At 45.3% G+C, this 121,896-nt stretch overlaps 5 protein-coding genes and 1 long non-coding RNA gene across 14 annotated transcripts; 2 read left to right on the top strand and 4 right to left on the bottom strand.

The window, feature by feature from the left end:
- The first annotated feature begins 15,986 nt into the window (after nt 1–15,986).
- LOC119212721 (uncharacterized) lies at nt 15,987–22,927 on the top strand. The gene is made up of 3 exons (XR_005119840.2): nt 15,987–16,113; nt 22,251–22,328; nt 22,572–22,927. It is a non-coding gene; the product is annotated as an uncharacterized LOC119212721 (long non-coding RNA).
- Nucleotides 22,928–23,065: 138 nt separating this feature from the next.
- Nucleotides 23,066–53,882, bottom strand: rab3gap1 (RAB3 GTPase activating protein subunit 1). Of its 2 annotated transcripts, XM_037463418.2 has the most exons (25): nt 53,572–53,882; nt 53,435–53,490; nt 50,942–51,020; nt 49,681–49,813; nt 49,432–49,510; nt 48,744–48,863; nt 46,254–46,419; nt 45,301–45,400; nt 44,527–44,608; nt 43,617–43,685; nt 42,948–43,021; nt 34,300–34,392; nt 33,983–34,155; nt 33,641–33,748; nt 33,137–33,309; nt 32,937–32,991; nt 32,092–32,412; nt 31,078–31,215; nt 30,185–30,412; nt 29,999–30,095; nt 29,213–29,316; nt 28,434–28,549; nt 28,172–28,274; nt 26,045–26,068; nt 23,066–24,392 (listed from the first exon to the last, which is right to left on the bottom strand). In XM_037463418.2, the coding sequence occupies exons 1-25, from the start codon at nt 53,587–53,589 to the stop codon at nt 24,159–24,161; spliced, it is 2,943 nt and encodes a 980-aa protein (XP_037319315.2). In that variant the 5' UTR covers nt 53,590–53,882; the 3' UTR covers nt 23,066–24,158. The 2 variants fall into 2 exon arrangements, with proteins under 2 accessions (XP_037319315.2, XP_037319316.2); XM_037463419.2 differs by lacking the exon at nt 26,045–26,068 and having other exon boundaries at nt 53,572–53,881.
- Nucleotides 53,883–54,984: 1,102 nt separating this feature from the next.
- On the bottom strand, nt 54,985–86,445 carry fasn (fatty acid synthase). 2 transcript variants are annotated; one of them, XM_037464134.2, is made up of 42 exons: nt 86,221–86,445; nt 84,318–84,453; nt 81,115–81,267; nt 80,856–81,029; nt 77,940–78,140; nt 77,622–77,744; nt 76,834–76,949; nt 76,603–76,737; nt 74,075–74,537; nt 73,690–73,877; nt 73,196–73,385; nt 72,794–72,888; nt 72,313–72,447; nt 71,957–72,160; nt 71,597–71,712; nt 71,314–71,489; nt 71,043–71,234; nt 70,878–70,958; nt 70,537–70,722; nt 70,175–70,354; nt 69,748–69,951; nt 69,294–69,610; nt 68,807–69,208; nt 68,551–68,715; nt 68,296–68,408; nt 67,954–68,108; nt 67,230–67,433; nt 66,980–67,130; nt 66,704–66,882; nt 66,382–66,501; nt 66,162–66,284; nt 65,034–65,257; nt 64,740–64,941; nt 64,007–64,158; nt 63,325–63,416; nt 62,853–63,247; nt 62,242–62,433; nt 61,941–62,165; nt 61,061–61,272; nt 59,589–59,687; nt 58,219–58,470; nt 54,985–57,091 (listed from the first exon to the last, which is right to left on the bottom strand). In XM_037464134.2, exons 2-42 carry the CDS (start codon nt 84,442–84,444, stop codon nt 56,930–56,932), a joined length of 7,575 nt encoding a protein of 2,524 aa, XP_037320031.2. In that variant the 5' UTR covers nt 84,445–84,453; nt 86,221–86,445; the 3' UTR covers nt 54,985–56,929. The 2 variants fall into 2 exon arrangements, with proteins under 2 accessions (XP_037320031.2, XP_037320030.2); XM_037464133.2 differs by having other exon boundaries at nt 61,941–62,168.
- An 882-nt stretch (nt 86,446–87,327) lies between these two features.
- On the bottom strand, nt 87,328–105,871 carry ccdc57 (coiled-coil domain containing 57). 4 transcript variants are annotated; one of them, XM_037463011.2, is made up of 20 exons: nt 105,733–105,870; nt 105,585–105,638; nt 105,349–105,506; nt 102,911–103,033; nt 102,103–102,225; nt 101,424–101,532; nt 99,909–99,995; nt 99,602–99,750; nt 99,420–99,494; nt 98,942–99,142; nt 98,701–98,859; nt 98,356–98,518; nt 97,786–97,869; nt 94,830–95,112; nt 92,103–92,203; nt 91,667–91,862; nt 90,950–91,044; nt 89,646–89,783; nt 89,337–89,481; nt 87,328–88,103 (listed from the first exon to the last, which is right to left on the bottom strand). In XM_037463011.2, exons 3-20 carry the CDS (start codon nt 105,486–105,488, stop codon nt 87,919–87,921), a joined length of 2,556 nt encoding a protein of 851 aa, XP_037318908.2. In that variant the 5' UTR covers nt 105,489–105,506; nt 105,585–105,638; nt 105,733–105,870; the 3' UTR covers nt 87,328–87,918. The 4 variants fall into 4 exon arrangements, with proteins under 4 accessions (XP_037318908.2, XP_037318911.2, XP_037318907.2 ...); XM_037463014.2 differs by lacking the exon at nt 105,585–105,638 and having other exon boundaries at nt 94,944–95,112; nt 105,733–105,871; XM_037463010.2 differs by lacking the exon at nt 105,585–105,638 and having other exon boundaries at nt 105,733–105,871.
- A 125-nt stretch (nt 105,872–105,996) lies between these two features.
- slc16a3b (solute carrier family 16 member 3b) lies at nt 105,997–111,618 on the top strand. 2 transcript variants are annotated; one of them, XM_037463015.2, is made up of 6 exons: nt 105,997–106,126; nt 108,256–108,520; nt 108,636–108,779; nt 108,959–109,551; nt 109,660–109,840; nt 110,607–111,618. In XM_037463015.2, the coding sequence occupies exons 2-6, from the start codon at nt 108,298–108,300 to the stop codon at nt 110,891–110,893; spliced, it is 1,428 nt and encodes a 475-aa protein (XP_037318912.1). In that variant the 5' UTR covers nt 105,997–106,126; nt 108,256–108,297; the 3' UTR covers nt 110,894–111,618. The 2 variants fall into 2 exon arrangements, with proteins under 2 accessions (XP_037318912.1, XP_037318914.1); XM_037463017.2 differs by lacking the exon at nt 105,997–106,126 and adding an exon at nt 106,149–106,526.
- A 71-nt stretch (nt 111,619–111,689) lies between these two features.
- On the bottom strand, nt 111,690–120,341 carry csnk1db (casein kinase 1, delta b). Of its 3 annotated transcripts, none has more exons than XM_037463018.2 (10): nt 119,876–120,341; nt 118,447–118,557; nt 117,851–117,999; nt 116,562–116,790; nt 116,306–116,476; nt 116,068–116,216; nt 115,823–115,991; nt 115,439–115,578; nt 113,988–114,053; nt 111,690–112,586 (listed from the first exon to the last, which is right to left on the bottom strand). In XM_037463018.2, exons 1-9 carry the CDS (start codon nt 119,949–119,951, stop codon nt 114,003–114,005), a joined length of 1,245 nt encoding a protein of 414 aa, XP_037318915.1. In that variant the 5' UTR covers nt 119,952–120,341; the 3' UTR covers nt 111,690–112,586; nt 113,988–114,002. The 3 variants fall into 3 exon arrangements, with proteins under 3 accessions (XP_037318915.1, XP_037318917.1, XP_037318916.1); XM_037463020.2 differs by having other exon boundaries at nt 113,988–114,058; XM_037463019.2 differs by lacking the exon at nt 113,988–114,053.
- Nucleotides 120,342–121,896: the final 1,555 nt, after the last annotated feature.

A 121,896-nucleotide genomic window follows, 5' to 3' on the forward strand; every position in this document is an offset into this window, starting at 1 on the left:
GTCGTCAGGATTCCACCCACAGACCAATGGGCAAGCCGAGCGGACCAACCAGATTCTTGGGCGCATGCTACGCAGTTTGATCTCTCAGACCCCGGCGTCCTGGGTAGATCAGATTTCCTGGGCCGAGTTCGCCCATAATTCTTTACCCTCCTCCGCAACCGGTCTGTTTCCTTTTGAGAGTTGTCTCGGCTATCAACCCCCACTCTTTTCGTCACAGGAGTCGGAGACTTCTGTCCCCTCCGTGCAGGCTTTTATTCAGAGATGCAAGCGCACTTGGAGGAGAGTGAGGTCCGCCCTATGTCGCACCAGAGAGCGCACTTGTAGAACTGCCAACCGCCGCCGTGTAAAGGCACCCAGATACGTTTGTGGGCAGAAGGTGTGGCTCTCCACTCGCAATCTGCCCGCACGCGAAGGCTCACGGAAACTCTTGCCTCGCTTTGTCGGTCCCTTTTCCATTGTTAAGGTCTTCAACCCGGTAACCGTTAAATTAAAGCTGCTCGGTTCGCTACGCCGGATACACACAGTCTTCCACGTTTCGTGTCTCAAGCCTGTCATTCGTGCACCCCCCCGCCCCGCTCCCCCACCCCCACCTCTTGACGAGGTGGACTCTATCTATAGGGTTCGTAAACTTCTGGATGTTCGTCCCCGAGGGCGGGGCCACCAGTTCCTGGTAGATTGGGAGGGGTACGGTCCTGAGGAGCGGCAGTGGATTCCGGCCCGGGACGTCCTGGACCGCTCGCTCATTGAGGACTTCTACCGGACTCGCCAGACTCCCTCCTCGGAAGCGCCTGGGGGCGCTCGTTGAGGGAGGGGTACTGTCAGGATCCGGGTCTCTCTCTCCCCTCTCCTCTGCCATATACACTCACTGTCACACTCAGTTACCCAGTAGTCTCACCTTAACGCACACACCCACTTCTCACATAGTCTTCCCACCCACCTGCCGCTCATCCCAATCAGTGCCCGCCCTGTTTGGTGTTACACCTGTTTCTTGTCCTGTCTAATCACCCTGGCTATATCTTGCATGTGTTCCCTTTGTGTCTTGTCGGATTGTTGTTTTGAGTTGAATCCTTGCCCTGTCCCGCAGCCTCAAGACTCCTCTACCTCTCACGCACAGCTTAGGTCTGCGCGCTCGATCTCCAGCGACGTGCCGCGGAGGCTACATCCGATGACGACTTCCCCGTCCGGAGGATTACTTTGTGTTTAACCGTTTGCCCAGCTGATCTCCTAGAGAGTACATTTTTGTTCTGTGTTTTACCATCGAGCTCTGCTCGTTGTTTTCGTTGAAAATTAAAACCTTAATTTTGTGACTCCCTCTGCGTGTGGATCCTTTCCGCCGATACGTACCTCCGCGTGACAAGTCTTTGCAGGAGTGGATGAGAAGCGGGCCCATCCAATCCCTTACCCGAGACATTGCTGCTATTGCTGAATGCAGATCTTCCTGTGCTGATATGTGTTAATTATTGAATACCAAAGAAAACAACTTCATCAGTGTTAGGGATCAGTGTGCAATGATTTATGAATGAATGCTCTCATATCAATGAGTGCGAATAGCAACTTGTTATGAAGTTATTGAAAGCCCTGGGGTATGTTGTGAGTGGATATACCTGGATTGTAGAGCAGGTGTATTACATAATACAGCTTTTTTTTTCAGTCAAGCGTTTCTCTCCAAGGAAAGGTGCATCATATCACAATGTCAAGAACATTTTGAAGTCCAGAACTGTGTCTCGCTCCTGAGGTAGCAGAATAAAAGCGCTTTGAGTGGTCCAAGGACTATGGTCCATCCATTTAAAACCAAAATAACTCCACCTCACGTAGGTTCACTATGAAAAGTCAGAGAATCCACCTTTTGAGAACCATTTCAAAGTCAGGTTCTCAGCAAATTCATCAGCATTACTCTTCCGGGACCTAAATTAGGGTTTAAAAACGAAAGGGAATCCTTCCAATCGTTACAATCTATCAGTCCGGACCAAAACGGTGGACCAACCCCTACTGCAATTGCCAGCTAACAATACATATCACATCGGACAAGCAGAACTTAATTTCAGCTTCAGAGCAATATTTTGTTGTCTCGGCCCTAGATTAGCTGGATGTCATGCAATCTAATAGAAACACATATTTCTACATGTGTAAAATCTATGATGTGAGTGTCTTTGACCTTTTGATGAGGTATTCCAGCCCACTCATGTTCCTCTCCATCTCTCCCAGACACTCCTGTGTCGATCTGCCGTCACCATCCTGGTTCATCATGCTGTTCTCCAAATTAGCACGATGACGGCGCCCCTGCTCCAGCTGGTACTCCAACTGAACATGGACAATGTTAATGGACAAAAAAATACAGTCATTATGCAATACAGCTGAGACTTTTTGCCAGACATTGATATCTTTTAATTTGAAATGTACTACACTTGTGTGTATACAGTATCTCATATGAACCATGCACAATGTGAACTGTTCCCAACCTGCTCGTCAAGACGGATCACAGATAAGCAACTTTTACGTTAAAGGACACACAAGTTCACCTATTTTCAGACGTCCATAAGTCAGGCACGGAAGTGTGTTCTGAATGGACAAAAGGACTGAAAATAGAAGGGAAAGAAACTACCACAAGGAGCTGTGTGAAGCCAATTAACACAACGGTGTTTATCAGGTATGAAGGAGCATGTACGTAAGTGAGTGTTACAGCTGAACTTTGTCTTTCGTTTGTGATTTGAGAAAAGTTTTCATTTCTTCAAGAATTTTGTGTGTGCATCTAAGAAAGGTATCATTTTGACAGGAGTAATATATATGATATCTGCAAGCCTTTATAATGCCTAGTTCACATTAAAGGGTTAAGTTAAAGGAAAGTAACCTAACATCCTATTATTTTGGGGTATTTGCTAAATGCTTGTTGTGAAATGTATTGGTTATTTGTGAAACTTGATAGTGTACAGCTTGCTTTCAAATAATTCAAAATGTCACAAATAAGTAAAGATAGTCATTATGAAGGAGCACTCGTAGAACAAGAGACAAAGAAGACCGATGAGAGCTGCGAAGAGGTTAAAGACCCCGCACATTAACAGAAAAAGGAAGCGAATTTCAAAGAGAAAAAACAAAAGGGCTACTACTTCGCTTTTGTTAGGGCTCGACCAGCCAGAGAGTCGCACACCTGACGCCGCTCTGCTCATCGCCACAGCTGCAGCTCGTCAGCTCATCCCACAGGGAGGTTAAGAATCAGATCTGCCAGTGGCTCGCCGTGAGTTCGTGCTCTGTGTTTCCCCAGAGAAGGTTGATTGTTCTTCCCCTGTGCTCCTCTTGGAGACCCTTCCGGAATTCCCTACGCAGAGTTTTGTTTTCCTGTGAGTATCGTGTGAGTTTTCCTTTTTGATTGGACTAAGAGCGCCCACGGACTAGAGAGTTTTTGGAGTTGCCTTTTTTTTGTTTTTTCTCCCCCCTGCCAATTAAGGAGGCAGTTCTCGTTTTTTTGGTTTGTTTCTCGTATTTGGTTGATTGTGAATTAAACTACGCCGTTTTCCGGCTGAACCTAAGCTGTGTCTGGTGTCGTGCACTTGGGGTCAGAGACAATCCATAACAGTACGAACTCACCCAGCATGTCGCGGAGCACGTCGTTCATGAGCGCCTGAAAACCCCCCGGGGCGTTGGTAAGGCCGAATGGCATTACGCGGTATTCGTAGTGACCTCGGGGTGTCTTGAAGGCGGTCTTCCACTCGTCCCCCTCTCTGATCCGGACCAGGTGGTAGGCGCTCCGGAGATCCAGCTTGGAAAACATGGCAGCCTGGGTCAGGGGCTCGAGGGTGGAGCTCATGAGGGGGAGGGGGTACCGGTTCATGACCGTAATGTCATTTAGTTGGCGATAGTCAATGCAGGGTCGGAGACCCCCATCCTTCTTCTTCACAAAGAAGAACCCCGCTGCCACCGGGGAGGATGAAGGCCGAATGAGCCCTGCTGCCACTGACTCTGAGATGTAATCATCCATGGCGGCCTTCTCAGGAATGGACAGGCTGTACAACCGACTGCTGGGAAGGGGGTCCCCTGGGCGGAGGTCGATTGCACAGTCGTATGGCCTATGTGGAGGGAGAGACTGAGCCCGAGACTTGCTAAAAACCTCTCCCAGATCATGATATTCCCGAGGGACAGCGGAAAGGTCCGGGGAGGGGACACGGGGAGTCGGGCGGGGTGACGGGCTTGGAGCTGCCTGGAGGTTCACTAGCGCCCCAGTGCTGCTCCATCCCGACCCAAAGCGACAGTTCATTGTTGAGGTGGACGCCTCGGACACCGGGCTGGGGGCAGTCCTTTCCCAACGGGCGGTGGGAAATCAGAAAGGGCACCCCTGCGTGTTCTTCTCCCGGCGTTTTCTTCCCGCGGAGATGAACTACGACATTGGTAATCGGGAGTTGCTGGCAGTAGTAGCTGCTCTGGGGGAGTGGCGCCATTGGCTGGAGGGGGCAGAGCAGCCATTTACCATTTGGACAGACCACAAGAACCTGACATTCATCCGGGCGGCCAGGCGTCTCAATGGGCGACAGGCTCATTGGGCCGGTTTCCTCAGTCGGTTCAATTTCTCCCTGACCTATCGTCCCGGTTCCCGCAACATCAAAGCGGATGCCCTGTCCCGACTACATCAAGGGGGGGGACTGGCCACCGAGGAGTCGGCACCCATCGTCCCCGAGACCCGGGTGATCGGCATGGTGGCCTGGGGCATCGAGACTGTCGTGAGGGGGGCGCTGCGCTCCCACTCTGCGCCGAGTGGCGTACCCCCACGTAGGCTTTTCGTCCCGGAATCTGTCAGGCCCCGGGTACTTCAGTGGGGCCACGCCAGCCAGTTTGCCTGTCATCCCGGGGTCCACCGCACCTTCACCTTCCTAGCTCGACGTTTCTGGTGGCCCACAATGAGGAACGAGGTGAGGGACTTTGTGTTGGCCTGCCCCGTTTGTGCCCGCAGCAAGGCCTCTCACCAGGCACCTGCCGGGCTGCTGCAACCCCTCCCTGTTCCTAGCCGTCCCTGGTCCCACGTGGCCTTGGACTTTGTGCCTGGATTACCGGCCTCCCAGGGTAGGACGGTGATATTAACAATAGTAGATCGGTTCAGTAAGGGGGTGCACCTGGTGGCCCTCCCCAAACTCCCTTCGGCGTCAGAGACGGCGGACCTCCTGATGAGCCATGTGTTCCGGCTCCATGGCCTCCCCCAGGATGTGCTCTCGGACCGAGGACCTCAGTTCATATCCCAGGTATGGCGGGCATTCTTCAAGGGGTTGGGCGCCTCTGTCAGTCTCTCTTCTGGTTATCACCCACAGACTAACGGGCAGACGGAGACGATGAACCAGTGTGTGGAGACGGCACTCCGCTGTGTGGCTGCCAGGAACCCGTCCTCCTGGAGTCGGTTCCTCCCATGGGTTGAGTACTCGATTAACTCCCTTGTCAGCTCTGCCACAGGTCTCTCCCCTTTCGAGGTGTCGCTGGGGTACCAGCCACCGCTGTTTTCGGCACAACAACCAGAGGTGGCAGTTCCGTCGGTACAGACTCATCTGGACAGATGTCGTCGCATCTGGGGAGTCGCCAGAGCCGCTCTACTCCAAGCGGCTGAATGTAGTAGCCGGGGGGCCAACCGTCGACGGAACCCAGCGCCAACATACCACCCCGGGCAGAGAGTTTGGCTGTCCGCCAAGGATCTCCCCCTGCAGTCAACCGCCAAGAAGCTGAACCCCCGTTTCGTGGGCCCCTTTGAGGTCACGAAGGTGCTCAGTCCTGCCGCAGTGAAGCTGAAACTACCGGCTTCTATGCGGATCCATCCTGTGTTTCACGTATCAAAGATTAAGCCCGTCGCCTGCAGTCCTCTGATGCCTCCTACCCCGGACCCACCTCCACCCACAATCGTGGATGGGCACCCTCAGTGGAGGGTTCGCCGACTGTTGGACGTTCGGCGTCGGGGGCGAGGGTACCAGTTCCTGGTGGACTGGAAGGGCTATGGCCCGGAGGACCGTAGCTGGGTATCTCGCCGGCTCATCATGGACCCAGGGCTTCTGACCGCCTTTTATCGAGCCCATCCCGAGAAGCCTGGCAAGTCGCCGGGTGGCTCCCTTGGAGGGGAGGGTAGTGTTAGGGCTCGACCAGCCAGAGAGTCGCACACCTGACGCCGCTCTGCTCATCGCCACAGCTGCAGCTCGTCAGCTCATCCCACAGAGAGGTTAAGAATCAGATCTGCCAGTGGCTCGCCGTGAGTTCGTGCTCTGTGTTTCCCCAGAGAAGGTTGATTGTTCTTCCCCTGTGCTCCTCTTGGAGACCCTTCCGGAATTCCCTACGCAGAGTTTTGTTTTCCTGTGAGTATCGTGTGAGTTTTCCTTTTTGATTGGACTAAGAGCGCCCACGGACTAGAGAGTTTTTGGAGTTGCCTTTTTTTTGTTTTTTCTCCCCCCTGCCAATTAAGGAGGCAGTTCTCGTTTTTTTGGTTTGTTTCTCGTATTTGGTTGATTGTGAAATAAACTACGCCGTTTTCCGGCTGAACCTAAGCTGTGTCTGGTGTCGTGCACTTGGGGTCAGAGACAATCCATAACAGCTTTGACAGTATCTATGAACGTTGGAAAGCTTTAACTAACTGGCAAAGAAATCTGTAACAAGACAGGATCCCAGTAACATCCTACAAGAAAACATCCGCACTTTTCAAAGAGAATTATCCGAGCTGAATAATGTTTATGACGAATACTGAAGGATGGACAGCCCAGCTCACGAAATGCGCCGCAAGCTGGACAATTGCACATCAGTCACAAAAATCGTTGTGCAAAATGCACAGTCTCAAATCCAGGGCATGGAAGAAGAACTGATTTGGCCAGATGCAATCTCTGTATTTGCATCTACAACGTCGAGCGTTTCATTTCCAAACTTCAAGTGTTTGGAAATAGGGCCTCTAGGGCCATTTCCAATCGCTCTAATGCATCCTCAATTAAAAGACAAGAAGCTGCTGCAGAGTATGCAGCCACCCAAGCTGTGTTAAAGATTATGGCTGAACAAGATTGTCATCAAGAGAAACTGCAAAGACTTGAAGTTGAAGACAGGCTGATAGTTGCAGATCAAGAAGCAGCTGCACGTACTCGCCGTCTTCCGCGAGAAAGGGAAGAGACTGAGCGTAAAATAGAAAAAGAGAAGCAAGAAGCTACTCTCTTAAAGAAACAGCAAGAAGAAAATGCTGAAAGGAAAAAATCTGTAGAGGACCTGAAAAGAGAGCTTGAGCGTTTGGAAGAGCTAAAGAGACAGAGCAAGGCTTCAAATCTACGATGAAGATACGTTCCAAACTTCAAAACGAAACGGGAGAGCTGGTGAAGGTTCTAGCTGAAGCAATATCAGCAAATAGACTACCCATTCCAGAGCCTACCATCTTTAGTGGAGATCCACTCAAGTTCAACCATTGGAAGTCTTCTTTCCACACTAGTTGAGAGAAAAAAATTTCCAACTGCAGAAAAAATCTTCTTCCTCCAGAAATATGTGGGAGGAGCAGCAAGGGAAGCTCTGGAAGGTTACTTTCTGAGAGGATTTGTGGACTTCTTACGTAGCTCTGAAGCTGCTATTGTTCACATTGAAAGTCTAAAGGTTCTTAACGATGACATTGAAAATCAAAGACTCACTGCCAAACTACCTGACTGGTTGAGAACTAGATGGAACCGAAGAGCCACACAATATCAAATGGAACACAGAAGATTTCCTAGCTTTAATTATTTTGTTACATTCCTGACAATGAAAGCTTATATTGCATGCAACCCAATAACCCTTTTACCATGCATTACAACAAAGCCACCCTGATAAAGCGAAGATCAAGAGCCAAACCATAGTAGCCACTAAAGCCCAAAGTGCAAAGATCTTCACAACTAATGCAAGTGAAAGAACCATACCCACACGTGTGTTTTGCAAGAAGTTAGGACACAGTCTATACAAGTGTCGCAGATTTGTCGAAACACCAGTTGCTGATCGAGTGAAGTTCATTCAAAGCGAGAGACTATGCTTCGGATGTTTGAGCCCCGGCCATCAATCCAAGAGTTGCATTGGCCGGCTGGCCTGTGACACCTGCTCAAAACGTCATCCTACATGGTTACACGAAGATTGCTCAAAGCAAGAACCAAGGAGAGAATCTTCTAAAGAAATGAGCTGTAGCAATGAAAGAAAGCCACAATCAACACAACTACAAGACAACATCAAGGAAAGCACATCTAACAGAGTTGTGCAAGATGGCAACAGTACACAGACTTCAGCAATAGTTCCTGTTTATGTGTCAACTCTAAGTGATTCAAACAAGGAAGTTCTTGTCTATGCACTGCTAGATTCACAAAGCGATTCTTCATTCATTCTTTAGGGAGTAGCAAACGTTCTGGATGGAACCAGTGAATTTGAAACTATCTACAATGTCGTCAAAAGGAACGATTGTATATTGTAAAAGACTCAAAGATTTACAAATAAGAGGGCTATTCTCCTCTAAGAAGATAACAGTACCAACAATATACAGTCGCGAATTCATACCAGCGAATAGGACACATATTCCAACTCTAGAGACTGCTAAAGCATGGCCTCATCTGCAACATCTCGCAGAACACATTGCGCCACCAAAAGAATGCGAAATTGGTCTGCTTATTGGGTACAACTGCCCTCAAGCGCTAATGCCTAGAGCAGTTGTGTGTGGGGAAGATGACCAACCCTTCGCTCAGAAAACTGATCTAGGTTGGAGCATAGTGAGTAATGGGGACCCACAGGAGCACTTCAGTGATGCAATTGGAGTAACCCATTGCATCATCGTAAGGCAAGTGACACCTGAAACAAACCCGAAGGTCAAGCTCAAAAGAGAAGTTCATTACGTCTGCAAGACTCAGATCAAGGAAGTGATCAGTCCAGAGGATGTAATTAAGGTGCTGGAATCTGACTTCAGTGAAAGGTTGGTGGAAGATGTCAATTTCTCTCAGGAGGATCTCCTCTTCTTGACCAAGCTGAGAGAGGGAATCAAACACAAACCAGATTGTCATTATGAAATGCCCTTACCATTCAAACGAGACAGACCAACTCTACCCAACAACAAGTCATGTGCTGTGCAGCGTTTAGGTGCTTGGAACGGAAGCTCAAGAGAGACCATAAATACTGCTCAGACTACGTCAACTTCATGAAGGATGTCATCGCTCGGGGCGACGCAGAAAGAGTTCCAGAAGAAGAACTCGACAATCAACCAGCCTGGTATATTCCCCACCACAGAGTATACCACCCTCACAAGCCTGGGAAGATCCGCATTGTTTTTGATTGTTCAGCTAGGTTCAAAGACACATCACTGAATGATACCCATCTTACAGGACCAGAGCTCACAAACACCTTGGTGGGAGTTCTATGCAGATTTCGCAGGTGCCCAGTTGAGGTTATGTGTGATGTGGAGCGAATGTTCCATAAGTTCCATGTAAGACCAGAAGACCAAGACTACCTGAGGTTCTTGTGGTGGGAGATTGCAACTTAGAGTCTTCACCGTCAATTTTCCGCATTAAAGTTCACCTGTTTGGGGGAGCCTCCTCACCTGGTTGTGCCAATTTTGGTCTTAAACATCTAGCCGCTGAAAGTCGGGACCAATTTGACCAGAAGACAGTTAAATTTATCGAAAGAAATTTCTACGAAGCAAAGAAATTAACCACTGAAAAAGACCCCTAATCTAGTTTAAACACAACCTGCTAAACTCACTGAAAAAATACAGGGGGTGGTCCGCCCAGATCTTACCTAGTGTGTATAGACAGAGGTTTATCTACGGGTAGTATGTAAACCCCAGGGTCTCTTACCTACACACTCCCATTGTGCGGTCCCCTTTTCCCTGGGACAACTGAAGAAACAAAAAACTGAATAGTACAAACAATGGGATAAACTCAGACAGAATAACAAAAATGACTTAACCTTGACCAGTTCAAAAGTCCAAACACCAACGTACACAAAACAAAAGAAATGGCCCTTGAACACCACTCTGCTCAAAACACAAGTTTGGTCATTCGTTCCCAAAAGTTTGTGTTAACGACAGTCCTTCTGCTCTCTCTCTCCAACAGCTCTGCCTCTTGTCTCTCCCTCCTGACCTCCTTTTAAGCCACGGCATCCTGCAGTTGATTGGCCGAGGGTGACTGGTCACTGCTGGGGCAGCGGTGGTTCTTGTCACGGATACAGACCGAAACTAGTTTATGCTTCGGTGAGTGTGTGCTTCCTTGGTTTAGCTCAGCTGTCTCAGTTTAGCTTAGTTTGGTTTAACTGTTAGGAGGCTAATGCCACGGAACTCAAGAGACCGATGTGAGTGGAGATGAAGACCCGTTTAACAGCTCGGGGCTGGTCGACAAGCAGAGATGTTCATGCGGACCTGGCTTCTCCGTTTTCCGGCGACGGTAGCCAGCGTTTCGAGATACGCAGACTTCAACCAATTCACACGCCAACATAAGACTGTGTTAAATCGTCTCGGCCACCGTACGTTTGTTACTAAGCAACAAAGAATGCGCAAGCACACGTGACAGGTGGAGGCTTTTGATAGACTGCTGAGTGCAGGTGAAGGATGTGGCGGCACAGAGCAGGTGGAGGAAAAACCGGAGGACAGACACACAAGAAAATAATCAATTGTACAACATTAGGAGTCTCTTTTGTTAGGACAAGCAATTTCACAGTGGAAACAATAAAGGACCATGACATTTCTGTTGGCCATCTCAAAAGTATTGTCAGTAAACAGACAAAGACAACAAAAGTTGGATTTAGGTTCCTGGTTCTCATGAAGTTGGCAGAGCTTTACACCCTTGCAAATGTGTTAAATATCCTTGCAAATAAATGCTTTGTTACTTGTTAAAAGCCAAATCCTTTCATGTAATGATTTTTCACACGTAAGTTATATTAGCTCACACAAACGCTTCATCCATTTGTTCTTGGCCCCTCTGTCAAATTTTAGAACCCATTGTGGCCCCTGAGTCAAAACGTTTGCCCACACCTGCTATAGACCTATCGTAGAAGACAAGTAAGTACTGTAAGCTAGACTATTATGCAGTTGTAGACACAGCACAGGGGGTCCCTGGGCCTGGGAAGGGATGAAAAGGAGTTTAATATGGCTATTAAATGTGACTAAAACTAGACTAAAATGTTCTGAGTTTTCGTCAATGAAAACTAGACTAAAACCAAGAAGGATGTTAGTTAGAAAGTCCAAAATCCAGTTGCAGAGGGAGGTGTTGGTGCCCAGGTCTCCAAGTTTAGTGATTAGCCTGGAGGGGATGACAGTATTGAAAGCTGAGCTGAAGTCAGCAAACAGCAATCGCGCAGGTGTTGGTGTTGTCCAGGTGTGTGAGTACAGAGTGCAGTGCTTTGGAGACTGCATCGTCCATGCTCCTATTGCTGCGGTAGGCAAACTGATATGGGTCCAGTGTGGGTGGGAGGGAGTCCTTCAGGTGTGCCAGGACCGGCCGTTCAAAGCACTTCATGATGATGGGTGTGAGTGCTACAGGGCGGTAGTCATTGAGGCACGTTCTCTTCTATCAGCTTGAATCAGTCAGCCCATTCTCCTCTGACCTCTAGCATCAACAAGGCATTTTTGCCCACAGGACTGCCGGAAGGTGGATGTTTTTCCGTTTTCACACCATTCTTTGTAAACCCTAGAAATGGTTGTGCGTGAAAATTCCAGTAACTGAGCAGATTGTGAAATACTCAGACCGGCCCATCTGGCACCAACAACCATGCCACGCTCAAAATTGCTTACATCACCTTTCTTTCCCATTCTGACATTCAGTTTGGAGTTCAGGAGATTGTCTTGACCAGGACCACACCCCTAAAATGCATTGAAGCAACTGCCATGCCACAAATTGGTAAAACAAATCAACTTTTTAACCTGTTTAAAATGAAATAACTTAATTAAAAATGTTTACATGTGCATGAGAATGTAAAGTATCGATGATTGTTTAAATACTTAATTTGTTTTTATTTCTTTACTAAAACTGGGTTTTTGGTTCGTTGTCTCAAGGCAACACTGTGCAGTTAGGTCATTGACCATAGTCAAGGTTTTGCTGTACCAACTACTGATATTGAATGGGAATGGACACCTTTTATGGGTGAAAGGTTCAGGATCAGGCACCTAGGGCCAATCCCTCTGACAGTGAGGACACTGAGCTAGAAATTAGGAAGAGGTTTGCCAGACAGTTAGGAGATCAATGGTCAGTCAAAGGTCAGTCAATAGGACAATGTGTGTCATTCATTCATAATCATTCATTTTGAATTTGTGCTTTTTTATTTCCTTTGGGAGAATGCTTGTCTGATGACAGTGAGTCTGTTGGTCAAGATAAGGAAATGATATATATAGTTGAGTTGATATATAAGATAAGGATAGGATATATATGGTTGAGGTTGAAAATCCACACCTACCCCAGTGGAGAACACCCCACAATACATTCTGTGCTCGCCCAGCCGTAACATTTCTAATGATATCACCTACTGTATTTTAAGCATTTTTTATGAAGACATTCTTCAGGTTATTAGACAGCCTGTCTTTGATTGCTGAAGCTCCTCACAGTACACACATGCTCATGTGGTCGACTGACAGGTACCATAAGTCAGTTATCGACACTGACAGAGGTTACATTAAAGTGAACTGATCCAATACGGTACTATTAATAAATTCCTTTCAATTTGGCAACTTCAAATGTATTGTAAGAAAAATCAAACACGAAGGGTCAAAGGGGTTTCTCTAACCCCTGAATACCCTCACGTGTAACAATGACTCTCACACAGAACAGTAGAAGAAGTAAACTCCACAGCTTTCCATGTCTATGATGGCGGAAGCAGCTGTGAGCTTGTGGATGCGCTGCATGTGTGTACTTGTATGAAAATACAGACGAGAGAAAGAGTCATAAATCATAGAGAGCAGAGAGAAGGCAAGCAGCCCATGTTCAGGAGGGAGTTGGACACACGCTGTTGTTTCTCACTGGATATTGGACTTATATTTTCAGCATAATTTCCGTAAATCTTTTCATTTTTAAAATAGAATACAAAAGGTTAATTGAGTAGAGTGTTAATCGTTAAGGGTGTCCAACAGTTATATGGATCTTGAATCTTAGATTTAATTCGGAAGAAACATTGGATGCTTGATATTTTTAAAGGCACATTAAAACATTAAAATGTTTCATCGCGATGAAAGTTGGGTACTTTATTTGTGCATACACTAAACAAATGAGGTGCTTTTTAACTGCAGTATTCCCTTCCCTACACATTAGCAGTTAATATATTTTTTGTAAATCTCAAGTTAAAACTAGAATCTTAAAATTAAGATTGGACGTGTCCTCGCTACTCCTTGCACATTGGGGCACTGGCCAGATGGTTAGAAATGCGGTTGAGGACGCCTGCGGTGTTCGCAAGTCAGTGGTGTTAGTTCATGTTTCCAACAGGCTTGGATTATAATATGGATGTATAGAGGGTAAGGGTGTCATGAGAATTGAGAAATAGGGAGAAGTTTAGATTAAGTATGTCTCGAGTTGAAACCACTGTTCCATTTGTTCTCTTTTCTTCTTTGCCACGATTAAAGTTTTCATTTAGTCTATCATGAACATCGTCAAAGGTGACATTCTTTCTGAGTAGATTGTGATGTTTTTAATAGAGCAGCAATCAAGAGGCCAATGTAACTCTGGATGAGCTGCATAAGAAATACAGTGTGTGACCAAAATGGACCCTGAACCCAAAACTGCCCATCATCTTGAGAACCCCATTGAGCACATGATCCCAACATGGAATTATTGAGGTGGTGGCACCTCATATTGGACCTATTCAATGAAAAAGATAAATATAACTAGAAAATGTGGCTTCCTGTTACCAGTAGGTGTCTCTGCGGCCGTAAATAGTTACACAGTAATTACATTTCAGGTAGAGAGTACACATCCCCAGGGTGTGACTTGGTGGTAACCAAGACATTCTGATGTAACAGTCCAAAATACTCAAGAACACACTGCTTGGATTTGAAAAGAATCTGGTTTAATCCCTGGGAGGAGTTCGGTCTTTTACAACTGTAAGAAATTATGAAAATATGCCAAAAAGGCACATCTTTAATGATTAAATGCAGCATCCCCTAAGGGTTCAATGTTTACACATCCTGCAATTTTGGTGAGGGCAGGCCAAGCCATTTGGAAGTTATAAATCTTGCCAGATTAAGCCACACCCCTTGCGAAGTTCATTAACCGTAATATATTCTTAAAACCATAAGACAGGTCAGAAATGATCATATGGATGTTTAAAGGGTGAGAAGTTCATGCTATGTGAGAAATATGGAGCAGATTAGATAAAGTATGGTCGAGTTATAACAACTTCAACGTTCGTGGCGAATGGTGGTTTTTTGAAAATGCTCCCTACACACATAGTTTGGAAATTCTTCTGGCAAAATGCAATTTTTAGAGTCTAAGGTCTCAGGATCACACTGTGCAATTTTGAAAAGAATCAGGTTTAATCCCAAATTAATTCCTTGAAATACAATGGGTTCCTCTACAACTAGTCGTAGCGAGGACCTTAATAATAATAATTCCTTGAAATACAATAGGTTCCTCTACGACTAGTCGTAGCGAGGACCTTAATAATAATAATTCCTTGAAATACAATAGGTTCCTCTACGACTAGTCGTAGCGAGGACTTTAATAATAATAATTCCTTGAAATACAATAGGTTCCTCTATGACTAGTCGTAGCGAGGACCCTAAAAATAGCTATTTGCCACTGCCAGGGCATTAACGTTTTTTCTAGAATTTTATAGAATGGAAGTTCTCCTCCACAAACATATCATTATGACAAGGACACAGCTGGGATCTACTGTGCAGGGATGTTTTAGTCTGTGACATCCACGTTTGTTCTGGGTGTACTAAATCTTTTTTTTAAATTGATGCAGGTTATTAATAACTTTGGTTCTATAAACTCTGCCGTTCATATGTTCATAGTATAGGGGTCTTACCTTACACTTTATGAATACTTTAAAGGTGTTGACATATGTGTTCTGAGTGAGAAGATTGATACCTCTTTCAGACCACTGGAGCCAGCCAGAGGGGAAGGTCTCACAAAAACACCTGCCTGCCAACACCTCTAAACTCAACCATTAGATAAACCTCTAGTTTGTTTCATGCGGGAGCAGGGCCCGGGGAGGTGAAGCTGAGCAGAGATTCTAAGAAGGCATTGAGTTCAGGACTCCAATAAAACTGCAACACATTTGTTTTGTTATGTTTTTCACATATTGGTTTATAGTAGAATTCTTTTTTTTTTAAACCCAAACTGTGTAATGTGGGATAGTGTAATATACATAAGCAACACAACACTAGCTTTTTAACTTGGTAAAAAAGCTAAAACTATAGGAAATTGGTCTCCTATGTATGTAGGAAATTTGAAGGTAATCCACATCTCTACAAATGCCTGATCCTGCACCCTCTGACACCCTCTGTTGAATCAACAACACCTCTTCTTAAAAGGTGTGGGCCTGCACTGAGGATAAGCCCTGCTGCATGGTGGAGATCGCAGTAAAATACAGAAAATAGACACTGAAAGATTGAATTAGCCAGGATGAAGCTATACAATAAGCTAAAAGAATGAAGATGAAACTTGATAACGACAGTGGCTATGAACACAAACAAAGAAGAGTGAGAGGCAGACTTCTTACATGTGCCAGGGTTCTGCTGTGCAGAGCGATGTTGGGTCTGTACTGGTGGAAGTCAGTCTGGATCACACACACTCTCTTCTCCATCCTCACAGCTCACAGCTGCCCATGCTATCTTCACCCAAGCAGGCACTGGAGAGGAAGTGAAGCATGTGTGTGGTCTCTTGAGGCTGTGGGAATGTATGTGTGAGCTAGAGAGGGTGTGTAAAAGTGTGTTATGGCTGCAACCTGACCCTGAGTTTGAGGGAGGGAGAAAGGTAGGTGACGAGCAAAAAGAAACAACCCCCCCCCCCCATTCCATTCACTTCTCCTGCCTAGAGCCATACCACCTTCTGCCAGCAGTATACACCCCTGGAAGACAGACTGCCAGTACCGAGCAGAAATATACTGCTCGAAAAATGAAATTAAAAAAATGAAAGAAACAATTTTTTTATCAGGATTCAGCTTGAATTCAAAAGGAATTTCTGATATTAAAATGGTCAGGTAAGTAACAGTTAATTAGTTTCAGCTGCTTTAGGAGCTTATAATACCATATTAGAGCTGCGCTCCATAGATGCTGGGTTACTTGTTGTTCTTAAATCTGGATTTGGTTATATCTGGACCCTGCATGGTCCTGCCTCCTGCCATGGTCCTGCTGCTGCTATTATTATTATATTAGTCAGATTACTATTACTATCAACATTAACCAACATTACCGACAACTTTGCTTACTTCCTGAAGTCTTTGTGCTTTCCCTCCTCAGATCACAGATTGCTGTGGATGGTGGTTACATGGGTTATATTTGATGTCTGATGGTGGTTTTATCTGATGGTGGTTATGTCTGATGGTGCTTCTATCTGATGGTGGTTCTGTCTTATGGTGGTTCTATCTGATGGTGGTTATGTTTGATCGTGGTTGTTTCTGCACTGGTTAGGCCTTAAACCATATTACAATCAACATTTGCATATTTTCTGTCATGTTAAAGCTTTTTTGTGTATTTGGAAAAGCATATTATTATTATACGCATTTAAAGAATTTTAGTCTTCTAGATCCACCTCTCATGAAGGCCCTGTTGAAGTTTTTTTCAGTTGTGGACCACTCCGAGGCAAGTTGCGTTAAAAGATCCAAAATAAAATTAATTAATTAATTAGTTATTTGAAACCAAAACAGAGCTTAAAATAGAGTGAATATTGAATGTCTTATGCTCCAAACAATGCCCCAAGTAATGAGTTCTTGGCACGTTGTGTTTTCAGCTGGTGTCATTGTCATGGGGACAAAAAAAATCAATGTATACATGTTTTCAGCTGGACTTATCAGCATGGATTTGATCACAATTTACCATCCTCAAAGTTTACTTTTAAGTAAAAGAGATGACTGCCACAGAACGCCATACTACAACCGATTCCTGCTGTATCAGGTCTGCCTCTTTCAAGCCAACTTTTCTGAACAACAAAGGATGCTCCAAGATACCTGGTTCTGAACCAGAATTGATTACACAGTACATCACTGCGGTCCGGAGTTAACTGTTCAAACTTGGTACTTTAGAAGTTATGGAGTGAGTAAAAAAACTCCTCTCTGTCTGTGCATGTGTGTTTGGACAGCAGGAAACACACATCACATCACAGCAGAGGGAACAAAGATATTTAAACACAAGACCAGAAGACTCCAGTAACTGCAGATAAATGTAATGGAATGTACTGGAATGCTGAAAGTGAAGGGTTGTCCCCCCATTTGACATCCAGACAACTGCTGAATAAAGCACCGAGATCCAACGCTCCAACAACAATTACTGTTCCCAGTAGCTTAGTGAAAACTAGCATGCTGTGAGTGTAGGCTTTTTTGTGGAATTATAGGCGTAATTTGACCTTTTACCCAGCTGAATACACAAACCAGTAAAGCAGAGCTTCTTTCAGAGAGTAAAATTCCGGATTACATAATTTGGTGAAAAATAATTTTCCATGAAGCAGCAGGATAACCACTGGCTTTTACCCATTGATTGCAGTAATCCAGAGTTTAATTATACAATTTGATTTGTTGCTGCCCTAAGAAGTCAGCATACAAAGGGTGCTTTGTTTGCTGATCTGGGATCGGTTCCCCCAGAGTGACAAGGGAATGGCAGATGTTGATCTGGGATCAGAGTTATGAGGGGGGGATCTCTGCTCCCTCTGTCTTGCTCCGGCTTGTTCTTGACAGCATATTCTTCCCTGCATGACACATGTTTATGGAATGTGATTAATTCAAAGTTGAAGGTTCAAGCAAAAAAATTACAACTTTGGCACAAAAAGATTGTTATAAGCTGTGAGTGTACAGCCAGGGACATTTTATACAAGTGCTGGTCTAATGAGTAATCACACAGGTTAAGCCAAGAGGAAAATCTCCGACAGGTTGAAATTATTGGTATTTTGAGATTTTGGGAAATGTCTTTATATGCTCTCTTGCTGAGGGTTAACTGAGCAGATCTACACTCACCGGCCACTTTATTAGGTACACCTGTCCAACTGCTCGTTAACACTTAATTTCTAAGCAGCCAATCACATGGCGGCAACTCAGTGCATTTAGGCATGTAGACATTGTCAAGACAATCTCCTGCAGTTCAAACCGAGCATCAGTATGGGGAAGAAAGGTGATTTGAGTGACTTTGAACGTGGCATGATTGTTGGTGCCAGAAGGGCTGGTCTGAGTATTTCAGAAACTGCAAATCTACTGGGATTTTCACGCACAACCATCTCTAGGGTTTACAGAGAATGGTCCGAAAAAGAAAAAACATCCAGTGAGCGGCAGTTCTGTGGGCGGAAATGCCTTGTTGATGCCAGAGGTCAGAGGAGAATGGCCAGACTGGTTCGAGCTGATAGAAGGGCAACAGTGACTCAAATAACCACCCGTTACAACCAAGGTGGGCATAAGAGCATCTCTGAACGCACAGTACGTCGAACTTTGAGGCAGATGGGCTACAGCAGCAGAAGACCACACCGGGTGCCACTCCTTTCAGCTAAGAACAGGAAACTGAGGCTACAATTTGCACAAGCTCATCGAAATTGGACAATAGAAGATTGGAAAAACGTTGCCTGGTCTGATGAGTCTCGATTTCTGCTGCGACATTCGGATGGTAGGGTCAGAATTTGGCGTCTACAACATGAAAGCATGGATCCATCCTGCCTTGTATCAACGGTTCAGGCTGGTGGTGGTGGTGTCATGGTGTGGGGAATATTTTCTTGGCACTCTTTGGGCCCCTTGGTACCAATTGAGCATCGTTGCAACGCCACAGCCTACCTGAGTATTGTTGCTGACCATGTCCATCCCTTTATGACCACAATGTACCCAACTTCTGATGGCTACTTTCAGCAGGATAAAGCGCCATGTCATAAAGCTGGAATCATCTCAGACTGGTTTCTTGAACATGACAATGAGTTCGCTGTACTCAAATGGCCTCCACAATCACCAGATCTCAATCCAATAGAGCATCTTTGGGATGTGGTGGAACGGGAGATTCGCATCATGGATGTGCAGCCGACAAATCTGCGGCAACTGTGTGATGCCATCATGTCAATATGGACCAAACTCCCTGAGGAATGCTTCCAGCACCTTGTTGAATCTATGCAACGAAGAATTGAGGCAGTTCTGAAGGCAAAAGGGGGTCCAACTCGTTACTAGCATGGGGTACCTAATAAAGTGGCCGGTGAGTGTACTTCAACGTCCATCTAAGGAACAGTATGTAACATTTAGGGGATCTATTGACAGAAATGGAATATATTATCCAGAAACACATTGAATAGTGTAAATGCAGTGAAACAAAATTGTTGTGTCTTCTTGGGGATTTTGCACCCTCATGTGTGTACAGTAGCCCACTATTAAAAGTTTTTCTTCTTAAGACAAAATTTGATCACCTGGGAGGCAGAATTCCACTGGATGGAACATGGAACACGGAACTTGCAACTCTTCCTGCTGTACATCTCTCTACATTTAGCCAGGACGTTTTCGAAATGACTGTCTTTTAGGGACACAGTGGTGGTCCTCTGCAGACTGTGCCGCGCAGGGTAGATGTTGAGAACTAAGTAGCCTAGCAGCAAGCTATACTAGAAGTGCATAAAGTGGTCTGTTTGCTACTCACCCTCATTCTGATGACACATGGAGGAATTCCTCTACACAACTGTCCGCTCTATGTCGCACCTCTGTTTGTTTTACTTTGACACAAATTAACTGAATTCAATTCAGTTCTTTTGTAGAGCCCAAAATTGCAAATTTGCCTCAGAGGGCTTTACTCTCTGTACACATGCAACATCCTCTGTCCCAAAACCCTCACATCTGCACAGGAAAAACTCCCCAAAAAATGAAAAACCCATGGGAAAAAAGAAAACCAGACTACAATGGATGTCATGTGTACAGAATGAACAATGTAAAAGATGACAGAAATGATTCAAATATTGTGTGACGCACACACGATATATGGTCACGTTTGTGTTTAATTTGTATTCATTTGGAATGAACATTTCTTCATTGTGTGTAGTGCTATCGATGCCCAGTAGGTGGCATTGCAGCGCTGTGGCTTCGGCTCAGGGTCCTAACCTTGTATTCGTTGCTTGAGGAGACGCTGACAGAAGAAGCCACACGTCTGCCGTGTCATTAATTTCTACTTTTCTCTGGTCGTCTCAGGCACAATCATCGGGCTCTCTCATCCGGAGACCTGTAACAATTGCAAGTAGTAAGCCAGCCAGTGCCACAAGTTCTCTCCGTTTCAGACTACCGTTACCATCACAGCCTCTCCTGTCAAAATGACTGCAGCTAGCGGTGGTTTTGTTTCCGGGGTCAACTTTGTTGACTTCCGGCCACAGTTAACAGCTTTAAAACATTTTATCCCATTAATCTCGGCCACATTAATCACATAGACATTTTCAATTGGTTTCTATTTAGAAATGTAATGCCTTTAAATGGTGACTTTGTTTTGGTAACTTGTTGCTACTCTGAAAACAATGTATATTGATATCTTATGCTATTCATACAGTACATGATGAATTCAATTGCATCTGATGTAACCCACATGCTTGGGGTCTTCTCTACCTTCTCGGGACTCTGATGTCTGGTGAGGAAAGCACTAGACACAGTGTTGGGGATTGTGGATTACAAGTGAAAACACTATATTGTCTCATAGCAATTGTGGCGATCGTAGAGAGATTTACATAAATCAAACCCAGACGACGATGTGAATTAAAGTTGTCAGGTCCTTGCAACCCCACCTCGGGAAATTCAACCCATGATTAAACTCACCGTAACAAGTTTAAGGCACTCAGTTCTCAAAATCAAAATAAACTCTGGTTAACTGAAGACTACAGAGGCGGCTCGTATAGCCACCTCACACCAGTCTGAAAGCCAGAGTGGGTGCAGACGGCACAATGGCGGTAGGAAGCCAACAAAGCTGCAACCGGCGGCAACAAAGACGCGGGTACAACGCCCTTGCAGAACAAGAGGACCCGTGAGATGGTCTGCACCTGAAGTGGACGTCAGACCGGAAACGCTGTCTTGACAAATCAAAGGGAGACCCTCCCTCCCGTGATTAGCTGACAGATGTCTTTGGTAGTAACAGGAGGCTCCATTAATAAGCCCCCTTCTGCTACACTATTGTTGTCCTTGTTGTACACCACAGAGGCTGCTGACTTTATTCCCTTATGGGGTAGTGCAAAGTAAACCGTAAAGATCAAGTAACCTTCGTTTAAATCTAATACATGCAGTGTTAAACATACATACAGTGGGTGAAATAACTATTGAACACGTCACCATTTTGCTCAGCAAATATATTTCCAAAGGAGCTATTGACATGACATTTTCACCAGATGTTGGTAACAACCCAAGTAATACATACATACAAAGAAACCAAAAGTAAGACGTTCAGAAATAGTTATGTGTAATAATGTGAAAATACAGGGAAAAAGTATTAAACACGCTTACTGATATTTTTTCAGTTATATTTTTTCAAAACTTACAAAATACTATACAAAAGGGTTAGTCTGGGTAAAGATTGGTCTGCTAACTACATCCTTTCAGGAGTCTCACATTTCCGGGTTAATAGCATAATACAGACACAGACACCTCATTTAAGATAAAGCTTGGACCAGCCCTTAGTTAAGCTGCTATAGGCCAAGACTGCCAGGGGACTTCTTAGGACACACCAAGCTCTTATTCTCTCTTTCCTTTTATAAGAATTCTCATCTTATTAATGCACATCACAAATTTTTGTTCACAGCTTTCCATGGAGCATGGTTATATCTGGACCCTGCCTCCTGCAAAGGCCATTTTAAATCACTTTTTGGCTTATTAGTGTACACATGATATCCATTGCATTCTGTCAATCCTGGAAGAGGATCTGCCGTCCTCACAAAGGTTTCTTCCTTCTTTTCATTTTTCATGTAGGGTCAATATTAGGGTTATTAGAAGGTTGCATGTGCACAGACCGTAAATCCCTTCAATTTGTAGTGATTGATGTGACTTGGGCTATAAAAAATAATATTATTCAATCTGTGGTGGCAGGGTGTGGTTAGCTCAGCTGCAGAGGGTGGAACGGGGGGAGTGGTTTAGGGAATGGTGCCGGCAGGTAGTTAACGGGCGCAGCTGAGAGGCATACTGACTGATTGTCTCCCCCTCATAAACAGTGAGGACTTGGAGCGAGGAAGGCTGGGGCGGCGAGGCCGAGGAGCGGACTGAACAAATGGACGAGCGACCCAGCAATGGTATAAAAACGCCAAATAAAGTCTGTTGCTACCCCGACCCGTGTGTTTTTAAAGAGAAGCCCGCTGAGATGAGCTTAATCTCGGCTACACAATCCTATCAACATTCCTTACCCAAAAACACATGCCATGTGGACTGGGAAAGTGAAACGCTATACTGAACCAAAGTCTGCCAACATGCATTTTATTTTTTGCATAACTAACATATTACCATTGATAACACCTTCTTACTCTTTACCTTTGCAGTGGGCTTCCAACATTGATACCATTAGGAAGGCCCAGCTGAGGTTGTACTTCCTGCACCAGCTGAGGAAGTTCTACTCCACCACCATCCAGCCTACTCTCTATTCTTCCTGTTTGATTTGCATCGGCCACTAAACAAGACCTGAACCGACTACAACGGATCATCAGGTCTGAAGAGGGAATCATTGGCTTCAGCCTGCCCTCCATCCTGGATCTGTACACCTTGTTGTTCATAAACATACTTTTTTTTTATTTTTTAAGAGAAGCAGCTTTGAAGATGCCTGACTAGACAAAAATACTTTTAGGAATGATTTAACTCTTTGTGCCACATCTTTAGGAATAAATCACCATTGGCTGTATTGTGTCACATCTGTATTTGTGTGAGAGTACGTGATGAACAAAACACACACCCAGTCAGAAAGAAATATAGTCCTCCAACTCTGGTAGCGGTGCAAAGGTGGTCTTAACTACTACTGTGTGGTTAGGATTCCTCAAAATCGACTTATTGACAGTGTTTATTTCTACATGAGAGCAACAACAGTACATGTAGTGTACAATAATTAAATAGACAGGTGTCTCACATCATTTGTTACAAAGTTACACCTACAAAGCAGAAAAAATATGTTATGTCTATATAGATATAAATATGTAATTGTGTGAACAAGCATTCCTGTAAAAACACTAGTTGAATTGTCAGCAACTACTTCAGCCTTAAAACCAGAGCTGAAAAGACATCTGTGGCTGTGCAACCAAGGGCAGAAGACTCCTTTACGTTACCATTAAGGTCACAGTAAAAAAAAGTATTGTAAATTGTTTCATAGAACACTAGTGTTGAATTGTAATTGTGTGTTTAACTAGCAGACTGACTGAAGAAATTGGAACATTTACAAAAAGTTTATGGGACATTCTTACAGCTCACAATTGTTTATTATTTATCTATGTATCCTACATGAAATCATTATTTCTGCTGCAAAGACAACAAACACTGATTAATGACAGTAGCTGTACTGAGATCAGCTGTCCGAGAGCTGCAGGCTACAGAAGGCTGGCCCAGGCATGTGGTATCTCTCTGGGGAGAAGACATCTGTTCAACTTGTATTGATCTATTACTGAATATACAACATATACCATCTCAGAACTTTCCAAAACCACACAACTTTGAGGTTTTGAAATGTGAAATTAACTACATGGGTGAGGACATAGTCTGACCAGTGTGAGGATGACGGGATGTTCATCCAACTGTTTCAGTCTATAATGTGGTAACACAGCATTTTAGGTGGTTTACAGGGAAATTTCCTACTTGCCTAAAAAGTGTGCTGCTTAGAACCGTTACCCTTTGCCATTAGTTTTGTTTTAGTAACCCCAATGCAATGCGATGCAATAAAGACCAAATAAAAGTGAGATAAATATGCCTTACTCATTTCAAGTAGCAATACTGTCCTATGTTTCAGGTTATTATATAGACAACATATGTCATGCATGAATAGAAGCATTTATACACACCGAGATAATCAGCAGAGGACTAACTACGAAAGGCCCCTGTGTCTCTGCGTGGTGGCAGATGAACTACCATGTAATGGCTGTCTTGTCTTAAAAGAAGGACGTGTCTAATGAGAAGGCCCCTGCCAGCCTGAACTCCTCCTTCATCAGCACGCAGAAAAGGCGCTGGGGCAGAGCTTTGGAGTACGGTGCCGGCCGAGGGACACATGTACGCAGCAGGATCTCCCGGCCCGCCGGAGAAGGGAAGTCAGGCACTTTATTGCTTCCCCCAGTCGGCTTCTTGTCACGGCACAAGTCATCATCCAGTGGTGCTAGAAGGGCAGCCTGAGGGTAGGAGAAGAGACCCGTTACTTGCTGGCAGTGACTGAAAGAAAGCTGATGAGGTGTGCATGTTAAAGTGCAGCCTGATTTACCGGTTAAAGGCCAAAATGTATTTAAGTGCAGTCAATGATAAATTTGGCGTGCGCATCGGAACTGCAAAACATTTAGATATTTTGGGCTGATATTTGTGTCTTGTCATACTCAAATTGTTAAGCATGTGTCTTATGTGGTGACAGTACAGATCTTGTGGAGTAAATTGGCTCCATAGCCCCCCCTGCCGGTTTTCAACAAAGCAGCCAAAGCGCCCTGTATGACATATTTGGAATCAAATGGAATACATGTATGTAACTGTAAGAAAAAATCATGGAACCATTCTCTAAAAACATGAAGTTTTGCTTTTTGTGTGAATATTCATTTGATTTTTTTTTTGTTTCTTTGACAGAGTTCGGCATTTTGACAAACACCTCCCTGGGACTTTGTCAGAGCCACTTCAAAATTTAACAGAACAATTCCAAGGCCTTGGTGATTAAAAGTTAGTAAAATATTCTTGTGTTTAAGGGACTAAATGCTTTCATGCACCGGTCACTGCTCCACAGCTCTGCAGGAAGCCAACCACCTACGTTGTCATACAGGGTTAAAGGCTGTGTGTTCAGTTTGCAGAATATATTTGCCAGACATCTACTCAAACAGAAAGGTGTGTAGTTCACATGGGAATTCAGCGCACTTCTGTGTGCAACAGAAGTTGTGTGATCAGCTGCTGTTCTCTCACAGAGCTGGTGGCTAAGTACAGACCTATCTCGAAGATCCTTGAGAAATCTGTCGCAAATCAATTATGTGGCTTTCTACAAAACAATGCTTTGTTCAAGGATTTCCAGCCAGGATTTCAAGTGCATCATAGCACAGAAACGGAACTGGTGAAAATTACGAATGATCTGGTCTCTTTTCTTGTCCTGCTGGAGCTCAATGCCGCAATTGACAACACCGATCACTGTATCCTGCTGCACAGACTAGAATTTGAATAGTATTTGGATCATTAACAATAAGGTTTCATATTCATGATTCTAAGAGGCAATGTGATTTCAGGAAATAATCAAAAGCACTACACAGACTGCAAACTTGAGCAAATAAATAGGCAGTGAACTCCTCGCGTGGACACAGTGGAATAGTCACGCAGAATACTCTGCACCGAGCTGCAGCCACTCAAGAATCACCTCTTTTCTGATGTTGGTCTTCTGAAGTCTCTAAGAAAACATTTCAGAAGACACTTCAGAAAATGTTTGGAGGCCCAACGAGTTTCTAAAAAGTTTTATTTTGGAGATCCATAAGGAAAGTCTCCCAGATCGATTCGACGATCAACAGGTTGTCGCCGACTGGTTTAAGAGATCTCAGGGAGACTTCCTGTATGGAAAATAGGTAAAGGCAACAGACTTGAGACAGGCTAAATCTATAAACACACACATATTTTGCAAAAGGTACATATGAAAATCTGTCAAGCAGCTCCAAACTGGTTCCTTGCAGAGGATATAATTCGCTTGAGTCCAATCATTTCTGCTCACTTAAACATTTCTGTGTGTGTGTGTGTTAGCGCTGTTGGAATGTTACTGAGGGGGGTCTCTACTGGCTATACTGGTTGGTAGAGCTATACTGGGAGTTACCTCGTCACTGGTGAAGTCAGCCAGCTTGACGTAAGCAGCAGGGGAAGAAACAACAAACAAATAAAGTCCAAAGAGGAAACAAACTAAAACGAAGAAGTATGTTGTGTGTGTTTTGCTTGGCTGCCCATTACCTCACAAGCATACTATTCACCCCCTTTGGACTTTTGATGTTTTTGTACTCTTACTTACTGGATTTAAAAAAAAAAAATGTTCTGTTTGATCAACACCACATGCATAGTACTTTAAATGTGCAAAATATATTTTATTCTCCCACAAACAATACAAAGTAAGAGTCATTACTTGGTGGAAGCGGGAAGTCTCAGTTCAGTCAGATTGGATGGAACAACAGTTTTCAAATTCTGCCATAGATTCTCAATTGGATTGAAGTCCGAGCTTTGACTGGGCCATTTAAAACATGAACATGCTTTGACCTGAACCCTTCCATCTCTGGCTGTATGTTGTCCTGCTGGAAGAGGAACTTCTGCCGCAGTCTCAAGTTTTCTGCAGACTGCATCATATTTTCTTCAAGGATTGCCCTGTATTTGGCTACTTCCATCTATCCATACTAGTTACTTCGTAGGTTTAATGAGGCACCACCACCATGCTCCCATGTTAGAATTGTGGACTCCGGGTGATGGCCAGTGTTGGGTTTCCTCCAGACAGCGTTTTGACTTCAGGTCAAAAGGTTCCATTTTTGACCTCATCTGACAAGAGCACTTTCTTCCAAGAGCTGCCTCTCCCACATGGGTTGTGTTAAACTGTCTTCTTATCACTCTTCCGTAAAGGACAGATATGTGGAGCACACGGCTAATGGTTGTCCTGTGGACAGATTTTGTTCCTCAGCAGCTCCTCCAGAGTCACCATCTGACTCCTGGTTGCTTCTCTGATTCATTCTCTCCTTGTCCAGATTGTCAGTTTGGGTGGACGGCCTTCTCTCAGTAGGTTTGCAGTTGTGCCATATTAGTTACATTTTTGGATGATGGATTTGGAGGTGTTCTGTGAAGTGTGGGATATTTTTTCTTCATACTAAGCTACAACTGTTTGGTGAGCTCCTTGGCCTGCACAATGGCTCTGTAACAAACTCTCAGGCTTTCATGGAGAACGTGTATTTATTCATACTCACTTGCAAATGTGACTTAATCACACTGGCCTTTGCATGAGAAAATAAAAATTAGAATTTCAAAAAAAATTAATTAAAAAAAATTCATCCTTTGATTTTATTTTGAAGGGACTTTAATGCAGCGGAGTGTCGTTTTTTTTGCGGCTCGTCTATCCATGTTTTCAGCAGCGTGTGCCAGGTTGGGTCAAACCATTCTTATATGGGGGAGACATTGTGTTTTTAGGATAATTAAACATCCTGAATATAAAATATAATATTCAGCTTAGGAACTTGATTTTGAATAAATTTGAGATGTTGAGAATGTTCCTCGATTTGGGTCGCGGCTTGTCATTAAGGGGTGATGGTGGGTCCCGGAGCCAGACCAGTTGAGAAACACTGTTCTACAGTATAAGGGGTTAATACATATGTACTCAACACTTTTTAGATTTTTATTTAGAAATAGTTTTGTAAACCTTACCCCAACCTCCAGATGGACTATTTTGTGTTGGTCCATTACTTAAAATCAAATCCCAATTAAATAAATTTGAATCTGACAAGATGGAGAAAAGTCCCAGGGGGGTGAATACCTATGCAAGGTGCAGGACATTGGTGCCGTAATGCAAGGACATGGACTTCAAGGACTTCAAGTGTGCAAAGAATAAGAACAAGGATCGATAACAGCTGCAGTGAGATCTATCTGAATAAATGGACTATATTTCCGGATCAAAAGCATTCCAGATCTGCCCTGCATCTAGAGGACTGTCAGGGACAGCAAAGCCTCAATGTGCTTTCAAAGTGGCCCTGCTAAAATAAAAAATATGAGGTTCTTGTATTACATCAATACATTAAAGAAGTGGTTTTCCCAACACTGACTGGCACTACAGTCGAAAACAGGTGATTTGGACCAATGCTACTTGCACAAGCTCTGTTTGCACAAATGAATGAATACCTGGCCTTGTCAGATCCTGAGAGAACCCGCCCCCCCCGGTGAGCGGTGCCCCAGGGGGCAGAGGAGTGGAGCTGCTTACCCTCTGAGCGTTGACAAACAGCCTGTGGATGATGCTGCCGGCCGGCCCCTGGCCAGCTCCGATCACCACCACCTCTGGTTCCTCCAGCAGCGAGCTCACAAACCTGGAGGAACACGTATCGGTTATATATAAACACTAACACCAGTAGAACAACAGCTGTTAAAACTTAACTTCTCATTCCTAACTTTTTATTGGCTATAGTTGAATGAAAAGGTGTCCCAAAAGCTCACCAAGCGGTTGATTAAGGGTCTCTAGAACTTACTTCTCTAGCTCTTCTGTGTCCTCCTCTTTCCCGTCCTCACAACTGGCAAACTTGGCCTTGAGGGAACGAGCTCTGGTGATGGCCGTCTCCATGAGCATCAGCTGATTGATGAAATCCTACATGAAGAGAAAGACACAGTCAGAACAGACAATGGAGGAAGTTCACATTAGATTCTACTTCATGGCATTGAGAAGTAGAATGTGTCAGTATTATTTTTTCTTACTTTAAAAGAGAACATTTAGGGGAAGCGGGTCTCTTTCAAGGAGAGCCTTTCTTGTTTCACAAAAGCTAGTAAGATTCTGTATTGGTAACAGGCTTCGTATTGATAGTTTTATTTAAACTTTTAAATGATCAACTGCGTTGCAACACTAATTTGCTATGTCTGCAGCCAACAAGTAGTGAAAGGTACCAAAACAACCCTCTTCATGAATCACCAGGCTGTATTTCTTTTTTCTAGTCTTCTGACCATTAAAAGCTCTTCAACACTACATGTCATCATCCGCCCACTGATGAGGAGCTACTGTGGGGAAGACCATGCAATGTACAACCTAGTGAAGAAAGAAAAACACATATTTGCTCTTTCACTAAACAAAACCAACACTCATTCATTGAATGTTCAGCTCAAGTGGCAGACTAGGAAGATAACTAGTGTGACCACGTGTTGAAGTGCCGTACCTTCTTTGGCATGTCGTATAAGAGTTATACGAGTATATGAAGATGGAGTGTTGCACTTCATTAGAGCACCATGAATGACTGAAGGCACACAGGAGCTCACTGACCTCTAGCTTCTTGTAGTCGTGATTGAGGGGGTGCAGCAGCTTGCTGGCTTGGCCCGTAGCTTGCTGAATGGTCTTTTTGACTGATGGAATGTCTTCTATAGACTCTGTGATCCAGAGGAGAGAAAAAAACCAAATGCACTACATTCAAACAATTGTTTAATACTAGTTAAATGCAATCTGTGCGCTAACCCCTACATCCTAATTTGTGCATAATGTCAGCTCTCTTTAATGACTTATTGAATGACGACATACCTTTGCTTTATACAGGTTTTCATGGTGAGCACCAAACATAGGATGTCTGCTTTATGCTCTGTATACGTTACATTACATGTCTTTTAGCTGACGCTTTTATCTTATAATAAGTGCATTACAACCATAAGGATACAAACTCAAAGCACAAATTGTTATAGATAAGAGCCATTACAATAGTACAATTTAAGTGCAACAATTTGTTAGTGTCACCCCCCTCCATCAGGTTAGAGCAAGGAGACAAACAATTAATGGACTGTCCTCCTTCCACTCAAAGCTCTTTGACACTAGAGGTCTTCATTTATCCATTCATTCATTCATTCATTCATTCATTCATTCACTCACTCACTGGTGACAGGAGCTACCACACACAGGGACACCTACCCATCAGCAACTAACCTTGTATATATTTACTGATCTCTACTTGTACTTCTGACCTAATGGCCCAACTCCAACTTGAAGCACAGTTGACTGTTGATGCACACGTCAGACTTTTGCTGTCTGACGTCATAATTGATCCAAACCACCTTGACTCACCTTCCTCCTTCAACTTCAGGATAGCCGCATGGAGGATGCAGGGCAGGAGATGGCGGGTCAGGTCAGCGGGTTTCTGCACTGCTAAATAGTGCAGAACCTGGAAAGACAGTGAGACTCTCGCATAACTTTCCCACATTCGTCTGCCTCCTGTTGCATCCCACAGACTTCGATAGGTCCCGAGTCTACCTTTTCGGCCTCCTTAGTGTCGTCAAACAGCCGTCTCTGGCGGCGTGCAGGTGTAACCCTGGCTGTATCCCAAGCCTCCACCCACATGTTGCCTGGGATCTTCATCCTGGAACTGAGCTCACCTTTCACCTCTTTGTTACCCGTCTCATCGACCAGCTCCTCCTCCACGTAATCCCGAGGGGAGTACCAGCGCACAAAGTCCTCCAGAACACAGCCTGGGTTGGCTGCCTGAGAGGAGACAGGAAGCTTATGTCAGTTCGCGTTATAATGAACTGATTGGACCCATCAATGTGGGCCATCAATCTTCTCAAAAGCCATGTGATTAAGCAAGAGCTGGGAGATACAGTCCCCACCAGAGAATCATTGATCTTTAAATTATTTTGCCACAAGAAATTTGCATATATATGGTTATGAGGGCGGGGGAAGTTAAGTGTGTTTTTTTTTCTCAGAGCAATCACAAATATGAACATTAAAGCCACTTCACTCTGACAGGGACACGTGCTGCTGTAATATTGATACATGGACTGTTTATGATGGGGCCGTTATAGTCTTAACTTCTACTGAAAACCAGATAAACCATTAATGCCGTGGTAGTGGCAAATAGCTTTGGTTTCATATTTGATTTGATTACATATACATATATGAGATTTAACTGCTACTGTGTGAAGGGTAATATATGTATACTACCTTGTGAATAATGGAAACTTTGTATTTAAGTTTAAACTAAAGCAGACTGGCTATGCAGACACGTGGAATGGGCTGTGCTTGCATTTCTCTTTTCTATTCTTCTGAGCACACAGAGCCGGGGATATAACTGGCCATCCCGTCATGGAGGGACAAGCGTGCTCTACCACCGAGGACATCATGGATGTGTGCGTGTCTTCCTGGCTCACCTTGAAGGACTCCATGTCCGAGAGCAGACAGGCACTTTGCATGCGAGCACGCAGGTGGCTTCCTTCAGCGGATGTGCCCAGTTTGGCCAGTACTTCTGACTGCTCCTCTAATAAATCCTCTGTCATGGGAGCGGGTTCCTAGAGTCACACAGACACACACAACGATTCCATACCTCACAGGACACACGTGTAGGGTTGCATAAGGGCGGAGAGTTTCCGGAAAGTAAAAAAAAAAAAATGTGCCAAAGTTTTTTGATATGTAGTTGAGAACAAGACTATGCATGCCTAGCGCAGCTGGACCCTGGATCCGTTTGGGAACATTGTCTGCCAGAAACATAAACGTAAAACGTTCTGTTTTTTGACATTACTTAGCATATTGATTACTTGGAAATCTGAAGCCATGTTCAGTTTAATACCAAGTTAATTTGTATACGGTGGACTAACTCTATAGCAGTGAGAGTAGGGTGTACAGTTGTGCTCATGTTTACATACCCTGGCAGAATTAATGATTTATTGGCCACACAAAAGTACACCATCACCTTGATTTTACGCAGCTTTCAGGGTCCATCAGAAAGCGTGAGTTGCGCAACTAATCACACTACAGCAGGGCTATTGAGGCCATAGTACTGCATTTGAATTTTTGATGATATTACTGGGGTAAAAATATTATTGATAAGACAAACCAGCTGCTAGTCAATAACAAACTGACAGGAGAAAAGTTTCTGTTGGGGAAAAGCTCAATGTATCAATTTGGAGCTGACGTGTGGGGGATGTGCATGGCTACTGTACAGTGATCTAAAAGGTATCTTAAAAAACTGCTTTCGAACGGTCTTTTAACTGAAGCACAACTATATAGATGATATAGGTGAAAACATATAAATAAACATCATATATATATAAACCCTATAACTTATTAACAAACATCTCTATGCCAGCTTGTCTTGTTGTAGTACAGAATAACACACTGCCTGTACGGGTTGGTGCTTGATGGACATGTGACGGACAGAGGCTGACCTGTGTGACAGGAACGTAGAGAGGCTCCGTACACTTGAGGAGAGTCGTGTTGTTGAAGGGGTGAAGCCTTCCCTCGGCTCGACTCTTACTGCCATCCTTCTCTGCCTCCATGTCTCCTTGGTCACTCAGGCACTCAAAGAACTCCTCCTCACTGTCGCTCCACGAGTCCCACGACTTCCCCGGGGACACCTCCCTCGCCGAGCCCGGTGCTGCCGTAGTGGACTCTGGTGGGGGCACCCTGCGCTCTCGTTCTCTGCTCCCCTCCAGCACCTTGCGCGTTTCATCTCTGGCCCTCTTCCTCTCGATGCAACAGTTCAACATCTACAGGATACAGAACACTTAACAATGCTGTCTTCAAACATCGATGCTCTCAGCTTCACTGAGGCATTATTAACAGTTCAAAGGGGCTCGATTGCCTGTCTAACACCACTACTATTGATACTAGTTTAAGCGACGTGGGTGTACAGGAAATAATCAGTCCAACGCGTTTGGAGTTTTACTCAGAACTTTAACACTTTATTTAGTCCAGTCGCTTCCTCCTCCTCTCTGCCTTACTTTATCTTCTCACCTGCAGTGTTCACAATTTGTGGATCTATACACACATTAATTTATTTTGATCATTCTAATGGAAGCGTCTAAACCTAGATCAGTGAACCCACTTGTTTCTCTGTTAGCTAGGATGGAGGTCCAATGAACTAGGTTACTAGTGGTTATTCATTACCGTATTATGTAGATTTCTTTATACATCGTGTAGCCCAAAATGATCAAAATAACTTTCATTTCGCCTGTGTATTCCTGAATAATTTCACCTAAACACACAGTGTGGGTTTTGTATCACTGCATACCTGGAGCTTCTGGTGCAGAAGACAACAGCGAAGGTCGGGAGGTCCAGCAGGCAGTCTGTAGGTTAGGGAGCAGAAGGAGAGGTGGAAGTTCAGGCAAGAGAGAACATGACACAATGGCTTGTGTGAATCTTTTTGGATATTGGACAGGTGACTAGGTGGGAATGGCAAGCCTGCGAGCAGCCCAACTGTGTCCAACCCACCCGTAGATGAAGTAGTTGTTCTCCCAGCGGTAGCGCAGCTCCAGGACGAACTCCTGCCAGAGGTGGGCGACGGCACGCAGCCCGCCATGGTTGTAGTTGACCAGACACGCACACAGAGCCAGCCGGTAGGTCAGACTGTTGCTAGGCGCTGACTTCAGCTGGAGGAAAAGGTTCTGGGCACAGGGGGAACGATGGTATAAATGGTGTGTTCTCTTTTAATGCAAACATTTAACACATAACGCACAGAGAATACACTGGGCCTCCTATTCTAACTCCACCGGAGCAGAATTAGGACTCAACTTGTGTCCTCGTTGGTTGATCTTTGCACAGGGAATTTCCAAAAAACACTTTTGTCAAAGGTTTGCACAATTATCTTCTTATTTTCCAATGATTTAAGGTCAAAGTGGTTTGACAGTAATTGTAGTTCTTTTCATCGTTTGGCTGAGTAGAGTAGTAAATATTAAACGTATGACAGTGTGGTGTGTCAGTGCTAAAGGGTTATACGTAGTCAGAGTTCTTATTCTGCTCATCTTTCCCACAGCAGTTGGATGGATTTGTTCTATTCTTGCTGTTCTCTGATGACTTCTCCACAGCAGCATCCGGGAAGAGATACTGAGAGAAAAAGGAAAAAAAAACAATATTAAAAATATATTCTAAAATACCAATCCATCACTGGGGATATTGTTAAAGGAAACATATCAGCTCATTTTAAGACCTTAACACCTTCACATGCTTTCATGTTAAAAAGCATTTAATTTTCCTTGTGTTGTCTGTGTGAATATTTCTTCACCATCTGTCTGAAACATTCAGTTTTAGTCTCTTACAAATGCAGTGAGAAACCCTCACCAGAAGGATTGAATTGAGTACATCGGTGTTGAGAGGGGACTCGTCTATGCGTCTGTGGCGCCGGATGTGCTTGCGGGCGCTGTGCACCATGTTGGAGACAGACAGTTTGGAGATTGGCACTGTTGCTGTTGGGTCTGTCAGCTTCGATAGCGCAGAGCTGATGTCACTATTTTCTACAAGGAAAGAACTAGTTATTTACAATCCCACAGGAACCGTCTTGATAATACTTGATCTGATGGAATATCAACATGCAAACAGTTCACAAACACGAGTGAAGGACGCAGCAGGCTCCACACTTTGCTGAATTGTAACCTGACCTTTGCCCTCTTCTTCAGCCATCCCTCTTCCTAGAACCTCTTCTGTAGACTCCTTCCTACAGCAGAGCTTAAAGAACTCTGTGAGCAAGTCACCTGCATGAAAGTATAACAAAGGGTACAATAGTTCAAATTATGCGGCGATCGTGGCACATGGAGTAGTGTGATGTGCTGGGAGCTGCAAGATTGTTGGTTTGAATCCTGGCTGCCCCATGTGCCATGTCGAAGTGTCCCTGAGCAAGACACCTAACCCCTAATTGCTCCCCAGGCAAAATGTAACGCATGGGTCAGACTTCCAGGAGACTTGAAATCGGATTGAGTATCTTTTCTCTAACCAAGCTAGTCTTCTAAACCTGTTGTTGCTTCTGCTGTTTTTAAGTGAAACTTGACTGCTACTTGCTTTATCTGTTACCGTTTCTTGTTTAAAGCTAACTTGACTGCTAGTTGTTGTTGTTGTTGTTGTTGTTCACTGATTAGGGTGTCAAAGTGCTCGTCGCTTTGCATTTGGATGAGTTTTCTGCTGAGGGCAATCAACCTGTTGTTTCCTAATGACGAGGGAGTGGTCAGTGCAGCCGACTTCCACTAACGAGGGAGTATTTAACTGGAGACTAGGTGAAGCGTTAGCGAGACGCTGGGACGACAGGGAAGGAGAGAGAGAGAGAGACCGGTGAATTGGATTGGAGTTGCGAAACTAGCTGTGGAGAGTTTTTGACGAATACATTCAATAAACGAACAGCTTTAAGAAATGGAAACGAGTCTTGGGGACGAGTCAGGAGATGGCGGCGGCATCCGCAGGAGGCGGCCGGGGAATTGCAAATCGGCAAAATATGCGGCATTTAAATCGAGAAGGAGCAACTTCTTTGGAGGCGGTTGAGCACGACTGCTCCGTGAATGGATCAGACAATGGAGTGTTGTCAGGGGAGTGAAGAAGAGAATGGGGTGGGGGAGATAGAGGGGCAGAGAAGTAAAAATCAACGTGATCCTGTGAAAACTAACAAACGAACAAGACCTAACAATAACGAGAGCTCGGAAAGTCAGAGAGAAGGAGACGAACGAGGGCAACGAGAAAGACCTGGTGAATGTATGGTCATAGTAAGGTTCCATGAAAAAGCTCAAGAGAATATAAAGACAATCAGTCCATTTGTGCTGACAATAGCTCTGTCAAACAAATTGGGGGAGATAAGCTATGCAAAGGTCCTAAATGATGGCAACCTACTGGTGAGGTGTGCTAATGAGGAACAACTTGAGAAAGCACTTAATCTAAAAGAAATAGGAAAAATAAAGGTGTTGAACACAGGGATGTTGGGAGCAAAAAATGGTGAAAGTAAAGCAGTTATCACAGGGGTGCCAGTGAGTGTTGGTATGGAGGAGCTAATGAAGAACGCTAAGGGAGGAAAAGTAGTGAATGCTGAAAGAATGAAAATGACAAGAGATGGAGTTAAAATGGACAGCGAGTCAGTACTTATTGAGTCTGTAGAAAGGCATGTGCCAAAGAAGGTATTAGTTGGTTTTCTGAGTTACCCAGTGAGAGAATATGTGCCAAAGCCACTAAGGTGCTTTAATTGCCAGAGGTTCGGGCACATAGCCAATAACTGCAAAGAGAAGAGGAGATGCGCTCCATGTGGTGGCGACCACGAGTATGGGAAGTGTGAAACAGGGACACTACAGTGGGGAGGAGCCCACTGTGTGGCGTATGGAGGGTGTGAAGTGATGAGACGAGAAAATGAAATCCAAAAAGTAAGGGTGGAAAGAAAGATCACTTAAGCAGAAGCGGTAAGAGTAGCAAAAGTAAGGAATGAAGTTACCAGGAGTCGAGAAATAAAGGGTGATGAAGAGAAAACAAGAAGTAAATGACAGGATATATGTGGATAAAAAGGATTTAATAACATTTATTGCAGGAGTGATTAACAGCACAGCAGAAGTAAAATCAAAAAATGATAAAATCCAGCTGATTGTAAAAGCAACAGTGAACCACTTAGGATTAGTGGGGCTGACATGGGAAGAAGTGAGGGAGAACCTCACTAATCAGTCAAGCCAGGAAGCACCATGGGTTGGTTAGCATTAATAATGGTTATACTATTACAATGGAATGCCAGAAGTGTTCTTGCCAATGGCCAAGAATTCAAGCATTATATTAAAGAAATAAATGTAAAGCCGGATGTATTGTGTGTACAGGAGACGTGGTTGAAACCTGCTTTAGATTTTGTGATGCATGGATATTCAGTGATAAGGAAAGACAGAACAAGGGATAGGAGGAGGGTGTGTTACATTTATCAAACAGGATATTCCATATGGGGTACTGGAAAAGGGAGACAGTCAAGAGTGTATAGTGGTGGAAGTGTGGGAAAGAGCAGAGTAGGTGGTTATCAATTACTACAACCCATGCAAACGGTTGGAGCTGGATACACTACAAAAAATACAAGGACAAGGGGGAAATAAAGTAGTATGGTGTGCAGATTTCAATGCTCACAGTACAATGTGGGGGGGCGTGCAAACAGATTCAAATGGCAGGGTTATTGAAGATTTGATTGATGAGAGGAATTTGATTTGTATGAATGATGGTAGAGGAACAAGGATAAACGTAAATACAGGGAAAGAGTCAGCATTAGATATCACACTAGTACCTAATGCATTGGCTGGAGTAAGTAAATGGCACGTTTTGACAACAACAGTAGGCAGTGATCAATATCCAGTATCATGTTTGATAGGAGAACCAGTGGAAGTCAGAACAGGGGGCGGAACCCCAAGATGGATCTTTCAAAAAGCAGACTGGGGTGAGTTTCAACAGCTAAGTGAGAGAACAATGTCTAAGATCAGCATTGCTGGAGATATAGATTACATAAATAAGGAGGTAACTTCAGCAATAATCATGGCAGCCAATGGATCCACACCCAGGAGGAGAAATAGGTTAAATAGGAAGCTTGTTCCTTGGTGGACAGAGGAGTGTTGCCAAGCTGTTAAAAACAGACATTCAAACAAGTCAGACGCTCCCATAACATGCAGCATTTGATACAATATAAGAAAGCACAAGCCATAGTGAGAAGAACAGTAAGACAAGCTAAGAGAGACAGTTGTAGGAGTTTTTGCAATCAAATGGGAAGAACTACTCCTGTGGGAGATGTATGGGGAATGATTAAGAGGATGGCAGGAGATAGAAGGGAGTGGGACTACCCTGTTTTGATTTCTGGTAAGGAAACAGCGATCTCTAATAGGGAAAAATCAGAGATAATGGTGAAAGCATTTGTGAAGATTCATGGCTCAAATAAACTGTCTGAAGAAGAAAGGAGGAGGAGGGAAAGAAAAATGAGTCAGCACCCAGATGCGCTAGAGAGGAGGGAGGACACTCAGGAGGATATAGATGATCCTTTTACTTTGGCAGAAATGGTGAGAGCGATAAATGGATCAAGACCCTCGTCTCCAGGGAACAATCAGGTATGCTACGTCATGCTAAGGCACATGGGAAAAGGAAGTCTGATTAGCCCACTCCTCTTCATCATTATGATAAATGACGTGTTCACAAAGGTACCAGTAGATATCGGTAGATCTCTGTTTGCTGATGATGGGGCATTCTGGAAAAGGGGAAGGAACATGGAGCATGCAGTCAGAAAGGTACAAGAAGCAATTGATGAGGTGGTAGAGTGGGGGTGTGAGTGGGGGTTTAGGTTCTCAGTGGAGAAAACACAAAGGAAAATAATCAAGGATAGCATGAAGCTAAAAATGTATGGGAAAGATTTAGTAAGGGTGGGCACATTTAAATTTCTGAGTGTTCTTTTTGATGCACGGTTGACATGGGCAGACCATATCAGGAGAGTCGAGGAAAAATTTAAAAAAGTAATTAATGTGATGAGATGTGTGACTGGGAGGGAATGGGGAGCCAGTTGTTTGTCATTTAAAACTATGTATGTGGCTTTGATTAGATCATTGTGGGATTACGGCAGTGTAGCCTACGGGTCAGGCCCCGTGGACACTTGCGTGGCCGGATATAGACTGGCATTTATTAGATGTCAAAAGAAAGGGAAAAAATAAGATTGATTTGGTAGCTGCGTTTGAGTGCCATGTAAGGGAAGTATATAGGGATTACACACAGGTATATACGGATGGTGCTAAGAAACCTGAAACAGGAGTGACAGGGTTTGGGGTGGCAGTACCAGATAAAGGAATAGGAATTAACAGGAGAACATCTGATAATCAAGGGGTCTACACAGTGGAGATGGTGGCAGTGGTGGTTGCTCTACGATGGGTGGAAAAGGAAAGACTGGAAAAGGTATTAATTTGCTCAGACACATCTTCAGTGCTAGCAAGTATAAGGTCCTTTCAGTCGACCAGTCGACAGGATATACTGTTTAAAGTCCTTCAGTCAGCCACAAGAATAACCAGTCAGGGAGGTCAGGTCAAATTCCTGTGGGTTCCAGCACATGTTGGGGTGAGCGGGAATGAGAGGGCAGATGAGCTGGCAAAAGGGGCTTTAAAGAAAGGGGACATAGAGATGAAGATTAGCAAGGCAGAGGTCAAGAGTATTAACTGGGGAAATATCAATAAAATGTGGCAAGATAGGTGGGATAGAGAAGGGAAAGGGAGACATTACAATCACATTCAAAAGAGCATCAAAGTTAATAGGGTCGGAGGTGGGAATAGGAGAGAACAAACTGTTCTGACAAGGTTACGGCTGGGTCATTGTGCACTAAATAAAACTCTAAAAATGATAGGGAAACACCAGACAGGGTTGTGTGACAGGTGTGGAGAAGAGGAGTCAGTAGAGCACGTAGTGTTGAGGTGTAGGGAGTATGAGACACAAAGAGAAGTTATGAGGAATAGTCTGAGGGAGGTAGGGATTCATGATTGTTCTCTGAAAGGAGTACTGGCTATGGGTGAGAGCACAGGTTAGGGTACTGTTGGCATTCTTGAAGAGCACAGGGGTTTTTTATAGGATATGAGTGAAATGTAGTGATGAGGTACAGGGGTTACTTATTTGTATTTGTATTTTTTTAATTTTTTTTATTATGGTTTTGTTTGTTTTGTTTTATTGTGGGGTAAAGAAGGGTAAGGTTTTGTCTGATCCATATTCCGGAGCAGAAGGTGGCGGTAATGCACCTATAAGATGGATGCCAACCGCCGTAAAACAACAAAAAGAAGAAGCGTTAGCGAGACCCTTCGCACAAAGATAAGCAGAACAAAGACAAAAGGAGTTTTCCGTGGAGTCTTCGGGGCGGCTGAGTGCGGCGCCTTTCATATTCATTCGTAACTATGTGTTTTATCCCTGTACCTGTTTGAATTTCTACATGCAGATACTACCGCCCTCGGACTAGATCAATCCTTTGTCGTAATCTCTCCTCTCTTACCTACTCCCCCGCTCCACACATGTCCAACACCTTGTCACAAGAGGCCTCTGGAACTGCCAGTCAGCTACTCGCAAGGCAGACTTCATCTCGGCACAGGTTTACTCATTTCACCCAAATGGATCTTTTCTCCGTACCCTATATCTTCCTCCCCCCCCCCCACTGTCTTTTGAATTCCATGCTGTGACCGTTACTCACCCGGTTCAATTAAACATTGTTGTCCTCTACCGTCCGCCAGGCTCTTTGGGTCATTTTCTGGAAGAACTGGACATCGTCCTGTCAAACTTCCCTGAAAATGGCTCTCAACTCATCCTCCTAGGAGACTTCAACATCCCGACAGAGAAGTCATCTGACCTCATACTCCTACTTTCTTCCTTTGCACTGTCACTCAATCCCTCCCCTCCTACTCACAAAGCTGGCAATCACCTTGACTACATCTTCACTAGGAACTGCGCTACAACTAACCTCACTGTAACTCCACTCCATGTCTCGGATCACTACTTTGTCTCAAACTCTCTTCCGCTCTCCCCAACTAACGACACATCTCTTCAATCGACTCTATACCTGTCCGCCGCAACATTCGCTCACTCTCTCCCCCCTCCCTGGCCTCCTCTGTTCTATCGGCTCTCCCCTCAACCGACTCTTTCGCACTCTTGCAACTGAACGTTGCCGCAGAGACTCTCCTAACAACTCTGTCCTCCTCTCTCGACTCGCTGTGTCCGCTTAAGACTCGACGGGCTGGCAGATCCCCTCCGGCTCTGTGGTTGTCTGAACCGGTGCATGCTATGAGAGCCACTCTGCGAGTATCCGAAAGGAAATGGCGTAAATACAAATAACCTGACGACCTGCATGCGTTTCAGTCGCTTCTCTACTCTTTTTCTGCCTCCCTCGCTGCTGCAAAAAGCGCTTTCTACCAATCCAGAATCGAGTCCTCATTTTCCAACCCCAAAAAACTATTTTCTATCTTCATTAACCTCCTCGAACCCCCCAGTCCTCCTCCCCCCTCCACCCTTCTTCCAGGAGACTTTGTCACCTACTTTACCAAAAAAATAGCTGACATACGCTCCTTCTTCTCCAACCCACCTCCTTCCAACTGTATCCCACAGACTTCACCTCTATCGCCCTCGCTTCCCTGTTTCACACCCCTGTCTCCTAACAAAGTTCTTACCTTGGTAACCTCTGCCCGTCCCACCTCCTGCCCCCTTGACCCCATTCCATCGCACATTCTACAGTCGATCGCCCCCGATCTTCTTCCTTTCCTCACCTGTCTCGTTAACGATGCTCTGTTATATGGCTGTTTCCCCAACTCTCTGAAAGAGGCAAGAGTTAACCCACTCCTGAAGAAACTTACCCTCAACCCTTCTGAAGAAAACAACTACAGACCGGTATCTCTCCGTCCCTTCCTGTCCAAAACTATTGAACGAGCCATCTCTAACCAGCTCTCCATCGTAACAATCTTCTTGACCCCCATCAGTCAGGCTTCAAGGCGGGACATTCCACAGAAACTGCTCTCCTCGCTGTCTCGGAGCAACTCCACGCTGCTAGAACCACCTCTCTCTCCTCCGTCTTCATTCTTCTGGGCCTTTCTGCAGCATTCGACCACCAGATCCTTATCTCCGCCCTTCATGAACTTAGTGTCACAGGTTCCGCGCTCTCTTCTCTCATCCTACCTTGACGGCTGCACCTCCCGGGTAATTTGAAGATGATCGGTGTCAGAACCTTGTACTCTTACTACTGGAGTTCCTCAGGCCTCCGTCCTGGGTCCCCTCCTCTTCTCAATCTACACCAACTCTCTTGGCTCCATCATTCGCTCGCATGGTTTTTCCTATCACAGCTATGCCGACGACACCCAACAAATTCTCTACTTCCCCGACTCAGACACTCGGGTGGCGGCACGGATCTCTGCATGTCTGACTGACATCTCCTAGTGGATGTCCGCTCATCACCTGAAGATCAACCCCGGCAAGAACGAACTACTTTTCTTCCCCGGAAAAAACTCTCCCACTCAGGACCTGACTAATTCTCTCCTAGCAGGTCTCCCTGCTACCGCCATTCGACCACTGCAGCTTATCCAGAATGCACAGCTCGACTGGTCTTCAACCTTCCGAAATACTCCCACACCACACCACTTCTCCATTCTCTTCACTGGTTACCAGTGGCTGCCCGCATCCAGTTCAAAATATTGGTACTCACGTACCATGCTGTGAATGGATCGGGTCCAGTCTACATCCAGGACATGGTGAAACCCTACATCCCAACCCGCACACTCCGCTCTGCATCTGCCAAGCTGCTTGTTCCTCCCTCACTGAGAGAAGAGCATTCGGCGAGATCGCGACTATTCGCTGTCCTGGCTCCCAGATGGTGGAATGAGCTCTGATGACATCAGGACTGCAGAGAGCCTCTACATCTTCCGTTGAAAACTCAAGACAAACCTTTTTAGACTCTACCTTGACTAAAACACTAGCAAACCGTAGCACTAACAAATCGTAGCACTTAAATTGTACTTATAATCGCACTTTTCATGTTTTGAAACTGCTTATTTGACGAAATTGTACTTTCTTCTGAGTTTGTATCTCTATTTGGAAATGCACTTATTGTAAGTCACTTTGGATAAAAGTGTCAGCTAAATGACATGTAGCTAATGTTTGCACACGTTATACTGCTAAATTTCTAAAATTGATTGCTTGATAAGGTAAGGCCTCAGTGTCCGACACCAGCTGAACTAACAATATGGGCTTGCTCAAAAACAAAATACGATATATGAATCTACCAAGGTATATTTAACAAATAAGCCACTTTGGAGGGCACATGTCTTGCATCACAATCAAAAATCAAGTTTGTAAGTAAAAATATTATTTATTAGTTTTGGTCACTAGAATATTTGGCTGCAAAACAAAAACTTTTGAGATATGAGATTGGACGTAAACTCCTCGTTCATTCAGCGGCGTATGTCCCGCGACATACGCCGCTGAATGAACGAGGAGTTTCTATTGGTGGTTCGACTGGGCGCTTGGTGTCTAACATTAAACACTGGCGGGAGGCGACGCAGAGGGGAGCTGACTTTGTATTTTGTTAAAAGTATTTGAAAGGCAGCAGCACCTTTTCTTGTTGTGGAGTCTTTTTTTAAAAGGACGAGGACGTTTTTTTCTGTTTGCTTAATAAGACACAAATGTACCTTCATATCAATCAAAGCAAGTTAAACAGGGAAAAGGGGTAATTGCAGATCCCAGTGGGCCTCTAATAAGTAAGAAGAGGGCTCAGCATGGAACAATATGATGTGAAATAGCGTCATCCTATTCTCATGTCCACTCTTACCCAGGAGACACTGAGGGTTTTCAGCTGACCGGACCCGGACTGACCAGTGAGGAGCTTGGAGTGGGTCGAGGTCACTGTTGGGTCACACGAGGAGCGGGAGCATGCGGGTAAGAAAGGACTTTCAATGGTTATTTGGTCGAAGCACATGAAAAGGGGTTTTGAGAGGACATGGCCTCAGAACTGATGACTAGATGTTCTTCAAACGACATGTCACATGTCTTCATATTTTTGGCCATGTCTCCCTTGAAAATTACATTTTCAATCGTAATTGGATTTTCCTGGTTAAATTGTAAAAAATGCTGTAACTGCTGCATTGTCTATTGAGAGAGGGTTGACTTTGTCTCAATTTATCAGCTGTATAGAACATCACAACTGAGTTTATAAAATGGCTTAAGTTACATTGGTAATTGGCTCTTCGCTATAACTCCGTCCTGCTGCCCCCTGCTGGACACTGTAGACAATATAGGTTTTAAGACACCACATTGGACTCGGTTCGAGAGAACAGGAGGCTGTCGCCATAAGCAGGAGGAGCTCCTTTTTTAACTGCAGGTAAACATTCTTAATATATCGCTGCTTGGACTAGCAAATTAAGTATCCATCTCTCTATGTCAGCTGGGCTTTATTGTGGAGGCAGGGACAGTCAAGACAGACAACACTCAACAACATTACCTGTACACATCATTATCCACAACGATGCCTTCCGTCAGGTGAGGCCAAGTAGTTGCAAGGTGAAGCTCACTAAAACATCCAAAAACAGAGATCATTGTATAACCATTCAGATTCAGTCCGCTTGTTTCTTCTGTACTGATCTTCTAGAAGACAGGTGTCAAACTCGCGCAAAATGTCTCCCCGTCGGCTGTGCGCCCCCCCGGACCAGCCGGGCCACCCCCCTCCCCACCTCATGGTCTGGCCCACTTGAGATCTAAGTGGGCAGTATCTGGCCCAAACCTAAAATGAGTTTGACACTCCAGTTCTAAAATGTACTATCATTAACTATGGAATGCCGTTTTAGTCAAAATTAAATAAATAAATAAATACACGGTAATGCATAATGACACTGCATTTCATGATAAATAAATGAATAAATACTCGGTAATGCATAATGACACTGCATTTCATAATAAATAAATGAATAAATACACGGTAATGCATAATGACACTGCATTTCATAATAAATAAATGAATAAATACACGGTAATGCATAATGCACGTTCGCTAGCGGTGTCGACGGCACACGGCTCTGTCGTCTGTTCTGAATGTGATAGATAGCCACGCCCCCTGATTTGCATATAAGAACGTGAAATGAAATACTGTGTCATTATGTATTACTGTGTCATTATGCATTACCGTGTCATTATGCATTACCGTGTATTTATTTATTATGAAATGCAGTGTCATTATGCATTACCGAGTATTTATTCATTTATTTATCATGAAATGCAGTGTCATTATGCATTACCGAGTATTTATTCATTTATTTATCATGAAATGCAGTGTCATTATGCATTACCGTGTATTTATTCATTTATTTAATTTTGACTAAAACGGCATTCCATAATTAACGTTACAATGCCTTTACCTGATTGGTTCTTCGCAAGCTCCAAATGGAAGCTTCCCAAATTCCACACCTCCCACCTCGCCTCCAAGGAGTGTGTCAAAGTCTGCAGGGAGCCAAATCAACACCCAACAACAGTGGTCATCATAGAGAAACACTGGTAGGACACATAAAGGGACTCATGGTGTCAGTGGACAATGTGTAGAACTGTTGGAAACAGCACCAGAATAATGTACACTTAAAAGCTTCTCAAACACATTGCACGTTGGCTGTTTCAATGTAGGTTGGAGAATTACACAATGCCAAATGTTGTCTGGCTTTGTCAGATGTTACACGTTCATCCCGACATGAAGGCTCCCATTCGTTTGGCTCCTGGGCCACGTGTATGTGTGTCAGTTTGGGTAAACATTAGAAATAGTCTCTGTTGAACTCTTTAACTCTACATTTTCACATGATGTCGAAATACACACAAATTCATGGGGTCTTTATCCAACGTACTTGTTCCCTTTGTGGTCCTACATTACTGATGCATAAAAGGAGCTGTTGTCATGGTTTTTAATGTACCTGATGATTGTTGAGACCAAAACAAATAGTATATTCCAGCAGTAAGAGACACATGAAAATGCTTGTTAAGTGAAAAACAAAGCTGTGAGATGGTCACACAAGCACACTAAGCAATGAACACACCAACTACATCTACAACACCTGTCTCATAATCAAGGAGTTAATACATTATTAAATGTCAATAATGCAACAATCATTAGATTATTTGGTAAAGGGTCCCCACATCCTACCCACCTGGAGGCTGCTGTGGCCACGAGTACTGCTGCCAGTCCTGGAGAATGTAGGTGAAGCGGATGGAGATGTTGATTGGAGGCAGAGGGGAGAGGCTACAACCCTAAGGGTGAAAACAGAAGGAAACGATCAATCATCTACATCCCGATTGGTTCCACATACTGAAATTTCCGTATCTGTTGGAAAACAACAATGTTCCATCTTGGTGAGTATTACTTAGATAAGATATTCCTTTATCAGTCCCACAATGGGGAAATGGGACAGAAAGTGTGCACTCCTTCACACAGAGGCAGTCGTGTATGTTATGGTGCTGATAATCCAGGGTCGATTAACAGCATTTTGTTTTTGCCCCCCCACCCCCAGTTTTAACAAGTTTATCTTCTTCTATACATCCCGCTCCAAAGAAAAAAAACCTCGGCGTATACTGTCAATTCGTTCTCCAGGCTTGGAAACATTTAATGATTTTCCACCGGTATCAAGTAAGAATAGTATGCAAACAGTATCCTTACTGGTAATGTTCGAAGCAGGAATGGCTGGCCCTTAAGCTGTAGTTATTTATAGAAAACTCTACAGAAGGATTGTTGATGTGAGATAGATGTATATTTAAATTGTGGTATATTCATTGTCCAGCTAGCTACCCTAGTAGGCTTAAGCCTAAACAAGCTTCTTGTCTGCAATAGACACATTAGAGCTTGTGCTTGCAGCCTTGTAACCATCAGCCGGCGTTGCAGACCTCGGTTTTCTCTTTGATGACCACTGTTGTCCCTCTGCCTGAAAAAAAGAGGCTCCACTAATAATGTACCCTTTGTATGTTTAGTACCTTGTCTATATTGTGTGGTGAAGCGTTCAGATTAACACTCTGGTTTGATTTGAAATGATTAAATGAACTGATGATGTAAAATGCAATAATAGAAATATGTACTCAGCCTGACGACAAGTAGATGGAACAAACTTACTATCTTTGACTTGAAGATGTCTAGCAGGCCAGACAGGTGGTTGTACTGGCTCGGCACCTTGCGCAGATGGACCATCTCGTAGTCTGTGCGCACACCTGGACCCTGGCACTCTCCAGCATACACCCGCCTCCACTTCTGCTGGATCTGTACAAACATGGGCACCTGGCTGGGAGCACAAGCCCAAGAGGAGCAGGCATTACAATGAAGAAGTCAACATGTTCCAGCTGACTTCTTAAGTCACACAGCTAGAGAGAAACTTCAAAAACTGCCTCAGACCATGTGAACACATAACTGTTGAATGTCCAACTATCTTGCATAAGTGTAACGTCTCTCGGTTACGTATGTAACCTTCGTTCCCTGAAGGGAACGAGACGCTGCGTAAAGACGCTGTGGGAACGCCCCTGCGTGACCGCGTCATGAAGCACGTGTGAAACCTAACCAATGGCGAGCTGGTACGTCATAGCGGGGGCGCCGGACAAGGGCGCTATAAAGGGACCTGAAGGGCAGGACCATTCATCTCTGAAAGGCCGAATCGAGTGCCACGGGCAGGCCGGGAGTATGGCAGAACGTTTACGCATTGCCACGTTCCCTTCAGGGAACAAAGGTTACATACGTAACCGAGAGACGTTCCCTATCAGGGAACTCGAGCTGCGTAAAGACGCTGTGGGAACACTTATACCCACTCACCATACGAGCAAGTGACCGTAGTGTGAAGTTTTTTTTAAATACGCACACTCGACGAGAGCACCTGTGCTCAAGGCTTCTGCAGCCGCCATACCCCGATAGAATGGGCCGGGACAGCCGAGATGCGGGCTGACCGGCCGATTCATAAGCAAGTGTCATGGCCCTAACCATTCACTTGCTGCTGCTCTGTTATACGCCTGGTCCGACATCAGGAACGGAGGACAGGGTGCCACAAGGAAGAGAGATGCCTAAAGGCAGACGGGAAGACCTGTGGGAAACATGGCAGGAACTCCAGTACTGAACCGACCGGGCAGTTAACTGGGTCCGCAGTTGTTCCTACAGCAGGTGGCACCATCTACCGGCATAGGCCCTTTCAAGGGCCACGCCCATAGCTTCCAAAGCTCAGGGCGGGGGTGAACTATGGACCCCGACGCCTGAGACAGCAGGTCCGACCTGATGGGGATCTCCACCGGGGGGCCTGCGAGAAGCGATATTAGGTCCGCAAACCATACTCGGGCCGGCCAGAACGGGGCTACTAACAGTAGGCTGACGCCGTCCTGACGGACCCTATTCAGAACCCCTGGGAACAGAGCAACCGGGGGGAAAGCGTACAGGCGCATGCTTTTTGGCCATGACTGTCCCAAAGCATCCAAGCCGAGAGGGGCGGGGTGCGTGAGGGAGAACCACCGAGGACAATGAGTTGTCTCTGCGGAGGCAAATAGGTCCACATCGGCGCGGCCGCGGGGAGCGCGCCTCGTCGAGCCGTCCTCATTGAAGAGAGCTCGACGAGAGACGCGAGATTGCCACGGCAAATGCTCCCCTCAAGGGCTAGCTGGGCGTGCTCCATGCCTAAGCAGACAACACACAGGTCGTGTGAGTCTCTGCCCGTAATAAATCGGGTGCAAGGGGGAACACACTGGACAAACCGCTCAGCCATTTCTATCTCAGTGGAAAACTTCACACGCACTAGATGAAGGCACAGAGATGAATAGTCCTGCCCTTCGTGTCCCTTTATAGCGCCCTGGTCCGGCGTCCCCGCTATGACGTACCAGCTCGCCATTGGTTAGGTTTCACACGTGCTTCATGACGCGGTCACGCAGGGGCATTCCCACAGCGTCTTTACGCAGCTCGAGTTCCCTGATAGGGAACACTAGTACACTGCTAAAAAGAGTTAAGGAACACTTTGAAAACACATCAGATCTCAATATGATGTTGGATATATATACTGATGTGGACAGTTTAATGTCTTAGGAACAAACAGATGTCACATCTTTTGATTGAAATACAAGTTTCAGCCTACATAGGGCGTCATATTATAGACAAACCAGAAATCAAAGGAGAAGATGATGTGGCAGGCTAGTCTATTTAGCCAAAATTCAATTTCTGCAACTGAAAATTCTTCTCACTATGTTGTGTGGCCCCACGTGTTTGTATGCATCCTGGACGACGTGTGGCATGCTTCTAATGAGACAACTGTTCTGTGAGATGTCCTCCCAGATCTGTCTAAGGGCATCAGTGAGCTCCTGTAAAGTCTGAGGAGCAACCTGGCAGCGTCTGATGGACAGAAACATAATGTCCCAGAGGTGTTCTATCGGGTTTAGGTCAGGTGACCTTGAGAGCCATTTAATGACATCAATTCCTTCATCCTGCAGGTACTGCCTGCATACTCTGGTCACATGAGGCTAGGAGGAACCTAGGACCTTCTGCACCCTAGGACCAAGCTGCAGGAATAAGAATCCTTTGGTTTTAACGAACCTTGTTTAGGCAAGGGGCCTTCCTCAGAGGAATTCCGAAGCCAACACTCACCTGCCACTGTTGGCCAGAGAAATGGAGATGGAGCTAAGAAGCAGATTACATTTTGACTCGCTGGTGATCACCTCACAGTTGGTTCCAGGGGAGATGACCACAAACTCTCGTATGCCATACCTGTCGCCAGAGAGACAGTCAGAGCAGAGCAGATCAACAGATTATACATGTCCTTGCATGGAAGCTGGATTCTTTGGAGCTCAGGAGACGCCATGAGAATAGCAGATCACTAATCACAGATTTAGCTTGTGGAGCTTCTAGTGATATGACGGTATGGACCAATCAGGATCAGTTCTTGTAGAAGTTTGAGTAGATGGAACAAGGTATTTGTAAATATAATATGAAGAATATAGTCAACATAAGCTTTACAGTATGTATTTTCATTCAAAATTGGATTTAATAATCACTGGAATATGACATTAACCCTGCAATCAATGCTCTGATTGGTTGACTGCATTTCCAGCCAGAGAAAATGCCTTTGATGAGCAATTCCCACTTAATCATAATCCATTTAAAAATGACAAATTGATAATGATCCCAACCTTCGGTCGGTCAATGCTTGACATAAAGCAAATAGAACAGGAGGCAGGAGCGGGCTGAAATTTGACTACTGAAACACTACGCTGGTTAAATCTCAAAGTGGTTCTCTTGGTTGTTTTTGCATGGAAACCTAAATAATAGAACTTACCATCTGACCAGGCAGTGGGCTCGAGGAGGGAAGTCATTGTTCATGCACAGAAGATCCTGCATTGCCACAGGGAAGGCATCTGGACTCGAGAACAATATTGTACCATTACAGAAACATGGAATACAGGGAATATAGAAATATAATTCTATACAAAGACTAAACGTGAACATTAACTTAAATGCAATTGTTAAAACAATGCCCTCAACATTAAGGAAGGTTCATATTACGGTGCATTTGATATATGCATACCTTCCTCGGGCTGGTCCTTCCCATCATCCTGCTCACATTCTTGTTTCAGGAAGTAATGACTTATGTGGAACTTAAAGTCAGCAAATTGGATATCCTGAGACTTCTCCCCCCAGGAGCCACTGGTGAATTCCCCCTGTGATGAAGAAGGAAGCAGGTTTAAATCCTATCCATAGGGGCCACTGCGAATAGAGTAAAGGGTGAGCAGGGAACCACAAGGTCAGTGGTTTGAATCCTGGCTGCCCCATGCGCCATGTTAAAATGTCCTTGAGCACGATACCTAACCCCCAATTGCTTCCCGGGCAAAATGTGGATTAGAGAGTCAGCTAAATGACTTGTAATGTAATATTTATCGGATCAATCCCAGTTTATGCTTGTAAACAGTGAATCCTCAAGGACCACCAATGTTGGTCACGGAGTCCAACAAGGTTCTGTGCTTCAGTGCAGATTTTATATACCCTGTATATGCTTCCTTTGGGCGATATTATCAGAAAACACAGCATAAACCGCCATTGTTATGCAGACAATACCGTATCTGCCGATTAAGCCAGAAGAGACCGACTAGGATTTCGCTTCCTTCGCTTTGACCAGGATATGTCCTTCAACTCTCATATAAAGAAGACTTCAAGGACTGCATTTTTTCATCTACGTAATGTATCAAAAATCAGGAACTTTCTGTCTCAAAGTGATGCAGAAAAACTAATTCATGGGTTTGTTTTCTAGACTGGATTACTGTAATTCTTTGTTATCAGGCTGCTCTTCGCTTAAACCTCTCCAGTTGATTCAGAATGCTGCAGTACATGTATTAACAAGAACTAAGAAAAGGGATCATATAACCCCTGTATTAACTTCTCAGCACTGGCTTCCTGTTAAATCAAGAATAGAATTTAAGGTACTTCTCCTCACCAACAAGGCATTTGCTGGTGAGGCACCGTCTTATCTTAAAGAGCTTGTAACACCGTATTGCCCTACAAGGCATCTGCGCTCCATAGATGCTGCGTTACTCATGGTTCTTAGAGAAAAGTAGGAGGGGAGCCGGAGCCTTCAGTTATCAAGCTCCTCTTTTGTGGAACCAGCTTCCACTTTCAGTCCGGGGGGCAGATTCGGTCAGTTCATTTAAGATGAAGCTTAAAACGTTCCTCTTTGATATTGCTTATAGATCGGGGAGGCTCAGGTTATCCTGGACCATCCCTTAGTTGAGCTGCTATAGGCTTAGATCGCCGGGGGACTCCTTCTACAATAATCCACGTCCTAGAGTACATACCTTCTCCGGGGTCGAGCTTCCTGCACGGCTCCCAATCAGCTTCCAGTCATTCAGCACTTCCTCCACTCTGGACACGAACCTTAAAGCAGATCAATGAGTGGTCAGCAGCAGCCACTGGTTGCTAACCACTGTAGTTGGAATCAACGATTACAAAGACTATATGGTATACAGTCTTTCCCCTACAATTATAACAGGGGGGGCGCCCCCACCTCTGAAATCCCCCCGCTGAAAAAGTGTGCAATTAAAATATAGATATTTGTTTTATTTTCTCCATGTTCTGGAGATTGTCCCTGGATTTGGACAATCTGTGCAACTTCGGTAGGGTTAAGAAAGGGCCTCATGCTCTTAGTAGTGATAATGGCTTTACTAGTTTTGGGTATCATGTCATTGTTTCCCCTCTAGTAGGGCTGCACGGTATGGCCAAAAATCCATATCACGGTATTAAGAAAGATTCTGACAGTACAATAAGTAAATACGAGCAAGTAAATAACGGCAAGTTAGCTTGTTGTGGCTGCTAGTGTTGTCACCAGCAGCTCAACAGACTTTGCAATAAATTGTTTTCTGTTCTCACTTACGTCGGATTTTCCAAAACCAAAAACCCTCCAAACAGACACAGCTCTTCTCTTGGGCCACGTTCCTCGTACGTGGCTGAGTTAGTTGGATAATTTTCAGGATGAGATGACATAGAACAGGCTTTTCGGTTCCCCGAAGCAGGTTTGGCTAAATCACCATAGCAACGCATCGTAAAACTTCATCTGAGTTGCTGGATAAGTTCACCACTCCCTTGGAAAAAAAGGGCAGCTCACTTTCACATTGATGAAGGAGCGATATCAGTTAGATTAACGTTTTATAGAGCGAGTTCTCTAAGATCACGTCCTGTACAAGCCAGGAATCATTTATTTATTTGTTTATTTTTAAGATTTTCTGGAGCACCACATGCAGCAGAACATCCACTGTCCCACAGACTGTCTCTCATACGGTCTCACACATACATATGATACATAGGCTGATACATACAGTATATCCTCATACTCTTGGGCAGTATCTGGCCCGAAACTGAAACAAGTTTGACATCCTTGCTTTAGAGAGACAGAGGAGGATCTTCTTGTGTCAATCATCTCGTATGTTTGATCAACTTATTTGAACCACATAGGAGGAACAGGGCCCTGGTGTCTTGTTGGTATAAAGTTATAACCATGACTCCATCTCGACACGCGCAAGACAAGTAGCTCCAACCGTTGTGCGATGAAAAACAAATTCTGCCGCCGAAGAGTAACGTCAGTTGTTACGGTGTAAATCCGGTATGAACGCTACGTGAGAAATGTATACCGTATTGAAATCTTATACCGGTATACCGTGCAGCCCAAGCATCTGGCGCACCTGTTATTAATTCCATCAACACCACTGCAGCTGAAACTGAGAGCAGAGGACCCGTTGTTTTTCTAATGTTTATCTATTCTTTGAGTCAGTCTTTGCGAAAACAAGGTGCTTGGGATACTAGCAAGGTTTTGACATGTGGCATTCAAGGATGTTTTTGCTAAAACTGCAGTCTACAATGGGCGTCAAGTTGCAGAAAGAAAATTGGCTCTTTTGATTAGATTATTATATTGGGTTTCTGCTGGCTGCATGAAAATGTGGATGTGTACTGTTGTGGGATGTACAAAAAAATCCTCTTGGGAGGAAAGCCCTAAACCCAACAGCAAGTCGGCCATTTGGGGTTTAAGAAAGTTGTATTGACAGTTTCAAAGAGTGGTAATTAAACCAACTGCTAGAAATTTAATCCGATAGACCTCATATTTGTTTTTTATGGTTTTAAACTGTGGAGGTAAAAATAGATCAAAAACAATGGGCGCCTCCCCTCTCCAAAAGAAAACTCCTCCAATCTACGGTGGCGGATGGGCGGCTCGTAGTGTCGCGTGAGTTAATGCTGTTATCGCGGGAGGTCGCCATTGGAGCCTCTGCGTTGAACAGCTGCAGGTCCACTTGTATCCAGTCCGTATTTTATGGTTCATAGAGGACAGTGGGGTCTGGGCCCACCTTGAGCCACCAGCCGCCACGGTCTACACAGCTCACGTGGATGACACAATGCATGTTTGACCCCCATCAGAATATGGGTTTATTTCTAATCTGTGTGCCTTATTTTCGATCTCTACTACAAGCAACTTGCCTCCCGCTCACCACGTCAGGTCTTCTGCCGCTCTTCATCTATCCACCAGAGTGCTGCAGGGCCCGCTTGGTGCCCCGGCAACCATGAGCGGAAGTCTAATCTTGGTGTGCTCCCGTCCATAATGAGTCATAAAGCTGACGTCACAAGTCGTCATGGTTTGGCTGATGTGCCGATCAGGACCATTTCAAACCCGCGTGTGTGTGTCATGATGGCAGCTTATAATACTAACAACTCATAATAGTAATAATAATTCTAGTAATAATTAAGTACATCTTGGTATGCCAAATGTGCCTAAACGACCAGTGCTCTTCATCGATGCCACTCACCGTTCCCACTCGGACGCGGTGGTGAAGTCGGTGATCTCGAACACCTCGGACTCGGGCTGCAAGAGAAGAAACAGTTCAGTCACGAGACCGCCATTGTGACCTCTCGTTCAGGGTGTTGAAGTAAAAAAAAAACTCACATCACTGTCTGCGGCCATGTCGGTGTTGTTGTTATTCCTCTGCTTCTTGTCTTCCTGTTTCCGGTTGTGCGGACGCTACTCGGCGGTCCAACGCTCCCAGTCCACGAGCGAGAAGATCCGTGCGAGTTAACGGTTACCTGCTGACAGTTACTTTTAGCGCTTCAAACTCAAATGCCATCGTTTTTGTGTTTTAAAACGGAAATGTGTAGCCGGTTTCCCGTTTTCGTTGTTTAAATCCCAAAACGACGAAAACAACTCATTTTGATTTCTGTAAATCCCTTTGTTTTTTACTATAAAACGAAATACGAAACGCAGAAGCTAAACCGGAAGTACGTATATTTTCACAGTAAAAGTCAACGCAGTAGAAAGTGTGTACGTGTAACCCATGTAAGGCTGTTAATGTGGGGTTCTGGAGCTGATTTCTGAAAGGACGTGCCTTCTTTTAAATTCTCAATTCCACGGACATAAAAAAGCACGTTACCTCCTTCTAAATCCTCAATTCCACGGAGGATTTCCCCACAATCCTTCCTGTCTTTTGGTCCCTACATGTACAGCTTTGTAGCAGCAGGTGGCATAGTTGAGCCATTTTAGCAGGATTTATATCCAACCATTTTAACAACGTTACATATGCTAGAAATTCGACTGTGTTCCAGTACCATCAAAGCGCTCAGACCGGGAAGCTAGAGAGATGGAATGTGCTTCGCCCATATGCTAGTGTCCTGCTGGACAATGCGGTCAATCATTTGCCACAATTATTCAAAATGGACTCAAATGCCTGATTAACAAGAAGACATTGTCAGCACTTGTTATATTTATCCATTTTATCTAGTTCTAAATAGGTCAAATATAGCATGAAACGAACAGTTAGCTGTATTGTGACAACAGTGTTAAAGATTCAAGGATATACAACCAGTCTGATTCTAGTAAACCAATCTCTATTTTATAGACCGGTTAGTTGAAAACCACGTCTACAAACAAGCTTGTTTGTCTAAAGGGTTTGTTTAATGTGGACATCCCAGTACTGAGCTTGTTCCTCTGAATTAAAAAGCAGATTTTACTATTTTGATGCCATGGTATTGGAGAAAAATGCTTCCTGTTTCATTTCAAATAGCTTTCTTAGCTGGAGTACAAAGCAGAGGAATAACAGCTTTTGGCTTGCCTCGTTGCCCCCCCTCCCCAAACCTGTTTAGTTTGACAGATTTCTCACTTTTTTTGACTAATTAAATCCTTTACCAAAACTTCATTTGGCAAAGACCTTTTATTCATGAATTAGGAGCTCATGCAGACATAACCTTTTTTTGACTGGTACAGAACTTCCTTCCCCCACACCAGACCTATTGATCAGTGTTATACACATTCCATGTAATGACAAGTTATTTTTAATTCTGTTGAATTGACACAAAATCGTCAGAATGAAGGGATCAGCAAAATACCTTTATTAGTCAAAAACAATACATACTGGAAGTATCACAATACAAGAGAGGAGTATACTGTCCCTTCCATCTCCTTTTCACTACAAGCAGCCAGCCCCCCTTCATAGACCAGAGGAACGTCTCAGGGTGTAGGGGCTGCTGTAGTGAGGATCATTGAAGTCAGAGACAGCTACATCAGTTACGTCCACACACTTGGTGCTCACTCACAACGTAAATGCGGATTCTGGGAAGGATGTGACAATAGAAGCCACGTTTATGTTACACACCTGTTGAGTGCATCAGAGTGGGTGTAAGTCAGCAAGGTGCCGGTCACCAGGTCTCCCCCTCACAACACCTTGTGTTCTCACACACGCCAGGTTTCCTACCTGGGAGCAATGGGCATGACCTCTTTCTCCTGTCACATGACATGGAATCAGACTCAAAGGACTGTGAGCCCCCACCAGTGGGAACGCGTCCTTATGAACCGGACGAAGCACTGCAGCTTTCTAGAAAAGCTGGTTAAATTAGTGCTGTATAAACATTAACAGTTGGTTGCAAACAATAACAATTAGTACCAGGGAAATTTTAGGAAATTGATCATTCTTTCAACTTCAAAAACAAAAGAGAATCTCCGTGTCCTTTAAACATCCATTGTATACATGTTTATGGCCTATAGGTCATTCTGTAACTTTACTCATATACTTCATCATGAAAACCACCACATGAATCACAATGACTGTGTTTTAGATTTTAATTTAGCTCAGCATACCAGCGGGACTACAGCTCGCTTTGGGGCAAAATATATAAAATATAAAAACACCCTGGGATTTCACCACAAAATAAACCAATAATAAATATTTGATTAAAATAAACTGAATGATTACCAATGCAGTCAGGTCAACTAATGCAACTGTGCTAGTTCAGGATTCATTTTACATGGCAGTCTGACAGGTATGTGTGTGCAAAAGCAGAGCTTTTGGTGTTAAAGGACATAAACGTGTAATTTTAAGTAGAACTTAAGCAGCTGTTGGACTTAACAGTACACTGTTTGTACATAGCTGAACAGGAGTTAGAAAATAATGTAGGATAGCATAGCTATGTTAGGGTGGGACATTCTTTGTAAGACTAAACAGTCCACACAGGTTAATAATTGCTCAAAGTAATCACTGAATTGGTCAGAAAAACCCTCATGTTTTTAAATGGATGCCAACAGAGGGCCCTGTAACAAACGCCTGGTAGCACCTGGCGGCTCGTACCAGCTCGTCCCTGCCGATACATACTTTGTGTATTTGTTCTGCTCACCTGGTGATCTGCAGCCAATTAAAGGATTGAGAAACCGTTTTACAACGACTTACAGGCTTACACAACATGCACAGTTGTCTTCTAACACTGTGTGCTTCTCCGTACAGTAACGTATTGGGCCTTCTGCTCTTATTGGTTTGAATAGTTTGAGTCACCTTGGCCTGCTCGCTGCATAGGTCTCCAGAGCTACACGAGTAACCGCTTGCTACGTGTACGTTACAGGCTCTTAGTCATGTGTTCATGCAGTCTTTAGATGTGAAAGATTTGTTCGCAAACATGCAGGTGAGAATTTACGTTGTGGGATAGGAAAAGTAAAACATCTGCATTATCTAATAAATAATGTCCATTTAAATAGTGAAAAAAGTTGCATTTCCTAAACAATGACTCGTGGGACTAAAACGGACTCTTGGGTAGAGAGATTTTTGCTTCAAATTGGATTCCTACTACAATCCAAATTGAGGCGGAATGTAAGAGAATGAGCCAGAAGTGTCCTTTAAGACACAAGCAGACGTCAGCTAAGAGCTTAGATAGCTGCTGCAATGGACAAGTAGAACAAAATAAGATTAAAAAAAAGGTGCAGTAAGGTGCATTTGGGATATCGGAGAAGATGGCACACATGCTGTGTATTATTGTCGCGGTATTGGTCAGATAGTGGAAGGTGAGCTAGCCTCTAACTCCCTCGCTGTGAGCCCAGGCTCAGCCAATGAGCTGTGGATGATGCTGCAGATGGACTCCGCCCCCTCCCCTTCCAGGAAAGTGCGGTGGTCTCCCTCAATGACGTGGACCGACAGCTCACCATCGCAGACCTGATGAAAGACGGATGCAAGGACTGTAAGCGGTCAAAAGGCTGTGCCACGATAAGTGTATTTATTCACATGTACGTATATGAACCAACTATGTAATAAAATGCTATGTAGTTCTTTGTGATGATCTGGGCTGGACTTTGCCACTAAGCCGGTCACTACTGCCACAAAGTACACGCTACACGTGCTGCAGCGTGTTGGTCCGTGTGCAGAGCGACTCAAAGTGTAGATTTTAAAAGAATGAAGAGCGACACACATGCAGCAACGATGAGAAAACAAATCAAGTACTGAGATTATTTCATTTTCAAGGAATACCAGCTCTCAACTGCAAGAAACTCTACCTCTAGGTTTTGCTCCGGGCATCACTTACTTCCTGAAGGAGCTGAATCAGAAATGGAGGATAAGAGCTATCTGTGGGCGCGTAGAGCTCATATCTGACGAGGGACAGTGTGCATTAACCATACACTGTGGTGCCTCAGACCTTATTGATGCCGAATGTCTCAGTTAGAGTTGACTGAGCAGCTAATGTTACCATTACGTAGCAGTGACTGATCCAAACAAGCGTTTTCAATTCAGCATTATTCTGCATCCTGTTGATCCGTTCGATGTGATAAAGATCAGTCCATTTGGGGTTTATACAGCTGTGACGGGACTAGGGTTGCAAAGGGGCGGAAAGTTTCCGGTATATTTCCGGAAAGTTTCCACGGGAATTTTGCCTTTTGTGGCTTTCGGGGTGCATCAAAAAGCAAGAGTAGGGCTATTGGACCACACTACTGCGGGGGGAGGGTGGCGCGGAAGATACAGCTTTTGTCGTTTGATGAAAGAATACATTTCTACTCACAAAATATCAAAAAAGTCAAAAATGTAATTTTTAAAAGTTGTATTAGAAATGTTTGCATGCATGTCTGCTTATGACAAGGTAATTACAGTTAAATTACCGCAGAATTTACAGGTTATTCCCGTGGAAAGTTTCCAACTTTCGATGGGACAGATGCCCACAGTATATCTGGGACACAACGTGTCTCTTTGGACCACGACTAATGTTGCCCACTAAAAGCTACACACTGCACTCAGAGTTTCTTTTAGAGAGACACCAAGCATCCGCGTGTGAGGACTGGAACGGATGTTACCTCGCTGAGCTTGTAGTCAGCTCCCAGGCTCTGTTCGTATTCGCTGCTGGTTTTGGCGCGCAGTAGCGCCACGTTGCCATGCAGTTTGGACCCCGGCACGTAGCCGTCAGCGGCCTTCAGCTTGTAGTAGAAGGTGGTGGCTGCAAAGTGCAGCGAGTCTCGGCTGATGTTCTGGTGGGTGGAGGCAATGAGGTCCACCGCAGCGTTGACCCGGCCCAAGAGGTCGGGCAGCGGGAGAAGCGTTTCCAGGAGCTGCAGGGGGACACGCACACAACGCACATGGTGAGGACCAGACGGCCTAACCGTCCTCTTATGTTCTGGGATGCAGGAGCATTCTTACAGTACAGGTCACATATAAAAATTTATATATATATATATATATATAAAAATAATAATCAGGGCTGTCAATAGATTAAAAATGGCACATTTTGAAACTCATTAATTCCAATAAGACAATTTAAGACAAACTTATAAATTAATGAGTAATCACTTTTGAAAGCGTGTACTTTAGACAGTGTTTTTTTAATTGTAATTTAATTGTACGCTCTTCTTTCTCTAACCCATCTCCTACCGACTTTACCTCTATCGCTCTCGCTTCCCTCTTTCAGCCCTGTCTCCTAACCAAGTTCTTTCCTTAGTAACCTCTGCCGTCCTACTACCTTCCCTCTTGACCCCATTCCATCCCATATTCTATGATCTTTTTCTGCTGACCTTCTTCCGTTCCTCACCTGTCTCATTAACAATGTTATCTGGCTGTTTTCCCAACTCTTTGAAGTTAACCCCACTCCTGAAGTAAGAGTTAACCCACTCCTGAAGTAACCCACCCTCAACCCTTCTGAAGAAAACAACTACAGACCGGTATCTCTTCTTCCCTTTCTGTCCAAAACTATTGAACATGCTATCTTTAACCAACTCTCCTGTCTCCCCGGTAACAACCTCCTTGACCCCAATCAATCAGGCTTCAGGAGATCACCTGGGGGAACATGTTAAACGAGCCACAATAACGGCATCGATTAACGAGTTAACTCATGGCGCTTACAGGAATATAATCATTTGAATCTAGCATAGGACGTCATTCTGCTGATCTGAGCAAATAAATGGAGTCACATTAAATAGCTGCAATTTGAGTCATTTTCATTGTTTGATCAGAATTTCAATAGAAATAAAACTGGGTTGAGTTCACGATCTGAAGCACCATCTCTAGTCATTACAGGTGCAGAGGTCGCTTCATGTTGCCTTGGAGGACATCAGAGTTTAGCTATTGAAGCGATTTGAAGAATACGTGAGGTCATAGGGGAGGCTGCCCCAGCTCATGGTAAATGGTCATGGGCTTTTAAAAGTAGTCAGTGTGGATGTGTGTGTGTGTGTACCTTGTTGTATGCGATGCTTGTGAACTGCTGGATGAAGGCACATAGCGCTTCGGTCTCAGCCTCAGACTCGTTGCCTGGTGTCAGCTTGGCCCGGTAGCTCTGGAAAAACAAATTTGACTTGAGTTCACACTTTGGCTGTCCTAAACAACCCAATGCAATAACATGTGGTTAACATGGCTCCCTAATATTAAACTGACTATGGTGTATGTGAGTATATACACTCACCGGCCACTTTATTAGGTACACCTGTCCAACTGCTCGTTAACACTTAATTTCTAACCAGCCAATCACATGGCGGCAACTCAGTGCATTTAGGCATGTAGACATTGTCAAGACAATCTCCTGCAGTTCAAACCGAGCATCAGTATGGGAAAGAAAGGTGATTTGAGTGACTTTGAACGTGGCATGATTGTTGGTGCCAGAAGGGCTGGTCTGAGTATTTCAGAAACTGCTAATCTACTGGGATTTTCACGCACAACCATCTCTAGGGTTTACAGAGAATGGTCCGAAAAAGAAAAAACATCCAGTGAGCGGCAGTTCTGTGGGCGGAAATGCCTTGTTGATGCCAGAGGTCAGAGGAGAATGGCCAGACTGGTTCGAGCTGATAGAAGGGCAACAGTGACTCAAATAACCACCCGTTACAACCAAGGTGGGCATAAGAGCATCTCTGAACGCACAGTACGTCGAACTTTGAGGCAGATGGGATACAGCAGCAGAAGACCACACCGGGTGCCACTCCTTTCAGCTAAGAACAGGAAACTGAGGCTACAATTTGCACAAGCTCATCGAAATTGGACAATAGAAGATTGGAAAAACGTTGCCTGGTCTGATGAGTCTCGATTTCTGCTGCGACATTCGGATGGTAGGGTCAGAATTTGGCGTCTACAACATGAAAGCATGGATCCATCCTGCCTTGTATCAACGGTTGAGGCTGGTGGTGGTGGTGTGGGGAATATTTTCTTGGCACTCTTTGGGCCCCTTGGTACCAATTGAGCATCGTTGCAACGCCACAGCCTACCTGAGTATTGTTGCTGACCATGTCCATCCCTTTATGACCACAATGTACCCAACTTCTGATGGCTACTTTCAGCAGGATAATGCGCCATGTCATAAAGCTGGAATCATCTCAGACTGATTTCTTGAACATGATTTCTTGAACATGACAATGAGTTCGCTGTACTCAAATGGCCTCCACAATCACCAGATCTCAATCCAATAGAGCATCTTTGGGATGTGGTGGAACGGGAGATTCGCATCATGGATGTGCAGCCGACAAATCTGCGGCAACTGTGTGATGCCATCATGTCAATATGGACCAAACTCCCTGAGGAATGCTTCCAGCACCTTGTTGAATCTATGCCACGAAGAATTGAGGCAGTTCTGAAGGCAAAAGGGGGTCCAACCCGTTACTAGCATGGGGTACCTAATAAAGTGGCCGGTGAGTGAATGTGTGCGTGTGTGCATGCTCTTACCTGTGTGTACGCTGCCACATACGAGTGGGAACCATCAAACAGGAAGAGGTTCTCCACAGTCAGATTCTGTGTCTGCAGCTGAGAGCACATCTCAAACGCCACACATGCACCAAAGGAGTAGCCGGCGATGCGGTAGGGCCCGTCCGGCTGGACCTCCCTGACACAGTGCACGTAGTAGGCTGCCAGGGACTGGATGCTTTCCAGAGGAGCAGCTGCGGATATATGGTTAGTGAGACTAGCCTGTGTACTGGTTGTTGGTGACTGTCCTACACAGTACATTTCGGAGAGTTAAATTGACTGAGATTAAATTTGAACTCTAAACTGATGTTAATATTGTCCCAATCTGGTCAGTGTTAAATCAACACTCAACGAAGTGTAAACAATTTAACTCAGAATAAGTGTGAAAATATAACTGCTCAGTGCTGAATGTCTCAACGTCATTTAGCTGATGCTTTTATCAAAAGCAACACATGTTGCATTTTTAACACATGGAGTTTACATTTTAGCCCAGGGAGCAATTCAGGGTTAGGAGTATTGCTCAGGAACACTTTGAACCCTGGCTTACCCATGTTCCATGTCAAACCAACAACCCTGTGCTCCTCGCACACCCTCACCAATCCATGCACCATATTACATAGTTAAGCCCGATACCAAGAAGTGTGACACTGTACAGTTACATTTCAATCCTATAAAAGAGTTAATTTAACCCTACTAAGTGTTGCAAATGAATCTGATCTTGACACTGGATAATGACAACTCCAAAGAGTTGAATCTTTTTGCAGTGTGATTTCAACTCTGCACTTAAACACATTTGCCTAACCCCGGAAAATTAACTCTAAGGATTATGCTGTGTACATGCGTGTGTTTGCCAAGCCTTTACCCTGGGTGCACTGCAGGCCGTAGCAAGGCACACTCAGCCTGGAGGCGAGAGTCCTGAAGGCGGAGATGGAGCCCTCGATAGGATGGACCAGGAAGAGAGGCCTCTCCCGGCCCTGGACATGGTTGAGTGGCGCCACTGTGGGGCCGCTGGGGTCGACCAACAGGAAGGTCAGATCAGACTCCAGCAACGAGCGGACAGCGTTCCTCTTCGCTGCAGCGCTATGACCTTCTGGAGAGAAAAAGAAGATTATTTTGTCTGTTTAAAAATCAGCTTCCTACACTGAGTCCTCAAGGAATCGCACCGTCCAGTCTGCCTGGCTTGCTGCTGGCCAGCTCGCGCAGCTTGTTGATGGTGACCTGCCGAATGTCCCTCATGGCCATGACGATGTCGTAGTCGCGCTCCAGAGTCTGGCGAACCTCAACACCCATCAGGGAGTCCAGGCCCAGGTCGGCCAAGGAGGAGTCAGCGTTCAGGCTGCTCACGTCCTGCACGCCTGAGAGAGAAGGGCACGGTGAACCTCCTAAAGGACACCAGCCGTAAAGGAGAAGAGAGACTCCCTCCACAAACACACGTGAAGGGATTTATGACACTTCCTGCTGCAGCATCTTCTAAAATAAACACGTCCAACCTTTCAGTTAATTGCTTCAGAGCCTCTTAGACAGCTGCAGCTCAACATGAATATAAGGACTAACAACCTGACTACCCTTTCCTTTCAGAACGCAATAGCGCAGATGTCCTCTGGTGCTTTGTTTTAGATACAACTTGGTGAGTAACCTCACCCAGTACCTGCGGGGCTCAGTAGTTCAAAATGAGATCAAACATACTGACAGATCAGCATTTCGTGGCAGCCAGGACGCCTCCGCGGCTGCATGCGCAGTAGAGCGGAGCAGCAGTCATTGGCTGACAGCTTACCAAGGATGTGGGCTACAGCGTCCACCAGGTCCCTGCGGCTCCCCGCCTCGCTCTTCACCGCCGCCCTCTCTGCCAGAACGAAGCTCGACATCACCGGCCGCTGCTGACAGAGGAAGAGGTCGAGCACCTCCAGGCAGGAAGTGATGCGCTGTGGAAGGGTGCCGCCAATCACTGCGTCGTTGCCCCCCATGGTCTCCAGCACCACGCCCACATCACCAATGGCCCCCCACTGCACCGCAAGTCCAGGTAAGCCATCGTAGCGGCGCTGCTCACACACGCGCTCCATGGCGGAATTGGCGTAACCATAGTTACTCTGGCCAGCGTTGCCACGGCCACAGCTGACTGAGGAGAAGGCCACGAAATGGCCGAGGTCGGGACACAAGTCTCTTGTAGCTCTGTGGGGGAGGACATGAGCATCAGGACCCTACTCAAGTTCCCAGGTTCAAAAGGAAGATCACTGCGCTTGTCTTACTTGTCCAGGTTTATGGTGCCATCATATTTAGGTTTATTTACATCCAGGAAAAGCTGAGGAGTCAGATTCTCCAGCATGCCGTCTTTCAACACCTGATAACGTTGACATAGCAAACAGGCGGAAACGGTTTTGTCAATTTAAATGGATCAATGCTGTAACATACTGGGGGATATTATGGAAGGGGACGTTCACAACATGTGACTATATAAAATAAACCACTTTCCCCTCAGCGGTCTGCTGCCATGCCATCCTGCAGTGGTGCTATGTCAAAGAATGTCTGAACAACACGGGTGTCTATTAAGACATTTAGCTAAAAATCAAATATGCCAAGTTGAGAGGCTTCATGAGAGTTCAATGAAGGATGCACAAATAATGATAAGTTACTGAGATCTGCCTGTCACTGAAGTGGTGCAGCGGCATCGACCCACGATGCTAGCTAGTGTGGCTGAATGTAAAGCCGTTATTTGGGTCTTATTTGGATCAGTGTGAATCTTGGATCTTGACTAAGCTTTAGCAGTGTTGACACACAGATGTTTAGCTGTCAAATGGATGATCACAGCAGTGATCTCTGAGCTACAAGCTAACAAGGAGAGGTTTCAGATGTATTTTCTACATTTTCCAAAAACAAAAGCTTCATGATTTCAGACTTTTAATGCCCGATTGGGAATTTATGATGCATTACCATGGCGAGGTGGAAGACACCGCCCACTGGGCCCAGTGAGCTGGCCTCAGTGATGAGTCGCTGTGTTCCTTCCAGCGTGCTGACATCATTGGTCGACACCAGCACCTCCACATCTCGACTCTGCCATTCACGCACTCGCTTCGCCTGGTAACCTGGCAACAATTACAAAGTACAACCTGTAGAGTCTGCAGCACAAAGAGTCACATTGTTAGGATCGTGGATCGGCCATGGTTCTACAGCAAAGTTTCTGATTGCATAATCCCATATTCAAAGATGTGATTCCAATCACACATACACAGGAGGCGATTAGCTCTTCTGTGACAGGCAACTGAACTCTCAGCAGGGTAAAAGACACTGTAGTTGGATGCTGGTGGTGCTGTGTATGAGGCCAATGGATACCAGATGGTAAAGGTGGAGCTGAGGATAACCAATGAAGTGTGTGTGTTGGCCAGAACTTCAAAGAGATCACTTAGCATCTACTCCTCCTTCTCCTACACTGTCCAAAGGGGACCTAATGTCTTTAGTTTCTCTTTGAATACAATTAGAAATGTGACTATTATGTCTCCAAAGCTTTAATTAATAAATGAATAAATTTGTCAGTCTGAGCATCTTGTCCCGAGCCTTTTCAGATAAAGCAATAGGGTTAATGCCTCCACCCAATGTGGAAAAGCACAACCCACACCACAGAGTTCACAACACATTGTCACCTGGTGACCAGGCAGCTGCTTCTTACCGTTCTTGATGCCGGACCTGGAGGTGAGCACTAGTTTGCGCGCTCCTCTCTCCGTCAGCCATTGGGCAAGCTCCAGGCCAAAGCCCCCCAGTCCACCGGTGATGATATAGGCGTGGGAGGGGGGGCAGAAGGTGCGGCAGATTGCCAGAAAAGACTTTGTGGGAGCAGTTTGGGCTGAGGAGCCGCTCTCCTCGTGACAAACCTGTGAGGAGAGAGATGCATGCTGTAGTCACACGATTCATAGATTTATTATCACCAGGCCTTTCAATGAATGCGTTACTAACTGATACTGACCTGCAGGAGAACCTTTCCAATGTGTTTGCCCTGAGCCATGTATCGGAACGCTTCCTCCACTTGGTCCCTCTCAAACACTGTGGTCTTTAGAGGCTGGACTACACCTCCCAAAATGCCTTCCTTCAACAGCTGGGACACTTCCTCCCACTCCTGGTTGCCCTCCTCAAAGAGAGCATCCAGCAAGATGCCATGGAATGCCACGTTCTTCAGGAACAGCGCCATGCCTGCACAGATCACAGACAAATCACAGCTGGAACATGAGCTGTCGTTGGCATCTGTTGCCGTGGTAATGCGCATCCTTGCAATGCAACGCTTTTCCTCCGCTCATAACAGGAGATACCGTCTGGCTCGCACTGGGATCTGACGGGCCCTGACGCCCTGCTGGTTATGCTAGTAATCGTGCTAATGTTGAACACAGTAACACACCCATCACACACCCATCGTTTGGGGGGTTTGTTACATCCATATGCTCAGGTGTTAGCAACTAATTATAGTGCAGTAACGTTTGCCACTTCATAGCAGTATAATCTTAAAACTTAAAGGTTTCATGTCAAACAAAATGTGTATATTAGACAACGATAGTAAGTTGATACAAACTGCAGTTTTAAACGAGGATTTCTTTTTTATTAAAAGAGCTAAGAATATCCAAACCTACTTGGCCCTATGTTTACAAAGTAATTGCCCCCTAACCCAATAACTGGTTGTACCCCCTTTGCCGTCAAGTGTCTGATGGAGGACGTTTGGCCCAATGGTCTCTTCAGAATTGTTTTAATCCAGCCACATTGGATGGTTTTAGAGCATAAACGGTCATGAAATGGCAGTTTCTCTTTCACATAGGGCCAGGTGGGTTTTATAATTTTTCCCTTAATAAATAAATTAATCATTTACTTTGGTTATCTTTGTCCAATATATAACATGTTAGATGATTTGAAAAAGTGAAAAATATACAAAATACAATAAGATAATAAGAAACCAGAAACCATTCTACTATTCCGGATCTTATCAATAAAAACACAAGGGAGATTTCTCCTGGTTTCGAGAGGAACGTGTGGTCGCTCCCTTTTATATATTTGGAGGTCTTGTTTCACAAATGAAAGTAAGGGACACTGTGTGTGAGGTCCTACTGACCCAGAGGGGAGTTGTTGGACAAGTCAAATTTGCCGATCTCCAGGAATCGTCCGTGTCTGGCCAGGCAGCGAATGCTAGCATGTAGCTTCTCCTCGGCCAGAGAGTTCAGCACCACATCCACACCTGAAATACACACAGATCGGGTCACTGCTTGTCCTGCAAACAAAAACACATTGGTGCCTTTCATATCTGTAGCATTGTGAAGCATGCTTTGTCTGACCTTTGCCCTGTGTGTGGAGCAGGATGTGCTGTTCAAAAGACGAGTCTCTCGAGTTAGCGAAGGACTCTGCTGAGAGCCGAGGGAACCTTTCCTGGAGGTAAGCCCGCTTCTCCACTGAGCCTTGGGAGGGAATATCAAAGGTCATCAGATCCGGTCTTAGTCATGTCTATGAGTTCACTTAGTCTCACAAGTATTAGAGTGACTTACACGTCATAATTACAGCAAAATAAGAACATACGTCAACATTTAAGTTGGAGAAGAAACAGTGATGGACTTTAAGTAACATGTATATAATAAGTGAGATGGGAGTGCTCATACACACCAACAGTGGTGAAGACTTTACAGTCCTTGCTGAGTGCTATGGCGATGGCAGCCTGGCCGACACCCCCCGACCCTGAGTGGATGAGAACAGTCTCTCCGGGGCGGAGCCTGCCACGCACCACCAGTGAGTAGTAAGCCGTGGCGTAGACCACCGGGACCGAGGCTGCCTGCTCGAGGGTCCTACACACACACACACAGGAGGAAAGCATCCTTCAGCTGCAGGGAGAGCCTCCCCCAATGAAGAACGTAACAGCATATTGAACCATGCGGCACTGACCAGCTGGAGGGAACGGCCCATAGGAAGCGTTTGTCAGCATCAACACTCGTAGCCAGGCCTCTGGCAGGCAGCAGCCCCATCACACGCTGACCCATGGGGTCACGGCCGGAAAACTCCATACCCAACATGCACTGCTGCAGAGCTAGGTCCCCTAAACGCGCATGATATGCAGGACAGAAAAGCAGTGTGGCCGCTATTATTTCTGTGTACTCTAGTGCTCGACTTGCTGCTGCAGGTCCTCCACACGCACCTGGAATGGCATCTGGGGGCAGTTTGCCGGTGGCCAGCATCACATCCCGGAAGTTGAGTGAGCTGTAGTAGACGCGGCACAGTTGCACATTGGGGTTGCTGGTCACAAAGTGGCGCAGCGGGGAGGCGATCCAGCGGAGAGATGAGAGGTCACCTCTAGTCAACACGTTGACGTAAGCCTGCTCAGTCAGTTCTTCATTCAAATCTGAGGAGCACAACAGAGACGAATATTCATCAGAGTCATGAGCAAAGATCAACGGTTCTAAGAGGAAGTAAAACGCATTCAGCTCCTCCGTTTTAATCATTTGAGCATTTAGACACAGTCCCTGTTTATGCTGCGCAGGCCATCTGCAGCCACAGCTGAGCAATGCTGTGTAAACAGTTGGAAGAAGAGAAAACCTGTCTATTTTAAAACATGTCTACTTTTGCCCCACAAACACTAATAAGATAGCGCTTGGTTCACCAAACTCGTTCCCGTCCAAGATGAAACCTCATATAGCAACAGTACACAGATGCTAGTGGATTTACTTTATTGATTTTAATTAGGGATTCCTTGCTTGTCTTGTTGATGCCCCGCCTTCTACAGAAAACCAAGTCTACCTGGGTACAAATGAAGTAATCCAACCTCACTCATTTCATGTTTTTAAGGCCACCACTGTTTTACACATCCGTCATCTGACCAGCAGATACAACTATGACAGAATCAGAATGAGGGAGTAAGGTACCTTGAGTGATGAGCTGATGCCTGAAGACGCCCCAGCGCCCATCCCTGAACACATTCATGACCAGGTCCCCGTCCAGCACAGACTGCATGGACACATGGGCCGGCTGGAGGATCGGTGCTGATGAACCCGCGTTCAGATTCGACACAAATGCACAGCTGTTGACATGAAGAGCACACAGAGAACAGAATACATTACATTGATAAATATATGAGATAACACTGGTGTACAAAAGGCTCACTAGGTGTGGCAACAAAGTAAAACCAAGACTGGCTTGACATTCTACATGAGCTCTTCTGTGGCACAGTGGTGGCTGTGTGTTTGGTGGTAGAGGATGTGTCCTACTGTATTCGGTTGCCACCTGGCTCCTGCCGTAGACAATTGACCATTCCCACAATGCCGCAGTGGGATTTAGAAGCAGTCAACCACACTGGACTGTCAGACTCTGCCATCTTCTCCTGCAGCACAGAACCACACAAGAAGACAGTTATGACCAAGCCTCAGGGATGTCTTCGTTACAACAGGTTTCTGACTGAATAAAGGAACAGATTCCGGATCCTGTTGGAGAAAGCCAGAGGAACACAGAAGGTTGGAACCCACCTTGAGCGTTTCCACCCACTGGTAGTCGCTGCCATCCACAGGAAGGAAAGCAGGCCGCTTGCTTGATGACCTGCAGCGGCACAGAAAGAGAGCGGAGCCATAGAAGGACTTCCTGACAGCCACCAGGTTGAGGGAGGCTTCGGAGAACACCTTCTCCCACTCAGCCTGGGAAGTGGAGGGGGGGGTCATATCAGCACAACATCTTGAGTTTAAAGGGTAACAATCATCCGGGGATTTGGACGCAGTTGCCACCGACCTGTGTGAGCAATCCTCGCTGGTTGCTGCTCTGAGTGGTGTTCGAGAGGAAAGCAACGGTTTCCCCCAGAGTCTCTCCCCTGAGCAGCGTGTGCAGGAGAACAAAGCCCCCTGTTTTGGCTCCAGAAGCCAGATGGTCCATCAAGAGCCTGGGGTCCGTCCTTAGAGGGCCCCAGGCGTGGTTACACACCACAAGGTCTGCCCCCTCCACCACACCTCCAGGAGCCGGGCCCGTCATGGGGTCCCACTGAGCTGATGAGATGGCCAACTGTTCCAGGGTGGCCTGGTGAGGGGTCAGAAGGTCCAGGTTGGTCGCCGTGGCGGTGTAGTCCACACGCAGCATGGGCTGGATGTTTAGGAGCGCTACCATGCGGGAAAAGAGCTGGCCCTCATTGGAGAGAGCCTGGTAGTGGTCACAGAAGGGAAGGAGGTTGAAGACTAGATGTTCTGGGACTCATCATTGGATAAAATCTGGTTTTCAGTCTTACCTCCAGGATTTTGATCTTGCCAGGTGTGCTGTTTTCTAAGGTGGTGTCCAGGCAGTGTCTCAAGGCCGGGCTGTCCAGCAGGCCCTGCAGCAGGCCGTCCTGCAGCAGACACGCCCTCTCCTTCTCAACAGTCTGTTCCAGCTCGGATTGGAGGTTTCCGTTCAGCTCCAGGCCGCACAGCAGGGCCAGCAGGCGCACCAGGCCGGGCTGCGAGGGCTCAGAGCTGGGGAGCGGGTCGTCTGACTCCCCCTGTAGTCCAGGGATGGACAGCTTGACCCCGCGGGAAGCAAACTTTTTCTGCAGTCGTTTGGTCAAACCTGGACGGAGAGAGTTGGACAAACATCTGATTAAATGTCAAAATGATACACACTTCATTTCTAAACAAAAATGCAATAAATGCTTCAAATAATATTGAAAAAAAGCTTTAAAGCGATGAACAGCTAAACTGTTGTACCTTTACAGAGCCTCAGCTGCTCTGCAAGGTTCCCATCGTCTGTCAGGCACTCAGTGTCCACATAGGGAACAAACACAAACTCCTCCAGGGTGGGGGGGCTCTGCTGCTGCTGTCGACGGGGGGCCACAGTGGCATGAAGACCGCAGATCTGGACTCCCCCAGCAACAATGCTGTCGAGGCAGCGGTTTACGTGCACATCCATAGCTAGGGAACGACAGAAAAGCGGTGAGGAGAAGTCACTACGCCCTGCTGACTGCTCGTTACAGTCTTATCCCAAAATGGATAAAATTCATTTTGGGATAAGGCTGTAACATGAAGTGAATATGCACACACACATAGATAAATATTACACACAGTCAAGTTTTGACAATACATTCAATTGAATATAGACACATGTGTGTCACTGTAGTCGGGGCAAAACACACACCTTGCTTTCCATCAGCGTGCTGGCAGACCTTCTCCAGGTGAACAGCTGGATCAACGCACACCGAGCGGATCCTGGTAGGGAGACGCAGACTACGACCCGACAGCCCAACCACAATCATCTGCAGCATGGTGTCCAGAAAGGTCACCCAGTTTCCTGACCACTGCAGTTTGCCGAAGTCTCCTGGAATACATAGTAGTGACAATATGAACACAGTGCAGTGTTAAAGTATCGGCTTGATTTCTGCCTTCTGCTTAGTCTATGTATCAATTATCTAACAATGAAACAATGTCCATACACACTACCAAAGACTCATTTAATGAGAAAACGTGTCCAAACCTTTGACGGCTACTGTACGTACATACCTGCATTGTTGGACTCCAGGATGCCTTGGAAGGTCTTTCCATAGTCGTAGCCGCGCAGTCGCAGCTCTTTGTAGATATCGTGCGTTGTGAGTTTCATTTTGGGATCATCGTCGCTGTCGGCAGCTTTCTGACTTATCTGACTGTGGAAGGAATCAAGGCCTGCGTCCTCCAGGATGCTCACCTTACCTGAAGAACACAGGTGGAACAGGGCCCGAAGGCAGAGACTGGTAAGAGTGGGGGTTGCTGCCTTTTCCACAGTGGGAATGCAAACAGACACTAGCTGCAGCTGGGAGGCTCCATGGAAGCCTTGGAATGGGACCCAAAACAACATAACTACTCACCACTGACAGACAGGTTTCCATTCTCTGAAACCTCAAACCTGTTGGTGGCGGGCATGAGGTGCACCTTTAACTGGACAGAGCCTGAGAACAGACAGAGAGGCAGTCATCAGAGAGACCATCAGATAACACCCCCTTGTCCCCACAGCCCTGCTGCCCGGCTCTCACCGCTCTTTGGCAGGATGGTAGCCCTGTGGATGGTGACGTCCTCAAAGGCTATGGGAGTGCTGTCCATGACGACCCCCAGACTTCTCACCAAGGTACGCCAGGCCAGTACCAGGTAACCCGTTGCTGGATACAGGACACGCCCATCGATGCAGTGTCCAATCAGGTAGTAGTCTGGAGACTCTGGGTTAATGTCTGTTGGACAGATGAAAAAAGTGTTAATGAGAGATGATGGGACAATAACTTCTGTCTACTCCCAATGTCCTTTCCTTACCGATGTTATAGACTGTCGCTGAATTGGATCCCGCTGAGCCACAGGCAAAATCCTCTGCTTTGGGGACATCCCAGGTTTGCGCATGGTCCCACTGCACCAAGGGGGAGATCAGAGGAGTACCGACCGGCACTGGGTACTTCACCCCTGGGCAGAGGACGTTGCAATCCATGCCGATGCTAAAGAGGTGCATCAAAATAGACAAATGTAATCTCTCTGCAAGTGCTTCCAGGAGCCAAAATCCACACAGAGCTCCACCTTCATACAGAGGGAGGCATTTACTGACCCGCTCATGTAGACTTTGCCAATGTTTGACAGGAAGAACTCAAGGTTGTTGGTGTGGCCCCTCTTCATCAAAGGCAGGATGGAGCAGGTATGTTTCAAGCTACGCTTCAGGATGGCCTGTGCAGAAATTGGTTAAGGAAAAATTGAGGAGATGCAGGATCTGCTGTGAGGTTTCTTAACTTCAGGAATGACTCCCATTTCTGCTAATTGTCTTTCCTAAATGCTCAGACTTTAACAATCTTAATACATACAACTTTCCTTTCTTTCAATCATTTCATGTTAAGTCTCCATACAGCACGCTCAAACATAAACAATAAATACAGAGAAGTAAAGAAGGAACAGAGCCTTTGTGTTGGTGTACCTGCAGCAGAGCATGAGGAGCGATTTCCAGCACCACAGCGTTGTCAGGCACAAGGCCGAGGCCCTCGTGGAACAGCACGGGGCTCACCAGGTTGTTGACGTGGTAGTCGGCAGAGCTGTACTGAGCCAAGGGAGAGTCCCATTGGGACTGAGGGATGCTGGTGCTCATCCAGCGGGGGGAACGCAGGCGGGGCTCCTTGATCACCTGCAAACATGATATCAGTCATCAAACCACTATGAGGATGACGATAATAATCAAACAGTGAAGAAAGACAAATAAAACAAGAAATGAGGACTTTCAATGAAGGTAGCTGCCTGTCTAACTACAGCAAGTGCGAGTGAGGCTGAGCTTGGTACCTTCTTCAGGGCGGCCAGCAGGGTGGGAGCGATGGAGGCCATGTAGTGGGAGTGAAAGGCCACGCCAGCGCTGCGTACCTCCTTTGCAAACACTCCCTGCTCCTTCAGCTTGGACACAAATGTACTGATTGCTTCCTGATTAACGACACACACACACACACACACACACACAATTATTTAACGCACCAATGTTTTCACATTATTCTTTCCAAGCATGCAGGGTTTAGTTAAAGCAGTGGGAACCTTTCATATCAAGTACATTACCTTTCTAGGCTATTCTATTTCTAGGGTACAAACAAGCAAATCAGAAACATTTATTTGTCAGGTGTGTTGAAAACATGAGGAGTCATAGTGAGTGTGCATACATAGAAAGAGCAAAGTTGACACCATGCGAGCAGATGAAATTAAAGGAGTGAAGGGCTGTTCTCTGTGTGCTAATGGGCTACACAAGTCTATAAAAGAGTCTGATAAAATGCTGCACCTGAGGACCGGAGATGGTGACTGTGTCTTCAGAGTTGTGGCAGGCTGGGACAACTCCCATGGGACACTGAGCCATGCACTCCTTCCAGGTCAACCCTGCACCAAGGAAAAGCTCATTACAGTTTACAATCAGTGAGTCATAGACAGCCGCTCATTTGATTTCATTTATCCCAAATTATGAATCCCATCAAAAGAAAATCTTGACAGATACAACTGGTGTTGTTCTGATACACATAGCAGCGCCAGACATTCCCTCTGGTATGAGCAAGGCCCTCAGTCTGTGCAACAATTTATCATGCCGGATCCTTTAATTGTGCACATCTGGACTCAACACTGCACCAGTGTTTAACAATGCTGAACGGCTGAGGCGAGACAGCTGCTGGAACAGGGTGGAGACTCTTACCCACAGCGGCCATGCCTCCTGGAGGGAGATTGGCCTCCTTGATGCAGCGGCCTCTCCAGTAGGCGGCCAGCACAGCCTCGGCGTGGCTGAGGGAGCCGTCGGCATACCCACAGGCCAGCTCCCCCACAGAGTGGCCCACGATGCCGTCGGGCTGCAGACCCAGCTTACTGAGCAGGTCGATCTGCGCTATCTGCAATCAGCCAGGCACGCATATCATTGGATTAGTCAGTCAAAGTGACATGATGCCTTGCCCGCTTTAATAGGAGAGGGGACTCCTTAGAGAGAGTGCCTGCTTAAACAATGCCTCAAAATGAATGTATAACTCCGTAAAGAGATTAGGCTTTGGATAAAGCTTTTTCTATTCTTATTCATAATTTCCAGTAGCACGTCACATCAGCTCAAGGTACAGTGCATCTTCTTTTGTACTTGAAATCAAATAGTGAGCACCTTGTGTGACCATGCAGTCCTTGTCATATAGGCCGTCCGGACTATACCTGTATGGCAGCGAGACCAACAAAGGCATGAACGGTGTCCTCAAAGGTGGCTTCATCTGCATCCATGAGTAGGCGGGAAACAACCAGGCCAGTGTCCTTCAGGGCTGCGTCTGACCGCAGGACGGATTCTCTGAAGTCTGGCAGCTGCATCAGACTGCGGCCCATACCGGCCCATTGGGTTCCCATGCCTGTCAATGACACACAGTCATCACTCTGCACAGCAGGTCCATATCCCTCCACACACATCATTTGGGTTTCTCGTGGCCAGGTTTTTTCTGCATTCTCCACATTTGGATTCAGGCAGTCGTTTCATTTGCTCTACTCAGCGTGATGAAAAAAAAACAACCTACAAGTCAACCACCTTTGCATGTTTGTGATAACTCACCTGAACAGACGTACCAGAGAGGCCTGGCGGAGGCCTGCACCTGCTGCACCTCCCTGACGTCGCTCTGCGAGCCAATCAGAGCGTAGCCTCGGTAGGGCATGCCTGCAAGAGGGGCTCCTGAAAGCTCATTCAGCAAAGACAGGAAGCTGTCATCTGTCGTGTGCTCCTGCCCCTTCTGGAGCAAGGCCTCCACTGCAGCCTCAGTGCGCCCACAGGCCTGGAGCAGTCTGGGAATGGTCCTGGGGGGTGTGGTCGCGCCAGTCTGTTTCTCTGCTGGCCGAAGGATCACATGAACGTTTGAACCTCCAAAACCAAAGGAGTTGATGCCTACGATGCCGCCTCGGACGGGGATAGGCCGGTCCACGACCTGGACCCGCCCATCAGAGAGGGCTGGGATGTCGGGGTTAGGAGAGTTGAAGTGCAGGTTGGGAGCCCAGACTCCTCTCTCCAAAGACAGCAAAACCTGCATGCGAGACGGGAGACAACCACTGAGTTACAGGGAAGCAAAGCAGGGCCCTGTTCCTCATACGTGGTTCAACTAAGTCGATCAAATGTCCCATGATCCAGCTCAAATTAACGAGATGATTGACATGAGGCCAACTCGGTTCCTCGAAGGCGGATCCACGGTCAAACTGTCTTGTTAGATTGAACAAGATGTCAGTCATCAGGATAATCGCGCGTGCGCGTCAGAAGGTGGAAGAGTCCAACACCGAAACAAGGATTTTTTAACAGTACAACAGCAAATAAACTTAAAGGAAGCGCATTATCTCCGCTGACTAGCAGGAGATGATAAACGCATACGAATTGAACATCTTTTACGTTGTTCGTTCTGTACGTCATCGCAGTCCGTCCATACTAGGGGAGGCTCCTCCTCTCTGTAGGTGTCTTCCCTTTATTCTGATTTTTCATTGTTTGGGGATTTTTTCCAGGGTTTCTGGACAGAGGATGTCACATGTGTAGATACTGTAAAGCCCTCTGAGGCAATCATATTATGTTTCTTTAAATGTGTCTTCTGGCAGGAGGCTTCATGGAATGCATCATCATCCATATTGCTGGCAAAATTATATAGTATCAGCTGATGCATCATATGTATGTGTCCATATAGAGCTAGAAGTTTTATTACGCGCGTGTCTGGGCAAATCAGTGTATATCTATTATTCATAACGGTGTTAATTTTGTTGACGAAAACTATGACAAAAAATATTCATTAACAACCTTTTTTCCATCACTAAGACATGCGAAAACGGATCTTAAAAAATAAAAAACTATCACTTAATCTATGCAAACTTTCGTTAACGAGACGAAAATGTTTTCGTTTTTTTATTCGCAAGCACCTAACAGACATGGGAAAAGTACGGACCCCGTACAGCGGGCCGTAACGGCGGTTATTAAAGTGTCGTGATGACGTCCTCCACGGATGCAGACCGCTCGGTCACTGTGAGGGCAGCGGTGGTTCTTGTCACCGATACAGACTGCGACGACTATTTTACACTTCGGTGAGTGTGAGTGTGCGCTTCCTTGGTTTAGCTCAGCGGTCTCAGTTTAGCTAACTGTTAGCAGGCTAAAGCCGCGGAACTCCACAGACCGATGTGCGTGGAGATGAAGGCCCGGCAGAGAAGTTCATTCGGACCTGGTTGCTCCGTTTTCCGGTGACTGAAGTCAGCGTTTCGAGATATGCACACTTCAACCAGTTCACACGCCACATCTCAAGAAGACTGTTAAACCAAAATCAACAATAGCTGCCAAAATGAACACTGATTCATAATGAGACATTTGATCAATTGAAGCAGTGAAACATGCAACATTCAAAAGTTTATGTGAGTGAGACCGTATAGAGACAGTCTGTGGGACAGTGGATGCTCGGCTGCAGCGTGTAGTGTTAATCACGTAACGTTACGGCTTGAGAAAATCTTAAATAAATGATTTCTCTCTTCATCATCTAACATTATAGCGCTCGTACAGGACGACATTGTGATGTAAAAACGGGTCTTTGTGATCTCTAACTGATATCGCTCCATCAATGAGGAAGCAAGCTGCCTTTTTTGTCCGGGGAGTGACGATCTAATCCAGCTGCTCAAATGAACCTGCGGTGGAGCAGGTTTAAGTTTTTTGATGTTTTGCTATAGGGATTTAGCCAAACCTGCTTTGGGTAACCAAAAAGCCTGATCTACGTCATCTCATCCTGAAAATTATCCGGCTAACTCGGTTAACTCAGTGGCCCAGATAACTCAAGCTCAACTTAAGATCACTCAAATGCATTTATATCAAAAGTTGTTCCCACCATATGAAGAAATGGAGAAGTTGGTATAATGGAACCTCCCTCTAGCTTTTTTCTACGTTTACTTTATGAGTCTTCCAGGAGAGGCAGGAAGTTGTTCTTCACTGGCACACTGTTTCTCTGCTGAAGACACTTAGGTCTGTCAGCAGGTTTCACAAAATATCTACAAGAATCATGCTGCAAGAGAACACAAAGGGATGTTGTTGCGAGTCTTCAAAGCAGCCAATCAGAGCAGAGCTGGGACTCTCACCTTCGCCACAGCAGCCAGGCCAGAGGCCGGTTCGGGGTGGCCCATGTTGGACTTGGTGGAGCCCAGGAGTAGAGGCTCTCTCTCCGACTCACAGAAGACACTGACGATGCCGTTCACTTCCTGTGGGTCACCCACCTGCATGCAGAGCATAGGAGCCCAAAAGGTCAGAGGTCAGTGACGCAGGGAGCCGCACTGAGAGCAGGCTAAACCTGGCCGCCCGTGAGCACTGACCTTGGTTCCTGTGCCGTGGGCTTCCACATATTCCACCTGCTCTGGAGATATGTTCACCTCCTGGTACAAAGCACGAACCAGCCTCTGCTGCATCTCACCTGAAGGGAACGTGACACCTGAAGGACAGAAAGCAGCGTGTCAGGACCAAGCTGCCACTGTACTCGCGTGGAACCCAATGAAGATCTTGCTGGGACCTGGGCCTTCCGTACCGTCTCAGTACAGTTAAGAACCTCATTGCGATGCCACGGTTACAGGTTATCAGTTGTTTCATGGAAACCTCATATTCACATAACAAGAGTTACATGAAGCGCAGTTTTGTGATGAGTTTAGGCCAGCAGAGAAGGCTTAGCTGGTCTTGATGGCCCAGCAGTGCGGACTACTACAATAACATTGCAGCTCAAGATGCTGGTGTTAAACTAGAAGTCTTCACACCATGAAGTGAAACCTGAAAGATGAGCGGCATAGTGAGGAGATCAGGTGACCCAGATCTACCCTCCCTGATGTTAGGACTCATTGATGTGAACCCATCTTGATACCAAGATATCATCAACTGGTCTTACTTATTCATTCAGTTATGCTTTCGTATGCTGTGTGTGTTATTAGTGGTTGAACAAACCAACAGTCATTTGTTGCTAACGTTAAACTACTGGATACAAGTGGCATCAATGCCTGTGAAAGGAAAGTTTCATGCAAACTACACCAACACTCCACGTCTTATTCTGTAACTCATGAGCCAAGTAATTGGCGGATTGGATCAAACGTTTGTCTGGGTCCGTGTGCATCCTCACCCTGCTCTTTGTATCCGTCTGTATTGTTTCCAGCGTTGACCACTGTGGCGTAGACCCGTTTAGCTGCCGACCGCTTGGTCAGCAGCACCGCCACTGCAGCCTCAGAGCGGCAGTACCCATTTCCTGAAAAAAGCATGTGTAGATGTACACAGTGCAGTGTGTGAATAAGAATAATGGATACATTGTTAAACTAATCAGCCAGCCAGTCAAGATCCGGTTTGAGGACATAAATATATAATGTAATTTAATCAATCTGAGCCATAGATATGTAAAACAAGCTTCATTAGATAAAGATGGTGGAGAGTAGCCTCGATTTACCTGATGAGTCAAAGGACTTGCAGGTCCCCTCAGGACTGAGCATGCCCAGCTTCATGAACTGCACAGAGGTGTTGGGCTTGAGCAACAGGTTAACCCCCCCCACCAGAGCGGCATCACAGTGGCCCTGACGAATGGCATGGAAGGCGTTTTCTAAAGCCAGCAGGCTGGAGGAGCATGCTGTGTCGATTGCCGTGCTGGGGCCTGGATGACAGGAGGGTGGTGGTAAGGAAAGGTTGACGAGTGGATTCCTAATGAAGACAAACGCTCCTCAACTCTAACAGCCTGAGACCTTGTGTGTTTGTGTTATAGGGCTGCACAAACGAATCGATTAAAAAAAAAACAATTATTTGGCAACGAATTTCATTATTGATTTGTTGTGTCGCGCGATGAGTGGCGCAGAGAAAAACTAAAAAGCCGAGTCGACGTAAAGGAAAGAGCAGCCAGCAGCGCCAGCAGGTGTTGCGAGTCACATGACACAGGCAAAGACGTCTGTTCGAGTGAAGTCGTTGAAAATGTGCGAGCATTTCACATTGAATAAACTAGTCAACGTAACATGGCACGAGAGCACCACGTTGTTCCGTTTTGACATGAGGAACGTAATGAGCCTCCAGCATCTCTTCTGCCGTTTACTCGTCATCCAGCTTATAAAGCTGCGTTAGTTCGCTAATAACAGCAGTAAAGCAGTTAGCAAGACTAAAGACACGTTTTATTTTACTCGCCTTTTTTGGACCATTCATTTTTCAATCTGTTGTCTTGAATATATATTTTTGTGCTTTGTCCCATTTAGTTTATTGTTGACAAATATATTTATGTGTTGTACTTTTTAATGCTGTCATGTAGGGTAGCCTAGTGCACTTCCGCATATACGGTAGTTGATGTTATGCCTATAAAAGGGAGACACACAGTGATACATTAAAGCAGCATGGCTAACCAAGAAGCCCCCAGGGGTGTGCGAGCTGCGACTAGGGGGTGCGCGAGAGGAAAAGTGTAATGGCAGTCAGTTTTTTTAAGTGGGATTTTTTCATTGACATGTATAAAAAGGATTTTTCCATGCAATAAAATAACATGAGTAGTAAACATTTCCTTTGTAATCGCTTTAATTTTAAATATAAAAACTATAATTTATTATGAAGAAGACACCTGCTGTCTTCTTCTATGCATGCTCTTCTTTCATGCACTGCAGCCGCTAGGCTACATGCGTGCCAACTCGTTTCATTGATTGTATAAATATGCTTAACTGGCTGAAATCAGGGAAAGCATCAAGTGGGATGTCTTATGATAAAGTTGTTAGTCACGAAGGAGGAGAGGGACAGAGAAAGTGAGGATTTGGAGGCAACAGACGGAGAGAATAGAGACAGAAAATGAGCGGGAGTCAGAAGATGCACGGGAGAAAACCGAAGAGGAGGGTAGGAGATGCCAAAAAAGAAGTGATGGGGGTGAACACCAGACGTGGAAAAAAAGAAGAAAACATGATAACAATAATCTAGGTCTGGGCTTCACTTGGATCGGCGATACAGACTGTCCGAAGCCTCAGTGCGTGTTGTGCAGTGAAGTTCTGTCTGAAGCCATCTTATCTCCGTCGTCACATGCACACGAAACATGGCCATTTAAGTCAAATGCCCTTTACATTTTTTAAAGCAAAATTGGAGTTGCAGAAAAGCCACAAAAAAATGCAGTTTCATTCATGCATTGGGTGTACGAAAGACGCATAACGGGCTTCATATCTGCTCAGTTACAGAGTAGGGAGAAAGGGGCTGCCACACACAATAGCCAAAGACGTGTGTTTGCCAGCGGCCAAAGAAATGGTGGAGTGTATGATTCGAGAGAGAGGCAAAAAAGTTGGACGCGATTCCTGTGGCCAATAACACTGTCGCGCCGCATTGATGCCATGTCTGAAGACATCCTGGCTGTACTACTCATCCCCCATCTCTCTCTCTCTCTCTCTTGCTGCAGGCTGAGCCACTTTTGTGCTAGACTTGAAAAGTTCAAGATCGATCCTCTTAATTTATTTTATGTTTGAGCTGCTCTTTGTTCCTTAATTATGTTGTGGATCGTGTGTAGGCTAATTTTATTGTCGCACTTGAAGTTTCCGGTTGATCCTCGTTTTTATTTATTTCGGAGCATATTCTTTTTAATGTTGTGGATCGTTTGTAATTGCAGTTTAATTCAATGTACTGTCATTCTAATTTCCATAGCCGTTGTGTTATGATGATGATGATGATGATGCTATAGCTCCACGGTCATTTAACAGGCAGACCCTATTGCTGCAATGTTTCTTTTACGCGGCTGAAAATAACCGTGCTTTTTGTTACTGAGCCTGTGTTGATGTTGTCATGCGTGTTCTAGTTATTTGCGCATGTTTAAACATGAGTCTTTATAGGACGATAAAACAAGGTTTTGTTGCGTTTTTTTTTTTTTTTAAGTGTGAATTGGGGGTGCGCCAACCCGGTTGGGACATGGAAGGAGGTGCGCAGGAAAAAAAGTTTGGGAACCGCTGCTCTAATGAATTTATTTACAAACGCCATTTTAAATTCATCCCATAGCACTTGGTTATTTTAGCTGTATACATTTAATTAACTTGCACTACAAGGATGGTAATAATCGAATGAATAAGCTTCAAGTGAACATGGGGGTGTGAGAGTTTGGTCTATGAGTGTAGTGAAGTTCTAACGTTTAAACAAGTTTGGTTACATTTTTGGATTTGTATTTAAAAAATTAATATCTCCAAGGAGAAACCTGAACTTTCTGAAATATTTTTGCAATGTGAATTTGCAGTTCTGTTTTAGAACAAAGGGTTAAAGCTATTTATCAGATTCATCGATTAGTCGGAAAAACAACAGCTGGAGACAGTGTGTGTGTGTGTTACACTACAGCAGCAAACAGCCTGAGACAGAGTGTGATGGAGTGTGTGCGTACCGCTGAAGTCGAAGAAATAGGACAGTCGGTTGGCCAGCATGGCACGCTGACAGCCCGTCATGCTGTAGCCCAGCAGCTCCTCTGGATCTCTGCTGAGAGCCTCGCCGGCCTCTGAGCCGCTCACGCCGATGTAGACGCCAGTCTTACTGCCGCGCAGTGCGGCCGGGTTAGAGCCTGCCTCACAGAAGGTCATTAATTAAGAAATGCTCTTCATCAGGTGAAAACCAAACAAGTCAGTTGTTCCCTGGCATCCCCTCACCTCCATCCACGATGGCCTCGTAGGCGACCTCCAACATCAGACGCAGCTGGGGGTCCATGGTGTTGGCCTGTTTGGGGTGGACCCCGAAGAAGGCTGCATCGAAGTGGCTGATGTCCTTCAGCTTACCGTTCCTTTTTGGAAGGCCGTGCAGACCTGCAAGAGAGCGGCAGGACAGGAGGTCATTCACACACACACACACACACACACACACACACCAAACCAGGGTTGTTGGTTAGGGATGAGTACCGGTTGGCATTTACCGATACCACCGCCTTTTAAAGCACAAAATAAGTTATTTTTTTTTCCTTCTTCAAAAATCTAACATTAACTGTGCAAACTGTAAATATAAAGACATTAAAAACACATGGCTCCAACTATGAACGGTTTACTTAGTGTTTCCCTCTGCAAGAGCAGGAAGTGTTATTTCATTGGAATATTAATCATTTAATTTTAGATTTATGCGCATTGTGCAGGAAATAAAGATATGTAACATATATTGAAGGCATTTATGTTGGAATGACTCTTCTGGTTTGTCTCGATGGATTGACGTCACGTGTCTGCAGCTCAATGACGAACAACACCTAAGGAACCCCGCTGCAGCCTCTGTTTACTGCTTCAGATGGCTCTGCTGAACGGGCCAGATGGTGTCACGTTACTATGATAATGATGGGTCCGACAACTTTGGGATCATTGGGTTCAGGGGTTCCAAAAAAAAAAAAATCCGAGCCGCGTTGGTTACTCCCCTGTTGGCCGTATCTTCTACGCCAGTGGTTCTCAACTTGTCTGGCTCCGGGACCCACCTTTACCCCTTAATGACGAGCCGCGACCCAATTCGATCGGTCCAAGGGAGGGGGGGGGGGGGGGGGGGGGTTGCGCTAGCGGTGTCGACGGGGGATTAGAGAAAGTCCCTTCAAAATAAAATCCCAGGATGAACTTTTTTTTTTCCATGCCACCAGTTGAGAAACACTGTTCTATGCCACCCTCCGCAAAAGGCACAGTTTGTTTTTTTAAACTCCCCAAATTCACGAGCCAAAATTCCCGTGGACGCTTTCCGGAAATTTACCGGAACACCTTTTTGTAACCCTAGTTCAGAGACAGTCTGGTAGTGAAGGGACCTTTTAGATTGGAACACATGGTTGAAATGTCCTGCGTCGTCCATTTATTGCACCTCCCTTTCTGTTGGCCATGATGCCTGTGTGGTCTTAAGTGGCACAGTCCACTCTTTCAGAACATCAATGTGTGCATAAGGTATTTGCCAGGCCCTGGGGGGGCCTGGAAAGGGAGTAGTGGGACAGCAATGAGATGAGGTGCACCGATGAAAGAAGGCTTTTGGGAAGTGAATGGTCAGCATTTCATTTGTTCTAGTTAGAACCAGTTAGAAGAAGGCCCGTTGAGACCCGATTCAGACCGTGTGAAATACATCAACCTCCTCATTCATATGGATGAGTCCAGTCAGTAACAAAGTGCTCCGGGCCCACACTGGCCAATCACATGCAAGCACACATTCCTGCTGGATCACTCTGGAACTCCACCACGGCATTCACGACGCCACAGTCAGCCTGTAGAGACCTCCTTCATGCTCAAAACTGCACCTCCCAGGGACCAAGCCAACAGGGAGAACAAGAGACATGCTTGATATATGATCTTTAGGCAATAAACACAGAAATTATTGAAATGAGCAGGATAGACAGCAGTTAGTGTGAATGTGAAAGATTATAGAACTTACGCAAGTTTGAATTAAGTTTTTCGTTATGGGTATTCTGTACTTGCATTTGTTTTACACCAATTGACACCTGTAAGTCAGATTTTCCAAAGACGGCTTTAAGCAACATTTCTGTGATCGGTTTGTCAACATTCAAACGAAAGCAAAACCGACATGAGGATTCAAAATACGTTGTGCCCCCCACCCCCGAGCGTGTCAGGGTACAAGCGCAGCAAAGAGGCAGAGAGAGAGACTGGGGGCTACCACCACTAATGCTCAAATAACACATCAACTTTTTTGTAGAGAGACAGTGGTCAATTCACTTTCTCACGTTTAAATGGCCGCAACATGCGGTATAGTGGGCGGAGACAGGCGCTGATTATCTGATGATCTGCAAGTTTAAATACGACATGAACTGAAGTATCTGCGCGTTGGCCGTGGGGCTAATAACACTACGTTTACAAATGTACGTACATTAGGGCCTGAGAGGGAGACCCCGCAGCATCAGAAAGACAGTGAGAAAGAGAAGACAGGAAACAAGCAATATACAAAGGGGCAGATTTGTGACTGGAAGACAGCAGAACCACGGCACAAAGAAAAGGTAGAAGCCAGTAAGTAGAACAGGGCGTACCTGTCCTGAGCTTCACAGCACTCTGAATGAGCGGCTCTCTAACCTGCAGAGCAAGTCAGTCCCTGATATGTAGCGACAGGAATGTGGCCGTCCTGCACGTCAAACAGCTTTTCAAAGTGATCAGAATAAAGAAACTTCAGGGGGGGGGGGGGGGGGGGTACGTGTTGGGGCAGAGTTGCCATGTGAGCTATAATAGCAGCGGAAGCACCTTTAAGGCAGTTTGCACTGTAATGGTCGTGAAAACTTGTTGGTTGTTCCTCCTTGTTTTGAATGAATTGAGTTATTGAATTGAGAATTGATTTTAAAAATGTGCTTTGAAAAGCTTCCTGTTGAATGTGGAATGAATTTTTGCACTGTTCAACTTAATATTTGAAATAATTTACCTTAAATTTGATTGCAAAAGTGAGGCGAGGTACATTTTTATAACTCAATTAATTCAAAACAAGGAGGAACAACCCATTCTTATGTTGGGGGTGCAGTTTGGGGCTATAACCTCAAAGGAGACCGTGACAGAAACAGTTTTGGAACAACTGCTCTAAGAAAGGTGTGTGTGTGTGTGTGTGTCTCTTCACGGTCAAAACTAACACGCTGATGGTGGAGGGACAGCAGACTGCACGCTGCTATCTGCCGTGTTGTTTTTAGGACAGAAGCTGCCGAGGAGACCTGTACCAGCCAGCATGACGCATTAGGAAGGAGCGGGAGAAGACGCTCACCATGAACTGCAGAGGCCTCAAATGGTAAACTAGTAGCCCCACTACCGTCCTGCCTATAGGGTTTGTGCTCCGGGGAAACCTCTCAAGATGTGCTCCTACAGGCCGCTCCAGCTTCATGTCTGAGCAGAAGTAAACCCAGCCGTATGAGGAGGCTCACCTGGTGTCCACCGCCGGTTGTCCTCCGTCACCATGTCTACGCCACTGATGAGGTTTTCCCAGAATTCCTCCAGATTGTTGGACTCGGGCAGACGGCCCGAGATCCCTGCTATGACGATCTCATCCATGCTGAGTTACTGTGAACAGAAATTAGGTGTCATGAGGGCCTTGTGAACATGCTTTTATTTACCTAAGATCAACACTGTTTACCCTCAGTGTACATCAATGGAACAACAATCACAGATGGAATCATGATACTTTGCAATGCACACGGATGTGCTCCTCTACTAAGGCTAAGAACACTGTAATAACATTCTATGGACAGCATCCATGTAGCTTCAGTGTAGTCATGTGAGGGATATTGAGGCCGACTGGCAGTCACATTCATCAGCGGAAGTGTATTATTCAAATATCCAGTCAGGTCAATATGTAGCCCAGCCAAGTGCTATGAAACATCCAGTTTAAAAAATGTCCGAAGCATGTGTACTTCTGGCGCTGACTGGCAGCTTTGAGGAGGAGTCTGTGTGAGCATGCATGAGAGAGCACTTACAACAGCCCTGTGTACATGAGTGAGCACATCCATGCTGTACTGCGTGCTCTTTGTTCCCGTTTCTAGGCCAGGGACAGACCGAGGGACCAATGGCCACACAGCTCGGAACAGAGCCTCTCTAAATGAAAGTGTGTCACCAGCTCCGACAGCCATACACACTGCAGGGAGGCACAGGGATGTCCTCGGTCTCCGGTCTGATAGTAGAATGCACAAATAGACTGGTACAACCTACTTCATTCTAACCAGCCAACCTCATCATGAACATCCTTCCTTCATTCAGCACACTCGTGAGAATCAGTTATAGTGTACAGGGATTTACGGGACAGCATTCTGGGTAAATGTGTGAAATGTATAAGAAAATAGACACTTCCCATAATGCCCTGTGATAACAGTGAGGGATGTGATGGTCAGAGAAGGGCACAGAGGCCTGTTGCTGCAGGTATTTGGCAGGATACACAGGCCAAGGATTAGAACGAATGTAGCACCTTCAGGACACACTGTGGCCTCAGCTGACCCAGATCTCTCACACACACACACACACACACACACACTAGACTTAGTCAGCACCCAGGGGACTCAGTCAGCAAGAGTGTTCACACTTGATATGGCTCTCTTTTGGTTTTCGTCCCTTAATGACGTTAATTTGCACTTGCAGGTGAATAGCCATGCCTCGTTGCATTCCGGATGTCAGACTGCTGAGCTCATTCTGCAGCCTCACAACAAGACCCGACACGCAGGCAGCCTGACTGGAAACAACTCGAATGACAGGTGTCAGGTCAGAATATGGCCCTCTGCCACAACTACAACCAGAGACAAGAGGTAAAGGTCTCCTGTACAAGCAGCAGTATACGAGTGCTAAGCTGACAGAGCGATGGTGGAGCCGCCTGCCTCCGCTCACACCGCAAACCCCTGAGAACTAGACGGCCTTCGTTCGGGGGGGGGGGGGGGGGGGCGCGCACCTGCGGGACCGAGGCGTCCCGGACGTCACCATTCAGCACTTAGACAGTGCTGTGACAAAGTGGGGGCGGCACGTGAATCGGGACACAACAACACGGCGCGGCTTTCCATCCCACAATGCAGTGCAGCATATTTGTCTGTGCAGTCGGTTCTTTCGGGTCTGAACAAGATCCACGGACAACGATTAAGTCCACCAGGAGGACACAGGAACACGTATTAAAAGTTCAATGTCCAGTGTGTAACACAAGGACGAATACTTTACGTTACGTTGAAACGAAATAATATACGCGAACTGTCGGGATACAACCCAGTGACACCCCGGTGCTAATAAAAAGCGGACACACTGGTTTGTGTTCCTGTCTCATGAAGCTAACGACAGTTAGCAGAGTTGGCTTACCGGCGGTGCTCCTGTTGTGTAGCTGCAGACGTGTGTGTCCGTCCCCGTGGTTTCCAGTGTGTGTGAGGAGAACGCTTCCTTCACGGCTTCCTCCTCTCTTCTCTGGTGGATTTAAATGTCTCACATCGTGCTGGCCACGCCACATGGGCTGACACTTTGGCTCGCCTGCGCAGTCCAATGAGAGAAGAGGCTGGGCTCGGATCCAGCCAGTGATGGAGGGACTCGTTCAAACCACTGCGTCGGGGGTAATGGAGTTCACCGTGACGCTGCTCTTCAGCCCCGCCCCTCACAACCCCGCCCCGGCGGACGACCCGACACAGGATTCACCATGCATTAAACCTTTCAGCTTCTAGGATGTATCTTACAGTTTTATCGAGAGGGGTGGGGCGAGTAGCGAGCGAGTGTGTAAGTCAGTGAGCAGACGCAGCTGGCACTTTAAACCCCGTATGATTGGGTGCATGATGGCATCCTAAACCCCGGATGGATGGTTGGGTGCATGGTCGCATCTTAAAACCCGGATGGTTGGGTGGATTATAGCACTTAAACCCCGGATGGAGGGTTGGGTGCGTGATGGCTGTTAAATGCCGCTCGCCAGCATACCGCGCACTACTCAGCTCCTCTTCGATGTAACAAAGGGATTAGTTAGACGAGCATTCAGCCAACATTACATGTGAAGGACAACGTGAAGTATTACAAACCCACCGACTTAGTTTAAAGCGATCAACGTTTTCACAATTCAGATCCGGAGAACAATGATTGTTCCTCCCACACTTGTACAGGTGGTTGCCGTACTATTTTTGATCTTATTTGACTTAGTCATATATCACACCAATCATCAAGACACATTCCTCTATGTGTAACATATGTGGCAAAAAATGGCTTCTGATTGTGATTCTGATCAACCCTTTCATTGTGTAATATCATGTATTTGTGTTGTGAGCTGCTACTGTTATTATATTGTCACATACAAAAAATTAGATTATATAATTGATAATATGAAATAGATAGTATTGGTGTTGTCTATTGTCACATCCGTCAGAAAATCCAGAAATCCCCCGCACCCCCAAGGCAGCTGGGATATGAACCTTAAGCAGTCAGTTAGTCATCTCAAAGGCTCTTATCCTTTATAGAGACTGACAAACAACCATGCACATCCACACAGAGCAAGGCTTCGGACTGGGGGAGGAAGGTTCATGTTTAAACATCCTAATTTAACACCGAACGTGAACTTGAAGACCGGTACGGGCACACGTGGATACACACACCAAAGCATTCTGGATGACATGCACATAGGCCAATCACAAAACGTGGTGGTGGACTTCTGTCCAATAGCAGCAGAGGGGAGGGTTTATCGGGATAGGGTGATTAAGAGGCGGGAGAGGGGCTATGACGTAGACAGGACAGCTCGTCTGACTGGTCGGGGGTTACTGGCGTTCATCCTATCCAGCATGATGTGTTTAGGCTGCTTCTTTCGCCACTGACCTACTGTGGCAACAGTGAGAAGCTTTCACAAAAGTTGGTGACCAAGTGATCAATGCTGAGACAGACAGGAAGTAACCAAAAAAACACCTAAGCTTTATAGAAATGTCCATACTCATGCTATCCGGATATCCATCCTAGTGACATAATCAGGATTATGTTCACAGGCTGAGTAGGACTTCTTATGACCAGACACTGACAGAGTGTCTTGTGTCCATGTCAGTCTTTAAAGTTGTAGTTTCTGATCGTGCAGGTCCTGCCAGTGGGTCCAGGTCTGCTGGTCTTGATGGTGTTTGATGGGGTTTTAGAAGGGCACTTCCTCGGCTGGCCATGGATGGGAGCACAGCTACCGAACACCGTCATCTGACCTCCAGCATCACCAAAGTCAGCCAGCTCACGCTCACCTTTAGGTGCACACAAGAGTCACACAATTTGTCACTATGATGGCCGTTACAGGTGACACATTTTAGTTTCCTGGGGTACGTTTAAATCGGTGGGTGTCCAAGTGGGGAATTGTGTCCTAAAAGAATGTGGAATACATCGGTAATAATGGAAGCAGAATGATTAACTGAATGTTGAAGATGCAGGATCCAAGCTATCATCATGTTCCTTGTTAGCACTGAGGCACGGGCTCTGATTTACATGCAGATGAGGACACAGTAGTGGATTTATGATTCCTTACCATCTCTATACAGGGGTATTTACAGACATATATCTAGGTACAGATCTATACAGATCTACGCTGACGCTTTTATCCAAAGCGACTTAATCCATGGTTTACATTTTGCCTGGAGGGGTTGGGTGTCTTGCTCAGGGACACATCGACATGGCACATGGAGCAGCCAGGATTTGAACCGCCAACCTTGCAGTTCCCAGCACTCCACGCTACTCCATGCGCCACCACCGCCCCTAGGTAGATCTGTATCTGGGTAGATACTAGGTAGATCTAGGTCTATACAGGGCTAAATTCTGAACTATATACAGATATAGATCTAATGAGAGAGTTAAATATAGAGCTTCATAAATATATAAATACATATCTGGATATAGAGCTAGCTGTAGATACAGGTTGACCACTTCTAAACTTCCCGTTGGTATGTGTCCTTGCTCACAATGATACGAGAGGAACTTGATCTAACCTTTACCCATCAGCTGTTTAATATCTGCAACAAATGGTTTGACCCGGTGAGGACAGTTATCAGTGTACTGAAACCTTATGCAAGGTTTGTCTGGTTTCACAATTACTTGATGGCTTGAAGCTGATGGCTGGGTGCGTGTGCCTGATCTGGTTGAGAAATTGTTCCCTGAACAGTTGACAGAGATTACAAACACAAATTAGGCAACAATCCTCCCTCCATCTATCCATCGCTGATCCAACTCTGCAACCATGTTCACTGGGCCGAGTGCTTCAAGTGCAGCAAATTCTGCCATGCTGAAATAAAACAAACCTTCATTCGGCTGGACCTGCAGAATGTGTAATTAGGACACAACATTTTAAAAAACAGGTTTGATAGTATGGATTAGTTTGGGATGATAAGATTAAGGGCACAAACCAAAAGTCATCCATCAATCCCTTCAAATGCAGGCAAGCAGTGATCTCACTTTCCTTGTACAGGAAGACATCCTGGTGTGGTTACCTTCTGAGACAATGGATGGACTGAGTCCACCGTCCAGAATCTCCCACAGCTCTTTTAAGGAGCGCAGCGACCCTTCTGATGATAAGCGGCACGCGGACAGCTCCATGTCCACCGGGCCCTGGGACTGGGTGAGCCCCTCTTTGTCCTGGGAGGAGAGTGATGTTTTACTTACAGGGTGGGACAAATGTCTCAAAACAAGAAATACCTTTTTTGGATTTTGTACACCTTTGCTTAAAATGTTATTTTTATACATACACAATATGAACAGACAGAGTATCTCAATGAAAGATGAAAAGCTGAACACGGTGCCTGTAATGAATGCAATATTGACTCAGGCCTGGTTCTGTGGTCCCGGCACCAGGGGTTGGCAGGCCCTTCTGTGGCGGGACCGGGGCGGTTGGTTCCAGGCAAAGGGCCAGGTCTCTGCATCAGTGCGTACTGCAGCTCCTGAAGGCACAAACACATTAGTGTCCCCACAGCGCTCTCTGGAGGTACAATCAGGAGCCCTGTCCCTCCCAAGTCTTTCAGGTTGACTCAGGTTTGAACTAGAGGCCTTAACACGTTTTCTAAATGTTGTCCAGAGTAGTAGTTCTTGGAGATTATCCAAGGGGAAGATCATGGAGTCCAGTCAAGTACTGTCTGGGTACCTTCTGATAGTTTATTTTATTGTTCAAACAATAAAGGGAACATTCAGGAACACCGGTGTCTTCGCGTTCTGTTTTAAACCAAAAACCGCCTTTTGTTTTTTTCCTCTAAAACGAAAATTCAAGCAGCTAAACCGGATGTATGTAGATTTTCAGTGTAAGAATCAAGGCAATGGAACGTTTGTGTGGTAGAAATCTGTCTGCGATGCAAGCATATACCAGGGTAACATTAGGAGAAAAGTTCATTCATGAATATTGTAGCGATCGGAGCGGCGGATCGAGTTAGGCGGCGCTGGTAGGCGCATTGCATGATGGGACAATCTTTAGATGCATTTCTGTTATGTTAATGTTCTAGTGTTTAAGATTATGTGTGTTTTCTAGGTTCTGTTATGTTGTGCTCAAATGTTAGTTTAATGTTCTAATTAAATGTTTAATGTTTTGTTACAGTTTAATGTGTAGGAGTGTGGGCACCATGACCTAACTTAGTATGGCTGTGGGTGAAGTTCTTTGTTCAACGCCATAATAAAGTGTCTATTCCCTGGGGTCTCGCGGTGTATGAAACACAGGAAGGGCATCAAAAGTTATACCAGTCTCCTGTCTCATTCATCTGGCCAAGCTCGCCACAATATAAATAAATAAACCTGGTCCGATGGGATGTGTGTGAGCAACAGTAGTTGACTGCATGCAAATATATGTATCCATCATCCACAGTGATACTCATTTAAATAAAGGTGGTATAGTTTAGTCAAAGTGGTGTGTGGTTGCAGATTGACATTTATTTTACAGTATTGAGCTGTTGCTTCAGTGAACAGAGCAGAGACAGTTTAAACATCTCTACCACTAGGTGGCAGTATACGTGTATTTAAACCATGACTTTCAATGACACATAGACGTGTTCATGAATGAAACCTCTTCCTGTGAATCTGAGAGGTTAGCATTTATGGCCCGCTGTGTGAGCTACCTTAATACCTGTGTGGTGAGCTGGTACTGCAGTCGCTCCACAGCAAACAGCCGGCCCTGCTGTTCTCTGGGTTTCTCTGTTGAAGAGTCCCTCTCTGGCTCCACTGGTGATGTCACACAACACATTAACACACACATTAACTAACGGTGGCTCTATACTCTATACCAATGGCTAAACATTTCATTTAGAATATTTATAAATGTGTCTTATTATATTTTAATGGTATCCTGCTGTTTGATGAAAATGACAAATGCAACAGATCCCCACTAGACATCTGGCACACATCTGGCAGCAGCATGCTGTGTGGCAGCAGTATTTGCTGTCCACTAGCTGAGTGGAGACATATCATTCAGCCATGGATAAGAAATATCAGAATAAAGAAGCGCAGGTCATGTGAGTAACCGTCAGCATAACTCAGACCAACGTCACTAACATGCGTCTCAGTCTATCACAACATAGCTGCTTCTCCTGACCTCTCCTCTATCCTTAACCCCCTGACGTCCCCCCGTCGGCCATATCGTCTGCCGGTCAGATCATCTCCTCCAACCCTTCCTATGATTTTATTGAACCTGAAATGAGTTTGACAACCCTGCTCCAGGGTGCCGCTACACAAAGGCAATGTTGTATAATGAAGCTCTATGACACAATAAATACAGTCAGGCGTTGGATAGAAATAGGAATATAAACATGCCAAACAAGGGGCGTGTGTGTGTATTTTGTTGTACCCTGCATTCCAGCAGTGGTGATCTGGGCTCGGAGGCGGTTCCCCATCTCTATCAGCTGCTGTTTCTCTCTGCTCAGACGGGCAATAAAGGAAGCTGCCTGCTTCAGCCTGGAACGTAGGAGAGGAGGGTCGCTTTCTAACAAAGCACCAGACATGAGCCCTGAGGCCTGCTGCCGTCGCATACACCGGGTTCCTCTCTGTCAGGGAGATGAGATGGATGAAAGGAAGTGGGTTGTTGAAGTAGTTTACACAATCTCTTCCCATGATCTCACTAACTGACACGTTTAAGGACTATCCTTTCTGCTGGCACAAGGTACAGTACAGAGATGCAGGAAAAGGGAATGGTGCTGCCACAGACAGGTTTCACTCCACACCACTGGTTCAAGCAGCTGCCTGGACAGAACCTCAACAAGGAAACTGATTTTCTCCCAGGTTACCTGTTGCATGACATTGGCCAGAGCCGCCTCTGTGTGCTCCGTGCTGAACTCCTGCTTTGCCAAAGTAGAGGCGTGGCCACTTTTCACCAAGCTCCGACCACCTGACGATGACATACCGCATGCAAGAGGACATGACGAGAGAAAACAACGTCACCTTCTCATAAATACATGTAACAGCTTAGAGTATGAGGTAATACAAGCTCACACTTCGTTACTACATGACTTTTATATTGCTAAAGGGTGGTAATCTTCTGTGGCAAACAATGTTCATGCATGTGTTAAGCATTAAGATTAAAACGATTCAATGGTAGGGGAAGCACTGCCGTGTGTGTATGCGTGTTAATATCCCAGCCAAATGGTATTTTAAAATAATGTGCATACAGAGTTCAGTACCATATTGGAATGTTTCACAATAAAAGCCTTGTTAGGGCAGTTAGGTAACCAGCCAACCAGAATTGCAGCAGGTCTCTTACTGATACAGGAAATATTGCAACAGCCACCACTGGCGCATGAACTGGCTTCTAATGCATCCTGTAAATGTGGGAAGGAGGTCAATATATTTGACAATCTACAGTGTGTATACACAATGTGGGACTAGTATATATTTTTACAAGTGTAATTGAAACTCAATTTTTTTATTATCAGAATGTTTTGAGTAACAGTTTTTTTCCTTAACAATTCAGTCTCCAAAAGGACCATGGTTTAGATATGGGGGGGGTCCAAATGAATACCCTTCCCAATCATTTTGTTTAAAGCGGTATTGGGCTTGTGTGGGCAGCTGCCGGCCATCTTTCTCTCCAACATGTGCTCACTGAGCAACAAACTGGACGAACAGAGACTTTTCTACATCCTCTGTTTTGTCCCTCACGGAGACCTGGCTCTGTGGATCGATTCCGCACACTGAGCTCCAGCTGGCGGGCTTCAAGCTGCTCAGAGTGAACCGTGACATGGAGTTCTCCGGCAAGACGAAGGGTGGAGGAATCTGCTTCTACTCCAACATCAGCTCGTGCAACAACGTAACAGTGATCCAACAACAATTCTCCTGATCTGGAATCCTTCATCATTAACTGTTAACCCTTTTACTCCCGCCATGAGTTTGCCATCATTCATCCTAGTCGGTGTTTACATGACGCCGCCGGGTAACTTGCAAGAGACCGATCCATTGACATTGACATTCATAAAAGGAGAACGTATATATTTTACAAAATTTCTGCTGTATATTGGGGGGACAGATTTGTATTTTCTCAATATTGGGGGGACACGACCCAAGCGTCGTTACGCCTATGACGTAGATTACCTGAGGGGACTGCTTCCAGAGCACACTGACCATAACAGCTCCGTCTCTGTCTTCTTTGCTGACAGTGTATGCATGTTAGTTAGCCCTGATGGACAGGCCGCACTTAGCATGGTAGCTCTTGTCATGGATGTGTAAATAAGTGAATTATAAAATGTAGTGATAAAGAGCTTGTGAGGGTTTGGAAGACTAGATAAGAGATATGGCAAGCCACCTGAATACTAACCTCGACAAGACTCAGCTTGTTTTCCTTGCAGGGAAAGACTCTCCCACCAACGACCTGAGCGTTACCTTGACAACTCCGTCCTAACCCCACCCTGACTGCTAGGAGCCACGTTGCTGTGGATACATGCTGCACAACATCAGGAAAACACATCTCCTCACTCAGAAGGCGGCGCACGTTCTGGTTCCGGCTCTGGTCTCACGCCTTGACTATTGTAACTCCCTCTTAGCAGGTCGACCTGCGATTGCCATCTGACCACCATGCCTTTCCCTTCACTGGTTACCAGTCCTCTCCCTTCACTGGCTACCAGTCCTTTCCCTTCACTGGCTACCAGTCCTCTTTCTTCACTAGTTACCAGTCCTCTCCCTCCACTGATTACCAGTCCTTTCCCTTCACTGGTTACCAGTCAGAACATGGTTAAACACTCTGCTTGTTACTCCCACGCAGAGAGCTAAAGACTAATCAACATATTGACTGTTTGATGTCCTGGCTCCTAAATGGTGGAATGAGCTCCCCAAGGACATCAGGACAGCAGAAAGCTATAGCAGCAGCCTAAAACACACCTCTACAGAGTAAGCATGGACTAGTTATCACTTTATTAGCACTTAGGGTGGCCCTTACTTACCTACTTGATTCTTGTTGTTCAAGTTATGCTCCCTCTTGATTAAAAAGCGCTTATTGTAAGTTGCTTGGGATAAAAGCGAAAAGGGATAAAAAGCTTATGACCAAGGGGATGATAACCGTATCAGGGCTGACACATTGTCATTGGTGCATCCCCAGTGTTCACATCATGGATTGATAAGAGCACATGCAGACATTTCTATTGGCTCCTGCATGTCAGCAATAGCGAGGAAGATTCACTAGGTACTCTGTTGGCGAGGACAACCTGCTGGAGATGGATCTGTGGTTCATCGATCCCCACAAGAAATCATATAGAGCTACAACTAACTTGCTCATTGAGAGATGGCTCTATAGACACATCTATGTTGATAAGCCATGGAAAAGTACATTTTGCATAATATGTCTCCTTTTAGATAGTCAAGAACTGCGTTGTACAAGATTCATTTAGATGTCGATTTGTTGACTGACTATGCTTTTGATGTAAGTTCTGGGCCGAAGACAATCTTTATGAAACTGGCCCCAGGAGCTGGACAATAAAAAGGTCAGAGTAGCTGGCTAATGTACACTCAGCAATGAATGCCTTCCACACCTCCTTGGCTAACGTTGGAGAAGATTTTAGTGGATTGGTCCTGTGGTCCTGTGGCTCTCTGAGGGACAGCTGTAGAAGGGATGGCGATGCCAGCAGGGGCTCCTGAATTCTGACCTGGCTGAGGAGAGGACACCTGTGGCTTTGCCTGATGATGGGGTTGGAGATGGATGAGACCCTCCATGTCCTTCCTCATCTGAGTAACTACGCCCCGCAGGACGCTGTTCTGCTGCTGTAGACCAAGAATCTCCTTTAATAGCCGAGAATCTGCCTTTTGTGTGAGACCCTGTGGGAAGAGAAACACAATCACCCAATCAAGTGAATAACATGTTCTACATGTGATAAAAGAAGAAATGCACATTGGAGTTGTTACATGATCTCTTTGCCTCAGTCCTCCAATGCTTCTCTCAAACAGTCCAGTCCAGTACAATGTCCAGCGTCAAATCCCCACTCGATCTTACGTCGTCTCAGAGACACAAACCTATGCCACAAGACTTCAACCCGCTAAACAGTCCGAGCATCGTTTGGAGACATATTATGTAAATTACACTTTAATAGTACTAATACTTGTAACTGCACATGTGGCTCTCTGGAATGTCTACCAACCCCCAAACACTGGAGATAAACAACTGGCAGACTGTTATATGATTCCTGTAGTGAATTAAGACTAATGCATAGAGGCATAAGAACCAAATTGATTAATTTGATATGAAGACATGTCCCGGCAAGAATTGTAAAAGGCTGTGGTTTCAGGACTGTTTCTCAACCTGGGACAATATAACGCTGGACTCACAATAAGATTTGTCTGGTTAGGGAGAGAAGAGGGGGGGGGCTAAAACAGCTAAAAAAGGGACAGGCGCTAAAACGGAACATTTCAACGAAAAGAAAAACATGTCATGAGTCTTAAAGGAGACATACCAGCTCATTTTAAGACAGGTCTTCTGGGATCACAAACCCACTTGACAGTTCCAATTGTAATTTCTTTAAATAATTATTCAACAGATGATTCATGTGTGGCGCTGTAGAGCACAGTTGCAGGTATTTGACTTAAGTGGTGTTGGTGTAATTTGAGAAGGTTTATATGGACAGGAACGTGATACATGTTTCCTCGCACAAAGGCTGGTATGTTGTCCCTGAGCCAGACTCAAAGGCCAGCATAATTCCCAGGATGCTGGAGGAAAAGGCCAAAGCCCTAAAAACAGGACAGCCCTCAGGGCTCTCTTTGGGATAGCAAATACCCCCATGTGATACGTGGCAGAAGGAGAGGTTAGCCTTGAAAAGGTCAGACATCCACCCAGCAGTACTATCTTTTGACACAGGAGAAACCTCAAGCGCAGATATTCTTTAAAGTAACTACCCAGATGGGTTATGGTGGTTCAGCTGGACCAAAGCTGGTTTTGGTGGATTTGAAACATGCCCATGGATTTATCTTTAGTAGACTTGACTACTGTTAGGCTGTTTTTACATGTCAGGAAGCTACAGCTGATACAGAACGCTGCAGCTCGAGTACTCACCAGGACCAGGAAAGTGGATCAAATCACTCGAGTTCTCAGGTCTTTACACTGGCTTCCTGTTAAACAAGAATTTACTTCAAAATCCCGCTGCTAGTTTATGAAAGCACTGAATGGTTTAGGGCCAAAGAACATTTCTGATCTGCTCATACCTAATGAACCACCACAAACCCTCAGGTCGTCTGGGACTGATCTACTTTCCCTGAGTCCCTCAACTCCGTTAAATCCAGATTAAAGACTTTTCTGTTCGCTGCTGCCTTTAATTCATCATTTGTGCAATTTGGAATTACTTGAATACTATACTGCAAACTGTATTCTATTTCTATTTGGTTTTCAACAAAGTCTTTCTTATCTTCAAATGACTGTTTTTCTTTCATGTTTCAAGTAATGTCTTTAACTGTTTGTAAATGTCCTTGCTTTATGTTTGGTTCTTTTGATTGGTTTTATGTGAAGCACTTTGCCTTGCTTATTGCTCCTAGAAGACATTCAGTGGAGGCAGAAGGATGTGAGGTGTGATGCTCAGTCCACCTCCAGAATAGAGAAAGGGGACGTTGTTTTTTTTAGCATGTCCTGTGCACTTGTTCATATGAAAATGTGTGCAGGGAACAGCTGGTGGTATTTCAGTGAAAGAGATCATTGCTGGGAACACCAAACTGGTCATTCAGCTTCAGCCTGAGCAGTCCTAGCAGCTGGAGTATCTCATCTTACCTATGCAACAGACCACACAGTGGGAGCAGGCTATATGAGGATTTGCATATCATATCTTGTTGTTCATGTGGAGGCACATAGAAAAGGTTGTCACCAAAACCAGTGATCCTCTGTAGGAGGTCAAAAATAGATTGTCTGAATCTCACGGACCCTGCTCAACGAACGGCAGCACAGCCAATGCTCAAATGGCTTTTCAGTCAAGAATTATGCATCCACATACTTCATGGACCATGTAGATAATGAGACTGCCATTCCACAAGCATGGTTCCATGTGGTCATTTGACACCGCAATTGTCGATGTTAAGTGGCCTGTACTCCATCTCTCTTCTTGCATTCACTCAAAGACGACCCAGCTCTCCGCTCACCCACAGTCCCCTAAACTTGAATGAACATACAGGAAGCAATTGCCACACAAACACCACACTGCAACTGTTCAAAGCTGTTCATTTGTTAAAGATGATGAATACAATGTAGAGGCGACATAATGGATGGATTTGAGAATCACACCTCTGTCTTTGGGGTATATGGCCCCATGTGTCTCTTCAGGAGAAAGGGATGATGGATCTACACCATAAACTGGAGACTCGCTGCTTGTTTGAGTGACTGAAATCCGTGCAATACATGCTCAGAGTTTGTGTGTGTGAGAAAACATGAGGACAGTTGACCTCACCTTCTAATCTATGTAAAGAGGTAGCGGCTGGATGAACAGTCTGCCCAGCCTGAGGTGGACGTCTTCTCACCTGTGCTGCCTGGTCTCTCTCTGTTTCTAGTAACACAGTCAAGTCCTGCAGCTCCTGTTTTCTCTCCTTCAGTTCGGCTCTAGCCTGCAAGAGAACAACATTAAACTTCAATGTCCTTATCATAAGCCACTACATCATCAAACTACCTTTCCTGGATCCATTTCCATCCCAACTAGTTGCATTCTATAAATGAAGTGCACTCCAAGTCTGCTCTTTGCTCACTCAGACAGATCTCATTTTCTGTATTTGTTTATTCACTGGATCCCCATTAGCTGACGAGTTAGCAGACGCTAACGGACGTCCTATGTTCATGCATTCGAGGAGGATTGTGCAGCCAGCAGAAGACATGATAACTGTGACAGCTCAAAAAACTCCCCTAAAAGTCCCCTAACACAGTTGTGTTCTGTAAGCTGGCAGTGTGGTTTATGTGGGATCTTTTATGTGCTTAAATGGATATTGTATGAGCGATATATGTTGATCCTGGTAAATCACACGAGTTTCTTAATAATTGCCACGGTCGCATAGTTTGAGGTTTGAGTTTGAGGGCGAAGTCATGTATGAGCGACTGGCCTGGTCTCTAGCCTGGGTCAAGTCTTGAATCAGCTGCTCATTGGAGAGGTAATGTTGGGCCTTCATGTCCTCACAGCGGGTCTGCCACTCCACCTCCAGCTGGACTTGCATCTGCTCTAAGGCCATCTCTCTCTTTAAACCATCACTCAGCTGCTGCTTGTACCTGGTAACACACACAAACACACACACACTCACACACACATTCTAAGAATCATAGTCTCGGCTGCATAATTCATATCTTCAATCTTCGTTCCTCACCAAAGGTCAAATGCCCTCCTGATACTAACTGAAAGTGGCCATAGCTGCCTCCTCCTCTGCAGTGCTTACAGAATACTGTCTTCTCACCTCTGCATCTCCTCCCTGCTCCTCTCACTCTCAGTCTTCAGTTGGGTTTCTCTCTCGTGCAGGGAGAGGATCTCTGTATCCTTGACAACCATCTCTTTGGAGACCTGACGGATGTACTTGTCCCAGCCAGTCTGGGTTGCTTCCAACTCTTTGCCAAGCCTTTGGAAAGCACACACAATATGCACCAGGTTGTAAGTGCCATAGTGACGGTCTGCTTTTTTCCACCCAAGTGTCTTTTCACCTGTGGATTGTCTGGCCTGTTTGTTGCATCGCCTCCTGTTGCTCCTTCTGTATGCGGTCCAGCTGCGCAACCAGAACCTCTGCTTCCCTCTGCAATTTAACCATGTGTTTGTCAGCCTCGTGCAGCCGCTGTGTGTGTGTCTGCCGCTCAGCCTCCAGCTGAGCCTGGCACTCCTTCTGGGCCTGGACCGCCTCCTCACATCTGTTCACAGACCATACAGTTAAACATCTGGAAACATGGGAGGGCTACCATCACAGAACCCTGTACCTCCATGAATGCTGCGTTGGCAGCAACAGAGATGCTGAATGAATAGTCTTTGCAACTAGACCAGTTATTGTTCATCACCAGACGGACTCCTCTGTCACGTCCACAGAGTAAACTCAGCAGCACTCTCATGGTCGGACACCAGCCACAGTCTCACAGGTGGTGTCTGGATCTCATCCTCCACAGCTCTGAGGACTTGTGATTAGTGACTCACTTTTTCACGTGATCTTCCCGCTCTTTCTTCAATTTGTTCTCCATCCACATCAGCTCGTCCTCAAGATCCTTTATTCTGAGACGAAAGATAGTCAGAAAATCTCACACACACACACACACACACACACACACACACACACACACACACACACACACAAACACACACAGAGTGCAGGAACATACTTGCTATCCTTGACAGCAGTGAGGTCTTCCATCTGGTGGCATTTGTGGTGCAGCTGGCTTTGTATCTGCTGACACAACGCTTCAGAAACTTTGAGAGCCTCTTTGGACTGATGCTGAGCCTGAAGGTGAGCTTGTGTCTCAGAGAGCAGCTTCACACAGACAAGGACACAAACACCAACCAATTATGATGACAACAGCCATGGGAAGATGTATTCGGCTGTCACACCTCTAAAAAGGTATTGGAATTCTGCCCAACTTACACACAAATTTACACAAATGGACTTCACCAGAATAAAACTCCCCTCACCTTGAGTTCACAGGACTGCACTACAGCGTGCATGGAATCCATCTTCAAGTCAAAGTGGTGTTTACAGGTACAAGCTGCCGTTGTCTCCTGTTGGCCAGACGGGAGGTGTTGTTACGCAATGTGTAAGAAATGTCAGGCCATTCATCAAGTATGACGGTGAAAAGTATCACACATAATTGACAGCAGTTTTTGTTCATTCTATATACCTTGTCAAAGAAACCTTTTCAAACTTTTACATTTAGACTTCCAGCTGATGCTGTATTCAATTATTTTCCAAAATCACACCAGAAGTGGACGTGAAGTAAAAGCAGCAACTGGGAGTGCCCTTCTTAGTAAGAGTAAGAGTTCATTACAGTTAAACAAGTATACACAATGAGTAATTTGCCCTTTCCAGTATTCTTGAGCTCCCCTCTTCATTCTGGAGACAACGATGAATATTTTACAATGTCTTTTAATGAGCACACAATAAACAGTGGTCAGGTTGGAGTTTGAGTTTTCATCATAGCAATATGGACTATATTTAGGAGGGAGAAGAGTCACAATTTGAACAGAAAACAGAGGAAGAGCTCAAAAGGAAAAATTATAGAAGACTATTTAAGAAGAGAATAGAAGAGCACTTAAATTGTACTTATAATGGCACTTTTCTATAACATGTTTTGAAACTGCTTATTTGATGAAAATTGTACTTTCTTGTTACTTGTTCTTCTGAGTTTGTATCTCTATGTGGAAATGCACTTATTGTACGTCGCTTTGGATAAAAGCGTCAGCTAAATGACATGTAATGTAATGTCATGTAAAGAATACACTGTTCTGGCTGTGTTCTTTGCTTAAGGACTCAAACAACCGGAGGACTCAGCAACAGATGGGTTTTATTCTTCATGCGTGGTCGAGGGCAGGCCGGTTCAGTACACAATAACAGAAAGGCAAGAGTACAAAAAGGGGCCACTAATCAGACATCGTCACAGTAAAGCAGGAAACAGTGAAACTTGAGGTAAATACACAAAGGTTAAGATCATCAGGACATCAGTAGTTGTTATTAGGAAGTAAGGAGAGGAACAGTAGCTCTGACTTTATCAACTGACCTGCTCTACACTTTTAAACAGGAAACACTAGTGGACAAGACTCTCTCCTTGCATCACCTGGCAGGCCGAAATGTGGCATCTCACACACACACACACACACACACACACACACACACACACACACACACACACACACACACACACACACACACACACACACACACACACACACACACAGCCATGACAGAGACAGCCCGCCTCTTTCTGGGTCATGGTAAAGGTCTGAATGTGTGGCTGCTCTACCAGTCATGTCAGTCACAAGCATGACGTATAAAGTTACTGTTTGGCCTGGCTACGCAGGCCGATTTCAAACATACACACTCATGTTGATTGTCCACACGAGCAAAGGCAGTGATATTCTGATTCTACATAACCATGTTATATATAGACACCTGACGTTCAGAGGGATGAAAGTGTGTGTGTGTGTCCTCACCTGTCTCTGCAGGGTCAGCTCTCCCTCCACCTCTTGTATTCTGCACTGCAAATCCAATTTCATCCTTTCATACTCCTCTGTTTGCGTTTGAAAATTCCCAGCCATAGAGCTACATTGCAGTAAACACACACACACATGACACACAAATATGTCTAAAGGTCAAAACAAACAAATAGTATTTCATTATTAGAAATGTAGAAATCAATGTGAGGATGTGACGGGATACGTGCTGAGGAACGATCATGGTGGTTTTAGAGGTCTGCAAATTAGCAAAAGGATTATCCCCGAGCACTAAAAGAAAAATCAAGTGAGTGGAATAACACCTCGGGTGCAACACAGATGTTGGGTGATCCTCAAACTGTCCTCTCAACCTCTAATAATGGTAAAATACGGTTGCCTGTTGAAGGCAATAAGTTCAGTCACACATAATTCCTTCAAATCAGACATCTGTCACTACCTGCTAATTGCGCTAACAAGCTAACATTAAACAGGTGCTACTTTTTAGGTCATTCAACATTGAACTAAAGTCATTTGTAAAAGTGCTGTGAGAGTAGAGCTGGAGGCTGCTTTTATACGTTGTAATGTTACATTGTCTGATTTATGTTGGAAACAAGACAACTTTGCAAAGAGACCCTCTGGTGTCCGTGTCATGATGCTGTGTTCATCCCCTCGGACTCACCGCTGCAGCTCGTCCAGCTGCTGACGGCTGTCAGCGAGCTGCTGCTGCGTCTCCTCAGCGTCTCTGTCTCTCTGCTTCTCCAGCTCAAGGACGAGGACACGGAGACGCCTCAGCTCCCGCTGCCTGCACAGGACAGCAGGACGTTCTTATCAGTCCACGCACAGTATACAATACTAAATATAATGCATAGAGCTGCATGAAACACTGATCTGCTGGAATCAACCAACAGACAATTATTACCTTGTTAATGATAATGACAATAATAACTATGATAATGACGGGAACAGCTTGTCTCCCTCACCAATCAAGTAGTTTACATCCATGTGTGTCCAGATGCCTTTGTTCTACCAGACATTTGTGTCCAATTGTCAAAGTAAAATAAAACATTTGCATAAAGCAAGCCAATCCATGTTTCCATGTTGATAAGAATGAGAGTAGAATGAGAACAAATGGAATGTCTGCAACATGTTGGAAGCAGACACTTCTGCATCCTGACTCCCATACTTCCTTTCACTCCCATATGAGATACCAAGAGGCCACCTGTCTGTTGGACTCCTTCCAATGGATGTCTTTGTTTCTCGCTCTGCTATCCTACTATGCTATATCTGTTATATTGGTCAATACAACTTTCCTAGTTCTCTCTCATGCCGACTGCCTGCACTCTGAACCTTCTCTTTAAAGAATAAAGTTCAGAGATATGTTTTCATCTCAAAATTTTATGGACTACTACACTAACTCTACATTAAACTAACCGTTTTCCACTACACCTCACGTGGTCTTGGATTGGAGAGAGGGAGATGGAGAGTACCTGTCGCTATCCACACTCAGAGCTCTGGCCACCAGGACATCAGATCTTTCCAGCTCTCGGTCTCGTTCGTCCAGGATGGCAAGGTTGAACTGGAAGTCTTCCCTCAGCTTCTGGTAACGTTCTCTGATGAAGCAATACAAAATAATTCATAAGCCATCAGTGCAGTCAAAATGAAAGACAAGTCACTTTGAGTACTAAAGCACTAACATCCAGTAACAGAAGCGCTGATGTGGACTCTGAATCCTTAACAAGTTCACTTTAGTAAGACCGGCTTCAGTAGAGAGGAGGCCCTGCCAGCAGCCTGGAAAGGATCAGACAGAATCTATATACATATATATATATATATATATATATATATATATATATATATATATATATATATATATATATATATAAATAAAAATGTTTGGTGCTAATGGTGCTGGGCAACGATTACATTTTTAATGGTGATTAATTGCATGATTTATTTGCGATTTTTCGCAAAATTCTAAAAATCAATTCTAAAGTAGTTTTTGGACACTTTTGTTCATGCAATAAAATGTAATTCTGTTACAGCTAAAGCAGTTAAAAAATGAAATGAAAAATAAAATGAATTAAATCAAATCAAAATATAAAACCAAAGATATTGCCTGGCCATTACGTTTACCTAGTTTGTTACATTATAACAGACACCTTCGGAGCAACAGCAAGTTAACTTTCCAAATGTAACATCTGTTTTCTTTTCCTTTTCTGGAAACACTTAGATTTTTTTAAAATAATTTTCCAAACATTTCCCTCCACTTCCAAATGAAGGACTATACTGTGTAGGTTTCCTAAAGAAAAGAATTTTAATCTGTCTCCCTGCCGACTGACTGTGGCAGCGCATACGAAACAACATGAACTCGACACCCAAAATTGGATTTCTGTCCATGCATGATGCAGTGTCCACTTAGACTAGAGATGAGTCCCACAATGGGACATTATCTTCAATCAGTTCTATAATATTCATCAAGGTTCTGAAATCTATATCTATATTTAACAAGCTATACTGGTGGTTTTCACTTCACATCTGTGGTCTCCTGAACCCCCCCCCCCTGTAATCCGTTGTGTTATGCAATTAGTTGGCCAGCAGAAGGTATAAATATGTATCCCCAGTTTATTGATTGGGAGTAGAGCAAGTAGGAGCTGCAGTTTAGTGGGACACAGGCCCTATGTGTGAAGGAGAAAGCATGTCAGCTATTTCAGCCACTAGTCCAAAAAAGATAGGAGAAGAGTTTTTTCCATGACGTACACATGGGGGGGAGGGGGGGGGGGGGGGGGGGGGGGCTCTAGTGAGGGTCTAGTGAGGCTCCTGGCTTGAAGGTGCAGCTGTGGTGTTTTAGTTTGGGTTTGTTCATACTGGGAGATATCATTCTCCGATGTTCCTGCCTCCACCTCAACACAATGGAGGGGGATAGAATTCAGTTTGTGGTGCTTACGGAATGGAAGATGGCATTTCAACATTTCAATAGCATGCGATAGCAACGAGTCTGTTCCAACACAATGCCCTGGTTACTCTTGATAATCTACAGACCTCCATTGTTTTGGGCTGGAGGCCGATATTACGACAGACATTTCAAAACCTGTGTTAATAAGCTATCTGCATTTATAGATAGCACCATGAGGAAACACATTCTTTCGCCAAGAAGGCTTTTATTTACTGCACAGTGGAGAAAGAAGTCAGCAGCAAGGCTGCAGACTTATCTCTGACCAGAATGAGTTCTAGCCATGATAAAATACATGGTTGAAAGACACTTGTCATTTCCATGCAACGACTTGATTACTCAACTTTTCCTACTCATGCAGGTGGAGCAATTATATTTCTATTTTATAGATGTTAATAACTAAACTTTAGTTTGTGTCAGTTTGACACAAGAGACAAAACAATCTGTCCACCCTGAAACATCGCAGAGTCTCTCCCTCCAAGGACTCAAACGCCAGTATCAGTGTTTCCCCTACCATTATTTGGGGGGGCACTTTTTACATTTACAGTTTTAACAGGCATGACCAAAGAGAACGGATGGCTGAAGATGTTTTTGACATCAAACTGATGGGTTGATCATATGCCTTGTTATAAATATTTTCTAAATGTTATCAAGCAAAAATGGGCTTATGAAAGTACACAGAATAGATTATGGTTTTGTATTGCTGGTCCAAAAAATATTTTGCAATTTCTTTTTTACAATTCGAATAACAAAGAATGAATTATTAACAGCAAAATAATTAACAGATCTGAAGTGAAAAAGTGAAGTTAAGTGAAAGTGAAAAAGTAGTTTTGTTGCAACGTGACAATGTGTACTGGTCCTGTGAAAGCCACAGACCAGGGTACATGTGAAAATCCTATTTTTAGTAATACTTCCAGCTAAAAGCTGAGGTTCGGTCATTGTTATTCTGATGTGAGGTGGATGTAGAGCAGGTACCTGAGGAACAAGCACTCCTCCTGAGCCTGACTGAGGGAGCTCTCCAGCTGACGATCCCTTGAAGCCAGGAGCTCCTTCCACTCTCTCTCTTTAATGGCCAGCTGGGCCTCCAGTTCTCCCAGTCCACTGTCCATGTGCATGGTGAAACTGGGATAACCCTATCAGACACAAAATAGGCCATCAAGCATTGTACTACTTCATGTCATCAGTATACACCTCTAACCACAGTGACGCACCACTTCCTGTCATCAGTTTGCACTTCTACTCTGACCATAATGACGTACCGCTTCCTGTCAACAGAAACGTTAAGTTTACCCATACTGACGAAACGTTACCAGAAAGTGACCTCAGTTTATACAGTAACTGTACCCGACGGTGACGTACCGGCCTCGCTTACATGTCGTTGCTCGTGCTTTCTGAGATGTAACGCTAACGTTGGTTAAGTTAAATACGGTTGTGCTTCAAGCGTTAGCTTAGAACAGCCGAATATCTTCGGCTTCGTGAGGCAATAGACGGCTATCTGCAGCCGTAGCACAGGTTGGATTCAGTCTTCATACTCTTTGACACGTAACGCTAGCTAACATTGTTAGCCCAACAGTGCTCGTTACAGTGAGATGAACACGTTGTCAATGGCAACTGTACGTCTGTAGAAATGTTCCCCAGCTACAGCGATTTACGCAAGGGTTCCTGCGCGCACCCGTATGATAAATCCGGCAAGGGGCGCGCCCCCGCGGTTATGTAGTCGCGTGTGTGAAGGAGGAAGACAGCATCACAGCAGGTAGGCTACTGCATGAGGACTTGTCTTTTATATGAATGTTGGGTGTTTGTGTTGGTCTGTGTTGAGCCTGCTAGAACCTGTTGGAATGTGTTTCTATGTACGCAGGTCCCTGAGTAACAGGTAGGCAGAGCTGCTGCTGATTAAACACTCACATGTATATTTAGGTATTAAATGGCAGCATAATAAATGTGTGGAAGGTTCTTAGCCTCTGGACAGTGTATGTTATGGAAGCATGCGGACATGGAGGAGTAGGCAGCGGGTGTATTCCTTGGTGGACGGGACAGGTCGGTGGACTGTTCTGTGACTTCGAGAAAAAACCGATGGGCTACGAAACACCAAATGAGACCTGAAACAAAGACCAGGAAAACCACCGATGGCTGGATGTGACTGACGTTTCCAGGTAGATGGGTGATTGCATCCTTCTCCAGTGAGCTGCATGAGGAGCCCGGCTGCCTACGTGCGCCCGGCTGCATAGCGGAGCCGGTGACGTCACGATCACTTCTCGGGTCGACCTATGAGTTATTGTCATGTGCAGGACGTCATGGAGTACATCGTTCAGTACCCTGATCACTCAACTGGCCCCTACCTATAAGCAGGTGAAGCAAGTTTATTTCTTCGATCAGAGGATCGGTGGTTTGGTCCCCAGCTAGTGTCCGTGTTGATGTGTCCTCTCACTACCCTCACCCCAAACAGCTCTACGCGCGGCTCTCTGTCTGGCAGCTCCCCCCGGAGATAACGAGTGTCTCCTTGGATGCTGTGACCTGTCCGTCGGGGGCCCTCAAATAGAGAAGACCAGTGGTCATGTTGAGCTGATTATTTATTGATCAAAAAGGTCATGCAATTAAAGCTCCAGTAGACAACTTCACAGATCAGAACATTATAACCAACAAAATGATTGAGTGGAATTTTGTTGGAGAAATATGTCTGGCAATGGATGGTGTTGTCAGACACAGGTCAGATTGTTACCTTTGTGTCTCTAAGTCTATGACTATCACACAATGCTGGATCACTACCAAGTGCCTTTCATCTGCATATCTGTGTGTGTTTGCAGGGTGGAATGGAAGCGTCTTATTTTAGTACGTGGGTGCCCTGACAGAATGCTGTGTGGCTCACACTGGGGTCATGACGTGGGGGGCACTGTGGGAAGGGGATTCGAGGTAGCTCACAGAAGCTAAATCATGACAGAAAAAAATGGAGTGTAGGTAAATTGGTTATTTCTCTGCCAAACAAGTCATTTAAGTGGGATGAACCAAGTAAAAAGATGATCTGATAAGATACGATGTTTGCTGTTGGAGGTGATTCATGTTGTGATATTGAAAAAGGACATTATGGTGCCATGCTGATGCATCCCTTAAGGTCATCTGAAGGACAGAGACAACAAATGAAAAATGAACCAGGCCACTGAAAGCTGCCATGTTTGTTTCCCTGGATGATCACTCCATCACAGGGGCGTGCTGTTTGTTTCAACATGGGGGCCCCAAGCTATGGGGCAGGAGGGGGGGCGGAGCTCAGAAACTGGCTGCAGGTCTAAAACCCAGCTTTACAGAATAACAGAACAAAGGTCAAGCAGGTAGGAATGTCTGGAGCACAGTATTGACAAACTAACAAAGAAAATAGTGGCGTGTGTGTGTGTTCATTGAGGGGTCATGTGACCGGTGGGGGATGGGGAGTAGAATCGGGGTGTGCATGCGGTCAAAGAACTGAATACAGTAAATGTGTGGAGGGAACACCCGCTTATTGAACTTAGTCAGTATAAGTTAAATGTTCCAGCCAGCGGACACCCCCAGTGTGAGTAACACTTTTGGCACATGAATATGATGTGTGTGTGTGTGTGTGTGTGTGTGTGGGGATGAGCTGTTGACATGCTGTCATCTTCACTGCTCACGCAGGCCTTTGAGTGTACTCAATGTTTAAATGGTTGTCTGCTGTTTGTTGATCTCCATGTTTCATTCAGCCTTTGATTTGTGGATTGTGTAACATCAGCAGCTGAAAGCATTGCTCTGCACTGATAAGCAAACAACCACACACACACATTGGCACATTGTTTAAAAATATAGGAAACGTGGCTACAGTCTGAAGTCACATGACTGATGGCACAACTTAAAGGATACTCTGCCTTCCTACCACAGGGTTCATAGCCACTGGCCTTGACATAGCATCCAGAGAGCATCATGGGAGGAGCAGTGGTGGACGATGGACCTCCCGGGGTGAAGGCACCGGACGGCGGCTGGGGTTGGGCGGTGTTGGCTGGCGGCTTCGTCATCACCGGCTTCTCCTACGCTTTCCCCAAGGCCGTCAGTGTCTTCTTCAAAGAGCTGATTCGAGAATTCGACGTCGGCTACAGTGACACGGCCTGGATCTCGTCCATACTGCTGGCCATGCTGTATGGAACAGGTAGAAGTGTGTGTGTGTGTGTGTGTGTGTGTGTGTGTGTGTGCGTGTGTGCGTGTGTGCGTGCGTGCGTGCGTGCGTGCGCGCGCGCGCGCTTACTGTGGCTGTGGTTCTGCAGGCCCTCTGTGCAGTGTGTTGGTGAACCGGTTCGGCTGTCGACCGGTGATGATGGTTGGAGGGCTCTTTGCCTCGCTGGGAATGATCCTGGCCTCCTTTGCCACCAGTATCATTCACATCTACCTGTGCACTGGAGTCATCACAGGTACAGATCAGAGGTCCCTAAATACCTTTGCATGCTACACCTTAGTCTCCATCAACTCCTACTACTACATTTCTAAATGCTTTTGAATTTTTGCCACTCAGAAGTTTTCCATCCATAGTCTCACAGCGTATGTCGAACTCCTCTTTGATTCAACGTGTTAATACCGTGTGTCTTCTTAGGTCTGGGTCTAGCGTTGAACTTCCAACCGTCCCTCATAATGTTGAATCGCTACTTCAGTGAGAGACGTCCTCTGGCCAATGGCTTGGCAGCGGCGGGCAGCCCTGTGGCTCTGTGCTGCCTCTCCCCACTGGGACAGATTCTCCAGTACAAGTATGGCTGGAGGGGCGGGTTCCTCATCCTGGGAGGGATACTGCTCAACTGCTGTGCCTGTGGGGCCCTCATGAGGCCCCTGCTGCCCCCAAAGAAGCTGGAGGAAAGCGCTGTCGTGGCTGCCGAGGTGAAGAAGCCCAAGAAGAAGCTGTTGGACTTCAGCGTGTTCAAGGACAGGGGTTTCCTCATCTATACCCTAGCAGCGTCTATCATGGTGCTGGGCTTGTTCGTGCCCCCTGTGTTTGTGGTCAGCTACGCTAAAGGCCTGGGCTACGAGGACACAAAGTCCGCCTTGCTGCTCACCATCTTGGGATTTGTTGACATGTTTGCTCGGCCTGCGTCAGGACTCATTGCAGGCTTGAAGTGGGTCCGGCCCAGGACAGTCTACCTGTTCAGCTTCGCTATGCTCTTTAACGGGATCACTGACCTTGTAGGATCACAGGTAATAGGCAGCACACGCAGGGACACAAGGACATTCTAAAAGCAGGTTATTGTGTGTGTGTGTCCTCTGTAAAACATGCTCAGGAATCCTATGTTCTTCCCCCTGCAGGCGAAGGACTATAACGGTCTGGTGGTCTTCTGCATCTTCTTTGGAATGTCCTACGGCATGGTTGGGGCGCTGCAGTTCGAGGTCCTCATGACCATTGTAGGGACGGAGAAGTTCTCCAGCGCCATTGGCCTGGTTCTGCTGATGGAAGCGTTTGCCGTACTGCTGGGACCTCCTGGAGCAGGTCAGAGCATGAAGGGATTGTGTGTGTGAGACTTCATTCCATGTGTTGATACAAACCACGTTATCGGAACAAACTGAAGGACTGTTCTGTGATGAAACCATCACGTCCCAAGGCCAGTGTTGACAGAGTTGACTTCACTGTGTGTGTGTGTGTGGGGGGGGTTGTAAGTCACTCGGGTGCTCTCTGCTCCGCTGCTGCGAGCAACATATTCGTGTCAGTGTGGAACAGCCGTGCATGGAAATATAACAAAAATATAAATGATAATGGTAGGTGAAACACTATTAGCCCTTGCCACTTTAATTTACACTTTAAATTAATGTCCCACAGCATCCACATCCACAAAAAATTTACTTATGTTATGATTTAGTTTTTTTGAATTTCCAAAAATCTAAATGAAGAACTATCCCATAATGATGAGGTTTGACCTGAATGGGAGATGATTCCAAGTAGCACATCTTTAAACTTCTACTGAAGGTGCTGAGTTAGCAAGCAATGAACAAACTGAATCAATCTGCTCTGTAGAGGGAGGAGACCACTTCTCCAGAATCCAGATGTTTGTCTTTAGGCAGCCCCCTCCTCTTTGCGTGCCAGTGACTAAACCATGGACTGAAGCGACCATCTTTAACAATATCAATGGACACAAATGTCCACTAAACACCGGTTATTGTTGTTGTTGCTATATTCTCCTTGACGTATCTGGTTTTCTTTGTGAGTCCAGCTTGTTTGGAACCAGTACTCACACTGATGTGCTCATACTCCCCAACAGGTCGCCTCCTGGACACCACCCATCAGTACATGCACGTCTTCTTGTTGGCCGGCTGCGAGGTCACACTGTCAGCCATCGTCATCGCCCTGGGTAACTTCCTCTGCCTCAGTAGGAGAAAGGAGCATCCAGAGGCTAAGATGGAGATGGCGGTCACTGCTACAGAGGAGGAGGGCCTGAACTGTGTGGTGGAGGGTGAGGAAGATGAGGAAGGTGAAGAGGAGCCAAGGGGAAAACAGATGGGAGAAAACAGTGCTCAGAAGGCCGGGGACGAACGCATCGTTATGTAGAATAACACGAGTGATCAATGAGCACCAAAAGGTCACAAAGCGTACTGGAGGCGCGGGGGGGGGGGTCTTTGGCATATATATATATATAAAGCCTACACACTCACATGTGTGTGGATAGATGTACATTATATTTATAATATATGAACTCACCTGTATTGCTTCATGTGACGTAAATATATACAGATACATGATTTCTCTAAATAAGAAATGAATGGAACAGGCTTTGTACTTCCACATTCAAGTATATTTATTCTGCTTTATTTATTGTATAGATGTTCTCATTTCTTTTAATAGGTCTTTCTGTACGTCTACCTAGCGTCCAGCTCCCCCCCCCTCCCTGACCCTTTAGCACACTGCCTCCACCAGGACGGACAGTGAGATACTGTACTGCGCTGTAAAATAAGAATTAAATGACAACTCACACTGAAAAAGTGGTTTTGACAATTGTGTTTGTAGTGTCCAGGGTCCGACCAACCCTGCCTTGCTCACTTGTAATGTGACGCTCCACCACTAGGTGTCGTTGTGGGATACTTGAACCAACTTGACATTCTGCACTGGTGTTGTGTACTCAGCTGATGAATGTATGTCAAGTTGAGCGCACCCCAAAGGTCTTACTGCAGTTACACTGCGACCTGCTGTGTTGTACTGGTGTGCTAAATGTCTTGTTCTAATGTTTCGGGTTCGAGTTCAAACAGCCTAAATAAACTTTTTGTGCACAAATGTCAGCAATCCAGTTCTATTCAGCGACAGAATCACATCCTCTCTCCACTTCATTCACAGGAACAAGTTAGAAAAATAAGGTACAAGTAATTTATTTACACTTTAAGTACACAAATACAAATGTGAGAAAGTGACTTGCACAGCTTGCCACTTCCATAATTCACTAGGTGTTGAGCAGCTGACCAAGAGGTCAAGGGTTAAAGTTCAAATGAACACGAGCCGCAGCGAGAAGAGTCCTACCAATAGTGTTAACTAGAAGAGAAAGCAAAAGAGTGATGCTGCAGTGGAACGATTCACAAAGCATGTGTCTTCAGTGACGTGGCAATATTAGTTTGCCTCAAATACTGAGCCGTTGACGGCAAAGCAAACAAAGTGACTTCGAGGCAGGAGAACAGGCGCACAACATCCTGCCAACAAATGAATGGATACAAAGACACCAAAGCAGTTTTTGGTACACTCATGGGTTCAACTAGCACTCGAGCCTCACACACACCTCAAAAACATGCAAACAAGTACTGTTTTTATTCAGGACACATGGCTATATAGTCAATAAAGATAACTAAAGACAGAAACAATGGTTGAACTGAAACCTAAAAATATCAGTGGAAAGCATCACACCCCAAAACCTACTCATACATGTAGATCATTTTAGATTATGAAGACCTGCTGGTTTAGCATCTTACACAAGAGTTTTATTGATCTGGCGTGAACTGTCATACTGCACAGACGTGATCGTGGAAATGGAGCGCCATCGACGACAGCAGTTGTCCTCAGTTTCCTAGAAAAGACCGGCCACGTCAGTCCTGGACACGCACTGTCCATTCAACGCGGTTTAGTGTTTGTCGCTCAGACCAGAACGCAGGAACAGGAAGGGGCGGCGGGAGAAAGGAGGGCTTGTGCAGCCAAGGTGCATTGTGGGGGCTCATCGAGGAGCTAGGAGATGGACGCCAGCAGTCGGTACAGCGGAGACCATCTAGAGGAAACAGGAAGCAGGAGGGTGAAAAGCAGAAACCTGCACACTCACGTCACTGACCGTCCTAACATACATACACACACACACACACACACACACACACACACAAACAGCCAAAAACCTAGAATAGCCACGTTCAGCCCATACCACACACTTTAGAATCGGAAGGGTTAGAACTACACTGGGGGAGCATCCCAATATTTGATAGCACTGATCAATATGTTTTACTACTCCCATAGGGTAGATGCTGTCAAAAAGACAGGAACAAGCTCCCACAGCTCAGGTGGCCATGATGTGTTAGCCAGCAGCCAGTGACGGTGCTCAAATACAACAGATATAGTGAAGGAGACCTTTAAGACAGATTTGAATATGGATATTACCAGAACAATAGCATTAACAATACCTCCTATCAGGTTATTGTTCTCCTCTCCATGCCTGGCTGGGAGGAGATCCCTTTGTGGAGACACTACTAGTAGTCTGTTCTCATTAGCTGTTAAACGCGTGCGCTAGCTCTCTCCCATTACAGTGGGGACCATCAGGTTTATGTTCCGCTTGTTTCCCACCGCGTTTTACAAGCACTGATTTTCAGCAATGACGTCGTCCCCATGTTCCCTTTTCCCCCAGAATGGGAATTGGACATACAGGAGGAGAGTGCTAACAGTTATCCAACTCAGCAGGTCCTATGTTGGAGATATTTTAGTTTCAAAACACAGAAAACTGGGACAGCCATGTGCGATGTGGTGCAGGTTGAGCGCCATCGTACTATACTGCCAGTGTAGTAAAGGCTCATATGAAACCATGACTGCATGCCAGCAGACAGATGGACGGTGGATGCAGGCTTAAACCCACTGTCCAAGCTCCGCCTGCTCCTTGTCTTTGAGTGTCAAACTGACATGGAGACAGAGCTTTTCCCCTTGGGAACAACTGGTAACGTGCTTTCAGCCACAACTTCTTATCATGCACTTATTGAGGGAGAAATCTGCACAAGAATCACAACAAGAATGGAGGGCTGGGTGGAGGTAGGCACATTCTTTTAGGAAGCAATAGGTGTAGGCTGGGCATCCAAGCATCACACCAACCGTGCAAGCAACCTAGCAACAGAGATGGTTAAAAGGGGTATTGCGTGAAACCAGAGGAGGTACATTGCATTATCCAATCCAGTTCTCAGAGGAGCCTCCTGCTCAGACAGTCACCATCTGACTGGCTATGAGGTTATCAACAGCACCATGGATGTGATAGCATCGACAAGCGCATGCTCATTCACAGCCCACTGCTGAGGGACTGGTGTTCCCCCCCGATTCCCCTTTCTGTGTCTGGGTGGAACGGCAGACTCTGAGGGCGGCCCATCTGGAAGTGGAATCTGGATGCATGCGTCGCTGGAGTTTTAGGGATAGGACTCACCCAGTGTTGCCGCCGTCACACAAGGACGTGGCGAGCGTCTACTTGGCATGATGCTCGTAGGGAATGCTATTCTGAGGTTGGGGAAGGGAGAAAGAAGGCCCAATATGTCAAGTCAGAACCCACATCGTGTGACTACCACACCAAACGCATATGGAGTTATTCTGCGGCCAGTGCGGAAGACCGGCTTCCACAGTCCTGGGAATGCATAACACTCAGAGATGAAATCCAGCCAATCCAAAGACAGGGTGTGTAACTAATTTGATGTACATATACCATAGTGACTGGGTCTGCCCCCCTACGGTCAAAAAGAAAACTGCGAGCAAGCAGAGGAGGTTCAAGTTTCGTGATTTGATTTGAAGCATTTTATTTCTTGAACATGTAGACATTAAAAAATTTAAAAATCAACATAGACATAGACCACAAAATGAAATTCGAAAAGTCACCTTTTGTTCAAGAAAAGGAGTAGAGGGAAGCAAAAGCTTATAGATACCCACCCCTATCTTATCCATATTCTCAATTAGTATATATTACTTTGAAGATTAATATCATACATACATACACACACTCTCTCACGCACACTCTCTCACCCACACACACGCACGCATACTCACACGCACAAATAAATACAATTAAAATTTCCATCACTGAATATTTTCACAGACCTCATATTTGGCTAATGTGTACAATTTAAGATGTTTTTTGAACTGTGCAATATGTTTACAATCTTTGATCTTATCTGGTAAGTTGTTCCACAACTTCACCCCACAGACCGATATGCACATGCTTTTGAGTGTAGAGTGCACCTTTGGTTGCCTCAGTTTCAGTCTCCCTCTTAAATTATAGTCTCCTAGTCTGTCGCTAAACCAACTTTGTATTTAAAGCAAGAAACAGCCTACTCTCAGGAAACATTCAATCTGTAACGTTTTAAAATCTTTTAAGTTCATACATTTTAATATATTTAATTTCAGAAATAATGTGTTTGTGTGTTCACAGTACCCCACCTTATTAACTATCCGTATTGCTTTTTTTAAAATTGTGCATATTGCCTGTAGGGTGCTTTTGTAGGTATTACCCCACACTTCCACACAGTAACTCAAATAGGGGGCAAACAGTGTACAGTACAGTGTATGCAGTGATTGTATATTCAATATATGTCTGACTCTGACTAGTATCCCTACACATCGTGCCAATTTTGAGTGCACACGAGTGACCTGTGGCCTCCAGCTGAGCTTGTTACACCTAGAAAGGAGTATTCAAACACCCTTTCGATTACACAGTGAGCGAGCAAGTTGCTCGCGTGGGACGGCTGTTTGATTGGCGTTCTGTGATTTTGACATTGATTCGGCTTCATACCCATGGACCAGTATCGGTCCGTGGGCCAGGTGGTTGGGGACCACTGGGTTAAGAGACACTAAGAAGGGAGAAAGTGAGTCTTTCGCGGTGTCTTGTACCTGCGAAGTGGACATACGAGACGTATCCTGCCGTCCTGTGAGGTCTGACGAGGACACATTGACGGGAGCGCCGCGGTGCAGTCGCATGCTGACCTTCCGTTCACGCTCCATCCCAGTAACTTGTCGGGGGGACGTGTTTGCTATGGACCATAGGGACAAAACGGATATCACAATGGAATCTAAGAATATGCTTCATCGGCTTATGCAAATCTCGCATCTTGATAAGAAAAAAAGAAGCTTGAAACTGAAATAAGCCAAAGTGCGTTACTGTATATCAACAATACAAATCAAGGAAACAAGTATAAAAAAAGCTGTAATCCAGAACATGATCATGTACCCAGTTACAAAATTTTACTGTTGAGTGGGAACAAAAAACACACAGACCTGTGTGTGAGGTGGGTGTCAGAGGGGTGGGTGGGGCTGCTTCCTGGGCTCCTCGTGGTCGTCCTGATGCAGCGGGTGTTCCGCGGGCCACTGGATTCCTGCCGTGCCTCAGCCTGTCCTCCCGGTCCCGGCGCTCTCTCTCCGCTTCCTCTGCGGCACGGTTGGCTCCCTGTGTGCTGAACAGGGTCAGAACAGCAGACGGGGCCAACCCCAGCACTCAAACATTCCAGCTGTTTATTACTCACAAACTTGAGCATGTTCCAGTCAAAGACGTAGTCATATGAGAAGCCCTGCCTGTGGAACAGGTTCCTGAAGAGCTGCCGTAGGTACGAGTAGTCTGGCTTGTCATCGAAGCGCAGGGAACGACAGAAATTCAAGTAGGTCGCAAACTCCGCTGTGTGAGAGAAGGAGAAGACTTCTTGGCTCTCGATGACTAAATATAGAATCATGCAATAACCAATTCATAAAGGGGTTCATACTCACAGGGGTATCCCTTGCAAAGCACCTCAATAGGGGTGGACATTTTCTTCTCACTGATCCGTTCATACTTCTGCCTCTTGGTGGCGGCCTTGAGGCCTTGCCAGGGCAACGAGCCCAGATTAAAATACATGAGAACATATCCCAAAGACTCGAGGTCATCACGCCTAGACTGCTCTGTAGAGGGAGACAAGGACGAGGAGGCATGAAGAGAAGCAAAGAAACCTTTAAGTTGTGTGTTTGCAGTAATGTGTTCATGTACCAATCCCCAGATGTGTGTTGATGGAGGCGTAGCGGGCAGTGCCAGTCAGGTTCTTGTTCTCGCGGTAGGGGATGTGCTGGTGTGTGCGAGCATCACGATACTTTTTAGCCAGGCCAAAGTCGATGATGTACACCAGGTTGCCCTTTTTGCCCAGTCCCATCAGGAAATTATCCGGCTTCACATCTCTGTGGATGAAGTTCTTGGAGTGAATGTACTCAATGCGACTGATCTGGAGGAGGAGAGCAGAATTATCGGGTCACTTCACTGCGTTATGACAATATTCCAGCCAGCAGCAGCCTAACAGCTGTGCTCGCGGCTTTGTTCGACACCTCCTTCTACACCCTTACCCATAATGCAGTGTTTCCCGTACCGTTAGTGAGAGTGGTGAGCCTGGCTCTGCTTTCCTCCCAAAATAAACAGCTTTTCAATAATAAATCAACGTGGTCAAAGATCTACAAAGCGGAACAGTGTTGCTTAGTTGAGAGCGTGTGGAGGTCACCAAGGACTCGTCCCCGCCCTCTGCTTACCCAACACCTGTTTTTAAAGGGCATATATTGCATAGTGGGAAATTGCTTGTAGCATGTCATTTGTTTTGAACCAGCCATTTTCAAATCCAGAGGGTGATTAAAAGGTTCCATGGATGAGTTTGATGATGTGTCTGAATAAATGCTAGGATGTGAGAGAAGTTTAAATTGGGCATAATTACAACGCTGGTAACCAAATGATCCATTCAGGAGGAGAGAGCTGTTTGCTCAGACTCACCAATCATCAAAGTGACAGAGTCAGTGAAACTGGTTTAAACCAGTGATGAAGAGTACTATCACCTTTGACCCACGCAACCTACCACTTAGTACCACTAAGTAAAAGCTCTTAAATTTAAAATCTTAATAAAGTAAAAGCATGTAATATAAATCAGACCTGACTATAAATCAGGCAAATTTAATTAGAAGTATAGAAGTACTTACTATGCAACCCATTGGGCTGTTCAGTTTTCTACAATTCCATATTATTATTATTATTGATGCAGTATCATGCAACATACATTTTAATGTAGGAGGCTGCAATGAATCTCCCTTTATTTATCCCCCTCAGACTCCTCCATACAGAGACCAAGTTAAACATTTATCCACAAAATTGAAAGTTATTTGAAATAGTACCAGCACTGAACTACACATAATTCCAAAGACAGGGCCACATAATCAATGAAGCTCTGGCTTATTATTGGTAGACAGTGAGATACAGAGAGGGCGCTGTGGGATGTGGTCGTGCGTGCGTGTAGACAGTCTCACCATCTGATCAGCAAGCAGTAGGACGGTCTTGAGGCTGAATTTGCGGGAGCAAAAGTTGAAGAGATCCTCCAGGCTGGGCCCCAGCAGCTCCATCACCATCACATTGTAATCCCCTTCTGCCCCGCACCACTTTATGGTTGGAATGCCCACTGAAAAAACAAGCGAGCAAAAGCAATTCCAATGGTGAGAACACTAAAATCAGGAATTACACTTGCTGAAGGAACAAATAAAATCTCCTAACAAGCATGAAGTGATGCCGTCTGCAGTGGAAGACACCATGTGCATGAGTTGTCAAAGTCATATTTCATATTCCACTCCTTTTATTCACACTGGCAGGGGGCAATTATGCTTTTCTCTCAATATAGCATGGTTTTGCTAACATTGTAGCAGTTCCATCAACAGTCAAAATAAGGTAATTAGTGTTTGTACCATAATAAAAATATGAATGCATTGTAGAGCTGTTAGGACCATGTAGGCTACAATATTGGTATTCTGATTCAATGTCAGTGATGAGAGGAGGAGAACCTTAAGAGGTCAGCTGGAATACATGAGATGAGGAACCCATTGAGTAGCAGTGTTGTGAGCCGATACATCACCTCCTCCTTGCATCATCTTGTAGATCTTGCTCTCGATGTGCAGCTGGGGGTGTTTGGTCTTCACACATTCCAATTTAATCGCAACCTCTTCCCCCACTGAAATATCTGTGCCTGGAAAAAGACAAATCCAAAAGTTCAACCACAGTACAAGAGCCACGTAGAAACCTGGTCATCTGGTTACAGATTGATTCGGTTTTATCCATCAGAATTTGGAATTATTCCCTGCTGTGACTTTAAATGTTGAATGAAAACTGGTCCGTGCTAGCTTGAAGCCTCACATTTTCAAATGTAGATTTTGTCTATGCTTGAAATACATACGTTCCACTAATGGCCCCCGGTGCAACACTCCACAGAGATGAGAAGAAAGCGATGACAGAACTAATTTGGAAATTTACTATTTTTTGTGACTTATTTTCAATGCAGTCTGACAAAGTATAGTAAAAGAGAATATGTGGTGACTTAGAGTAAAATGTGTTTAGTTGTTCAAGCTGAAATGCCACACACATGTAACATGTTAAACACCAGGCCTGCATTATTGGTTTTAGCCCTCAGCTTGTGTTTGGTAACTGCTGGCTGCATGGTGGTAGGCCCTCGATCAGTTACAGTAAGAGAGCTAAATAACGCCTGTGCAAATTCAGATGGTCAATTGACAGGTAAACGAGGCCAACCGGAGAAACCAGCCTGTACAGGGTTAGGAATCAGCCTGCACAGGGTATGGAATCAGCCTGCACAGGGTAAGGAATCAGCCTGCACAGCCTGTGACGTCAGACACACGGGTCCATGTCATGCATAAGTGCCTTTATAAAGATTAACTAAGTGAGTGGAAGCTTAGTCACATCAAGTCGTGTGTAGACTCTGCAGTATGTCGATGTGACGGATCCAGGGCTGAACTACCGTTAGCTAAATTACCTAGCTAACGTTAGTGGTACACACCAGGGCCGGGTCTAGGCAGGGGCAAGAGGGGGCCTGGCCCCCTCAAATAAATGTTGTGCCCCCTCAAACTAGGTGCTGGAGCTAGGTGCTGGAGCACAATGCCCCCTCAAGATTTGTGGCTGCCCCCTCATACATGCCTGTCTAGACCCGGCCCTGGTAGACACTAGTTACCGGTCTGAACCGGCCCTCTGTCATTAACCCGACCTGATGTCCACAGGAAGCCTGCAGTGCCACAAACCGGCAATGCTTCTTCAAATAACATGCAACTGTTAAATATTTTATGTTGACAGCGAATTAACGGTTAGCGTTACATAACGTTAGTTAGCCCAAACAAAGTTTGGTTAGCAAGACGCAGGTAATATCCAAACGAGGTCAATACAACCAGGACATGAATAGTAATACCCTTTGACTGTGACAGGGTTAGAAGCATGTCCATAAAGCATAAGCAAAAGAAGGATGACATTTTAAGTTGAATTTAACACATTTGTCTCCTTACCTAAATAGATGTCCCCGAAAGACCCACTTCCGATTTTTCTGCCCAGTCGGTACCGGTTACCCACTCTCAGCTCCATGTTGCTGGTAGCGAATGTGGACTAATGCGATGTCGGCAGTTAAACGCTACTTATCGTTGATGCTGAGCGTTTAACCTTTGTTTACCTCGGTTAGTCCGCCTTCTGGGACTCCTTTACAGCCCCCTCAATGCACGAACCCCCCAGGATCCCAGTTCCTATTGTTACAATGTAAGATGTCGACATGCTTTTTTTATCTTTCTGAGAGACGAAGACATAAGATATCGATATCATTCGGTTGTGCGAGACGCGTAGTTGATGTTCCCCGTATTTCGGAGGTCATTCTAGTCCCAAATTAAAAGGATGGAGGCGGATTTTGCAGATAGATTAACATGGAATCGTTCGCCGCGTCACTTCACTGCCCGATTTGTTTCCTTCAGTTGTCTGTTGACGTCACATCCCCTAGCAACCACAGGCAGATTAGACTGTAATAATAAACAAGTAAGGTTAAGTTTTGTATTGGATGCGTTCATCACATAAATTTGTCCATCTGTCAGTCAGTCCGTTGAGAAAAGAAAAACGTTCCTCTTTAACTTACACACGAAAATACATCCAAATGCCGTCTGAGTCATGCCCTCCATGTTGGTCAAATGTTACATTTAATATAATACATATTTTCAAGAAACAAATGAGTAAGGTAATCTTTCTATGAGGGAAGACAACTTAAGAATATGAAGGCATCTTAATTCTATATTATATTTATGTTACATGTAATACATTTATTTCATTTTTTCAATCAACACTTGAAGTAATTGCAAAAGGTAGTAACAACTGTAAAGCATACTTTGATGATACATTGTTAAGTTATTATTTACTTATGGGTAGATAATAATTAGTTTAATAAGTATAGATGTGAAACAAACCATTTCAATCGTACCCTCTCAACTTAAAAGGAAATCTGGTTTAAATTGATATCAAACTACGGTAAGCTTGTTTACAATATATTTAGCTAATGCTGACCAACAAAGCGAACGCTTTATGCTGGACACGCACACGCAGGCAAGTACGGAGGGAGAGATGGACGGACTTGAAGAGGCCCTGCTCATCCAGGCAATGGTCCTTTCTCAATATGCGTTCTTGTGTGGACTTTTGTTGTCGTGGACACGTCACACGTCATCAGTCGCAGCCCGAGTACTGTTCCAATTCTAAAGTCCGCCGAGAACGGTCATAATACCCGTGACTCGCCCCGCCCATTTTACCGGGCATGCATCGGAGCAGGCTCGTCTGTTCTTGTGAGAGCCAACAATCCCAGAATGCATTTCACCTCAGCAACAGGCAACAACGACAGAGGAAAATAAACACAACTTTATGTCGAAGTTTATAAATACTATTTAATTTAAGTAACGTAATGTAACTTTATGACTGAAGTTAGTTGTTAAAGCAACTTGTGTTGTTTAAGCAAATGTTTGTCAACATTCAGGCTTCGTAACAATCTGCTCCGTGAATAGAGATGTGAGGTGTAGTTAACGGACCGTCAGACCCTCCAGCACCAGGCGGTCAGCTCATCTCAGCCCACAGAAAGCAGCCTGTTTTCGGCGAGTCTTTTGTGAAATGCTCCGCCGGTTTTCACGTCTCCGTAGCGGTTATACATGAGATTTAACTGTACTATAACGAGTCTTCATAAGTTTTAATGTGGTGTTTTAATTAAATGACATGAGGAGACCGTCATCGAGACTCTAAATCGGCAGCAGAATTTCAGCTTAAAAAAAGCTCTGAATTATAACAATAATGAATTAAAAAAATCCACATATGAATTATTGTATAGTTCTCTGTAAGATCTTTGATGTGTGGTCAGCAGCTTGCTGTACGAGGACCACTACACTGATTATCAGCCTCTTGATGTTTGAGTAACAAGACAAACGGTAGGTGTGTGTGCATTCAAATATTTTAGTATAATAGTTTATTTTTTGTTACTGTATCCAACCTCCTCCTCCTAAAATGATAAAGC

Source organism: Pungitius pungitius, chromosome 21 (genome assembly GCF_949316345.1).
Source record: "Pungitius pungitius chromosome 21, fPunPun2.1, whole genome shotgun sequence".
NCBI lineage: Eukaryota > Metazoa > Chordata > Actinopteri > Perciformes > Gasterosteidae > Pungitius > Pungitius pungitius.

What these genes read in the sequence shown, in the direction of transcription:
- csnk1db (XM_037463019.2), bottom strand. Translation starts at nt 119,951, where the DNA reads ATGGAGCTGAGAGTGGGTAACCGGTACCGACTGGGCAGAAAAATCGGA. An exon ending in CAAGATGATGCAAGGAGGAG is followed by an intron (nt 118,000 to 118,446) that starts GTGATGTATCGG and finishes TTGTTTTTTCAG; the next exon opens with TGGGCATTCCAACCATAAAG. An exon ending in CTCGTATGTCCACTTCGCAG is followed by an intron (nt 112,587 to 115,438) that starts GTACAAGACACC and finishes TGTTTCCTCTAG; the next exon opens with ATGGTCTCCGCTGTACCGAC.
- rab3gap1 (XM_037463418.2), bottom strand. An exon ending in ACCGCGTCCGAGTGGGAACG is followed by an intron (nt 51,021 to 53,434) that starts GTGAGTGGCATC and finishes ATCTGCTTTAAG; the next exon opens with GTTCGTGTCCAGAGTGGAGG. An exon ending in AAACCCTCAGTGTCTCCTGG is followed by an intron (nt 34,393 to 42,947) that starts GTAAGAGTGGAC and finishes ACTTTCATGCAG; the next exon opens with GTGACTTGCTCACAGAGTTC.
- ccdc57 (XM_037463010.2), bottom strand. Translation starts at nt 105,488, where the DNA reads ATGCACATGGACAGTGGACTGGGAGAACTGGAGGCCCAGCTGGCCATT. An exon ending in CTGAGTGTGGATAGCGACAG is followed by an intron (nt 102,226 to 102,910) that starts GTACTCTCCATC and finishes TGTCCTGTGCAG; the next exon opens with GCAGCGGGAGCTGAGGCGTC. An exon ending in TGACCCAGGCTAGAGACCAG is followed by an intron (nt 97,870 to 98,355) that starts GCCAGTCGCTCA and finishes GTTCTCTTGCAG; the next exon opens with GCTAGAGCCGAACTGAAGGA.
- fasn (XM_037464133.2), bottom strand. Translation starts at nt 84,444, where the DNA reads ATGGATGAGATCGTCATAGCAGGGATCTCGGGCCGTCTGCCCGAGTCC. An exon ending in CAAGTCCTTTGACTCATCAG is followed by an intron (nt 77,745 to 77,939) that starts GTAAATCGAGGC and finishes TGCTTTTTTCAG; the next exon opens with GAAATGGGTACTGCCGCTCT. An exon ending in CGGCCTGCAGTGCACCCAGG is followed by an intron (nt 61,273 to 61,940) that starts GTAAAGGCTTGG and finishes ATATATCCGCAG; the next exon opens with CTGCTCCTCTGGAAAGCATC.
- slc16a3b (XM_037463015.2), top strand. Translation starts at nt 108,298, where the DNA reads ATGGGAGGAGCAGTGGTGGACGATGGACCTCCCGGGGTGAAGGCACCG. An exon ending in GGCCATGCTGTATGGAACAG is followed by an intron (nt 108,521 to 108,635) that starts GTAGAAGTGTGT and finishes GTGGTTCTGCAG; the next exon opens with GCCCTCTGTGCAGTGTGTTG. An exon ending in CTGACCTTGTAGGATCACAG is followed by an intron (nt 109,552 to 109,659) that starts GTAATAGGCAGC and finishes TTCCCCCTGCAG; the next exon opens with GCGAAGGACTATAACGGTCT.